The sequence below is a fragment of the Patagioenas fasciata genome, chromosome 4 (genome assembly GCF_037038585.1).
Source record: "Patagioenas fasciata isolate bPatFas1 chromosome 4, bPatFas1.hap1, whole genome shotgun sequence".
Lineage (NCBI taxonomy): Eukaryota > Metazoa > Chordata > Aves > Columbiformes > Columbidae > Patagioenas > Patagioenas fasciata.
In genome coordinates, this window is record NC_092523.1 from 73669810 (window position 1) to 73812251 (window position 142442).

Genomic DNA, 142442 nt, shown 5'->3' on the forward strand with positions numbered 1-142442 from the left:
AGACAGTGGATGCTTGTTACCTATGCACAACCTGCAGGATAGATGCAAATGCTTAGTAGTGTACTACATATGACCCTTTGATTTTGATGGAAAGCAGAGTGATACTACCTGGGTTACAAAGCCATTTAAACATAAGGCTGAATGCCCTGTAATAGAACAATGGAGGGTGAAAAAAAATATCAAAAACCAAACCAGAAGAAAAAATACACATTAAACTGGAAAAAGGTAAAACATGAAATTTATCCCTTTTCTATAAACACATGTGGAAAGAATAACACCTAACCTTTTTATTCTTGGCTTCTTTTTCCCCCCTCCCTTTACATTCCAAGAGAAGATCTGCCAACTTTTGGCCGTATCCATTTCTCTTCTGTTGTTTGCCAGTATTAGTGCACTCTAGCACACATTCTTTCCTAAGACTTTGAAACGCGTCATTTGTTAGGTCTAACTGTTTAAAGAACCCAGCTACCCTTCCCTCTTTTGCTCATAGCAAGCTGGGTGGTATAGAGCACACTCACATATCCCAGCTTACACACTTGGGGTTGGGTTGAAATCTTTAATTGAAGAGACTCTTAAATCAGACTTCACACTGTGTGCCTTGTGTTATTGTAGATCAGAAGACCTCGCACCGATACATTCAAATGCTTCTAATGCTCCCTTCATCCTAAAATACACACTGAGGCAAACATACCTGTATTTTGCTTATTGAAGGCTCCTGATGCAGACCTTCAGTACTTCTGTTCTGTGAAGCATTTCTAAAATCTTAGACCTGGATCTGCTTATCATTACACACATAAACAGAGGGTGAACTCACCTCTACAAAAAAGCTTAGCACAGTTTAACTGTTTCAGGATTTAACTTGGACTCTATGTTGAACAGCCTCTAGACAAAGGGCTGAGTTTTACCCAGAAAGATTAGTTAACATCATGCAAAAATAAAATATTGAGTGAGTTAGGGTGTACAGCACTCACTCTTTGCATGTAATTATGTGAGAATTAGGTTAAATTCAGATAAGGTGTAAAATGAGTCAACACTAACAACTGTGCTAAAATTGCATCCAGTTCAAACAGGTCTTAATGGAGCAGCAAGAAATGCAAATCTCAATCAGTTTGATTCCAAATCCAACAATTTTAATGTTAGCTTTGTTTATAAGAATACGCCTTCTCTGAGAATTTCTTTCAAAGATCAAAAAACATGCCACACTGAGAAATATTACAATATATGTAAGAATTCCTGCACCCTGCTCTTTCTCTTTCTTTCCATGTCCTTTTTTCTTCAAGTGGGGAGAAAGCTTACAAAGACCTGCTGAGTTATTTGCCTGATGCCAACCCATGAGCAGTGGAGTGAGGAGCAGAACCAAGAGCTCCTGATTGCTTGCTACCACTTTATATTGTAGCAGCATTATGAGCCACAAAGCTCTGAATTTGCATTTTGAGGGAATGTTATATGGGATACAGAGAAAGAGTGGGGAACCTCTGGTTGGATGAAGACTTCAGGTTTGGTTTATTATTATATCCCACCACAAGATACATTAGATCCAGATCCAACCACCTCAGAAATTGGTAGTGTTCAGCTCTGGGGTTGTGCTTTGTTCACTATTATAAATATGGGCTCATAATGTGTTTTGATGTACTCACTTCCTACAATTGATAAGCATTATTAGGTATGAGAAAAGAACTATTATGATTACAACATATAATAAGCAATAGGGGGTGCCTTGTTATATATCTCACTCTCTTGGAGGTGATATTTAGCACATTTCTGGGTTTAGGCAAACAATATCCTCTTAGAGGTCAAGAATCATCGTATAGTGATTAAAGATACTGACAAAGCCAAAAAATAGACGGTTAATACCATGTTTGGGCTCTCATTTAGGAGATTTTGCAGAGATGAGTGTTACTTAAACCTAACTGCTATTGACCATTGGAGAAATGAGGAAAGATACTATAATCTTATGCAATCTCAGTTTTGGTCTGTTCCCTTGACCTGGATTAACCTTATTCCTTTTATCTGTATTTTAATTCCAAACACCTCACTTGAATGCGACTGTATCCAGGTCTCTGCTAAAACCTTTAATGAGCAACACTAAGGCCAGCGGAAATAAGTTCGAACTCTATTACTGTTTCATACAAACGCTGTAGGGATCCTTGGATCTCTCACAATTATTAGTGATTTTGGTCTCCAGTGAGATGTTCAGTATCTGGCTGTATTTATTTTATTGATTTCTTTTTTTAAACGGTTACTTTTCAAGAGCCATTTAAAATACATGTTTCTTCTCCTCAACTCTTACTATTCGCAGGTGCACACATTGCACAAAAGCTGCACAGGGCTGGGGCCCACTTTCTTTTGCAAACAATTAAAGAGCAAGAAGGCCATTAAAATCTTAGCCTAAATATTTCTATTTCTTTCTTGAGTGAAAAAGGATAAGCATATATAGCACACTTTCACTGCTCTTACATAGTGACTAACTGCTGTTAGTAGACTAATGAAATATCAGCTGTGCATCCTCTCCATTTATTACAGAACACTCAAAGGCATTGTTTTGTGCAATCAATATTAACAAAGATCATGTCCATTAAATGTGCACAATGTTCTGTAGGCTGAATACAGCACATAAAACTTGTTGGGTTTTAATCAATAAAATGCCCAGAGCTGCACAAAAATTGCTGGGTCATGAAACTACAAGGCTGTTAAACTGTTGGTTTTTAAATAAATCTCTTTTTTATATAGGCATTAGTAGATAATTCTTTTATATGTTAAAGTATTCTTTTCATTGTTTGCATCGTATTAATACCAAAGGGGCTTATTAATTAACCAGGACTCCAGCTGCTTTCCTTCCAGTAGCTGCTCACATAAAAGTGAGAAATTCCCTTACATGGTGTCTTTGACTCACTTTTAAAACCATTCCTAATTGGTTTGGTAAAGGCCATGCAGGTAAGGCAAATATGGCCACGGACTGAAAACTGGCTGGCAGACAGGATCCCATAACCCATAATAAGCACATGGCAAGGGTCAGGCTGATGGGTCCAGATTAGGGGTTATACAGGCAAGGCTGTCTGTGAACTGTAGCTTCTGAAAGCTTCTGAAACTCTAGCAGTATAAAGCTGCATGACTGGAGAGGTAAGAGCATCATGCAGCAGTGGGTGTGAGCAAAAACAAGGGTCTAGAACTCAGATGTTCTTAAAATTAATCTTTGAGACATATCCTAACTTCTCACCTGTAAAAAAGGCAGCTGCCAGACTACAGTGTCTTGATCTATGGAGTGTGGAAATTCTTCCTAGACTTTGGTTTCGCTTCTGCTTCTATCTAATAGAACAAAAGAGTCAAAACCATCCCCTCCAAAAAGAAAGGCAGGCAGAAGATATTTTAGTTGTAACACCCAAGCTTGAGGAGGAAGGTATGATGGTGGCCAGGGTCTCAATACAAAAGGGCTTCTGCGTCTTTATATTTGGTTATTGCAGCATCTGCCTCAAAAGTCAAGCTCCAAAGCCTTGAAGTTGCAGGATATTGAGGGCCCCTAAGGCTGGTTAGAAAGGACTAAGGCTTTTCACTGGTCTGAATCTAGTCCACCTCAGTACTGAGGAGTGCCTGAAAGTTAATCCCATGATGAATAGTCTTCACAAAGTTGGCTGTCCCTGGTCCGCATCAAAACTGGCATTAAACAGCAGTCTCAATAAAAGATCAGAGGAACGTGAGCCAACTTAGGCTATCGCCCTCACAGATTGTGTTTGGGGTGCATTCCTGGGGCTCTGGGGGAGGCTTCTAATGCCACTAACATCTTTCCTTTTCACATGCACAGAGATAAAGATGGCAGGTTATCACAGAATGAAGCAATAACACCAAGTGTGTTCTGAAGACTAACTGAACAGTGTAGGCATCACCCTGAAATAACATGAGATAAAATGACTCCCAATAAGACAAAACCACAATATATGTTGATTAAGCAGAAGCTTCCCCTAATCCTATTCTGAATATTTTTTAACTTTTTTCCTATTTTTTTTAGAAATATTTTCATTGTGGAAGAGATTACCAGAATGAAAAATTTTTGCCTGAACAGATAAACTTCTGCAAAGCTGCAAGTGACTGTAAAAGGCGCTTAAAATGAGATGTGTCACACATTCCTATGACTAGGAACCATTACACTGCCTATGTTCATAATGAATGAGCATGAATCATTCCTCATTTGTTTATGATGAAAATATGGCTTTAGAGAATTGAAATGTCAATTTTAGTGAAGTCAGGATTTACTAAACTAAACAAACTCATTTTCTCCCTTGCTTTTTAGAACTGCCCAATAGTTTAATCACTTTGGACCTGTCAAGCTTTTTCCCCTCTACATTTCTGAATTCCTCTTTTACAGCTTAATATAACACACATTGATTTAATTTTTTAAAGTCAGAGTATACCAGTAGGATTTGAGATCAATACTACATTAGCTACATACCCAGAAAGTCTATTAATTTAAAAGTTTTGGGGTTTTTGGTTTTGCATACTTGAAAAAAGTTTAGCCAGAAAAAACTGAGATTCCTCCAGGATTCAGCCACTTGACTTGAAATGATCTGCATGTAAATTCTGACAATAAAATCTTGAAGATCAGTTTGAAAACATACTGTGAAGTCATGGATAATATTTCTAGAAAAACAAGTAGCAACATCCGTAACAGGGCCATTTAAATGTGTGCGAAAGGAGAATATGGTTCCCACCAGTTCATGGGAATGTATAACTAAAATAATAAATAAAAACTTACCATATTCAAGCTGGGATACACGCGTGAGCTGCAGAAGATAATCCTCATCAGTATAGATTTGCTGAGTGGTGAAAGAAAAACCCATTATATCTGCATGTGCTGGCGCAACACACTGCAGCTCTATGAAACCAATGGAGCTATCAACAAACATGACGTGAGTTAACTGAAACCAGAATTTTGTGTTTTCTTCTTTTACAACAAGTGGGACACCAGGGATATTATTTTATTTTATAAATCAATAGGTTTATAAACATACAAATAAACCAAATATATTATATTTGCGTTGAAATACCATCTCAAGGTTTTACACTAAATATTTTGAGTTTAGGTAACATTCAAAACTCAAAACACCCTGATTACAAAAACCTATCAGCTCGATTTTCCTATCTCATTCTGTAAAGAACACTATCAAATTTAAAATTAGATCCTTACACTGAAGGAAATTAAATTAAACAAAACACAGGACAGAATAAGAAACTAAATTGTAAGGAGTCTGTTTAGGCAAGATATGAAGTTACAAAGCTTTATTTTCTTTGAGCAGGGAAACTTCCAACTAAATGTTGACTGTCATTGAACACAACACGGATTTTAAGCACACAAACATATTTCACCAGAGATAATCAAAGTGCAGGGATCAAAGTCATTTTACTGTCTAGCTCTCATGGAGATAAAATGCTTTACTGAATCAGAGCCTTTATAGCTGGACTCTCTTCCCATCAAAATACACAACATCAATGATGAACTGTGGAAGAACAGGGAATCCAAACTAGATGCATTTAACAGTGCTAATTCAATTAAATTATACTGAACTTAGAACAAAATCTACCAAATACTAATGGTTCATCCCAGTAGTTGCCCTCTGCTGAACACAGTTTAGTATGCCAGCCCTCCTCAACCACTTCTCTTTCCATGGAAGCAGCCTTATTGTCATTCACACAAGAGAAGGCATCTTTATTGCTACTGGCTCCAACTAACCTGTGAAAACGCCTATTTTACAAGTTTACCATTAATTCAGAACTGATGTGATTAGAAAACAGACTCAGCAATTCAAAACCTCTAGCAAAAATCACTTCAGAAGATGAATAAGTGACAACTCTCAACACAACAGAGCATTATATTTATGGTAATTCAGACACCTTGGGCTCAATATTCTTACTGTTTATACCAACATAAATCAGAATTGACTCTGCAAAGTTACTGAAGTGCGTAACTGTTTTGGACAAGAAGTAAGAGCCTTTCAACACATTTTCTCATCATTAGACTACAGACCTGGTAACCAAATGACAACATCCCAGACCTTCCTGGAAGAATTCTAAAAACCCCAAAAGCAGGATGTTAGGCACACAAATTAATAACATTTGCCACTATTATCCAGCTAATTAATTACAAGAAACACTAGTGGTGGGTTCTGTAGTGGAGTTCAAAGGCGTCTGATAGTTATAGTAGTATGCTTCAAAGACTCTGAGAGATCCTCTACAATTAACACTTTATTAGTAATATCGCTGATTTACAGATATCTTCCAAAACCTTCTGAAAACACCCTTAGGGAGTCAAGACTAGTGGTGAAAATCCCTTGAGATGATAAACAACTAATCTACAACTCTGTATACAACATAGCATTGTGAGTTAGTTCTTAGTAAATAAGTGGAAGGGAACTGTAGCTGTTAGAAAACCAGTGGTGTTTTCCAATTGATCCCATGTACTTTATCAGGCAGCACAAATCAGTTATGTTGAAGTCTGTCCAAACTAAGGTGGTTTTTTGTTTGTCCCACTCCTCCTGTTCCGTTGGAGCAGTGACTGACTGGACTTCTTTCTCCACACCAAGTCCTATATAATGGACCAGGTTAATTTTTAACTCATTTTCCTGTATGATCTTCCATTCCAGTTTCTCTGTAGTTGTGGTTGTGGCCCATTTTCTGGGTAGTTCTCTGGACTCTGTGTAAGTGTAAAGATCACTACTTGCAATGAACTCCATTAAAAACACTTAAGTCTGACAAATCACCCACTAGCCTGTTTTTCCCTCAGTGTCCTTTTAGCAGGCAGTTAATGGAGTTAGCAGCAGTGACCCTCAAAGTGATACTTAGAGAGTACTCATTGTTAATACACTACTCACAGTAATTCTTCCAAGCAGAGATGACAGCGAAGGAGTGGCAAGGACTTCTCTGTTCTGATTTGTGGTTTTGTTTGTTTTTCTCTAAAGCAGATTTTAATGAAAAAAAATGAGGGTTGCTTCAGTGTTTCATGAGTTTCCATCCTCTACTGATTTCATTCTTCTTTCTTTCCCAGCTCAAACCCAGGCTGCCTCTAGTCTGGCTGCATGAGCAGGCTGGCTGGGCCAAGCTCGCAATGTTCCCTTTCCATAGGGGGCTTGGGGTGGATGCTCCAGGGAGCCTGGGGAGGGACCTTCACCGCCATCATGGGCTGACACAAGTTCTCTCCACCAGGAACCTCTCGTTGATAGCTTTGTTCTTGCTCATCTTCTGCCAAAGCCTCTGCTGCTTTGTCGTATATTATCGGCTGTTCTTCCACTGGAGAAAATGGATATGTATTACTGACGGTGATTTGAGAAGCTTCACAATAACTAAGCTAAAAGGAAGCTAATGACAGCTTTGAGAGAGGAAAGCTATGAAAGGAAGCACAGAATAAAGTTCAGAAGATTACAAAACAAATTCATGTCAAGAGAGGAGAAGAGAGGAGAAGAGAGGAGAAGAGAGGAGAAGAGAGGAGAAGAGAGGAGAAGAGAGGAGAAGAGAGGAGAAGAGAGGAGAAGAGAGGAGAAGAGAGGAGAAGAGAGGAGAAGAGAGGAGAAGAGAGGAGAAGAGAGGAGAAGAGAGGAGAAGAGAGGAGAAGAGAGGAGAAGAGAGGAGAAAGAAGAAAGGAGAAAGGAAAAGGGGCAAAGTGAAGAACTTGATACAGATTTCAAGAAGTGACTTGTCCTGGGCAAGTTTCATGGTTTTCTATTTTAATATACAAGAACAAGCAAATGCATGCCCATGTCAGAAAGACCACCTGCCTGTCTAAATTAAAGCCCCTGCTCCAAAGTCAAATTATCTTAGAATTATTCATTGACATATTACAAGAACTTCCTTTAACACATTAGAAAAGACATCAGATTATTTACCAATCTTCTTGTCTAAAATGGCTGAACCACTTTTATTGCAATTTTCAACTATGGAAAAATCAGACACCTGTCATGAGAAATTTCTGTTCCAATAGCTGTATCTGATAAAACTATAAATGAAAACAGAGCCTCCTAATGGGAAACATCAGGCTTCCTTCACTGGACGATACAGTTCTACATATGTTCACAATATTAGCCCAATAAAGGAAATGTGAGACGTATTTTCCACTGATTAATAAAGTGACTGCCCAACATATGTTTAAGGACAGGATGGGCAATTCTGAAAATCTTTCAAGATGCCTGCCCATTTGAGTATCCTCAAACATTTTTCTTTGCATTTCTAAAGGACTGATGCAAACTGGGTTCTCTAGTGACTTCTCTAGTTAGGAGATACATATGGTAAGTAAGAGAAATGGTTAAAAATAAGTCTTTCTCCATCATTTCTCATCATCTGAGCAACTAGGAGATTCAGTTGCCATCTATAAGGCAGCATTTCCTAAAACTTGAGAGTGGTCCAGCTGATAATCTGTGGACCATGGAAGCCCATTGTGTGCTTCTGTGCTGCTTGCTGCATTTGCACTGGGGATGGGAGGCACATCTCCTTCATTCTCATCTTTGTGTAAGCACCAAACACTCCCTAAGAAGTCAAACACCTTGTTTAACACAACAAGCAGAACTGCAGTTGTTGCCACAGGGCAAAAGGTTTCTGGTGAGACCTGGACTCTTCGCACAACGTCAGTTATCCTGCCTGAATGAATAAAGACTGTCAAAGTATATTTTTCCATGGATATAAAATTCCCATCAGTATGATGGGCATAACTCACTTACTGTGAGACAAACCTGTGAAATTCTATATAAATGCAAAAATATATCTTTATCCTGAGAAGCACATGGCTTCTTATGAGCATGAAAGAATTGCTGTAGTGTATTTTCTTATTCATAAAATGCAAAGTGAAGGACTGAATGGTCTCTTCACAGCAATATAAACACGGCTTCTGCTGTGCACAACAGCTATAAACAGGCCAGAAATATAATTTTGATTTCTATGTCTCTTTTATCAGCTTCTGCTCCTGCTGGTACGAAGGTGAAGAAAGATCTAATAAGGAAGGAAATCCCACTCACCATATTCTGAAGGACAGGCAGGATGAGGATCTGTTGTCTCACACCCAATTAGATCAACTGCTTTAGTCTCCAGAGAACTGTTACACTCCTTAACAACTGCAAACTGCAAATACATACAATATGCACAAAAATAAAGCCCAAATTAATATCAAACGAGTTGGCTTTCCAAAACCCAAGAGACAAACTAGAAGGGCCACACACTCCAACCACAGCAGAAGGAAAAAGGTCATCCTGGCTTCTGGGATGACCCTTCCCCTGCAGATAATTAAACATTTGAGTTGATGACAGCCCTGGTCTTTCTTTGGAAAATGTCCAGTCCCAATCTAGTAAAGAACTACTCATTCTCTTGCCTTGCAAATCAACCTTTCCAGATGCAAGAACAAAAGTACATGAAAATCAATCCTCAGCATAGTACTGAGGGACACTTTTAAAAGATTAGAGACACCTGCAGTCAGACAGCAGGAAACCCTGTCAGACACAGGGAAGGATGCGAGACTCCTTTTCTGGCTCTCAGCACCACCTGGTGTGTGCAATTCCATCACCCCACGGTGACAATGGTAGTGACACCTCGGAAGCAGAAGGCAGGACCCTCTGGGAGAACATGCTGAAAAGTCCAGCGGGAAAACAGAAAAAGAAAACAAGGGTAGAGGAAAGCAATGTGATGCACTGTGCTGAAATAGTATAGAGGGAAAGAGAGAAACCCAGTAAAGAGGGATGTGTAAGGAGCAGACAGGGAAGAAGAAAAAATATCTCTAAATAAGATGTTCCAGTGGAGGACTGACAGATTCAGTGGTCCAGGTGGATAATTGGTGGATTTATGTGGATGGATCACAGGTGTAGCAGGTGTGACTATTTAGGCATCAGTTCATTTACATAATATCTGTAGGCTTACAGCTGCTAACCCACATGGGACAGACCCCCAGAGGAGATTCAGCTACACACAGTTCTGCAAAATATCTTTGACTGTGCAAAGCAGGACACTTGCTGGATGAAACGTTTCAGAATATCATCAAAATCCAAGCATGTGCGGAAGTTTACCAAGGCTTACATATCCCTAGGACAAACCTAGCCTGGTTTATGGAACTCTAAGGGGAATGTGAAAAAAACCACTCAAACACACGCTCAGCTAAATGTAGCCTCAGCTGGCAGAATAGAAGTAAAGGAAAAAGTGAATGACATTTGGACAATTTATAGGCATGGTTTCAGTATCACAATACCTAGCATTTGATGTGTGACAGCATAAAAACTTGTTATCCTCTACGTTAACCCTCCACAAATGGGCAAGAACAAGTCAGTCTTTGCACTCCCTCTCCCCAGCATCACAAAGGAGCATTAGCACTGTGGGCTGCAGAAAGAGTGAATTTCATGAGCTCTTTATGGTGCATACATATCATCCAGTCCCCATATGAGTCCTTCATTAGGATTATTAATGTTGTGTAAATCAATAGCACCCAAACCAGTATTCCAGTACCTTAAGAGTTGAGGAGCTATGGTTTTCTGTCCCCACTGTAGTATAATCTCCTAAATAATCCACTTTAAGTGAATAGTAGAAATGAACAACTTCCTCCTTGCTTTTTGGCAACTCTACAGTTTCTAACCTGAATGTGTGCATGCGTGAAGCCCCAGGGAATTTAACATGCAATGGCAACATCAGCACAGAGAAAATCCCACATGTATGAAACCACAGGAATCCATTAGTGTGTAAGCAGCAGTAATTAGCAAGGGGTCAGTGATTTCCTCTTCCAGTCTGTAACAAGCCATTTGCAATAATTTATTTTCTTAATGTATTTGATGTCTCCTAGTTCAAGAATGCATGGTGAAATTTAACACGAGTGTGTAACAGATGAGCAGGTTGGATTTGTTTTTGCTGGTTCAGTCCATTCTTAGCTGTCTGATTACTCTTATACTCAGCAAAAATGTCGTTGACCACTAGCATTAACTGTGGGGACAACAGCAGGTGGGGACAGAGCTGATGAGCTGCAGGCCTCCTAGAGCACTGCTCCCAGACAATGAGCTGTTCTCAGTCCCAACAAATGTTTCTGATTTTCCCAGCCTCAGATATTTTGCAAACTGTGTTTTCTGTCTCTACTGTAAACACATGATGACATCGCTGTTATTCAGCACATTTGGTGTCCAGTACCTGGAGGAACAAAGTGCTGGTAATAAAGGGTCCACAAGAGCGGGCAGTTGATCAGCTAAGGAACAATATGTCATAACCAGGGTCAAGTAAATTCAGTGCTCCCAGCATATGTTTGATAGTGTGTTTCAGTGGCTACCCACTCACAAATCCTGCTGGACACACCATCTAAAACACTTGTGAAGCCTTCTTCAGTTTGATTAAAAATCCTTGGATTTGCACTATAAATATTCCATGATATTTAACCCCTCAAACAGATTCCCAAGTAGAACAAGATTATCTCTTTTTAGACTCAAAGATTTGGAGTAAAGTCAAACTTTGGGCCATTTGAAGTCTAATTCTTTTGTGACCGTGCCTACTACACACACAGTTCTTGTACCTTTACAGCTATAGCTGCATCTGGTAGGCTTTAAAACTTTGCAGTAATACCTATACTAGAAAATTAGGTGTGCAGTTACTCCAGTAAAAATGTATGTGCTTCACTAGCGTTAGTCACCAATCTCATACAAGTAGCAACTCTTTTGGTGGCCTTTTCTACTGGCATAACTGTGCTTGTTTTGAAGAGTGTACGCTGCTTAGTTGACATGATGCTACCTGGAGAAGTATGGGGATACCTGCATTACAGCAGCTTATTCAGAGCTGAATGATTTGTGTATATGGACAAGTTGTCAGTGTACATCATGCCATTCTGAGAAAGGAGTCTCGGACTGGGCACAGAAGAAGCCACAGATCTGAGAATCAGGTCCTTAGATTAGATCTGATGGGGCCAAATTCTCTGATGTAACTTTGAAACTGAAAACAGAAACAGGTCAGTACAACCAGATCATGATGGCATTTCTACCTACACCAGTGAAAAATTTGTATTTTATATTCACTCTCAAAGTGCCCGATAACATCCTGGTTGTCTTTCTTCACAAGGCAGCAGCCTCTGATACAAAGACATTTAATTTCATCAACCCCCCAAATAAAGTTCAACATCTCACGTAGCACACACAATACTTGTCTTCCAAGAAGCCTTTTTTACGAAGGGCATACTTTCCTGTGAAAATAACTCTGTGATATGCCATGTCATCACATTGCCATTTCCTTAATTTAGAACACAGTTCCCCAACTGTTGTGTTCAAAGCTAACAATAACACTGGCTAATGGCTGCAATACATCCAGGCAGCTGTGAACTTTGAGGGATAACAATGAGGTAAGATGAACTAGGGTTCACAGCAAAGCACTTGATGACTCTGGCAGTTATTTAATATATTTAAGATGTGAATTATTTGATGGATAATCTCAAGTGGATCCCTAACACTCTTTGATCCTTCCTGCTTCCCTCTCCACTGCACATTAATATAGTTACCCGAGACTTGTTGCTGGTAGGTGTCACGTTCTCATTGTCAGCGCGGCTGCTGGCATCTCTTATCGCTTCTGCATAGAGATTCTTCTTATACAAGTTTTGACTTCTACAACAGAACAAAAGCTGAAACAAATTATTTTGCTTTGGGAGGAACAGATGCTGCTTCCTTTCACACGTTATTCTATAGGTATTTACAGATGGAACATATATTGTTCTTTCTTTCATTGGTTTGAAAGGGTGTATTACTGTCAATTACCACATAAGGGTTAAAATAAGCAGTTTGTCAGAAACAGAAGTCAGTAAGAAGTGAACAAATCTTTGTTCCAATGTGCCATCTGTAAAGGGCCATTCATTAGGGGAAAAAAAAAACCACACAAAAGACTTCATAATTTTAACTACCCCCTTCCATTTTCTTATATTATTCTATTTATAATACACTCCTCTTGTGAAGATTTACGTTTCAGCCAATACAATAAACAGTGTTTGTGAGTGAAGCTCAGAAATAAAAATCTGACTGTATTTTTCTGTACCATCGATAGTTACAACTATGAAAGTCATTTCTGCATTCATCTACAACGTTTCTGAAAAACAACAGTTTCAGAAATCACTAAAAAATAACTTAAAGCCTAAAGAAGCCTGGAACTAAGATGTTTCCAAGAAAAAGTTTGACCAACAGAATTAGCTCAAGGAGAAAAAAAGCCAAGAGTACAACCCAGAGTTGGAAAAGGATACTAATAATCAGCTCTAAGTGGCTATTTCCATAAATTCAAAATTTGATATTTTTTGCAGTTAAACAGCAATCACTTATAAGGCACATACAGGCCCCAATGTAGAAAACATGGTCACAAGAAAAAGAGTTAATTTACACTACCTGAGATTCAAATCAGTACATCTTTACTGACTTTACATAAATATTTTTTCTCTTCCTACACATCATCTAACAAAAGTAATGTTACACTGATCAAACTCGGGAAGTCTCATGTTATAACATCCTTTTACTTAATCTATTTTAAATGAAATTTAATAGACGTGTACCAAAGAAAACAGGATTTTTCCTTTTATTTCTACATCACATTAATATACTAAGTGGGAAAGTGCATCTGTCATAATTATTTTATGTTTTTCCCTTCATGAAAACACAATGTAAATAAAATGCACTGTTTGCTAGAAATGAGAAAGACCTATCTTCACCATGGATTTTCTCCCCAGATTCTCTGTAATATGTTCCTATGTATTCAAACATTTTACAAAAATATAATTGTCTCCAGTAGAGGTTAAGACTGAGACTGCTAATACAAAATCAAGCAGGTGTCAGATCTGAGGGCATAGACACAGAGCAGAATACTGAGAAATAAGGTAAATTCCTTCATTTTGACTTTTCCTGATGCTGTGGCAAGGCAGGTATTCATGTTCCACCACCTGGATGTGTCTGTTCTGCATTGCAGCTCATAGTGCTGACAAAACTTGAGCGTGTTACTCAAGTGTCATGAAATCCGTTGCACAGAGCTCACACACAGGCTGATCCTCAGCAGGATGCTCTGCTCAAGACGACCACTAATTCTACATCTTACTTTACATGCAGAGTAACAGAAGCCAGATGGACTTGGCGGGCACAGGAGTCTTCATGTGCAACTGAGCACAAGCAGGTGAGGCAGTGAAATCCAGTTGACCGAGCATGGGCAAGGGGCCAAGAATTTCTTAATCCTAATCCCAGTCCGACTGTCATTTTTTGCACAGCCTTGGTTTATTGAAGTGGAGGGATTGTGGGTGTTAAATGTGTGATTTGGATTTTTTTGCTGTTGGAAAAGAGCTGTTTCCTTGCTTCCCAAGGAAAATAGGAAATTTGGTATACTATACAGTCAGACTACATGAACTACAACACACAACACTCTTCAGCAGACTACAGTCATTGAGCAAATCAACACAATACTTTGGTATTCTTGGCCTCCGGTTCACACATTTTTTAGATTGGCAGGTGTAGATCTCCAGGTTCATTTCCTCCAATTAAAAGCAGATAGATGGGGAAGGAACAGGACTATTACAGACTTAATCTGTATGTTTCAAAATACAATATATTATATGAAAAAGTAGTATAGCAATTGCAACCCAAATACTGGTTTCTAGACTCCAGTTAAATAGGGATTTTAGGTCAGTAGTTTCATTTTGATCTAGTTAGGCTAGTGATAGCTGCAGTCCAAATCAGTCAAGTATGTAATTGAAAACTTGTTTTCAAGGTAAATAGTTATATTGATAAAAAGCATTTGGCAAGAAAGAAAGGTAAATCAGAAAGAAATTACAAAAGAGAGAGAAAGGAAAGATAATATCTTCACACCTTAAAACCAGCTATATTCTGGCTATTTTTCGTGACAGATTATGTGACATATATTGGAACCATAAGTACCTCACTATTTCCTATTCTGTAGTTATCATTCCATTCATTAGCTTATAAATCCCAGGTCCTGAGAACAAACCAGGCTGTGTTTAGCTTTAATTCTGCGTCTCTACCATTAGTTAAGAGAAAATATGAAATGTGTCAGCTTCTCTTTTATGGACTAAATATGCTAGGAACCATTAAAAAAGAATGGAAAATACTAGCTTCCATAGTTAACTTCTTTTGTAGCTTAATTTTTTATGCCTGTGAGAGTCTAATTTTAAAATCAACCTAAATCACAAACAAACCCCCTGCACACGGAGTGGTGGTCAGCATGCAGCAGGAGATTCTTCATTTGGCTGCTGTCTGGCTTTTTGTTTGTTTACTTTTAAATACAAATATCCATTTAAACAACAGCCTCTGAGAACAGTTATCTGCCAAGGTCATGATCAAAAGACTCTAAGTTATTAAATGCTGAGTTCTTTCCAGTCCAAGGGACATCGATGACATTTAATTTCACATCAGACTGGGTTCTTAAATAGTGACTGTAGGGATTCTTTTTGCCATGAGAAGAATCCCAAACCTGCACAATTCATTAGAGTCATGGAAAATGCCAGGGAGTACTTTTACAACGGATGTGTCTTAGGCTCACATCCCAGATTTTACCCTTTCTGTTGCCAGCAGAACTGTTTTTGTGTTCATTACTGAAGGCAGCATCACTGTGGAAGTTTGCTGTTGGAAGGTTAGTACGATGCTTTTCTCAATGGCAAGGAACTTCTCAGGTGCCACTCTCCATTGAAAGTGAAGCAAAACCAAACTAAGGGGATAGCTAGCAGAGAAGAGCCAAACCCTATCATGAGAGTTTCAGACATCTAGAGCTCTTAAGGGAAACTGAGGAAGAAGTAAATAGCATGCTCTCGAACTCTCCCATCAATACAAATTATGGCTCCTCTCCAGACCTAATAACGTCTATTCTTTTCCCACCCCACCCCAGACACATGTCACTCACTAACACCAATGCAAATATGCAGGCAAGGGACGTGGCAGAATTTTCTGAGTTATTCATAGATGCAATTACTGAAAAGCAGAAGAATAGCAAGCATGATATGGTGATTTCCACCAGCTGAGGAACAGCTCATGTTCTTCACCATGAACCCTCTTGGCAAGCCAGCAGCACCTCGGTCCCCGTGCCGCAGGTTCACAGCATTTGGAAGCACTACCTGTGGCAGTAGGCGGCCAGGAACCCCAGCAGGAGCAGGAGGACCAGCACAGCTACGCACACGGCAATGGTGACGTTCCGCATCTTCACCCGCTCCACCTGCTGCTGCTCCCACCACTCCAGATCGCTAAACTGGCACCGCTCCCCGACATAGCCCGTCACACAGCTGCCAGAAACAAGCACATTTTGTAAGTGGTGGCAGAGGAAAAAACCCAGATCATCACTTCAGTCACCACATGCATTGATTTACCATTGGCAACATCTACAGAAATATCTCATTGAATTTAGTAGCGGTGAAGATGAAATAACCTTAAAGGAATGACTGTCAAAACCTGTAGAATCCAATACTAAAAGATCTTTTAACTGTAAAGCAATAGAATTATACAGCAAGATTGTAATTTCCAAATTCTAATGGGTAAAGAATAGAAAAAATAATTTTCTCTTAAATCCTGCTGGGTGATCAGTGTTTCCCTGAGATTTTCCATTTAACTGTTTTCAGCAGCAAGCTTCCCTTCTTTGAAACTGGGAATATAAGACTTACCTGTCTTTTCATAGTGATTTGGTTAGGAGAATCAAATTTTTATCTAAACACTAAATTTAAAATAAAAGATGGGTGAAAGTGTTTGTTTGTGTTTTGTTTTGTTTTTTTTAATATGGATTAGAAATATGTTCATAATTTGGTTTTAATACAAGTTTCTTCTGTAGGCAGTTTTTGTTTGGGGGTTTGTTTGTTTGTTTTTACTGTTGTAAAACTCAACATAGAAATATCTTACTAGTGCAGGAAATTGAATTACTAGAAAGTGAGAAATACCTCAAAAAGAATCTCAGCCTAGCTTTACTGTTCAAGGTGAGCAACATAAAGAAGGAAATAATAAACATAAAAAATTAAAAATCTACTGGATTCATAACGATCTCTCAGCAACATAGGCTCAAATCCTTCTCGCAATTGTTATCTCTAGTTGTACTCAAGTCTAAAGAGCTACACAGATGAGCAAAAGAAGTAGGATTTGATTCGCATCAGCTTTTCCCTAATGTTCTGAAAATGTTATATCAGCATTAATTATTAAATCAGGCACAAGTGCTCTCATTCTACCACAAATTAGAATGTACCTGTGTTGGAAGGCAGAAAAATGTCAATTTTTAAATGTAAGACGACAATAAACTCCTAGCAAGCTAGAAGATCTGCTTTCTAGTGTAAGAGATTTCATTAACTGAAATACAAATCACATTTTGTATGTGATTTTTGCTAGATATTTCTGCTAGGTAACATTTTTCTGTTATTTCGTATTGGTGTGTCATATAGTACAGTCTACACGAATGAATGCTGCCATCTAGTGAAAATTTACAGCAATTTGAGAATTCAGCAAAGTCCACGCAAAAAACCTGGCCCCTGAGAACATGGCTAAGCATGGTTGCTCCTTAATTTTTTAGAGAGCTTCCACTTCCAGCACTGAGGAATACATGCATTTGTATTCTTATTATGCACTAACATCTAACAAATAAAATAATAATTAAAAAGACGTGATCCAATTTGAAAGTTCTGCAGCTGTAGACTCCTCAGTTTCAATAGGAGAAACTGAATGAGTTGAGAAGATATAGTTTTCAGTGTCTTTAAAATTTACACTAAAAATTCATAATACCAGGGATGACTGTGAGTCCATCTCCTGCAAAGGCTTTACTGAGTTTAGGAAATCTAGGGCACAAAGCATCCACTTCATTCCCAGGTATGTACATGAGATACATTCTTTTCCTATTCCTGCAGGTGCAGAGGTCTGTAGGCAGAGAAAGCCAAGGATTTGACGGTGCTTGCAGGAATGGCCTGTTACAGAGGTTCCTGTAGTGCAGGACAAGGAAGATCTGGGGGAACAGTGGGTCAGAGAAACCCTTCAGCACACGGCTTGCTCTTCTTACTCCAGGGTTATACCAGGGTCACTCAAGCTACTAAGACGCAGAGTGAGATTTGTGGACTAGAGAACATCATCCATCCCCCGCACAGGTCCTCACTTACCAGGTGAGACCCCGGGGAGGAGGCAGAGATTGGATTTGTCCCATTGTAAACACTTTTATGCTTGATTTTGAAGAAAGACATAGCACAGATTCAAATATAATCAAGTTACACAAACTCCAGCACTAATGGTTTTGAAGACATGATTACCCCACGGGACTAGGCTGTCACATTGACCAAGCCCAAGATTGACTTCTGGAAACAGGAGATTCTTTTTGCTTTTATCAATAACTGCATTTAGGGAATCAGGAATTGGGGTTTGTATTGACAGGAGGAAGGAGGTCTTGTTTTTGAGGTCTCATTGCTACTCTCCCTGTATTTAAAAGGAGCACCATGTTGTACCCTTTCTGCTAGGGACAAAAACTCTTCAAACTGTGAGGGAAGATGCTGACACCAAACTTCTCTTCCCTGCTCCCAATCAGAGAAGACAAGACAGAGGTGTCCTCTTCTGTCTTGGAGAATGCTACACATGAACAGCAAGGCCAACAGGGAGGTACAAGTTGGTATGATACATACAGGAGAGACAGCAAGCACGTCTTTCATACAGCCATGAACACTAAATCATTTAACAACTTATCTCACCTTTCCAGAGTAAAGAATCGAGTGCTTAGGGAACAATTCCAATCCTATTTTTAATTGCAATTGGCATGAATTGAGTGACCACTTCCAGAAACTTACTGTGATCACTTACAGAAAAGAGCAGAGTCTAATGATAATTGCTAGCATGAGTGATGAGCAGATAATTTATGGACAAACACTTCACGGTCTGCACTCAGCTGAGCCCTAAGGATGCCATTCATCAGCACAGACAATACAAATTTCTGTACTTACTTGCAGGCATAGTCTTGGAGATCAGAAACATAATTGCACACTCCGCCATGGAGACAATACGACTCGTAGGAAGGAGGGCACCCTGCAGAGTCACCTTGCACAGGCTGTGTAGAGTATTCATTGCTGACAACAGCAGGGGACACAGTAGCTTCTGAAACAAAGGATTTCACAAGGACATCTCAAACTTTTGGCCACATTGGCAATGTGATCTTACAAAGGAGTTCCAGAACTTCAAGATAGCAAAGTCGAAAAAAATATCTAATTTTAACCAATTACTTGTGGTTTACCTATTTGCTTATGTTGCTCATCAAATTTAGGCACACAGAACTTTAGATGAAAATACTAAACATGCTTGAGTCTAGATTTGCAATGAAAGACCCACAAAGATCAGCTGCATTCTTTCTATTTAGATGTGTGAATACAGCTCTGAAGAAAAACTGCACTGGCTGTCTAGTTACTTACACTTAGATGATTTTTGCAACTTATTCAGCTTTAGGGTATGGTAAATCTCTACCATGCATAAAGTACCAGAGTCAGAAGTACAGGTGAAAGGTGACTGTACTTCATGCACTTGGATCTGAGACTGAGAAATTTGTACATGCAACTTGTTCTTATGCAGATTACTTCTACTCTGCTGCCATCCAGTTGATCACATCTCTGTGTGACTGCAAATTGCATTTTTTTATTGTTCCAAGCTTGCTCAGGTACAGGTAACAGTATCACTGGTAAAGCAGGGAACTCTATTAACCGATTCTACAAAGGGTTTTGTAGCCTGCTCTGAATCACATCCACTCTCACCTACATAGATGTTTAAACAAAGTAGTTTTAAAAGTAGCTCTAAAATCTCTGCACAGCATGACCTACAGCACAGACATGCCCTTACAGAAAAGGAGTGCTTTCCTGCCTACTTTGATGCTACAGCAAATCTATAGGTCAGAACCAAACATCTACATGGCAAAGAATTTCTGGCTGTATGGCTTAGTACAAATACACCTAATCGCTCTCATACATTTGTGGGATCAGTTTTATGACTCAGATCAGTTTTATTGCAACATGACCTTCAATGACATTTGTTTTTAAAAATTTCATTTACAGGAGAACAGCCATGGCAAAGAGCCTGAATGGAAAGGGTTGAGTGATTGCAGTGAACCTCAGGTGTGACTGCATTCTGCAAAGAAAATTTCAGCTTGCTAGAAGATGTTACTGGGCAGCCAAGAACTAAAACAGTGTGTTAACACACATGAAAACATGGAATCAGATTTGCAGCTGAGGAACATAGAAGGCATTATTTCCAAGTCACGCATCATTTAAAATCATATTCCCTGAGTGACACATGAAACTACCGAAAGCTTAAGTAACTGAAAAAAGGATGGGGATCCTGGTTGGTGTTCTGCTTTAAAAGCCAGAGTTTCTGGTTTTCCACAGAAGCAGATCTGTGACAATTACACAGTATCCCTCCATCATCAGACAGTCACTTGATCTGGAGTAAAATTCACCCCAATGAAGAGGGTAGACGGTGAGTCACTCAGCTCCACATTTGCAGAGAATGCTGCTGTCACAGCGAGGAACTGAAATGAGGGTTGATTAGTGCTGAGCCTTCAGCAGCTCCCTTCATTACATTGGTAACCACATTTTCTAAAGAGTTTCAGAGCCCTTTTGAAAAATTAGCCACTGGATCTGAAAGACTAGCTTATTCTGAAGAATGTGAGCAGATTTAAACTATGTGCAGTTCTTCTGGTAGCTTTCTGCAGAGGGAAAGAGGTAAAAAAATGGCACAGACTGAAGTTACCTCCCAAAAAGTTACTTCCAAAAATGTTACTTCCAAGGAGCACTTATTTCTACTGTTGATTATAAAGGCCATTAGATATATGTGTCTACATTTAGACAGCAAAAATTAGCATTGAACCTTAATGTAGATATTTCCAAATTAAACTCAGATCCAGTCTCCTTTGCCTACTTGAAACTATGCTAAATGGATCCACAAGCTGCTCAGTATGTCACTCTACAGGGTTTCCTTAATTTCCAGGTATAACCATTTGTTCAAGAGCATAGTTCTTAGCTAAGCGCTACTTAATTTTCATTGCTCACTCTATTTACTCACTGCAGCCAATGCCAGTTCCAGAAGCACCATCAGTACATGAGCAAGTGAAGTTTCCTTCTGTATTTGTGCAGATTCTGTTCTCTCCACAGGTATGGGATCCCATCTTGCACTCATCAATATCTGTCACCCAAACAGTCTGCGGTTAGAAGAATGAAATGCCTCAGAGCATCAGTTAAAAGGGCAGCGGTTGTAGCTCTGCAGTCTCCTGGCAGTGGGGAAAAACACCAAAAAACTTTCCTCTCCAAATATGCCTTCATGGAAAACATAATGGAAAAACAACAACATACTTTCTATGCCAAATAATTGCAGCGGCCCCAGCCTCTCAGAGGAAGAGAGGGAGAGAGGGAAAGCTTTCTCATGAAAGATAACAAGCACAGTAGAGTTAAAGAGAAGACTTACTTGTACTAGATATATTCTCCTGGCATTGCTAGCCATAGCTTGCACCCTGGATAAGCACTCGAGTCCTGTCAGTTGGCATTCTTGCATTAAGATAGCAGAAGAGTTTGGGAGTAGGGAGTTGCCCCCTCCCGGCACCCACCTGGTCCAGCCTAAACAAAGTGTTTAGACAGAAGGAAAGGGTCTAGAAACCTACAGGTTTATCTAGTCCATATAAACACTTAATTTAAGTGAGCCTCTGAATTACTGGCTCCCTGATTACAACAAGAGTTTCCAGGTTCAGAGCCTGTGTTTGAACCATATATACCTCTCACCCCCCTCCTGCTGCCCACCCTCATCCTCACCCTTCCTCCACACCTTCTCTAGCATTACCCATGGCAACAGCTCCTGCCAGGCTGGTACCCACCACCGGGACGCCACCTGCATGGTGCTACGTGCCTGGGCATGCCCCCAAAGATGGGAACTTCAAAAATGTGTGCATACCAGAGTCTGGGAGCCTCTGATTCGTTTTATCAACTGTCAGCAGAATACACGAGCTAGATCTACTTTAGGGAAACAAAATCACAGATCTCCCCTCACAATTTGTGTGAAATTTTTCCTTAAACCACTGGGACATTTTCTACGGTAAAATTAACAGCATCTGGCCAAAAACAGTATAGCAAATTCAGAGCACTTTTAAAAGCATAATTAGAGAAACAAAACTGTTGCAGCGTATTCCAAGAAATGTGATTTCAACAACACAACATGAAGTTATCTTGTACCATCTGTGGATGTACCGACACATTCCTGGACACTCTGCATGCATGCAGGTGTCTAAAACTGAAGTACAAAATCACCAGTTTCTGTTTTTTACAGTACCTTCCAAGTAATCAAACACAAAATTAGTATAAATTCTCTTTATGTCATAACAACATTGCATCATTTATGAAATGCTGCGAAAACATATCTTCCTATCTTCTGGACTTAAAGACTTCAGGAAGATAATGGGCTGTTTTTCAATAATAGCGGTGTAGGCACCATAGTCATTCTAGCTGAGCAACTGTAGCACAGACAGTGAAAATCCAGGGCTGCCTGGTGACATGCCTTGTAGGTGGTGCTGGGACAGTCAGAGGAGCTTGTCACTTCTGTCTGTGCTTCCAAACATCTTCAGAGACCTGAGCTTTGGATCTCTGACCACTATAGGTAGAATGCTCTCTTGACCCTCCTGCCTCTGGCACTTTCCACACCCTGCCCACAATAATGATAGTGTTCTTCATTGTTCAGTGATCCTTATCTGCCATGAAGAACCAAAGTCCAGTAAAACTATGTAAGAACTGTGTCAAGTTTAATCAGCTTTGAATTAGGCTTTAAAGGAGAAAGGAAAAAGAAAAGAACAAAAGAGAAGACAAGACTGTCATAAAGATCTGAAGAAACTGTGTGCTAGTCAAATGCTGGGGGGAAGGAGCTTATTGTTCCTTCATATTTACTGCTAAAATGAATTTAAAAAATCAGAAACGTAGGGAATGAACTAAAGACCTGGCATTAGAGCTGGATGGGAAAATCAGTGGGTGTGATTATTAACAAGACTCTAAATGTACTCAAGCTGTCAGTGTCAACACCTTGAACCTCATGCCTATTAAACAGACCTGGAATTATTTGATGAGTATTATGACACACTCAATAACGGCTTTCGTTTATATTCATGGCAACGATTTCCAATAAAGCTCTACTGCTTCACCTCCACTCCCCTCCTCCTTTCACTCTTCCTCTCTTTCCTGCTGGAGCTACTAAAAAGAGTGCAAACACTGGGAGAAGGTATCCACTGACAACTACAGGCTTTGCATATTGATCAGTTGCTGAGGTTGCCACACTTCAAACAGGAAAGAAAGAATCAAAAAGGAAGAAATAATACATGTCGGCTGTCTGGGGGAGTCACTGTTAGGATCCATGCCCCAACCAGATTTTTCAAAAAGAACCAGAACAGCTCATTTAACAGTTTCACAGCTTGATGCAAGGCTAGCATAGTATCATATGTCTTGCTCATTCATCCTCTCCCAACCTTCCAGACACAACACAGCTCTCACACATGCCCATACCGTAGCAATGGACTCCGTCTCCCATGTAGCCCTCCAAGCATTTACAGACGTAGCCCCCTTCTGTATTGATACAGCTTGACACGTTTCGATTACAGTGGTCTGTATTTATAGCACACTCATCAACATCTGTAAGACAAAACAAGGAGACAGAACATATAGATCATTTAATCTTCAGGTAAATCAGTAAAAAGAAGTGTTTACATCATGAATTGCCCTCAGACTATACTGTAATTTGTCATTTGTGCATCTGAAGTGAATGGGAAGAAAAAAGCTTTGTGGTCTTTTCTCGCTATGAAATTTGATGTGGATTCTCTGAAGAGCCTTAAACAGTCAACCAGCTACTTTCAACTGGAGACCTAGAGGTTGCACAAATACCACTCACTTCCTAAAAAATCCCATTAGGAGGGAATAATCCTATTCAAAGCTAGTCTTATGTCCTTAAACCCTACCCAGAAAGAAACTCTATCTTAACAAAGAACACATAAGCTTAAAAAAAAAAAAAAAAAAAAAAAGTATGCCCATTTCACCTTCCATTTTTTTTTCTCTTTCCATAGCAAAATAAAGTCCTGTGAGTCTTCATGCTTAGCCACCAAATGATAACTTACTCTGTTCCTAATGCCTTTCTGCCTTGGCCTTTATGAGAAAACAAAGTGCTTCCAAATATGTTGTATGCAAGTCTGAAAACTTAAAGATCATTCTGAGCAATATGTTGCCTGATTGTTGGAGTCTCTTTCTAGTGCTAGAAAGAAACAAGAGCAGCACTTAAGTATATATATATATTACATGAGGAATACTAATTTTTAAGAAATTCCTTAATATGTACTTCTAATTGCACATCAACTATCATGTCTATGGACTGAGCTTTTATAATTAGGCAGTTTTACAAATAAGTACATTATGCTTTTTTCCTATTATTCTTCCTATTGCTTGTTAATATTAATAGGATTAATAGTCGTGACTCAGGGGAAATAAGGCGTGTGATAATTAGCCATTTCATCTCACATGCTCTCTGCTCATCGTCCCTTTTAAAACAAGCAATACCATTGACCTTTCTGTGATGGCTTATGCAGCAGAGCTACCAATATGAGAAAAGATTTTCCTCTCCCCCAGTCTACAGTTTTCCAGAAGGTTGTATTAATGTCTTTTATTACCATAGCATGACTTCCCCTTCCTGGTAAATCCTTTCAAACACTGGCACATAGCACCATCTTCCAGCAAAACACACTGTGCATTGACATCACATTCTAGTGCAGTGCAGTCATCTTGATCTATGGCATAAACAAAACCAAAACAAAAACCACACTAGATGCATTTGGACAAATCAAAGGAGGTAACTGCATATTCAAAATAAAACAAACTAAACAAACAAACAAAACCTAACAAGAAAACCTGAAAAAAGTTTGAAATATAGCTCTCCAGGGTTAATGATGACAAGTTAATCAATCATTATGGCTGTTGTCTTTGCCTAGAGGAAGTCGAAGTGCCATTTAGTATCAGGATTTCTGAATATTTTATGCAAAACCTATTGTACAATTTAATGATCTACTGTCATTGAACATATGCAGAATTTATTGTTTTTACTGTAATTTTTTTCAGAGGAACCTAATACGCTTATAAAATCCAAGGGAGAAACTGAGAGACCTTCATAAGTGTCCCAAATTAGAAATATTTTTCTCTAGACCTGGAGATATCATCAAGTTTTGTTGACATAATGAAAAAACATGGCAACAAACAAACAAACAAGCAGTCCTACCTGGCATAATTGCATAGACCCAACTTCTTGTAAGAGGGTTCAGAGCATGAATGACTAGGCAACAAGCCTTTCTTCCTTTAAGGCCTATGAGTTATTTTTGTTATATAAACCTATTCAGAGCCTCACAGTAAATAGAAGGAGGGCAATCATCAGACTCTACCTGATACCATTATTTCAGCCATCAACAAAATGCTCATTTTATCCTTTTCTGCACTGTATGTATTCTTGAATATCCCACTATTCTGTGTACTATGGGGTAAGGTCTCTGGTGTTGGCATTGGCACTACCTCCTTGTGCACAGAGACACTTCCTGAAAAACACAAGAAAAAAGTGACACAGACTATTTAAATCTACTGAATTAACTTTCTGATTTTCCATTGCTTGTTCATTGCTTTCCAATAATCATGGTGGTTTCCTTTTAAAATAAACACCAGTATCCTCCCACACTAACTGTTTGCGGCCACAAATTATTCCTAAGACCACTGTGCATATCTCTTACTGCTAATATGCCAAGGGAAAAATTACAATGGTCAGACAACAGGTTATTCACCCAGGACAACACCCCAATATTTTCATTCTTTAGAGAAACTCTCGTTCATCATTTAGAGCAAGGTGAATATTTTCCAGTGCTATCTTATCTTTCAGGATCCTCAAGGGTTTGGGAGCAGTCTTTTTTGGAACTGGAGGATTGTACCTGTTGTTGTGTTGGAAACATTCAGAGCACGGCAGGTTTTTCCATCTTGAGTTTTCCCAAATCCTGGATGGCACATGCAATGGGCACCTCCAAAATTGTTTTCACAGATCTGATCACAGCCTCCATTCTCATAAAGGCAAGGATTTGCCCCTAATGCAGAAAAACAGGCAACTTAACAAGCTGCTTCTTCAGTCAACATCTCCTTTTAGTTGTTCAGAGTTGAAGCAGTTGGAGAAGGAATGAGGACTGACAAAAACTAGAACATCCTTATTTTATTTTTTTTAATTAAAAGCAGATGCATATAGTAAAGCATAGGCATTATCACCTGGCCTCTGGCAGGAAAGCAGATTCATATACTCTATCTAACATATGTGTTACACTTACAAAAATTTCCTTTATTTTTACTCCTTTAATATTTAGAGTGCTATCATTCCCTGCAAGAACATTACAAGGACATAGAGAACCTGTGATTACCTTCTCTCAATCCTGGTCTATTGAATTACTTGTTTTCTGCTTACAGGGAGATTGTTCCCAACAGAAAATCAAATTATTTGATCCAAAACTAATAAATCTTACAAAATCTTTCTCCATGTCATTTGTTATTATTTGTGTGTGTGAAGGGTGCTGATAAACTAAGATAAATAGCAATTAGAAGACTATGGTAGCCTTGTGGCCATTGATCAGCCTCTATTCTTGGGCATGATCATAAATATACAAAATCTGTTAGCTTTCCTGGGACACGTGCCCAAATGATGCCTTCAATAAATGCCAGTCTGACTATGCAAGGCCTTTTAAAGAGCCTGTTTCTGAGAAGATAATCCTCTCCCCAAGGACATCTATTCTACTGATATCAGTGAACAAGAAGAGGCTGGAAGGGAATGACTGCTCAATTTTTGCAGTATACCTGGTTTCGCCAAAGGATGAACTACAACCATTGATGAAGGTCTCAGCATGCTGCCTCGAAGACGTACCCTATTTTGGCCGGTCTTCTTGTCCACCCTCATTAGTGATGGCCTAGCCCAGTCAGAAAACCAAAGGTGATCCTCAAACACTGCTACATCAAAAGGGTGGCCTACAAAGAAATTAGATTTCTCATTTCCAGATCTGTAGAACATACACAAGAAACCAAGTAAACAAAAGCACTATCTGCATACAGGTCTACTTATAACGCAGTGGCATAGCCATAGCCACTTCTCCACTTTGATGTCTTATAGGGAGTATTAAGTGTCCATGAATGATGGACCAGAGGCACACATTACTTTTGCTCTTAGCAGAGGAGGCTATGACACTTGACTGGCTCAGTACAGTCTCTGGACTGCTGGTGACCTCAAACCAAGTCAAGTTCACAAGATGCTTCTACCTCATAATTTCTTGAAGCAGTATTGAGAATCCCCTTTCAGAACTAGAATCCCACCCTCTTACTCCAGTAAATGGCCCAGCACAGAGCTGCTGAGGTACACAGCTCCTTTTGTGTTTTTCACATAACAAGGAGAAGAGGAGTTCATGGCATGTGTTATCCTGTATAACTGAACCAGCACAGGGCAGTTTGGGAGCTACAGACACTGTAGCCAATGACTCATGGTAGGACTCTAAAGCCAGTGTTTAGTCTCTGCAAGTGCCAAAAGTACACGCAAGTGTAATGCAGTGCTCCACATGTACTCATAAACATGCACAGACATTCATGAGCCAACTCATTACAGTGCAAAATTGAAGAGAGGGATTAATTCTCCTCACTTCACTCAACTAGCAGCAGTAGGCTGTGACTAGTTAGTCGCTGTCTGTTAGGTAGCGAACTAACAGCAACAGTTAACACAAACCACAGGATGCAGCAGATTGTCCAGGTAGCTTCCTCTCTTTTCACTGATTACAACAAGAACCTGGACACCAGCTTAGAGCAGGCATCGAACACTTACATGACTAACAGTAGGCGAGAGAAATCCCACCACAAATTCAGGCTACAGCAGTTTTTCCTTAGTAGCACAACATTATCTTCACTAGGAAAATGCAGAACCCTCGTTTGACTTCAGAGAGAACTCAGCAATTCAGAATCCAAAGGACACTTTCATATATAATGGCAGACACACTATAGGTATGAAGATCTTTGCAAAATAATTCTGACTCTTTAACATCTCTGTCATGATGGAAAATTGTCATTAGTCCATATTCTTTCTATACATCTAGAAATCTCCTGCCTTCAAGATAGCGTTTGGGCAAGCTTTTTGCAATGGAAGATGAGAACACACACTGTTCTTCCATGGATGTCCACCTGGTTTCAGAGTGCTTCCTTGTCCCTACACACAGTCTGTATATGCACCTCACTTTGTATCACTGCAGTTTGAGCTCCTCTGAAAGGTATGTATATGCACCTCACTTTGTATCACTGCAGTCTGAGCTCCTCTGAAAGATATGTTTTGTAGACATGTGGTTTTACAATCTGTGTTCTTGTTTTTTTTTTTTTTTAACAGACCTCAACTAGGTGATCCCAAAAGGTAGCAGTTTAAAAAAATAAATAATAATAATAATAAAAATAAACTGAAAAAACCACTCCTACATAACAAAAGTTCTAAGACACTGTTCGAGTGTTCTTAAAAGTTAAGCTGAAGAGCATATGGTTATTCTATTAGCACCTGACTACCTCAATTGAACCATGTTTAATCACTGGGCATGACTCTTAGTTTTTCTTTCCATTAAACTTGAGCAACTAGCCCAAAATCTAAACATTTACTCACAACTTAAGGATCTATAGCTTGCACTATCAACAAACAACACCTTGTTTTGACTAGCAATTTCCTAACTTATAAATACATTAAGGTTTAAAAATAAAAGCGTAGTGTCATAAATGGAGATAGCAGGAACCGAAAAATGAATAATCACATGAACCTTTTCCACAACAGTGCAAACCCGACTCATTGTATAAACAAAATGAATAGTTGTGCTGTTCACTGCCTTGGATGGGTGCTTACAGGCTGTTTGACTTACAACTGAAAACGGGGTTAGCAGAAGAGCAGAAATAATTTTACCTATTTCGCATGCAGCTAAACTGAATGAATTCTCAGTACAGAGGCACTAGAGGGAGCTGCTGTAATAAAAATTGATGTCCACTCCTCCAGTGTATAGCTGTCTGAAAACAGAAGCTAAATTCAGGTCTCACTAGCAGCATTAGCAAAACATCAGGATATCAAGTCTCTCTGTCTCTGTAACTTCATACTCCTACAGCAGGGGTGCCAAACTTATTTTCACCGGGAGCCACATCAGCCTCGTAGTTGCCTTCAAAGGGCTGAATGTAATTTTAGGACTGTACAAATGTAGGAGTTGTTGCATTCATATAAACGTAGTAGCTACATTTATATAAATGTAGGAATAGTTACATTTATATAAATGTAGTGGTTACATTTATTTAAATGTATTAGTTACATTTATATAAATGTAGGAGTTGTTACATTTATGCAGTCCTAAAATTACATTTGACCCTTTGAAGGCAACTACGAGGCTGTTGTGGCCCCCAGTGAAGATAAGTTTGGCACCCCTGCCCTACAGGTGTGCATTTCATCTCTTTCACTTCTTTCCATACAGATGCTGATGTCCTTTTCTCCCACCTCCAAACAGATGTGTCACTGCTCCAGCCTACAGCCTTTCCCATACCTGTGTTTCTCCTGTGCTCCTAGCTGTCCTTCTCTGTTTTCTCCCTGTAAGACACTGTCTCATTGCTTGTGGAGAACTGAAATGAAACTTTCAACAGGTTTCAAGGTCCTCCTTTGCAGATCACCGGAGCACACAGCAGAATATGTGCAGCAGGGAAAAAGAGAGGCATGCTGAGAAGTCACTCTGCTCATGGCTTTTCATATCTTATGAACTGGAGAATACTGTCCCCTCCAAAACTTTACTCTGCTCACCTTCAAATAAATGGGAGGGCATCTGCCTTAGGGGATCAACACAAGCCTTCCCAGAGTGCAGACCAGAACAGCAGCTAATTAACAGAGTTACCATAAAGTCTTTACCCATGGCAGTCATGTTATTGAGCCTCATTCATGTATAGAGTACTCATTCTGCCCATGTTTTTCATGCACACCTATCAAATGGTACCCAGAGAGGCTTCATGCACAGAGGGAAGTGTCCACTCCAGAAACTAATTTGCCATGAATGAGATTCTTAAACACATGGTACATGTGGTACAACATCAGTTCCTCATTGCTAGTACTTCTGTTCTCGTGCTCCAGAACAACACAGTTACTGTCAAACAATAGAGAACTCAGCTATAACAGGTACCAACATATTGCATAAATCATTTTTCCATTCAGTGTCTATTACGCATTAAGAAATGTTCCTGTGGAGATGCAGGTTCTTTGCTCAAAGACCTTAACAGCCAAAGTTAGTGCTCTTCCAGCCTACATCAATGTAACTCACTGGTGTAACAAACACGGCAAACCCTGAATTACACTAAGCGGTCATGCATGGAACAAGCAAATCACATTTTTAACTTTTTCCTTCTTTATATTTTTCTGTGAAGGCAGAGAAGTTCTCTGTACAATGCAAAGTGGCTAAACTGTAAAAGGAGAGAGTGTTACAAAGGTGCTCCTTTGCTAAAATGAATAAATAAAAGTCAACTGGGTAACTGAAGAACTAAGTGATGCCATTAACCTCAACACATTGTTGCAAGGGATATACAGCACAGCTGCTGGCTGGTAATTCACATGCACATATGCAGATACACACATACATTGGCAAGCAGCAGTAGGTAATTATCAACCCCAAAGCCTCACCTACATCATTCTGTGCAAGTATTCGACGACCAGAACCATCCAGGTTTGCGCTCTCAACCACCGACTGCTTAGCATCACACCAGTACACCTTGTCAGCTAAGTAGTCGAGGGCTATTCCACTGGGCCACACCAGACCTGTGCTGGCTATAACCTGGCGATCGATGCCTTCTAATGAAGAGCTCTCAATCCGGGGATTGACCCCCATGTCAGTCCAGAATAATCTCCTTTAGAAAACAAAATATATACAGGAAGTCAGTGAGTAAATATTTGTTCTCCTCTCCGTGAAGTTCTTTCAGAGCAGAAAAATTGGACCAGAGCAATACAAGCCTGAGGCACATGAGAAAAAGTGCAGCTTCAAGCAAATATGTTGGCTGCCAATCTTTTCACACTTGCTATAAGGCTCCAGGTGATTACACTGCGACTTATGCAGAATCTCCACTTCGTTGGCACAAAACCTTTGAAAAACAACTCCTCCCATATATGCTAACTAACTGCCAACTCTTCATAGCTGCTTTTTGCATTTTCCTTATAACTAATGATAGCAGTTTAGCAAACCCAGACAACAGAAGACAATGCATTAGTGAGCCCCTTGTCTAAAGAAGGGTGTAAAAATGCAAAACTGGAACCAAAATTATCCACCATCCATGGAAAACAAGCAAGGGTCCTCAGGTTATTTTGGGTTTGAAAAATAAAGCAGTATCAGGCCCAGACTCTTCTTTTAATAGTATCATGGTTCTCAGGGTCTCTCTCTGGGGTTCTGAGTGTTACTCACTGATTGCTCACTGTTTTTCAAAGGACAGTACAAGATGGCCACTTAAAATGGAGAGAGCCAAACCCACAAACTTCTGAAGCCTGGGCTACAGTCTTCCCAGGCATCAGCTGCTTTTGTCAGGTTTACTGAGATAACTCACAGATTCATTTAGCTTTATTTATATGAGCAGTTTTGCTGTAACCAATGCAGGGATCGGTATTCTCTGCAGTCTTATCTGTGTCTCAACTTTCTCTTTAATACTGACTTTACAATTACAGACATTGCTTTAATGTCTGTTCCTCCTTTGACCAGTAACTTTCTAATAAGGAAACTCTCAGTGATGTTTCCTCCTCCCTTTCCCCTTGTAGTCCTTACCTCTACCAATAATACTAATAAACAATCTCCTTGAACTTACCTGTTCTTAAAAGTTTTCGTGCCAGATGCCTCTACCATATTCAACCTCTACTTAAAGATTCTTTCAGGTCTTTTATGCACAGAGTGAAGCCAACAAAATGCCCTCCACAACTCAACTTCATTCATCAGTACGTACTTACGGCAGTGTATGAGCATCAAAAAATTAAAAACCAACATATTCAAAACCATCCTAATACAGACATATTGACTGAAACCTACAGGGCTTTGCCATTGATTAAAATGACCAGAATTTCATCAATAGTTTAAACATTCAAAACTCCTTTGGTCATCTCAGAACTAGATAAGAAGATATAAGGTGCATTTATATCAACTCTCCACGACAGTAGATTTGGTTTAGTTTCCTCAGAAACTGAAACATAGACAAAAAAAGAAATCCTTTGTAAGCAGCACTGGTTAAAAGTGACTACCTTTTTCACACTAATAGATGTGGAACCATCCAAGTTTCTAGTGCGGTGTTTACAATTGGCAGTCACTTGTGCTTTACCTTAAACTGCATACATCATCTTCAATGCTTCTTGTATTTTTCTAAATCTATATGAAAAATGAATACATCCCAATCCACAAAAGAAATCCATCAATACAACATCGTAGTTCACACAGCTCTGCAAGGCCTAACCTACCCAAACATGAGATTAACGCACTTTTTTATGACCAAAAAGGCAAGGCTTGCATGGTCATTTTTAAAAACCCTCCCCAAGTATTACACAATTAACCTGGTTTATCACTCCTTACTGTGCAAATGGGTGAATGGCAATCCCTCGTGGCTGGGAGATATCCTTCCAGATGATCATTTTTCTTTGCATTCCATTCAGATTGCTCCTTTCAAGGCATGCCTTCCTGCAACACACACAACGCTAAGTCCTCCCTGCTATCTTTTTAATTACCTTCTCAGGCAGAACATACTAAGTTTTTGCACTGCTTTAGTTTAACACAAAACTGTAATGAATAACTTCACAATGACAGGAAATAATCCTGCTGATGTGGGATGTCCAGTTGTTTTATCAACAAGTAATTCAAGTTATAGCCTCATCATCTGGTCCAGGGCAAGATGATAAAATACCTGCTTCTCTGTATGAAGTTCTCCTTTTTTGGGCAAATAACGAGTTGGAAGTATGATCACTAATACATTAATAGACCCAATTTTGGGTCACTTCCAATCCCTAACATTCTGTGATTCTGTGATGAATGGTAGCTTTAAAGAGAGTCAGGAGGAAAACAAACTCCTAAGTGAATGGCATTATGAAATGTATAAGGAATTTTTTTTAAATAGTACTTTTATATAGATTTTTTCATCCAGAAATCACCAAGTAATTTACATATCATGTTTATTTTACAGGAAAGAATGAAGCCAAAGTTCTTATGATCACTCCCAAAATCTATTGCAGAGTCAAGTATAGAACCTATATCGCCATTTTCTCAATCTGATTTCTTTCCAGAAAACTCTACTTATTGCTACAAACTTCACCTTGTCAAACAAATATCAGCCTCTACCTGAAAGGAAGCCTACAGCCTTCCATGCCTACCTGGACCTGCAGAGAAAGGCCACACAAAGATGGTAGGAGCAATATATTCATGCAAATGTGAAATACAAACAAGTAAACACAGTGAGTGAGAAGGAAGTGGCAGATACAAATCCGCAGCTTCACCCTTGACTTCTCTTATGGAGATGAGCACCATAATTTCCAATTTCACAAGAAACACTGGCATATCTATACAAGAGCAAACCTGTGTAGACAAGATTGTAACTAATAGCATGGAAGTGGACTTGCAGCATATTTAAAAGGGAGGAGAAAGGTAATCTGTACATTCATTTTTATGACTAATACAATATGGGTCATACTGAATCATGACCACTCTTCAGGGAGTGTTCATTATGTGTTCAGATCTGACACTGCCTTTTCACTAAAAGTCTTTTTTGTTTCTCTCTGCATTTAAGTTTAGGTACCAGCTGTAATGTGAAGTCATATTGTTTGCTAGTGACCATTCCTCTTTTATCAGAGATAATTGACACATGCTCTCCATTAGCTCAAAGAGGAATGATTCTAGCTGTCAGCAATGCTGACTTTTCTCCAAGATGTACTTGGTGCAGTAATATTCATTATTTGTAAGTATATACAAAGATATACCTATATATACATACATACAGCATTCATAAATAAATGTGAGTGTATAGATATATATATTCACATGCGTATGTGCACATACAGATATGTATACATGCAATACATGCTTTAGATTCCTTGCCACTGTGTCCAAACCCTTGCTTCTTGGAAAGACAAAGATAAAAGTACAATAGCAGATTTAAAATGATCTTCCAGCATTTCAGTTTTAAAGAACCTTCCAACTGTATTTACTCAAGATTACAGCTACACAATCAGAATGTGAAGCGTTACTGAATTTAGAGTGATATCTCAGCTATTTCTGTATCACCAGTCATTTATTCCAAATATTTTATGGCATGCTTCAACATAAATGCACTGTGGAGCATGTACCCTCTGTCTGTCCAATACAATTTATGGTTAATCCAGTCCACAGCAAGGCCTTCGGGTATATCTATAGCTTCATGAATAACTTTTTCACGATTTGAGCCATCCAGATCAGCTCGTTCTATCCATTTCAAGGCAGTGTGAGCAAAGTAAATCTGTGAAGAAATAACAGTTGAGGTGTTATTAGTTCCCATCTCACTTTCTTCTTTATTTCACTTGTAAAATAACTTTGTCATCTTGAAAGTTCCCTGAACTGCTCATTCACAAAAAGCTGCACAGGTAACCTGTGGTCCCTGATCAAATAAAAAGGCACTTATCCTTCAACCAGCATGACTTCTACAGGCAGCTTGTGCTTAGCTGTAAATCCTGCCTGCCCTATATACAGCCCTCTGAGTATCCTGTGGTTTTGTTTCAGCGAGCAGTTACCTCACATGAAGAACGGCTGAGGAAGCAAAAGTGGGACCAGGCAAAAAGCAGCATGTTATAATTTATCTGGCTGCTCGTTTTAAGAAGGGGGAAGTGAGGAGAAGAGGGTAGTTGTGTATGTATGTCAAAGAGCTGGGAGTGGAAAAGGAGTTATATAACTGCATTCTATTTTTTTTTCCTCTTTCAGCCTGCACATACCTTAATTTTTTTACCAGGTGTCTATTTTGTAAGGCTCCAACATTTCCTGAATAAGCTTCTCAGTTCTGGGTCAAAATAAAAGTTCTCTGCTGTGGGAAAACTAAGTTTGTGTTTTCCGAGGATGAAGAGAAAAAGAGGGGAAAAAAAAAAACCATTGTGTATTTGATATCTAGAGGGAGCCAAACACTATGTGGCAGAGCTACGTACAAAGCAGTGCTGAGGCTTGCTTTGCAAATGGTAGCAACAGAACAAATAACTTTGTTTTGACACTAACCACAGGGCCAAACAAAGCAAGAGGGAGACCTCTGGCATTAAACCCGCTAATTCAATTACCACGGGAGCACAGAGTGATGCTGAGCTAATTTACCTGGCACCTCGGTCGTGTGCCGCCTCCGCACTGCCCTGCAGAGCTCCTTACAGACGTGGGACAGACGTGCACAGCCAGTGTCACCAGCACAGCTGATTGACACTCGGCACAGCACACAACAACTGCTGGTTCCCCAGCAGGGCCCTATTTCGGGAGCGAGTGGCGATGTTCCAGCAGTGCCCAAAACAATCCTCCTGTAACGCAGCTCTGGTAACATTCTCATTTGTTTAGCTGAATCCATCCAGGCCTTGAGATTTTTCCAGCAGCTTAACTGAGCTCATTACCAGCTTTCACTGTACCATCCAGTATCTTTTTGTAACACTTTTACAGTGTAAATAAGTCTCACCATGGGAAAAAAACAACTATCTGCCACAGAAGGCTTAGCAAAGCACAGCTGAACTCCTTTCTGACTCTGATGGCAAGGACTAGGGCATTGAGATGCAGCTACACAGACAAACAGCTCTTTATGCACAGAAGATTCCTGTTTCCAAAAGCAATATCTTGTAATATGAGGAATACATTTCCTAAAAGCAATAAACCCAGTGAGTGTTCAGCAGTTTTGTTCAATAGTGTCAGGACACACAAAGTCAAGACTCCTATTAAGATTACTCCTACGTTCAATACAGATTTTGGGATGTAGCTGCACATTATAAAAAAATATATATATATATATATACTGTTGCTTTTACAGCTATCCAGTGAAAAAAACATGACAATATATTTCTAGAAAACAGTACTGAAGTCTTAGGGGAGAAAACTCTCAATCACACAAAAATGCTTTGAAATTGAAATAATGCTGGAAGTGAATTTAAAAATCCAAATTGTGTGTGAATTAGCCATGTCAGTGTACATTCACTCAGTAAGTAAAGGATGAAGCTCTTCAACTAGTGTTTGGCATCCTGTGCCAGTTGTGCTCCTGGGCAGGCAACAGAACAACAAGCAGCACAACATTTAATCTGGATCACTGACAGCAGAAAGGTTAAGGCACATGAAAGCCCAATCCATTTGTCCTTGCAACACTTCAAAATCCTCTCATTTTTAATGCCTTACCTTATTTTCCACTGGGTCAAAGTCCAGTGCTAAGACTGTTCCCATCTGCCAGTCAAGTAAACTTACATAATCTGCACCATCAAAACTGATCTGGCGGATATCTTGGCTATTTGCAAATAACAAAAATGGCTTAGGACCTGTTGATGAAAATTTGCACATATGTTAATTCCATTAGGTTTTAAGTGATCTCTATCCTGTATCACCACCTAGCTAACTTTGCAAGTAACAATAGCTAACAAAATGGAAGAACAGAAGCAAAAAGAAATGAAGGTACTTGTCCTGCATTCCACTTGCCTCAGAAATCAAAGATAAATGCAAATACAGGTTTTCAACATCAGCGCCTTGCCCAAGATCAACCTCAAAATATGTGATAAATGCAGTCATTAGCCCAGCTGCATTTCTCACTCAGTGACTTGGTTTCAAGACAATCTTCCCTCTGCATTTCTCAGCATCACCATAAATACCAGATAACGACTTTTGCACATGAGAAGTCTTTCACAGTAAAAGCAAGAAAAATGCTGTCCTCCAAAAAAATAAAGCTTTTGTCTTATTCCTGAAACAAATCACAAACTTTCTTCCTCTCTCTCATGCAATTTCTTGTATCCTGCTGCTCACCAGGGTCTGCCCTTTTCTTAGAAGAAACAGAAGGGTCTGGAATCCAAACATCACAAATACCTGGGCTTCCTGGGGCCACTTGGGGAGAAATATCCTTGTAGGAAAAGTCCTCCAACGGACTATTCCCTGCCTTGTTCTCCACACATAGATGCCTCAAGCCCAATTCTGTAAGACTGGGAAGAAACCACATGTGTATGAAGGCACAAAAACTTGAATACTGCAGATAGACCTCTGGAGTACAGAAACCCAGAATGAAAAGGATAATAGACTGTGAGAGAGACTGAACCATATACTGGTGCTTGTTCTGGTATATTTCCAAAATAGGTTATTCTTCCAAATATTTAATACTTCCCAAGTTTCACAAGGTAATCTAAAACCAGTGGATCCCAGTTATGTGACTCTAAAAGGTTTTTGCTTTTATTGGCAGAAAGATGTAGGCATAGCAAGGTACTGACCTATAGCAGTGCAGTGCTTTCTGTCTCGCTGAAGCTTGTATCCAGGAAAACAAGCACACTCCCAGGAGGATGGGCTTAAAGAAGAGCATATCTGACTACAACCACCATTATCTGGAGATGTACAACCTTAAGCAGAGCATTTGAAAAAATTAACTTTGCCGTTCAAAGAAAAAAAATACAACAAAATCAGAGGTATAAGCAAGAAAATGCTTCATACTGCTTAGCCTTACTACACTGTGAATCAAAGAACTGATTCTCCCATGCAAATCTCACCCCATCTACAACACAGTAACAAATTTAATCAGACTTTGCACTCCATGCAAAGAAACACCAGATTAATGCCATTCTCACCCCAGAAGTTAATTAGGCTAGGACAGTGAATTGATACTTCCTAATACAACAAACCAAGATGTCATATGAAAATAGACTATTCTTTCTTCTTGGGTCTGTACAACAATTATAGCCTCAATGTCAACCTGAGTTTATTCAGTCGAGCGTCCCTAGAAAAACAGCAACACTCACTGCATCTGTGTATACAGTACAGTACAGTACAGAAGGGATGTAAAAAGGAAGGGGATTTTTCAAGGCATAAGGCTGGCATTAACAAAGCTATCTTGATCCCTAAGACTGCAAAGATACAGTTGAAAAGCTACAGTCCCCTTAATTCGGAAATCTTGCTGGGATGGGGAGTGACAGATTAGTGGATGTAGCAGCTTCAAATATCCTGACTGCAAAAATTGCACTTGTGAGTAATTTGATGAAATTGCTGTAAATTAGACTGACTCTGAACATGGGTGGCATGATGTCCATAAAATCATCTTCAGATTTCACCCAAGCCCTAATATTGTACCTATATTTCCCCTCAAATATAAATTTCAGATGCCTCCTGCAACAAACATCTGGGAGATGGCATGATCTGTGCTGACAACAAAAAAATTTGGCCTACAAGCATTGGATGTTGCTGCTAAGAAATATGTATTAAAAAATGAAGATGAGTATTTCTCATCTCAGCACTCAAAGAGTCTGACACTCCGTTGCCTCCTGTCTTGTACAATCATTTACAGCTGTGCAAAATGAGTGTAAAATGTCATCATTCACTTCTGGCTTTCAGTGCCCAAAACAGAGTTTGGCAGATACTACAGCTAGAAAAAATGTTACTTACCCGTGCAAGCTTTGCCATCCTCTTTCAGCACAGATCCTTCAGGACAAAAGCAAACAGGCCCTTTGGATGTTTGAAGGCAACCATGGCTACACTCAGTGCTGTTACTTGTACAAGAGATTAGCTCTATAGTAATTCAAAGAGAAAAAAAAAATCTTAAATTATAAAAATATTTACTAAACCCCCCAAAAAGAGATATAAACACTCTCTTAAATAGCAAAAGAAAAGGAGGTGGGGGGAAAAAGTGTGATACTGAGAGTGCAACTTTTTTCCCACCCTCTACTAGTTATAGCAAAGGAGAAAGCCAAAGTTGCTGGATCCTGAAGCCATTATACTGATCAGCTTTAAGTTTTCCAAAACTGTGTGAAGGAGTGTTATCAAAATAGAAATAATTTAGAAAACTTTTCTTTTACATTTCGTCAAAAATAAATCAGGTTTTGAAAACTACAAGGAAGTTATACTGAAGGAATAAGTATAAAACACAAAGAGAATGAGGAAAAACTACTTTCCTACAACTCCAAGGGTAACAGAGCTAGAAACAATGAAAACCGGAGATGAACATTCCAGAAACAAAGCTACATTCCTTAGTGGCAATTTTTGAAGCTGTAGGGGCAAAACCATCTGAGGACCTGGCAATAGCTTCCCTCTACTTTCTATTACAATTGTTGGAGTGCCAACATTTTTTTGAGTATTTCTTTAGTGCAATTTCACAGGATATCCTCCTTCCACTTTCTGTATCGCAGTGCTGCATCTCTTTATGCCAATTCTAGAGCCATATGGCAACAACCACTGGAAGACTGGAACTAATGTGAGTTTCCCACAGCTGCTGCTTTGAATCAGCTGCACACACTGACTTAAATGGTACATGACTCTTGCAAATATTGCTTCTCCAGGGCAACCACACTCTGGACTGGATTGTTCTAAGCCCTTAAGCACAGTGAAGAGGGTCAAGAAACTGATCTTGTGTTTCTTTCTGACTAGAGCTTGTGGCTTTAGATGAAGAAATTTGTACAGGACTTGGAGGACAAAGCATCAAAATGTCTGGTCAGCATGTGGACTTCTCACCTTGGATCTCTCTCTCTCTCAAGCTGCGTAGATGGTGACATATCAGCTTTGTGCTGCAGTAGTTAAGGAGTTATACTGTCCATACTGCATCCCTAGTCTGTGTTAGAAAAACATTTTCTGTCTAATTCGAGCCACTCAAAACACAGGCATACAGTTCAAGCTAGTCATCTGGAGTAGGACTGAGTTGCACAGTGTCTAAGTGGTGTTTTGCGCACAAAAGGATATCCCACCTCCTGGTAGCCTCTGGCTGCTGGACTCCCAGGTGTCTTCTGTCACACCTGGCTGCCTTCTGCAGCTGTCACAAAACCATAGATGCCGACATTTGGGTCACTGAATCCTACTCCAGGCTCCCTCTTAATAGAGAAGGAGAAGTGACTCTTGAAGCTCTAAAATAGATAGACTAACTGCTAGATATGTTTCACTGGCTTAATTCATTTGTGGGCTGAATATACACAATGCTGCATAAAGGCAGAACAAAAACCTTCACCTCTGACTCTCACTATGGCTAAAATATGGTCCTTGAAGCTTACTGACAGAGATTTAGTTTTTTTCTCCACTTCTCTGTGTTCTCTGCATTGAGTTTGTTCCCATTTTTTCAGCTTCAGAGAGCTTCCTGGTTTACATAGCTATGGTATCTAGATAAGGTCTCTCAGGTATACTTCAATTTAATGGATAAAAGAAAAAAACAAACAAAAAACAAACAAAAAAAAATCCAACAAAACCAAAAAAGAACACACAAGTGCAGCAGTCTCCCTGAATAAACAACTTCGTGAGAACTTCTGTGTGTCTTATTAATTGTAAACAGATGTACATGCATTTAATTTCATTAATTTCATACACATTAGCCATGTTATCAACCCTGGTCTGAAGAGGAAAAAAAAAAGATGATGCTATAAGCTGCTCATTCAGAGATTGTGCAAACTGTTATGCAGGTTCAACAGAATGAGCCAAATTTAGAGACCAGGTTTAAAAAGATATTACTGCTTATCCACGTGCAAAGTACCATGGAGCATAACCTGAGCAAAGAGGTCTCTTTCTTTTTCTCCTGAAGAGGTTCACACTTGACTACTCACGTGTAATTTACACTTCCTTAAATATGACATTTGAATTTGGTTCACTTAGTTTAAGCTGGTCCTACTTACATAATAAGGGATTGGAAGTGAGCAATGCAACATGCAAAACTTTCAGCGGTTCCAGTGTGAAATGGTAATCTCTCTAATATCACACTGGAGGTATTTATGTATCGTTGCTACTTACCATGACATGTTTTCCTATCGGGCAGCAGAACAAAACCTCTTGGGCAGGTGCAGTAATAGGAACCAGGAATGTTCACACAGCCCAAAGTACAGCCGTGATTCCAGAAGCCACATTCATTGATATCTGTGAAAAGAAGCACTTGCTGTGACATAATAACATCACCAACCAGTGTCAGGGAATCAGATTAATGAAACAGAGAGTCTTCAAGAAGTACCTCTTTTTCCCATTAATTTCACAAAAATACGTTGCTCCGAATAAATGATAGAAAAGCAAGCTTTCAGACCTTATGAAGCCTTCCAGCAAAACCTACTCAGACTGCATGTGTCCAGTAAAGGTGTCTAGAGGACTTTCAAAGGCATGCCTTCCCATACAGATTCCAGTGCCAGCTAAATCCAGTACGCACCAAAAAAAATTACAGAAGACTATTTCTTCAGATAATTTTTTGTTTTTAATTTGGCTCCAACACGATTTAAGTAAAATTCTAGAACTACAGAAGGGGTTTAGAAGTTGAAATACAGAAAGCAGCCCTGGTGAATTTCCCGAGAATTTGATGGTTGCTGCTCAGGCAGGTCTGTAAATCCTGTAGGCTATGAATTTTGATGCCTTTATGTCTTTTCAAATCTGGTTGCGTAGTGAAAAGGATGCTTCTAAAAGTGATATGTTAACTATTATTAAGAGTAATGTTAGATTTTTATTAAAATATTTAGTAGCATGTTAAGAATTTGTGTCTTCTTCGAAAGTGGGACATCTTGCAGGATTTTTCAATGTTTCACCTTTGGTGATGTATCTGTTTTAGTTTTTATTTTAAAATTACATAAGCATCCATAAGCATGTCTACTTATCTGAGGCTCCTTTAACTACTCAAGCTAAGACCAAAATTTCTCACAAGAATAGCATTTGCAACTTTTTCATAGGTCTCCTTTTAGACTATTCCAGAACCTGTAGGGACACTAAACTGATATAGCACACTGGTATTTTATGACCTCAAAGTATTTTTCATACTTGAGAATAAAGCAGAATAACAGATTTTTTTTTTAATGTGATGAAATAAAGTTGATGGGAGATTCACATATTACCTTCACAAAACTGTTTATTTCGACTTAAAATAAAGCCATTAGAACATCTACACCGATGACTCCTGGAGTCTGGCCTGCAGATTCTTCTTCTGCACTTTTCTTTCTCCAAATCACAGGTTTCTTTTTCTGGAAGAACGAATATAGTACAAATGTAATTGAATTCTTACCATATCAACCCTCAAGGAGAAACTATTTTGAGATGTTCAGCAATGTGTCGTCTCAAGAGCTCCTTGCTCAACCTGAGGAACTTTTTATTAATAGAAAATAACTTTGGGCCAATAAGTCACTATAAAAATGAAAGCACTCAGAAGACTAAGGTACATCTGTGCAAATTATCATTTCTAGCTCCATGTCAGCACAAGCCTATCTAGAAAGAGCCTGAAGCAGGGGATGGTTTGGCTTGGGCGCACAGCTGTAGTGACTGTGAAAGGGAAAACCCTGTGTAGTAAGCTTCATATGTTGCCAGTCCTGCACAGTAGCATATGTCACCAGTCTCTGTGAAACACTCAGAAATAAGAGAGTGACAGAAAGCGAGCACAAATGCAAAGAGAGAAGAGAGATTAAAAAAGAGAGATAGCATACAAAGACTGGAAATTATTAGCACAAGGCAGTTCTCAAGTCTCACATGAATTGAGAAAAAAAAACAAACAAGCAAACAAAACCAACTGGACAGATCATAATGACCATACATTTCATTCGGACAAAAAGTATTAGCACAGTCTACAGAATCTCTGTATTAGGGTGGATCCTGGCTTTTGCCTATGAGAAATACAAATATTATAAATCTTGAACACAGATTTAAAACTTGAAATGTTTCTGATGTCTAACAGGTTATACTCAAAGGGTCCTCAAAGGAAGCACAGAAAACTACCTAACATCCCCAGAAGCCTTCCGACTTCTTCTGCTTCACAGAAAAAGGCAAACAGATATTCCAGGATTTTTTTTCAAGGGAAGGATTTGCAAAGCCTCATGTCTGTGCTCAGCTACCTTCTAGAGCTGGTGCTTTTGCAGATGTGCAATACTCCTGGTTTTATTCTTGTCTCCCAAATTATTATTTTTGTTTTAACCTTCCTAATCTTCTTCCAGGGTTGCTTGCCCCTTTCCCCGGCTAAGAACAGCTGAACTTCTGATGCTGAATGTGGGTACACAGCCACCCACACACACCACTGTCTTTGCCCTGTGCTGTCTGTGTAGCATATAAGAAATAATTGGCTCCTACAGGCAAAGCAATTTGTATGTGAACAACTTTCTTGTTCTATTTCTAATTCACCCTCTAAATTCCAAGAGATGGGAAGTAGCATAATATTTAAGTTTGACATTTAGTCTTGTACTAGCCACAACAGAGAAAATGCTGGCCTTTTGCTGGATTGACAGATCACATTTATAAAAGACTGAAATCATTTCCCAGACAGACACTTCAGCTTGGCTGAAATCATCAACTTTGCACTTATTTGCATCAAACTGATTAATCCTTCTCTAACAAAAGCTGTATCACTAAATGAAAAATAATGAATTGATGACTAGATGGATATTAGCTATGCTATTAAGCATGTTAGCTGTTGAGAGACTTGAATTTTACACAGTTTTCGCTGAGCCTCTCTTTTTGTAGAACTACTTTTGATTTGGACCCTTAATCTTTGTCTCTGCTGCAACTGAGTCAGGAATACACAGTAGTGGAGTGTCCAATCTTCAAATACAGAACTCATCAGAATGACAGAAGTGCAAGAACATGCAATCACAAAACAATACAAAATAGAAACAAGACCACATTCAAAGCTGCATCTTATGCTTGTGACTGGTGTTGGTTTTTTGCCCCTTGTTTGTACCATTGTTGGTCTAACGAGACCTAAGACACCCAGGAATTACAGAAGAAAAAACAAAAGCACTAAGTTTGCCATCTGGATAATCTCAATAAGATATTATTTTTTAACTGAATAGTTATTAGAACTTGATATTGCTAATCAATATGTTAAAAAAAATCATATTCTAAAACAAAATTAATAGTGACTAAATTGTGATTCACAAAGTTTAGTAAGGTAGTCTTTTCTGGAAGAATAACCACTATGAACCATACTTTCTAATTTGTTGGTTTGATGCTTTTTTCCTCCTCCTATTACCTCTCTTACGGAAATTTGTGTTCTCAGATAGTAGTCTGACACTGGTATCTTACTCTGGAAAGAAACACAACATAATTCCTCAAAAAAAATATCCTGAATATACTGAATATCATTAATCTGTCAGAGAAGATACTTTAAAAAAATTCCAGAGGCGGTCTTTGAGATTTTAAGGTAATTATGACATTTTATGAGCTATTAATAAAGGCATGAAGAACATTCAAACAGGCATTTATAAATACACATACTGTCATCAAATCTAGGATTAGCTGTCAAAGACAGTTGAGGTAAATTAGAGGCCATCTTCCAGATACTGCCATACTAAAGCTGTTGTGTGAGGTTATAGCAAAACTATAGCTGAATTAACGCTCTTCTCTGTACTTATTTCCCCCAAGCAATCCAGGAAAGTCTTTTAAAAGGGAAGAAGGGACATCAAGAATTTAAGTAGTAAAGTCAATAATCGAAATTCCAGTAAAAAAATCAAATCATATCAGTTGAGCATTTCTCATCAGTTCCTTTTTCATCTGAAGGAACTCGCTGTCTGCTTTAAAAAGGCCTGATAGTTCACAGCTGACACTACACTGCAGAATACACTTTTTTAGCTTGTACAGAGCATCCAATTAGTCTAGGTATGCTTTTATCTCCAGGTTTCTCTGTTGTAACATCAGCTATAAATCTTGTACTTCAGGCTCATTAGCCTTTCTTTCATCCCAGTTCTTGCACTGGACAATCCAAGCAATGTATATGTAAAGTTCAAAAAGTTCATCTGGATTCAGTCTGTTAAACTTCTTTCTACTCCAACACCTCCCAGACATTTTTACAAGAAGGTATTTGGAATTTATAAATGGCTTACTGCTGACAGTTCCTACTGTCATACAAATATTTACTAAATATTGGAAGACCAGGTTTCAGGAAGGAGAGACAGCATGGTACTGTATAAAGGTGATGTTTGGCATGAAGAAGGATAAAGCCTATTTTATAGTAGATATTTAGAAATGGTTCAAGAGAGATATTTATGGTTTCATTTTTGCTCACATGAACAAACGCTGCTTTCTTCTCATGTCTCCATACCACCTATGCCCCTGGGAACCCATGGCCACCTTCCTTTGGGAGTTCTACAGCCGTTCATCAACACACAAATGTCTCTGTGTTTGCATCCAAGCAAAAGCTTGACAAAAGCTATTCCACTAAAGCAAGGATACTCTGTGTCTGCTTCCTAGAGACCAGACAATAAGATATTATTTCCCCTAGACACCCCTCACTTCCTACTGCCTCAGCAGGAATCCTTAAGGAGAATGAACTGTTCATAGTCAACCACCTTCATTTTCTGACCCACAGTGGAAGACGGTGGCATGACCACCACATACTGTAGGCTGCAATTGATATCAAATAAAGACACTCAAGGCTCTTATTTCATAGTTATTATAGCAACTTCAAGCCTGTCTAAAACAGTCTGACTCTCAATTCAGCCATTTCACAGCAAAGCTGAGACATCCACAGTATCACTTGAAGGACATACTATGCACTTAAAATCATTCAGTGTAATAATAATCAGAGGTATTGAGATGCACATTAGAATAAAATTTCCAGAAAGGAGGAGCCGTTTAATGAAGGCAATCTACATGGAGGATTAAAAAGCTGTATGTTTTGTGCACTTAGCAAGAAAGTATAAAAATATCTTCATATAAACAAAGCGAAGAGAAGGTGAAAATAACTTTTATCTGGATATGTATTCAGATCAATGAAATGAGAAGTTCACGCTCAGCACAATTCCAGTCTGATACTCCAGGTGGAGTTACACACACCGAAGTGGTACTGTGAATCACTGAAGTTAAAGGAAACTTTTGCTTTGACTTCACTGAGGCCTGAAATTTTGCCAAAGAAAATCATTACTATGAAAAGTCAGAGTGTATGACATTATTATTCTCACACATACAACTGTATCATTACAGTTTACTTACCGAAATCCTGTGGTTCTGTTCTTCCACCTGGCTGTTTAAAGGGATGCACAACTTTTATATCCACTGGTGGAAAAAATGATGGATTCAGACTAATTGTGACTGCAACTTTTCCAGTGTACTTGTTGGCTCTCCATATCATACCAGATTTCAACTCCGAATAGTACAGGTGTTCAGCAAAGACAGACATACCAAGCAATTGATGTCTGCAACAAAGAGAAGATAACACAAAGCGGCACATTACTTGATACCTATATATTTACTCACTCATGCATTTTCTGAGCATCTTGTTCAGTCAAGTTCACTGTAAATAGCCTTTCTTTGCATTTTTACATATATCTTGTATCATCTTACATATATGAGAATCAGATGAGGTGCCAGAGACATTTCCAAACAACCCACTACCCAGAATCCTGCAGATTGGCAAGAAATAGATGCAAAATTGGTACCTTGCATTTCTCATAGGTTATATGAGCTGTTGTTCAGGACTGACATAACTGACAGAGAAAGCCTAGGTATCACCCTGCCTCTAATGAACCAAGCAACTACAATGGCCGCTTGTTTGTTGAAGGATGTAGGCCACATAAGTTCACCCATTTCCCAGTTTCCAGCACTTGTTCCAGTATTTCTGACTGTCTCAGGAAATCAGGGTGGAGATGGAGGGATAGGAGTAGAGCATTCCTAAAATCCATCTTGTTGCTTCCCTTATTGCAGAAATTGAGTTTCCATTCACTGGTCAGTTATAGCAGTCAGCAGGAATCACAAAAGGGCCCAGTTTTAAATAAGAAGGAAAGCAGAAAAAATACTGAAAGGGGGATTTTTCAGCCTTCACTTTGCAGTACATATTCCAGGTGGAAAAAGAAGAATCCATATAATCCAAGCTCAAAGGGCAAGTGTTGATGCCCTAGTGAACACCAGTCCACTGAAGGGAAAAGGGAAAGGAAAAATCCAACGTGACAACCAATAATGTCCGCAGAAACCACCTTCGTATTCATCACATGCAAATGGTGAGCTGTATATTTAAATCATCAGGCTTTGCAGTTGGCAGTCCTTATTATGCATGTGTTAATCCAGCCATACCAACAGAAACTGCAGGAATGTAAGGGAACCTTTTCCTAAGTACCTCACTGAAAACATGCTCACCATGGAGCACCTGCACCACTGCAAAGCATGAAGGCCAAATATTAAAGGCACCCAAAGGACATGGGCCCAACGGCCCCCTGAGTCGTGTTTAGCCCCAGCACTGGGGAGCAGAAGGGAACAAGTCTGTTCTGTAGGATGATTTTCACCTCATCTGCTGATGCTTGTGGAGAGGCTGAGCACAGGGGGTTAGCTGAGCCTTCCCTCCAACAGCTAAGGAGGACAACAGGCTTAGAGGAGGATAGGAAAGACCTGACCTAGCTCAGTCTCTTCAGCACAGCTGAGACACCTGAGCTCACCCACTGTGACCTTGGACAAATCATTTAATCCCTTTGGTTTTGGCTTCTCTATCTGCAGAAAAAGGCCACTAATAAACACTCAGAGAGGATTTCTGAGGATTAAGTAGTTATCATCTGCCAAAACCTTTGAAGGTGGAGAGTACTGAGTGGTAGTATTATCTTTACAACAGTGACTTTTTTCCATTTTCCTATCAGTAGTTTCAGATTTACAGTTACAGGACTGCACTTTATACTCCTTATTGTGTTATGAACTGACAAAATAAAAGAGATAATGAGGAAGAGAGATTAATGGCATCCCTGGGAAATGAGTGGTTTATTTCTGACAAGTTCAGGAAAACTCACCGGACAGAATTTTTGAGCAAACGAACAGCTCCACCATCATAGTTGCATGATCCAATATGGGAAATCTCTTTCCTGTGGTCATGTTGGATCCAGTAGAGCCTTGTGTCAACCAAATCTAGTGAAATAGCCTTTATTTTTTCTGTGGTTCTTAAAAGAGTTCTCACAATACTTCCAATGAGGGACACTCGGTGTATGTTGGAAACTGTACCTTCTGAAGACCAAAATAATAACCTGCAGGCAAGAGAGGTATGTTTTGAAGAGGAAAAAAAAAAAAAAAAAACCACACAAAAAAACCCCACATTTGCAAAATGTCATCAGTGCTACACTAAATTTTTCAATCTTACCACAGTGCTTTCAGAACCAAAACTAAAACAAGGGACTTCCTTAATACGTATTCTCCTATTTCAAGAAAATGCCATATACACCTCCCTTTAACACTATTCTATTAAGAAGGGAAATAATTTTTAACGACAAGGTGTTGTCTGTTTGACAGAAGGAATGTTACCCCTAAAGTTTTGTTACACTGTTTTCTTATTTTAATAAATAGGTTTCTTTCAGGGAACATATAACTCAGATACTAGGAATTTCTCTCATGTAGGTCAAGCAGGAATCAGCTCAGCTTAACCATGAAGGACTATTGTTTGTCTCTCTGCTTTGTTTGCCCATGTAGTCAGAGAAGGAAACTGGAATAACCTTCCAAATCTACAGGGAACTCCTGCAGACTTGGGAAAAGGCATATCATACATCTTTGAGGCAGATACACATTTCCCTCAGTTTCTGGGGAGGAATCTATTTCCAAAAACTCTAGTTGAACATAGCACTTAAGTGCTTAACTTAAAAATACCAATTCTATTATTGTCCTCATTTCTTTCTACCTCCCTGACAGTCATAGTATCCAGACTATGCTGTCATTAAGTTAAGACACAGTCAAAATACAGTTCCAATACTCAAAACAGTTATGTGAAGTTTATGTGAAGCTATTCATGAACCAGAACCCAGATTTACCAGTGTGACTAAGGTTAACAACAGTTCTTCCAAAATAGCAAGTTACCCCTCATTCATGTATATTTTATTTTTTAATGTTTGCATTTAGATTCTTTGCTTGGTTTCCTTACGCACAAAAATTCCAAGCAGCATTATGATTTTACCTTCTCTTCACAAAATTGCAGAATATATATGTACAAAACCATGTAGCATAAAGCCAGATTTACTACATTTATGTCAATCGTTTGTTAAAGGCCCCCAAATACATTAGATCTCACTATACTAAACCAGTAGGAAGAATCAGTCCCTGCTTCACAGATTTCCCCCACTGTAATATAGTCTACAGTTGTCACAGCTTATAAAATGGTTGGGTGAAAACAGTTTTCCAGAAGGATGGCCTAACTTTATGCTGCCATTTTTAAACACTTTATTAACATCTGTTTGCATTTCTATAGCACTTAAGAAACTTGACTACTCTGGAAGTTTGGACAAATGCTAGGAATCACTTTTTGCAGATAAGAAACAAAGGTGTTCATAGCCTCTATGCAGAACTTTTGCAAATAATTGTAGGGACGGGATATGATAGGAACAAACAGGAAGACAGAAGAACAATGAAGATTAGAAACCAGCTTGAGTAATTGACAGCTTTTACTGTATTTGCCCTCTATTTTTCTTCAGTCTTAATCCTTATTTTTCAACATTTCTAAACAACATTAAAAATTAAATCAATCTTATAACAATAGTTATGATTTTACTACTAAAATAATCTTATCGCTGCTAATATCCAGACATATATTTGAGGGGAAAAAAAGTCTATTATTAGGGTATTATATTGCCCTTCATTACCTAAAAGTTGTACAGATTTGAAGGAAGAAGTTGCTAATATTAGATTTAGCTCATGTTTATGCCTGTGCATGTAAACATGCTGGGGGTTTTAATTAACTTCACATTAAAAATAGAGCCCTCAGAGTTTTCACAGACGCAAATTGCCATAGGGCATAAAAATAATGTTAGACTTCTTCAGTTCTGCTTTCTTTACCATTTATTACTAGCTTACTGGCCTCCCTGTAAGCACATGAATACAACTTTTATGCATAGTGAATCACACCTAGGTGAATATATGCACTTGAATCTCTTCCAACTCTCACATAAGTTCAGTAAGTATATTCCTATAATGCCATTTGTAACATGTTTTGATGATATTTGACATTGGCTATGAGAACTTGTGAATATTTCCAAGATCGGTAAATATTACATTCAAAAGCAGATCAGGAAAAGACAAACAAACAAACAAAAACAGGCTGATGTTCATGCCTTTAAATTCTATCCAAATGACTAAACTCCGAAGAGTATTCATAATGCTACTTGCTTCAGAAGATTGGTTTATTTATAAAGGTACCAAGAAAAGACACATAAACTTTAATACTAAAATAATTTCACACACTGCTGAGCAACTTTACTGCAAACCAAAATTGGCAACAAAAATATGATTTTGCTCTACAAAACAAAGAGAAATGAGCATTGTTTCATGCACTTCTCTATTTATCTCTTATATGCTTATTAATCTTTTATCCTCTTTTGTTAGAGTTCAAGGAGGTGTTGCACTACAGATAATACAGTGTGAACAGGCTAGCCCAGCAGCCTGTAAACCACAATGACAGTGCATATTTTGAGTCTGTTTCAGTGAAATTACTAACCTAGTTAAAATTACCTTTGCTCAGCATCAATGGTAATCCTCATGGGATGACCAACATCTCTTAGAATAACTCGGCGTTTCTTCCCATTCATGTCTGTCGCTTCTATTGTTGCTTTCTGTCTATTGGCCCAGAGAATGTCTTGATTTATCCAGTCAATAGCAAATCCTGAAATGCCTTTGTCTATGTAACTTAGTCTCTGTAAACAAAGAAACAAACAAAAAAGTTGCCATCAAGAAGCATCCTAATGATTACCCTAAACTTGACTTTCAATATCAGGAATAGAGTGCCAGACTGAAGCATCCCATTTCATTTCTTTAGCTGGTTCATTTTCTCTCAGACCTGTAGATATTACTCATTCTTTAATCACTTTTGTTTGGTCTTGGTATTTATACATACTCCTTCTGAAATGAGTGACTCCCTGCGAAAGGAGGAAACTGCTCTCCATGAAAAATACACTGGACAAATCTTGTAGCTACAATTTCTAGCATTTGGTACACTATGAAGCACCCAGACCTGTACTGTTACAAATGGAAGACTTCCTAAAGCACTTTTACTGCCCCTCATCCTTAAAAATCGGTGTAAAGTACATCAGTGAAGACTCCACCTGAGTACAGGAACACCGGCATTCTCTCAAACAAAAGAAGGCTCTCACAGCATTAAAGTTCAGACACAACAACCTGTCTGCGCTTCTTAATCAACCAGATTCAATGGACTGCATTACTTTTTCTGAACAAAAGATGAAGTGGTAAGAGAAGCATTTATGCAACCATAGAAACCAATAAAAGGTTTGAGAAAAAATGAGTAGGAATTCAAGCACATTCTTCTCATACCACTTGTGTCAGTTTGAGTTACAGTAATCTGGAAGACAAATTTCCATAACACCAGGGATTAATTTAAAACTGATAGAAACATTATTGTCTTCAAAGCCTTAGTTTGTCTGATTTTCCTCTCCTTCATTTTTAACTCCCCTTCACTTGAGCCACAGAAAATACTAAATGTACTGTGAATGGCAGCAGAATAGCCTAGATTCAGGACCATAACTATTATGACAGCAAGATTATTTAAGAAGTCTGAAGTGCTAATCGAAGAATAGGAATGGCAGAATTGTACCTAAAGATGGTTTCCATGGATGATTTTATGACCATTAACTTGGAGAATTCCAGAGAACTGATTACTTTACCTCTCGTTTTGAGCCATTCAAGTTAATTCTTTGAAGAAGTCGCCTTTCAGAGTCTACCCAGTACACTTTCTCTTCTGTATAATGAAAGTCCATAAGTGTTGAGTGACCGGTATCAGCCACCAGTCTTTCATGATTGGTCCCTTCAGTGTCAATTCTAAAGATGGCATTTCCATGGCTAAAAAGTAGGAACGGTGCAGGGTCTGGTGTGGAGAAAGCAAAAAGAGACCAATTAATAAATAAGCATTGCATTTTTGCTGAATTAAGCTCTTACCAGTATTATACTAGCCAAAAAGAAAGTTCAGGTTATAACCATCTCTCTTACATTTTAACGCTAACTTTTCAGGCATATCATAGAGAACCAATAAGATATAAATGTAATGGTTCTTTCACATTTAATGCTGAAAGTGAGGTCAAAAATCTGAATCATGAAACTGAGATTGCAGTGGTTGTTACCACTAATCCCAAATCCTACAGCCCGGTCAGGAGAACCATTGCATGCATGTCAACAGAGGCAGAAAGAATTATGCCATGGATGCATCTCCAGGTTGAGTATCATTTTCAGCTATTGCACAATAGCAAGATTTTATCACAGAGAGGTGATCTGGAATCTCACTTGATCCAAACAGGGAAACTGAAGTTCACAAGACAGGGCAAAGAAAGAAGCCAGACCCTGTGGAGGTTTCTTGTGATAAAGAAGGCTGAAGGAAACCAAAAGACCTGTACTTAAAACTCCTACAGCTCAACAGCAACATCTTCTTCCAGACAAAAACTGGATTCATATTTAGTGAAGGGTAAGATCATATCAGTAACTTAAAATATGTTAAAATGAAAAGTGTTCCAATTATGGCCCAAACTCTAGAAATCAAATTAAAGTTTAAAGCGATGAGCAGCAAGGATGGTCCAGGTGAAGTTAATGCAGCCTTCAAGCCAGGTGATAAGTATGGAAGTACAATTAGTAGGACATAATTGTTGGGGCTGCAGATTACACTAACACAGTCTTATCAAGTCTTCTTTGTTATTTTTAGGGGATCACCATAGGACAGGGTTAAGATTGCCCAAGGAACCTTAACTGTGTTTCCAGACCACAATGGTATTCATTTAGACAATCTGAATATTATAGATGTCTATCAAGTGTATAGCAGAGGTAAGGAGTTTTATGTAACCAGTCACGTTTTAGCCTACATTTTAAAAATGAACTTTTTTTTCTAATTAAAAAAAAAATAACTTGGGGGTATACAGCCTAGTCTTTAATTTATCTCTAAAATAACATTCAAAGAAGAAAGCCCATCATGGTGGTAGTTGTGGGGATTTATAACATGTTTGCCTGAAACAGGTCATGGCATACGAGTAATGCTCTAACCAAGTGACTTTGAAAACCAATTACTGATACATCTCCAAGAGAATGACAGCTTTCAAGATTGTCTAATCACCTGTTGAACTGATCTTCCTGTAATGGAGAGTGACTCTCTGTTTATCAGGGATGGATGTCACCAAAGATGCACTATCATCCGTTTTCTTGCACATATACTTTTGAAAATTCATCTGGTTTTATCGACAATTTTTGCACCTTTTAACTAAATATCTTTACTATTAGCAGGAAACCTGTGGCTTTAAAATCAAGAGATGTCACTCCTACAAATTTATCCTGATGCTCCACCTTCATTATGATTGCAAGGTTATTTGATTCAACCCCTTTCACAACAGAGGAATAAGACTAACTTTGATTTCTCCAAGGAAAAGCAAGTTAGGCAGAAAGTTCTGACAAGCACATAAGATGTCATTTTCTTCTCTTGACTAGGAAGATGACCAGCATTCTGTTTCTAGACTAACAGACTGGTTTGTATCTGAAGTTTTCAAGCTATTATCCAGCTATAACAGCTGCATCTAGGATTTTAGTGACTCCATTTTTCTGCTGCTATTTGCACTGAGCAACCCCATGTGAGAATATTTGAACTATGAAGACTTGCATTACGTAAATGGTAAATGAATGGTGAAGTGTAGCAAGGTTGATCTATCTCAGGAATTTGACAGCTGTACTGCCTGCATTTTTGGCGATTAGTCAACCAAGACCATTTATATGCTTTGTTTTGGTCCTTTCCACTCTCTGAATTTCCTATTAGGCACCTGTGAATGAGGGTTGTAAATGGAACAGGGAACAAACAAATTGCAGAGGCACCAGTCAGATTTGGGACTTAAATTTATCAGGGTTTTTTTCAATGAACAGGTAAACAACACCTGCATCAAAGAGCTTCCTGTCGTTATTTCATTTGGTGTAACTCCTACAGAAGGTTTTATACCCAGCATAAGGGCTCCTTATCCATCACAGTAGCTCCTGAATTATCACTTACTTTCTACTGCTGCTATGCTAGTAATAACATTTAAAAAGTTGAAGTCCTCCAATGTTAAGGTAGGACTGTTCCTTGAAAGATACCTGTGTACTAATATCGTTGTGAGTTAACAAGTTTGTTTTCACTTCAGTTCAGAAGTGAAGAGCTTAAAAATTATTTCTAAAAAAATAAAAAATCTATTTAAAGAGCTAGAGATGTTTAGGTAGAACTACAAAAAATCCAGCTTGGGTCTTTGTGAGTCACAAATTGCTGTCAATGATTCTAGGAGCTGACTGAAGTAATCATGTTGGTGCCAATTTGGGGGTTGCACAGCACACTTTGGTTATGTTCATGGTCCCAAAGGTTACATACACAGGGACTTAAGTACATCACCTACATCTTGGGTGAGAAACATACCCTGTCACATCTCATTTCTGCATTAGTGAGAGTCCCAGGTAAATATTAGTCAGAAAAAGAAAACCTGAGCTCGTGGATTAGATGAGAGATGTAGGGTACCCCAGACAGGAGATAAAACCAGATATCCAGGAAACCAAGGTGAGAGAAGTGAGAAGTGAACTTCAGAGCACTCCCACCTCATACTCTACGTGCAATATAGGGTTAAACCAATCAAGAAAATCCCACTAGATTTTTTCCTTGAGTAGCATCTGCCAAGTTAAAAATGAAGGTTATTCAAAGGCCATAACTGCGGATGTGCTCCTCTTAGAAGGGCTAAAAGCTTTTAAAATTTAAATGCATCTTGCAGATTCAAAAATCAATTTATACACTCAAGACAGAGCAAGGGAGAGAAAGAACTTACAATAGCACTCATGTTTATTAAGAAACCACCAATGGATCAAACCAAAAAGAAGGGCATCCTGCTTACAATTTCACAACACTTTCCCTAGAACCTAAACACACTGGAAAGACATCAATGCCAACACACTGAAAGAGGCCAAGGTAGCAAAATCTTGTGTACTGCCATGTTTACTTGGAAGTAGTAAGGATAGGATATGAGAGCTTACGGTTCCAAGCACACAGAGAGAGTTTGTCTATTAAAAAGGAAGTTATTGTTTAGTTTTATTTGTTCTGTTTCAGATGTTCCGAACACCACGCTTTCCATTCTTCACCATCACTATTCTGTGGCTCCTGTTTTTGGCCTTGCCACTTATTCAGACAGTAGAACCAGCAGTTTTTCCATCAGCAAACCAGAACAATCCAGTTGGTGTCCAGTATGGACCAACTGGGCTTGGTTCACTTTGAAAAACAGTGTGATCTAAATCTCTCAATCTCTTTTTTAGTTATCAAAAGAGAAAATTACCTTACCGTTCACATAGCAAGATCGTTTGTCAATATCCAAAGTGTAGCCGGGCAAACAGGAGCAGACGTAGGACCCTGGAACATTGATACAGGTTTGGCCACAGGTTCCCAAACCACCTTCAAGGCATTCATCAATATCTGAAACAGATTGTTGAACAGATCAGGAAAATTCAGCTAGCAAAAGCAGCAAAGAGAGAGAATACCCTTGACATAGTTATCTAATAATAAATTAGTCACAAAATGTAGTATCTCATCATTATAGAAGGAGAGGAGGATGGCTGTATTGATTCATGCATTAGTTTCAGAATTATTTTGTCCATTGTTATATGCACAGTGGTTTTTGGTTTATTTTAGAAGATTGTCCAGGGACATCACCTGGTCCCTGATTACCCAAACACAGGGAACAGACTTGTCTTGTACTCCATTTCTGTGATTTGCATTATCATTTGCTATGCAAATGCTGCCTGCAGCTGCTTCCTTCTATCTTTAGCCCTCTTTCCACAGTAATAATTTGCCAACAAATGAACCAGCTTTGCAAAACAGCAAACAGACTGCCACAGCACTGAGTTCCACATTGAGCTCACTGTAGTTTGAGTCAAATCACAAAAACACATACAAAACACTAAAAAGCCCACTATATTCTGACAGCAAGAAGCCCAAACCAAGACAACAGGCAAACTAATTAGAAACTGGGCTTTTAACTGTTAGATTAGGTTAGAGCTTTTAGGAATTAAAATATATTTGATGTATCTATGGTGTTTTATCAGGGCTTGAGGCAGTAACAATTAAGTCCTAAATTAAGGACTTTAACTTTCAAAAGAAAGGTCACCACTGAGGAGTGTATTTTACACTAAGCGGGGAGATAAATTAACCCCTTTGGCAGTACCATGAATGACTGTCCCAGAAAATTTAGATAGACTTTAGTTCCTACTGTGAAGAAATGTATCTGACAGTAACTTCCCAAGGCTCTTGACATTTGGCAATACCATATCCTGACATATTTATTGGATAATCACACTGAAGGTTGCTCTAAGGAGCAGCCTTTTTCCCATCCACACACTATTTGACATCAGTGGCTTTTGTTCTGGATCTTATCATCTGACTTTGCACATACAGGTATTCCAATTATAGCTAACAACATATTTTTTTTCTGTATCTCTGGTCAATAATTTAGGGCAATGGAAGGAGCTTCTCCTTGGATAACTTATTTTAGATGATCATTTGAGTGAAGTGCCAATTACCACAATGCTTCAGGAGGTCTGTGAGTGTTAGGTGAGGATTCCCCAAGTTCAAAGAAGGTCAGAAATGGCACTTCATGATAACTATGAGGAGCTGTGGTTTAACCATCTCACAGTAGCACTTTGAGAGAAACTATGTCCGTAACCTAGGAAGACATAAACAATCAAATCTGTGATATCCCATGCATCTGGGAATTTGTCTTCTTTAACTGCTTTAAAAAACTACGTGCAAGGAGAAGTGTTTAGGGATTTCTTCTGTGTCAGGTGTCAAAGTTGTTCAAAAAGAATATCAATGCTTTTTAGTCACCTAATGCATCTGTACAGATTCATTTCCTTAGTGTTTTCAGAGTTTTCCCACAACGTTATATTCCACACAGCAGATGAACTAATTTGATAAAGTATGAAATATAATCAGAGCACATGTAACTGATTTATGTTGAACAGATGATGAAGGTGAAGCAGAAAGATTTTCAGCAACTTAATTCCATAAAGCACTCTAATTCTAACCCACAATCTTCTTCAAACAATCAGCTTTCAGGAGCGTATTTGCCTACATGTACTAGGGAAATACCTGCCATTCTCTACAGTATTAAAACAGTAACTCCTCCAAATCCCCTCTAGAAAGTTTTGACTGGCTTAGAATTTTGTTAATGGGCTACAGAAACCATGAGCTCCAGGTTTCCAGTTTAAAACTAGCTGCTCCTGGCTAACATTGCCTGGATGTCATTAGAACTAAAAGGCTCTTAGATAACCCATACAAGAGGGTTTTAGTGACCACAGCTCGTTGTCACAGCTTTAGCAGAGTTGTGAAGGAGCCTGCAGGCATGAGCACTGTTTGTATCCCTCCCTGATGCTCTGGTTTTCAGAGTAACTGACTGACTAGGGCAGACAGTTAATCTGATCTAGTCACCTATACAAAAGGAGGTGCAAGACGGTTGGAAAAGGCTGTAATATAGTTCATGTTAATCAGCATACTCTTATGACAACAGTGGCTTGTTATATAAACCTGATGTTATTTCTCTGAGGAAATAACGTATGGGTGGTTGCTAAACACAGAGGTTATCTGACTAAGCAATGTGAAGCACTGATGAAAAACTATTATCCAACCACAATAAAGAGCACATTAAATAAAAATAAGAAAGATAGGCCTGACCTACAGATTGTATCAGGAGGACTGCTTACTCTGAAAAGGATCTGTGTTCATATTGGACAGAAATCTGATATCTTAGCATGTTACTGTGCAAGAAAAATTAAATAACAACATGTAAAAACACAGGAAAAATTAATGACAGTAGGGAAATAATTTTATTCTATATATAGCAGTGTTGGAATGCTGTTTGTAGTTCTCAGATACAGATTGTTAAGGAATCCTGAAAAATTAGAAAGTGTATAAAACAAGGATAAAAAGCCTGATTTTAGGGTAAGGGCAAATGTCTTCCTGTGAGACACTTAAAGAACTCAGTCTGCTCAGATCATGAGAAAGAAGTTTGTGAAAAGGATTGATCAGAGTAAATAAATACCTTCACAAAGAAAAAGTACCAGATTTTCTAAAGGACACTATAGTTTTTTGCAGGGAACATTTAACAAGGAGTGATGGCTGGGAACTGAAGCCAGGGAAATCAAATTTAGACATTAAATTCACATTTTAATGGAAAAGCATGCTTCACTAAGGCAACTAGCTACCAAGAAAAACTGTGAAGGTGTGAAAAACATCAGTGGGTATTCTCAAGTCAAGATCAGACTGGGAGGACATGTTTTAATCAAGCACAGGTTACTGAGCTGTGTACCAAGGTAACTGGACAATGACCTGTTATTTGCAGAATGGATTTTCCAGCTCTACATGAGTGCAAAATACTGACTCTCCAAGAAAAATACATTGATTGATCAGGCTACGAAGAGAGGATTTCAAGGTTATCAGTCTGCTCATTTTCATCACCACCAAAGTTCACATAATAAAGTGAATGCTACACATGCCGAAAAGCAAGCAATCACCCCAGTTGAAAAAAGGCTATAGTGGAAGAATAACCACCCAATAAAAGATGAGAGGTGCAGCAGCAATAGGCTGCTCGGCCACTGGAGAATGTCCCTTCCAGCAGCAAAGAGGAATCACCAACAGGAACAGCGCTATTGTAAATCATAGCACAGCACTCTGAACACTCAGCTGTGATGGTGCTAACAATGGAAAAGGGTCCTATGCTTAACATGCTCCTTCTTTGCTAACAAAAAAAAAAAAAAGCCAAACGAAAACCAAACAAACAAACAAACAAAAACCGCACACAAAAGGAAACCACCCCACAAACACAAGGCTGTCTCTTAAAGTTTAGGTGAAGTCAGTCATAAAACAGCCCATCAGATGTAACTAGCAGTGCCTTCACCTGCACTTCTAGCACCAAAGCAAAGTGTGGAGTTGCATCTTGCTGTAGCTGTTTTACGTCTCCTGGCAACCACTTCCCCCAGTGGGAACTTTACCCTGTGAAAGAAATCGGCTTAGTGAGCACAAAAGCTGTCTGCAGTGCCCTGACAGCAAGCCCTGAAAGGAAGAATGAGGTTCTGCTCAGCTCTCAAAGGCTTCTTTATACAAAAAATGCCATGAGAATCAGCAAAACGATGCATCATTTCATCATGATGTTGGCAGCTCTCAATGACTTTGCATACAAATATGCTACTTTATTGAGTCCTGAGAAATGCTCTGATTGTGGAAGGTAAAGCATTAGTATGCCTGGCAGGGATACAGAGAAACCACAGTGAGTCAGAACTTGTGTTTCATTATGGGCCCAAATACATATACTTTATATGCATAAAATATAGGTGTGCAGATACAGCCACTCAAATAACCTCACTCAGATTTAGTTCCTGTGGAGTTGGACGGGGGATTATTTCAATCCACTATATGTAGCCACCACCATAATCTCTTCAACAAGATGAAACATGAAATTTCATCTCGGTTACAAAGAAAGCAGGGCATCTATTTTGTTAAAAGCATACAGATCAAAGAATAAAAGATAGCCAGAAATGGCAAAAGACGCTTCATCTATCAGCAGGTCACAATAAAATAGACTAGGCACAGCTCAGTATCTTCTCTCTCTAATTTTAAACTAGGTTTAAAGTACAACCTGATTACTCACAATTTTTGAGAAAATAGAACCTGTCAAGTGGTCAAATGCTGTGGTAAGAAATTCAATGTGAATATAATAAGATGGTTGTCAACTCCTGGACTCTTCCAGTCCAGAGCCATAGAGGTGATCATATCACAGATATGGCAGTAAGAGGAATCATGTGATTTAATCAAGTACAAAGTAGAATCAAATTCAGAATCAAAATAAAATTCAGACACCACTTGCAGACATCTTGGAGAGAAATGGCTAAAAAAGATCTCAAGTGACTACAATGTTTTCAGTTTTTTGACCTTTCTGCACTCAGATCTCAAGGGTTTGGGCACTGGAATATATTTTGGTTTTTTCTCTAAAATAAATGCTATTTGTAAATTAGTGAGTACAAAATGAACCTCTAATTCCTGGATAATGCAACTTTCAACATACTGTTACTGGCTTGCTTTCCGAAGATGAAGTTCATGAGGCAACCATCTGGCCCTCTTTGAAAGGCATCAGCAAAGACTATTGTCCAGCTCCCTTTAAAATCAGTTTTCAAAATAAACACTACAAAGTAGTCAGTTTTCTTTAAAACAGAACAAAAAAGTAATATCTGCTATTTTCTACAGAGCAAAACAATGATGAGTCTTGTATGAGTCATTGGTCTTAGAGTGGCTCTTAGCCCACTTCAGGATTAACCTTTACATTGATGTGTGATGCCATTTCTGTCATTTCTTGTAACATCTCCTTCCTATTTTGATCCAAGTTTTTAGAGCTAAAGATAATCCTTGTCCACATTCACCTGGATCCAATTTCCAGAGAATTCAAAGAGAATCATCTCCTGAATTGGTCTGAGAGTTCAGACCCATGTTCAAGAATTCCTGACTACTGTTTGATGACAATGTTTTCAAACATCTTTCCCCAGAGCAGTATAATGTGAAGCAAGCTAGCTGGAAGACAGCTACTGAAAATAAGCAAACAAGTATGTCTCAACTGCAGCTCTTCTGAAATACAGAGGGATACAGAGAGGTCTCAACAGGTTTATCCCTATGTCATGACAAGATAGACAACACAGTTCCCCGTTTCATTGGGTCTTATTATTCCTTATGCCATGTTTGCAAAGAAAGGATAGCTGTGAATTAGTAAGGTTCTGGCATTTCATATTTCTCAGAATACAACACCAGAAGTTTTAACAATGTGTCTTCAGAAGGTTATATGGAGCAAACTGAAGCCAATAATTAGCTAACTAAGGTGAACTTAAAGGTGTGATACAAAGAGGAATAGCTTAATATTCCACATTACCAGTGCTCCATGGAGAAGAGTGAACAGCAAGAAAGAAGGAAAGCTTGAGACACAGAGAGAAGTATCTGACCAAAAGAGCTGACCTAGAAAGCTGCAGTTGTCACCTTCAATTGCAGGCTTTAGCTCTTTAGGAATGTGCAGCATGTTAGCCCTGAAGTGACAAGGTCTGATCAGTTAATGTCAGAAGTTAGCAGAGATGTGCAGAATTTAAGAACCTACAATTAGGTGTAACTTCAATAATGTGGGCTGTGTCTTGACTTCTTCAAAATCTTTTTTACAACTTTTTGGTTTTTTTTTTTAAATAACTGTCTTTCTTAGCTTTAAAACTTACAAAGTGGGCATTCAAAATCATCTCTGGAGGCAAGGTACACCTCCAGCCCTGCAGTATACAGAGCGTAATATATTTACCTAGGATAACCCAAGACTAACAAGCACTAGTGTCTAGTCTAAAATTGATAATGCAAGGAGTTGTTCTAGGGGCTTCTTCAGATAGACAGTGTGATGCAGGAATCCTTTTGGTCTCAAGTGGGGAGATCATCTACACACCATGAGAGAATAAAAAATACTGTTGTTAAAGTGGTACTTCAGGAAGGCAGTCATCTGATTCCAAAATGTTTGAATGTATTAGAAATCAAAGTTCTCCCATGTTTTTACCTTGTAGGAAGAATAACTCCTATGTATCCCAGAGCATTTTTCTTTAGGGGTAGAATGTTCCATGTTTTCACTGGGGTCTAAGAAAGACCCCAACGTTACTTACAATGAATTACTTAAAGGTAACAGAGCCCCCAGTCCTAACATCAGTTTAAAATATTAAATCAAGATAACAATGTCAAGAATTGCAGAAATGCTTCCAGTTCTACCATAACTTGCCAATAAATGGATATGTTAACTCACCGGACTAGTCTTGTTCTGACCTCCTGATCTGTTCCCCCATACTTCTTTCCTCATAAACCATGCTGTTGTGGGACACGTGTCCCAGCTGAAAGGCCTCTCCTCTCTAGCATACCAACTCAGGATTCAAATAATCTCTCTTAAAATAACTATAAAATTATGTGAGACATTTTAGGGTTAGATTTCATTATCCTTCCACAGGATGAGAAGGTCTTTGATCTTTGAATATCCATAGAAATAAAAGGAACTAATCAGGAAGTTAGCTATTTAGCAATGTAAGAAGAGCATGACCTAGACCTTCATCTGTAGTGGCAGTATGGAAAACAAATCCAGAAAAGCCCACACACTTTCCAGCAAGTATCACTTTCAACAGCTCACTAACAGGGAGCAAGACACCTTCTCAATTCAGGGTAGTCCTTCTGGCTGGCAGGATGCCACGATGGTCACAGACGAATAAAGAACATTTTACAATTGGTATATTTATTACAGCTCACTGAGAATGGCCGCCAAGCCACAGTTCAGCTTGCTGTCATTGTTCACAGTTCAGTGCTATGAGTCATGTCTCCCACTCACCACTTTTATCCCCACTATTACCTTCAAAGTCTGCCTCCAGCTTCCTACCACTTGCTTCCACCACACTCTCTATCTCACATAATTAATGAACTAGAATATCATACATCCAGTCTTCGGGTCAGAACACGACTTGTGTATCCAGCACACAGAGGAAGGAAGAGGGGAAATCCGTTTCAAAAAAGCATCCTTCAGTCTTAGATTTCATGTCAAAATTTCACATTTGCTTAATCTCCTGTAATCCAGTGGTCACTAATGAAAAAGATAACCTAGTACATCTCATTTTTCATTTATTCTGTTACACAGAATTGCTCAGAGTATGTCACAGTAATGTTAGCTCTTACACACTGCTTCTATTATTACTTCTTGCAGAGTTTGCTGAGCTACTGGCCATTCTGTTTTGGTGCTTTACCTAGAGACCCCCATTCATACAGCAGCTGAATATATCTCATTTTCAACAGAAAAGATCTAATGCATGATAGGTTTTGTGTCCAGTAATGTACATCAATACGTGAAATATGTCAACTGAAACAAAAAACGCATCTTTGTAGCCTTTCAAGTCTCAATATTTAGAGCACATTTTGACTCATTAAAAAATAGTCAAGCGATCCCCTTCATGTCAGTAGGATTCCCCTGTTATACAGGATATCTTAATTGGGCAACCCAGTAATGGAAGAGTCATAGTTAATGTACATCATAATTAATTTCTGGAAGCTACATACATATTAGTAAATAGCATGGATATACAGAAGAGGCTGTGTAAAGTACAACAGTTGCTGAAAAGATGACAAACACACTGCATATATTGCAGGTTGAGGTTACGGAGAGCTAGGTCTAGTCTGGTCCCATAGACTGAACAGCCACCAACAGCGGAAAGGATAGATGCTCTCCTATGGGAACACCTTCTGGTTTAAGCTGGTCTAAAGGAAATCCAATTTGTGCACTTCACAATGTGAAGCCAAGCAAAGTAAGAGGTGGCAGTATGGAGATTCAGTTCAGAAGTATGCTTCTCATTCGAATTCCAGCATCAGTGCGGAAGCACCCTAGGTGTGTTTGGCTCAAAGTTAAACCTTCAGTCAGGTTTAGGCATTTTTTGTGTACAAATGATATCTCCTCCTCTCTCAATATGAGAGCATACTTCTATTTTAATATGCATACTTCTATTTTGTGCCTACAAGCTGGTATTTCTTGGCAGAATGCACAGAGGAGGCACCTGTTATTAGATCACTGGACTCATGTCAAGAACTGAGTCAGAGCCTCTGAAGCCCAAGTAACTTAAGGCAAAAGCATTAACTCCAAGTATTAGGTCTATTTACTTGAATCCTTACAGAGCATTTCCTCAATTCCCTACTGCAAAACCCACAACTTCATTGGCCCTGGCTTTCTAAGAGAAAAAAAACTGGAATTCAGGGTGGCAGAATGGGGAGAAGGGTTCTGTCATTCTTTGTCTTACACTTTGTAAAGAATACGAACCTGCATTTGACCTGTTCAAAATTAGCGGAGGTGATTATACATAGTATTAGTATTATCCATTTCACCCAAACTTTGGTACTATAGTATGAAACACAGCTATGATTCATGTATTGTGTGATATGCATTATTAAATTATAAACACACATATCTACATACACCAATAAACGTAGAAAGAGTAGTTTTAAAGTTTTATATATATACACACTAATACATACAATTAAAATAGTCTTTCTATATGCATACAGAAGTACAAAAATACACCCATACACAAGTTGTACATATACAGCAGCACAAATAAGTACATGCACATGTATTGAAAAGACAGAGACACTAAAGCTGTGAGAAGAAAACTTGCTAACTTGGGAACAGTTCAGATCTCTGTTTGGTGACAGTTAAACTGACAGACAGGTGATTTATTTCTGAAAAGAAACTAAATAAAATGATTTCTGTTCATTATGAGAAATAAAAGATACTGAGGATTTGATTTATCAATTCTACCAGTATTACACAAGTAACCTGTAAAAAACTCTTGGAAAATTATAAAGCTCAATTAAGAGAATACAAATGCGATTTTTTTTTAAATCTGTGAAGAGTCAGCAACTTACCTATACAAGCAGAGTTTTCAGTCTTTAATCTGTATCCATTAGGACAGTTCCGGTGCTGCAGAGTTGAGAGGCTGACAAAACCAATTTTAAAAATCACTGGCAAAAAAGCAACAACGAAGAGAAACATAATCTTGAGGGTTATTTGAACTGTCACTAGAGAAAAACTAGCTTGTATTCAGTCATATCCAGGACAAGATGAGCACGCGTAATCCCAAAAGGTTTCTGCAATCTCCTGCTTTACACTCAGACATCTTATCACAACACCAAGTTTTATCTTTGCCTTGCGTTTCTTGTCACCTTAGCCCTTACTGTGTCTGACAACAACCTTGAAGAAATTCCTGGGAGATTTCTTCCCCACAGACGTTGGGTTTTCTCTCTCACTCTCTTTCGTTTCTTTTCTTTTTTTTTTTTTTTTTTCTTTTTTGGAAGCCAAGTATGAAATGCCTGACACTCTTGCCACAAATTTAACACAGCTTAAAAGCAAGCTCACAAAGATCACTGTGAATTTCCCTGCAACAAGTAAAGCTTCTGCTTAAAATCTTAAAAGCAGGGAATTTGGAAAACTGTTCGGCACAACCCTCAGTGGAGTACAGGGAGTGAGATCTCCAGGTACCGAGCTTCTCCAAAACACAGTTGCTTTTTACGTACAAACTTGGACGGGCTCCTCTTTTCTTTTTAAAGCTCCACTTGCCCCACCTCTTCTCTTTTTAGTACCACTTGAGTGAACCCTGTGTTTGCAAATAGTAATGTGGTCAGTTCCTTACTATAGGGAACTGAGCCAGAATGCAGATACCCAGCCACCCATATTAAATACACTCTATTTAGAAAAGCAGCCCCTCCTGCTTGAGAAGTACCTGTGATATGCCAGCTAAGTTTAATTTCTCAGAGATTGTAGGCAGGTTTATACCATAACTGTTCAATCATGATTAGCTGCATTCATTTTAATAACATCTTGTGTTTTACCACCAGAAACAAACTTTGTAATCAAAACATTTCGTGCAAAAGCTGGGGGTGGGTGAGGGAAAAAAAAAGCTCTGGTTTCTCCAACATAAATCAACTGGAAATACAAATTGGCTTAAGGTCAGATTCAGATCTAGGGTGTGTGTTTGTAATTCTGATTTCAAAGCTGAGGCCATCTCTCTTATGTCTGAATTTGGTCCGTCTGCAGTTCCAGGAAAACACCTGCTGTCAGAGACCAAGGCAACGTGTTCAGATTCTGCATCTCTCGCACATGTTGCAGTCATTTATATGCACATAGCAGTGCTGGAAAAGGCTACTGATGTGATGCAGTGCTCTTTTACACCTGTGTTGCTGAAGTATATAAACTAGATAAATTCTGCATACATGAAGTTGATAACTCTTCCAGTATTAAAAACAAAAAAAAATTTCAAAAATTTCTTTTTTCCCAGTCCTTTTGCCCAGATCAGCAAAGCTCCAGAGCACAAGCAGAAGTGATTTGTTGAATTTTGAATGTGCTCAGATTTAAGTAGGTGTTCAAATGGTTGCCAGGCTGCACCAGCCTTTGTTGAGCCTCACTACTGTGAGGTATTTGGTTCTGTTCCTTTTTGTTTTCCTTTTAATTTCTACAGTGTTGTGCTAGAATAAATTCTAATACAACAGCTGGAAACAGCAGCAGCACCAGACAGTAACCTACAGCTGTACGAGTTCTGTCCCTGGGAATTTCACCTCCCTGTATTTCTCTGAATTGATAAGAGTCCATACTTGTACTGTTAGAAAATAAGAAGCATGAAACCTGATTATAAATTTGGCCTCTCTCCCTTAAAAGCAACTTTTTCTTGATGTTTCTGCCTGAGTGTAGCCATATTCTGCTCACTCGGTCTTTATTGCTAAGCTAATGCAACGAATTACATCCGGACTGACAAATGGTAGCCACGTTTCCACACACTCTGTTCAGAACCGAGTCTCTATTCTGCATGCTATAAAATACAATAATAGAAATGTAAATTATGCAGGGCCAGACTCATGCCAAACAGCATTTGCTTCTCCAAATAGTCCCCTGGAATACAAAAGGGCAACCAATGTGAAAGAGCAATATAATGCCATCCCATCTAGGATTACAAGATCCTGCCCAGTAACTGTAGTAAGCTCCACATTAACCTCTTTTACTAATTCTGCAGCCATCGGTTCCTCCTCACACAATTTTCTTCAGTGTCTAAGCTGGGTGCACACAACCTAAACAGCTCACAAGGAATGTGTCACTGCTTTGTGAGCAACCACCAGCAGAGTGTTTGCCAGACGGTAAGGGTGGCCGCCCCAGCACAGCCCTGACCTCTTCCAGGGCAGACTTAGAGAAACTCACTGAAGGAGACAAAATGAATAAGCTCTCCCTTTCCTATTAAAACCCAGAAGCAATTTAGTCTCTTACACTCTTTTAGTCTGTCATTTACACAAACTGTCATTTCTGAACATCTCCCCCAATCTCCGCCCCACCCACATACCCCCCACTCCCCATCCCTCCCCCAGTTCCATTTCCCTTTTTGCCTTTACTCAAAACACAGCCAAAGGCATGTCCCAGAATTTATCTTCTTTTTTCTCTGAAGTAAAAGCAAAGACAGAACTATCTGACATACCAATAGCACAATGATCTTTTCTAGAGGAGGAGACCTCTTCACTGCAGTCAGGTAATGAGCGGTTAATAAAGTAATTAATTTTACCATCCTGGAAATATAGGGAAGGTTTAGAAGCAGGAAGACAAATCTCTTAATAATAAGATTAATTATTTTTTTACCCTCATAAACCAAATATAGCTCAGACCACAACTAATCTGCAGACCCACAATATGATATGATATATGATATATGATACGATCTCTCTCATATCCAAACAGTCAGAACAAGAGAAAAACATTCTGGGGAACCACATAGTACATGACTGACTTATGACATTTATCAATGTGAGATGACTGCATTAACCCTCTATGTTAGCAGACATAAATGAGTAGTTAAAATAGCATGTTGAAACAGTCATTTGGCTCTCTGAAGATAAAACTGAAGATAAAGCAAGTCACTTGTTACCATGAATAAGGTCTATGCAGCTTGCTACATGAGAACATTTAAGAAAGGATCTCAGCAACAGGTATGGCATTACTTCAGTAACAGGGCCAAAAAATAAATCCTCCCCATGGTTTTGTGCTGTGTTTCCATCCCAGGGATAGCTCTGTTCCACCCACAACAAAGTATTTTCTACTGCACATACTATAACAGCCACTCTGAAAGATCTCTCAGAACAAAGACACTGGCTGAAATCAGATTTCACTGATTTTCAGAGTTGTTGAGCACTCACCATTTCCACTGATATCAGTAAGAGATTGGAAGTTAAAACATCAGTCCATAGATTCTTCATCTATCACTAGTATTGTTACTTTTACTCTTTTTAACACATGAGTTCTGGCTTGGGAAGATGAATAATTAAAATTACTTTTTCAGTCAACTTCTGTCTCCACATTACAGACCTTTTCAGATGCTTCATTCTTCTTGTGACCATGATGCTCTTTAGAAAATTAACTCCAGGGAACACGTTATGTTTTTCTTTTACAGCTGCCTCACTGGGTATGTGGAAGAGAGTAATTTCATTTGCCAATATAATTCACTTTGTCAGATTAACCCCATTTCACCTGGTGTGTCTATTACACCAGTTTGGCTTAGCTGTACAAACACACACCTGCATTATCTTACGTCTGTGTATCACATCTCAAACGCAGAATCAAAGAAGTTGGACGATAAATAGGAGCAGATGTAGAAACAAGCATTGTTATGGTCAGTTTTCTGCAGCAAAAGCACCTGTGATTAACTCAAAGGTGGAATAAAATACATTGCGAACTTCTGGGCATGTTCATTTACCTATAATTCATATAATAGATTTAAGAGATCTCCAGAAGCAAATATTTCCTAATTAATAAGTATCTGAGCATTTAGAATCTCTTGAAGAATTTTCCCAGAGATTGCTGGAAGTGCATTTTTTTATGTGACAGCATTTACTGCGTCAGATAATTTACAGGCGCAGTACAGATCTAATGCAAACCACTATATGGTTGTCAGACCCTACCCACAGTGGCCAGAAGAGTCCTGCATGTGGATTTCTTGTGCCATATCAGAGAGTAGTTGGTACAGCAAGCAATCATCAGCAAGGGGGTCTGACATGGAGGAGGCAGCTTGACCCGACACCACCTCGGAGCGAGTCTCACAGCTGCAGGCAGTGCAATGCCAGATTCTATCGCAGACCCAAATGCCGCTGTGAGAATGATATCCCAGAACTTGGCATCCAAACCCTGCAGCTACCAAACACACCCTGCTTGAGGCCGCAGCTGTCAATTCTCCATCTAGACACGGACAAGGAGAGAAGAGCAGCGGGGGGAAATGCAGACGTAGTAAGCACAAGCAACAGCCCACATTATATTTAACTTTTAGATAGTGGTTCTGCATACTCCGAAGCTTCTGACAGATCCTGTGTTGCTGGTGGGAGTGTGAATACAGAGGCCCCAGTTCAGACTCAAGTGACAGTGGTGATTTCAGGAGAGGGAGAAACATCTTCACAATAGTCCCTTTGCCTCTGGAACCCTGTAAAAACTACTGCACTACAGGAGTCCCCCGAGATTACCTGCAGGAGTCAGAAATAGTATTACTCCCACGGTGGTTTTGAAGAAAATGAAACAACCTAACAAAGGTTTGGTCTTAACGACTGATCAAGCAAGCACTGAGAACTGGGTTAAGCATTAAGGACCAGGGAAAATGATTTTGTAACAGAGCAGTGTACAAGTGATTGCATAACCAACAAACAAGCAGCAAGCAAAGTGGTCATTGACAGTCACATACATTCTTACACAATGTCTACTCGGCTGCACACCAACGAACTATGTTTGCCGAGCTGAAGAGTGAACAAATAGACTTCTGAAAGATAAAGCTATATCTCCTTTATAGCTGCCAGTATGTATTGGTTGGCACAGCCTTTGCCTTGCACTAGGCTGTCAACTGGAAAACCAGGAAAACCAACAGTGAAATCAGGCACAATTAGACATAGTAAATTAAAATGTCTATGAATGCACAGGCAGGTTTGGTGGCTGTCATAACCATATGCACAGCGTATTAAAAGATTCCTTCATTCCATCTACATTCACGCCACAGGGTTCCTGCGTGATCGTAGCACACTGTGCAAGAGCTGTGCACCTCACTATTCACTTTTTTATAATAAAAAGGACCAATACTTCCCTTTTGCATGAAGGAAGGAGGGTTCCTTAAATTTAATAGCTGTTATAAAGTGCACTGAGATCCTTGTATGTAATGCAGTATTCAAAATTGCAAGGTACTGCTTACTGGTATGATCACATAGAGAGAACAAATTAGGCCACAAAATAGACGAAAAGAGAAAATTAGTTTGGGTTTGTACATTAGCAGCAGCAGAAATGAAAAACAATCTTCTTGCCAAGTGATGTTGCAAAGCACTGAAAAGTTTGAAATATCATTTGTTACTCTCAGAATGCAATATAAGTTTACTTCTATACAGAAAATCATGGTAAATATACACTTCAAAGGAGATTTGTTAAGGTTTATACTTCATTTCTATGAAAAAAAAATCATTACACTATTTCTGAGAAACTTTTATTTCTCAAAGTGCAAACTAAGCTTATTATAATAAAATTATTCTTAGAGTTATGAAATAAAACACACAGAAGCCTTTACTAGAACAGACAACATAAGTAAGAATACACCACATAGCTTAAAGTAATGAAAGCATTTCTGAGACTCACTGCCTTATAAACTATTAAAATAATGCTTCACACTCTCAAGTCACTTCACAAGCTAGCAAATGAAAATCACAATAACGATGAACACAGTAGTTAACCCAAAATCATCATCTGTAAGATCTACCCCAACCTATTATAACATCTTTATTAAAAAACAGAGTACTTTGAGGCCATTCTGTATAATATTGCAATTTTATTGCAGTTAAGGTCAACTGGGCATTAGGACAAAATTATTAAAGGGAGTATCCACCCAAATCCTTCTCAGCAATGCCCATGGGAGAGGGTTTGGCGTACCTCTTGGGCGATGCTTTGAAAATTAGCCATACATGCCCAGTTTTCTAAAATCAAACAAGACTAGTAAGGGGAGAGGGGCACAGGAAATCTATTCTGAGAGCTTGCATGTGTTTCCCAATGCCAAAGAAACCTCTCCGTTTGCACATTTGCATTTTACTGCCTTATTTAGAATTGGACTGACAGGCAAGGCACAAGGTATCATAAGAAGAAACCTAAATACCTAAAATATCTGGACCAAACAGTAAAATCCTAATACCATCTGTATATCTCTAGAGAGACTTGTAGAATGACCTACCTTATGTATGTTGGCATAGAAGTCAAAGACATCCCTATTTACATTCTCAATGCTTATAACTGCTCATTGCTGCAAAACATGCAGACCAAGGGCAGGGACACTCCTCAAATGTTGCTGGATCACAGGCTCATCTTCATGTTCCAGGATTAAATACTCAGAGTGACAGCTCTTGCTTCCAGACACGAAGGAGAAACTGATCCTGAGCTCACTGAAGTCAATATCAAACATCCATTGACTGCATTAAAAACATTGGACTAGGCCTATCTTATGGAAGGGTTGGAGTCTTGTCTCAACCATCAACACAGTTCTATATACCACATTTCTTCTTTTTCCCACAGAAATCAAAAGAGATTAGGTCCTTGGGTGAGAGAATCTCTCTCTCATATGCTCTCCAGGGGCTGCTTAAGTTTTTTTTTAAATCTGTATAATTTTTAACTTAGTCCTGATACTTCGAGATAGGAGAAATATTGAAAAATATTTCTAATATTTTAGAAAATATTAGTAAAAGTAAAGGGAAAATAAGAGGACAATCCAAGGTTTCAGGATGGCTTTCACACTATGCACTTTTACATCTGTCCCAAACACAAGTTGCCATTGCCTGAGCACATGGAATGAACATTTCTCAATCTTATGTCTACTAGAGGTTGCAGTAGCAAACTTTAACTACCAATTGACACCAATGTTCTTTTTCTTCTACTGCCAGTAACAGCCACCTCTTCAATACTACACAGCAAATCAATGATATCATCAGAAATTATCAGTTATTAAAAATTCTTCAAGTCATAATGTTCTGTGGATCAAGTTTTGAGCTATTACTAATGTTTTTGTAATAAAATGAAAAAGAACAAGCTATTAAGGGCAGAACAATTCAAAACAGGAAAGCATTACAACTATTTAGGGCTGAATGGTTTGCCTGTACTGCTGCATGGCTCTTGAGAATTCTTCCTGCAGCTGAACTCATGACGAATAAATGACAATATTTATATTTCACATCACTCTGTTTTTACCAGAACCCATCAGATTAAGCATATTGTTTAATTCAGACATATGTACAGACAGGAAAAGACTGCCATATCTTAGCTTCATGTGTTTAATATAGATCAATTTACTATGAAAATTTTGCTCTGAAGTTGTCAGGATTTCTCCTGAGTAACTAACTGGACTATTTCTAGAAATAATGCGGTCACTATTTAGTAGATCAGAAGAAAATAAAAGTCTTTAATGCAGCAAAGCTCTTGGCAATCAGTGCTCAGGCACAGTGGTTAGAGTTCGAAGTAATACCCTTGAGACTGGAGTGCTGAACTCAAAGCAATTGCTTTCCTGTGACCAGCTGAATTGCAGAGTTACTCAGAAGCAGCATTTCCACAAAACTAGAAACAGTATTTAGCCAGCACCAAAGGAGATTATACACTACATTGTCTGTGGCAGTCACTTTACCTTTCTGCAGCCTCATTGCTTAGGTAGTAGATAAGTTTTGTGAGTGGCAACTTCATGGCAGCTGGCAAGGTTATTTCTCTTAAACTTGTGACCTCTGAGGATGGTGGAACTGCTATGAAACTGCTGCACATGGGCAAAAAGATCCTCCCTCTTGCACAAGAGTGCCAGGCAAAACACAAGTCCCTTGGCTTGAGTTGGCTATTGAGGCCAACTCAAAAAAACAATGGATAGTTTTTGTTTGTCTGTGGTCATCCGTGGTTATTTACACATACCAGGTTTGTATCATGATGAAAGGAGGCCATTCAGCTGCATCTTCACAGGCTCCTTTATCATACTGAAGAGTTCAGTCATCTCTTGTCTCCTTAATAGTCAGTCATCCTTACAGACCTTCCTGGTATAATTCTTTTTGAGATAGATTTGAAACATATTAGTAAGGGGCACTTTGTCTGACTATTACTGTTTTATCAACACAGCAAGCAGTTTACAATCTACCTGTCACATTGCTGAAATTATCAAGATGTGGAAGCATCTTCTGAATATCTCCCACGGTCCAACCTCTCACCAGACACTTGCTACTTGTGTGTAGTTATTCTTGGTGTCTGAAAGCTGCCCAAAACACTGTGTGACAGGACTCATCTCACTGTCACTGGAGTACCACTACACTAAGTCTTGAGCTACTGGCATTTGCTGAAATGGCCATGGGCTTAGAAACATTGTCAAATGCCAGTTCCCAGGATATGGTCAATAAGTTATTTAGATCATCTTTTCAGAACCAATTCTTATGTTTTATCCCCAGCCCACGCAAGGTCGACATCACACAGTTCATAAAGAACATGGCCTTTTGTGGAATTTACTCCAAATATTCATCCAAGGAAGAAACCTCATCAGTTCAGATATATTTTTAGGTGGTGACATTTGACTTCAACTTCCTTCAGGCCTGTACCCCTGCCCTTTTGATGAATCACAAGTTATTTGTACTGTGATGAGCTTTCTACAGTTAAAGTTTTGTCAATTCATCCTGCCCAGAACTTCCTATAACTGCAAAGGATCAGAAAGATACTCAATAATATGTTTTAACTACAACAAATCCTATAAAAGTACATCATCTTCATAGTATATTTCTCTCTTCAGTTTCAATATTCTTATCCGTAAAACCGTAAGTCATTCTGGTAGCGCTGTCCAGGTTCACTTTCTAGCTGGTAGTTGCAAGCAAATACTGCCCTAGCTTTTCCCACTTAACATGTGGCCCATCTCATTTTCACAGGTCAGTTAGACTCCCTTAATGGCAAAGGTGTCAATCACACAGCTCTTTGCCTGTATATTCTCATCAGACTCTGAAAGCCACGCTTTGACTTTCCTTCAGCCTAAGCCAGGGTTTCCTAAGTCTTGTTACCAAGCAGTCACTGCAACCCCTGAATTAATATTAAATATAATGAACAAATCATGTACAAAACCACAGTCTTTTTTTCCCCAGACCAGATTCCTCTTAACTCTACTGAAGATGTTTCCTTGATCCATCTATCAGAATGTGAATTCTCACGATTATTCCTCCTTGCAGCTCTTACCCATGATTTTATAAGCCAAAAGATTGGTGAACAAGGCCTTTCCACTCAGGGAACTGAGTTCTCTTCAGCAGGGTGTTTTTATTCTTTACTTAATCTTATTTCTGTGTTTCCTGTAGGAATTTCTTCTCTGCTACTCATGCATTCCCCTTCACCACAGCCTGTTTGCTTGTTTAGAATCTGTGTTTGATCAAGTTGCCAATGTAATGCTCTCTTCCAAGGCAGACTTGCACATAAATAGTTATACTAAAAATTTTTGTTTCATGTCCCAGCTACCAAACTGTCATTTATGTGTTCTGCTGGTACTGAGTGCCTTTCCAAATGTCTATTTGCTGCTGATTCTGGGCCTTTCCAGTCTTTTATTAAAAAACAAAAACAAAACAGAAAGGCAATTGTTTAACCATTATACTTTTTTTTTTGGCATCATTTTTGGCTGATCAGCCCTTAAGAGAATTTTCATGTCCATTCCTCTAATTTCTCTACGAACGTCAACGACCTTTAAGAATCACTATTTTTTTGTCTCATATCATTTGATCCAGACTTCATTTCTATATGAATCTTTGGTAGTAAGAAACTGAAAACTGAATCATCTTGTGACAGACTGAACTTTTGTCTGTACCAATTCACATTCAGGCAATCTCTAGAGCTAAGTCATTGTTAAAGACACAAGAAAATGTCATTTGTTTCCATCAATAAACAAGGAACTTTATAGTTACCTCTCCTCATGAAGTTCCCATTACAGTTGCAAAGAAATAGCTGATACAGATATTGGACATAATGTCTATTCAATCATTGTCCCTGACCAGAACAAAGACCGTTATTTTTCTGGCTTGTGAAAAACGTGGCTTGCATTGTTTGTGCTGCTCATTACCCTATCCAAAGGGAATGTCTGCTCCTCTGTCAAATAGTAAAGAGACTCAAACAAGCTAAGGAACAAATAAGTAGCACTTCTGTGCATGAAAATTTGCCTCTGCCATTCTAGTGAGATTTTTTCCTGATGTTGAGAAATCATTTGGGGCAATCTTCTATAAAAAATATTATGCTCAGACTTTAGGTTGGAGTCAGAACGATTTGCACAGAACTCCAGGAACTGAGTGTTTTCTGGATATTGATGCAACACGGACGTGACAGTAAACATTACAATTGCAAGGTGTAAGTGTCCCTCAGCCATGAAGTTTGAGTCCCAGAACAGGCAGGAGTGTTGTGATTCTTGTTTTCACACTCTTGCTACAACAGGAAGGAAATTACTCCACCATGTCACTTTTATGCTAGAGAACAAGAAATGCCAAGTACTTTTTTAAACCAATCAGTGAGAAACCAGAACAGGTCGCTCAAGACCTGAGACCATGCTCTGGAAAAATACCCATGGATAATATCATTCCCGTGTAATCTGAAGCTAGCAGTACACTGAAGGATTAGTCTAACATAGAAGAAGTCTTTAGCCAAAGTGATGCATGAAATTTAAAAGGCAAAGAGAGAAGTAACATTAAAAGAGAAAACAATGCTATTCTGTGTTTATTTTGCCATGCTTTATAGCTAGCTGCTTACCATACTCTTATGCTGTCTTCTTTCTCCCTCTGTGATTTAATTTCCACGTGATCTTAAATGCAAGGGACTCAGATATGAAACAGAAAATATAATCAGTATGAGTTATTTTTGGAGGTTCAAACATTTGGCCAAATCTTAGCAGCATAAAATTCAAGACACATGACTCAGAAATTGATCTGATCAGCCCACAGCATTAGACTTCAGCGTCACTAACTAAATCAGGTTCTTAAGAAAAACAGGTACTTACGGGTATTGGACTTAATTTCCTTTTTCTTCGACAAAGGTGTAATTGTTTTAGAGACTGGAAAATATTACAAAGCAGACTGTACCTATTGTTTTGTTCCTATTTTCCAAAACAATATTGAACTGGAAAGAATAAGTGAGAAAAAGTTAAGCAAGAACATGATCTGAAGATTTGTTTATGAATTTACTTTTTGAAGGATAAGAGAAACAGCTGCTTGAGGACTCTGAAGGTTTTCTGCAAGTGTATCCCTAAATGAATGAAAGGACTAATAATATATCAACAAAGTTCTTCTTTAGTTTACTGAATAAGCAACTCATTGACTTTATAGTTGCACTGAATCTACTAGTAATTATTTGGGATTTCTCTTACTTTCTCTCTAGTTCAGTATCATGTCTCAAGTGCCAGCAGCCCATACCAGAGGCCTCAGAAGAAACTATTTCAATTCTGTCTGAGGCAACATTGAAATATTCCATTCCTGCCCTCAGTACACACAGACATAAAGCTCCCTTCTCCTGCACTAAGAACAAAACACAATGATTTTTTATCCCTCTGGACACGACATATTTCACCGAGTCCTCTCTCAGTCACCTTAGTTTCATTAAAAAAAAAAAAAAAAAACAAACCAAAACAAAGCCCCCACACCACTACCAAATTCCTTTGACTTAAAAAGATGTGCCAAATATTTGATTACTCATCATGTTTTACAATAAAGTATTCTCTTGTCAGAGTATCTTCTCCAAAATATACTAATTCACACATTGTGGGTAAACTGGTATTCCTCTATTACGACAGGTTACAGTTATGGTTGTTTGCACAGTCAACTCCTTTCATAACACTCTTAAGCCAATCAAGTGTCTTTCAAAAATACCAGACCTTATTTTAGACCAAATAAATTTAAAATAGATAGCTGACAGGTGCTACTGAACTTACAATAATTGGAGAAATTTCTCATTCTTTTCTAAACAGAAGATTAGGATGTTATTTTACAAAACCCAGAAACTCAGGAAAAAAAAGATCATCTTGTTATTTAGGTCTTGGGAAAGACAATATCCCTTCATTCACAGTTGGTTTCTGCCTTATTGATTGAAAAGATTCCCATCCTGAACACTGACGAATAATGTACACAGCTTTGCAAAAAGAATTCTTTCCTTGTTATAGGCTGTTTCAGACTGATATTTCAGCTTGATTTTGCCACTCTTCCACAAGGGAGCCTTTCAGATTTGTAAAGAAATAGTTTATAAAAGCAACACATTAATCATGCCTCCAGTCTGACGTGAATTTTGATCTTCTGGAATTCAGAGGAAAATTTTTTTCAATGATTTAAAAATAAAACAGAAAGCACCTATTCTATTGAAAACTTCTTGTTTTCAACAAAATAGAGTGATAATGTTAGCCTGGAGCCCCTGCAGCTGACTGTAACACTTAGAAAAATGCAATGAATTCTGTGAGACAAGGCATCCAGGTCAGCACGTTTCCAGTCTACACCCAGTTAGGTAACTAAAAAAGGTTCATTTTGGAATCTCCCAGACACAAATCTAACAAATCAGTTGTTTTTAAAAGAAAATCAGAGATCATGATGGACTACTATGGTATACTATGTCTTGAATTCACACCCTAGCCAGAATTGCTACTGACATTTACCCCTCTTTCTCGCAATAAATGAACTACTCACTCTCCCTTTCAAATTTACAGGCAGTGTTCTTCAAAAAGTTCTCACAACTTTTGTTGGGATACAAGCAGCCTTTAAGATCAGCTTCAGGTACATTCTTCAAATTCCCCTAGTGCCTTTGTTCCACTCCAATTTTATAGCTGTTGAAACTGGGCACATATAGAGCTCCACTCATTGCAATAAGCTGGCGGTATCTTCACCCATCCTTTTATAGTAGTAGGTACCTCTCTGCAGACACCACAGCATCCTTGCCATGTACATAGCAGAACTGCAAGCAAAAGTCTTTGTGGCACACAGTCCCAGCATTCTCTAGGATATTACCCTTCCATTGTTTCTCAGGCTTGTTTTTGTATTTTCTTTCATTTATTCTCAGAATTCCTCTTGTCCCCACAGCTACACACATCACATATTGTCTAAAGTTATGAACAAAGATGAAAGGGTCACACAAACACATGGTCACGTATAAAAATCATCTTTTATTTTCAGATCAAAACAACTTCTATTTTCATTACTTCTTTGAAAAGGTAATGAGTTTATAATGTCCTTTGTTTAGCCTCTTAAATATAGCCTATGTCTGAATGTTTTTGCTATTACAGACATTTTCATGGTATACATGAAAGAATTTTCTCTCTTTATGCCTGAGAAAAGTATGGTAATCTGATAATAGTGTAAGGAATACAAAGTCCACTACGAGCAATGGCAAGGACTAAAATAGATGCATGGATGCCTAAAGTTTGGCTTAGTAAGCGCACCCTGAAGCCAGGATTGTGGTTAACTATGACAAGTGCTCAGGCACCCTAAAGCTTGAAGTAAAAATGGGATCCATCTGGAATTCTGCTCCCATTGCTCAGTTATTTTATTAACCATGCAATTTTGACACACCCGTTGTAGGTAATGTATAAAAATACGTCCAACCTTCTCGGTGAAATGCAGCATGAATTGAGCTAAGAAAGTGCAAAAATATGAAAGGCGATGCACAAACATTGGTTAAATCCTCTCCAAATTCTTCTATGAGGCAAGAGTAGGTTATAGTCATTCCTGTTCATACCGATGATTGACTCAGTATTGCATTTCAGAAGATACTATACAAATCAATTAAGGGTGACAAAAATTATCTCATAATTATTCTATCATTAATACTAACAATTTTGCAGTATAAAAATTTGCATCTGTTACCAGAAGTATTTCTTCAGCTCTTCAATTAAACCAATCCTGGGTGATGCAGGGTACTTATCTTTATTATGTGATTTGGTCTTTGTATCAAATTCCTGTCAAATGTCCCCAGCAAATTTGCTGTTTTAACATGAGGTACAGAAACATATCAAGGTTATACAAATCTGTTGTCTCAAGAACTGTGGAAAAGATAATGTTTTCTTGAAAGAACATGCCCTTAATAATGCATTCCACCTTTGAGATACTGATAGCACACGTGATCATAGAGATTAATTTCTAACTTTAGGACATGCTAATTCCACACGGATTAGTCAAACCAAAAGGTTTCACATTTGCAAGCGAGCTCTCTCAAACAAGCTTTGCACCATCTCAGCCTGATACATTGACATATCATCTACAAGTCAGGTGACAGCACTTTTGAACTCCAGAATTAGATTCAAGTTTTTTGCAAGGTCTTGAAACCTGAAATCAAATATTCTCCAGGAATTAAAAAATAAATGTTAAAATAATTGCTCTCATTAATGACAAACCTGTTTTTAATTGGAAACATCTTCAGCAACAACTACTGGCTACACTATCTATATGGAAAATAGAAGGCAAATATTGTAACACTTCAGGTCTTCTTAGTTTATCATAAACTCTTTCTCAGATGAACCTTAGTTTTGATACAAAAAGGATTTTGTGCTTTCCTTAAAAAATCCCAAATTCAAAAAAATTGCCAAAGCAAAATTATTCCACTCAGAAAGCTAAAAACATTTTCACTGCCATCAAAATTATCCATGGAAAAAGAAGATCACTTTTTAACCACACATACCAGTAACACTGAAATCAAATCCTACCCTAGTGACACCAAGAAATGCTACTACTCTAAAGTTAACTAATTAAGCTTTGGTTTGTAGCTTTTAATGATATCTCTCCCTCTGGAAAGAGAAGATTCCCAGCTTCCCAGCAAAACAAACAAACACTTCTTCTAGGCATAGGGAGGTCCAAGAAAACAATGCAGTTGTAGTTTTAAGGAACAAAAATGTGTTTCTCAATTCATACATAGTCCTAACCATAATATCTGAACCTAAATCAATGAAAGCTCTGTTATTTACTTCAGGCACTAAAGCCTCAGAATAGACAATTCATTATTAACAGGCAATTTTGCATTAATTTTTACTATTAATACCTGATTTTTTAAACAGTGGGAAGTATGCTCACAGTAAACTTTCACTACGCTCATTGAATTTCATTATACATCCAACATGACCTGAGGACAAGACTTCCTTTTCCTGTATCTCAAAATGCATTATACTACTACGGTGTAGTACATAATATTGTACAACATCTGTATCACATATAGTTATGTACGAGTGTTGTATTACACAGTACCACATTTTCTGTACAAGGATTTCTGAAATTGAGGTATATAGATATATGCATCCAAGTAAATTCTAAGGCTGAGATTTTGTAATAATTTGATGTAAATTAACATCATTAATATCTAGTATCTCTCACAGACTTACTCATAATGATATCTTACCAGAGCTTCAGTATATTAAAGAACCTTCTTTTCCATAGCATCTGCAAAATGACAATATGGTATATATTGTACCTCTCAAGGGTCCATAAGCTGTGGCTAGCTAGCCTCAGTCTTGACTGGCCTGAGATCACTTCCAGTCCAAGATACTGTGCAAACAGAGCTATACAACATCTAACAGTGCAAGCTGATGTCAGAAGAAAACTTATATTTTCAAATAAAGTTTTGACCTCAATAGAAGCAGTTTAAACTGATTTCCTGACGTTTTAAAATACATAGTTTTTATGAAGGTTGTGATTAATCTTTGATACATGCAACTAGCACATCATACAGTAAAATGAGAGAAGAGGAAACAGAACGGTGTTTTAATGAAAACAAAAAACAGAAGATCTTTAACGAGGCAACCATTTCATGCTGTATTTATCTTTTGAAGAACATCATTCTTCCGCATCCAAAGCCACAAACATAAAAAAAAAAGAAAACAAACAGGCAACATTTTTCTTCTCCCTCCTACCCACCACCCTACCCATCCAGTAGAATGCATTACACAAGATAATATGTTCTGACCACCACCTAACACCAACCTGCATCCAGATGCAGTATCATCATTTTGGATGAATTTTAACTGTTGTATATTCCATCTCCGCCACTCTTACCCATGTTCAACACAGATACTCAGACCTAGAGCCCTCACTTTTGAAAGTCATTTGAGAATCCATGCTTGACCTAGAACAAAGGAGAAGTCTTTCCGACTCATCTGTGTACCTCCTTGCCCAGAGCTGCTCCCCTGCATTCACTGTTCGAGGCTTCAGAGACAGCGTTTCAAATTTCACATAGGTCTCTTTTGCAAGGTCAGCTTCCTTTGCAGTTTTCGGTTTCACATGAAGTTTCAAAACTTTGTAGAGCAAGAAAAATATCAAAGGTAAAACAACCACACAGGCTGCACTGCTGGCCCATATCAGAATAGTAAACTGAGAGCTGCTTTCATCATTTAACCCATCAGTGGAGAAAACAATGCACTGCTCTTTTGTAGGTGGCACTCCTTTGGGCGAGACACATGCCATGTATTGCGTACTAGGTTGCAAACCATCAATTGTGACTTTGTTTTTGCTAGAATCAGTGCTCAGAGGCAACATATCTTTCTCACCATACTTTGAGTACAACACAGTCACTGCAGAGTTGCTTGTAGCATTGACCGTTTTCCAAGTTAAGGTCACTCTCTCATCAGTTTCACTGATCACCCTTAAGTTCTTTACAGTGACATTTTGCTCAGCCATACCTGCTGTATTCAGTGAAGTCTCCTCATCTTTCATGCTTATCTCCTCAGTCTGCTTTGCCTCCTCACCTTTCTTGCTTATCTCTCCCACCTGCTTTTTTTTGCTGTTTGCCATTGCCTTCAAATTTTTCTTTCCATCAAACAGGGGCCTGGATTGCTTCTTGTCAGCAAACCTGCTGCTCGTTGATCTTTCAGTGCTAACGAGTGCTGTGGTGGTTGGTGTGGTGGGAAGAGGTGTGGTTGTCCTCTCAGGCTCCTGCTTGGATTCCTCCTGAGTGGTATTCTGACTCTCTGCCTCTTGTCTCCTTCCATACTTCTGTGGTGACACGGTTGTAGTAACTACACCAACCACCGTGACAGTGACAGCAGCTTCTGACATTCCTGCTAAGTTCTTGGCTTTACATCTGTATTCTCCCGCGTCCTTGTATGAAATCCCTGTCAAGCTTATTATGGACCATCTGACACCCTCTCCAGGTGTTTCTTGAATTACTACAGGAAAATGCAAAGAGTAAAACATTATAAAAGGGTGCTAAAGTAAACATTATTAGACTACTTCTTCCCTTATCTCTGCCAGAAGAAGTGACATGTATTAAACTTAAAAACAAACAAACAAAACAAAACCAACAAACCAACCAATAACAAAAAAAAAAACCCAACCACTCACGTACACAAAAACACCCAAAACCACTCCCCGCCCTCAACTATGGAACTTTCTGCCTTATTATATCATTGCAGAAAAGTGTTTAGCTTGGGTCATATTGGAATTTAATATCTAGAGGAATTACAATATAATTTGCAGCTTCACTAAGTAAAACAAAACCACATAAAGAGAACTCAAATGTCTTCAAGCTGCTAAGTCACTAGGAAGTACAAGTGTCACTGAGTTCAAGTGACACTATAAAAACTTGCCATTTGAAATATTTTTGGAAATTATTTTTGTCTTATGATATTTCATTACTTTGGACTATTACTTTTTTCAGATCTATGATTTAAGATAACTGCTAACTACTTGCCATTAGCAAGAAAATTTCTTTGTATTTGTTACTGCAGAAACATCTATCATAGCAGCTAGGATGATAGACAATCACAGCCTCTTTAGGATTCAAGTTGGATGTTGCAAATAAACAATAAACATTTGTAAATAACATATACAACACAATTTTGGAAAATCATATATTTACAATGCTGAGTTCTAGGTGGCTCTGTTAGGGCCTCACTAGCTTTTTAAACATGAACATTTTGAACCAAAACGGAGACTCCAGTTACGAATTCTCCTTTCTGCTTTTCAGCTTCTGAGTTAGGGCCCGACTATCCCAACCTCCATTTTCCTTTATCCTTCCCTCACTTCATCCATTTCCCCCCTCCACATACATTGTTTGTATTACAGACCACACCCAGAATCAGAACAGTGTGTTGAATCTCTTCAGACCAAGAGTTTGACAAAGAATTTCATAACAGCTGTTGCACGGATACAATTGCCAGCTTGGTGCAACACCTGGCCCATTGTTACTCATTATAATAATCTCAAAGCACAAGCAATCCAATAATTCCATGCGCTCCAATTTCCTATAAAAGAGCAATTATACCTGTGTAGTTCACTGGTATATTGTCTGACCTAGTCCAAGTGAGTTGTGGTGTTGGGTACCCAGTTGCATCGCAGCGTAGCAGAACGTTGCTTCCCAGCGGGGAAGTGATTTTTGTCGCCGATGTCATCACAGACGGTTTAAGACACTGCTCTAACTCAGCTCTCTGGAACAAGATTCCTGCCAGGCTCTCAGGTCCACTGCATGAAACCAATGGGTCAAGAAGTATAACTGAGTTGTCCACAATTTTGGAAAATTCGATTAGCTTTGAAATGCGACAGTCACAAAACCACGGGTTGTCCTGCAAACCTGAAGTGGGGAGGGAAGAGGGGAAAGAAAAAGAATAATAGAATAATGTTATCAGGCAATATTTGGATATTGTGATTGTACTTGGTGGGTTTCATGTGTCATGCTGTGATAAAGCAGAACCATGGACTTATTCTGAGTGAATCTTTTTTGCAGAGGTGAAGAAGAACAGTATGAATGTTTATTAAGCTAAATGTTTTATTCACAGAAGTTTACAGGAACATAGTAATATACTGGCACTACCTCTGCTTAACTTTGCTATTTATCTAGGAAAAAACACTTTGAAAAGATGTCTTAAGACTGATGACACATTTTCACCTGCCTGTGCCTTCTGGAAAGACAGCTTCTCAGGGCTATTGCATCCTGTCACTCTGCTCCTAGTCCTTTTGGCTCTTACAGTTCGATCTTGTCAGGCCCTCTTTTCCAATGCTTGCAAAGAACATGATGATTTAAGGGTTTAGAGCATACGCCAACATCTCTACACCTTGAAAAAACGATAAAGGCTAAGGACACAAAGCTTTAGGCCAACAAAATGCTTATCTGGCTCTGAACTACGCCAATATTCTTAGAAACCTGGCTTCGATTTAGGACAATCTCTAAAATACATTCAGAAAGAATAGCAGAAGAGTAGAAAATGGGAAGGACCCTGAAAAAAGCTGATGACTACAATATTTTTATGATGGCACACAAAATGCTATCTTTCCTCCTCTGCTAGACATGGTAACATTTGCTTCTTGATTCCAAGGTCTTTGAATGATGGCTTCTCCTTCTTGGTGAACTTATTACAGTGAAAGAGAGCAGCCATTTCTGAGGAATATGAGTCTAAATCCTCAGCTGGTATTGATTACTCCTCTACATTGACCTTCACAGAGCAACAGCTGCTCCACCAGGTAAAACACCACACAGTATGTCACTCACGATTTCAAATATTTTCTCATTTGACTTATAATTCTGGGCATACCTTTCCAAATTTGTTTTTTTAGTATTAACAATACACAGAACTTACAGTCTAAAATGAGTATGCAAGATCCCCTCACCATTGAATTCACTGATTAGTGCAATATACAAGTCATATTTATTATACTAATATTAAAAGGAAAAAAAAAAGAAACCTGAAACACCTGCTAATACTGTTCCGTGTGTATTTTTAGGAAGTATCACAACAGCTAATGGAAAAATTCTGCTTTTTATTCTGGAAGAAACCTGCAGATGAAAGACTGCATGAATAATTAACTACTGCTTCCTTTTATCACCTGAGCAAGATTAGGTTATTTTAAGTACAATGGCAGTGATTGGTTAAAACTGTGGTAAACCCCAATTAATCCCCACTCTTTAAAACAAGACTTGACCTGAAGAGATTCCATGACTTTTACATCACAATCCAATTTCACTCTTTCCAGACATCAGAGATTTTACATCTATTCACTACTTATTGCCAACTGGACCAGAGAAGGAAAAATCAAGGAAACTGTATCAGCAACTGCATCAGCAACTGCTTTTCTTTAAAAAACAAACAAGCTCTTTTTTTTTTTAAGAAAAATATTTTTAAAAAATTTTAAAAACACACTCCAAAATACTCTTTTTCCTCACTGTGCTCTTCACACATATATTCACAAGCAAAAGAGATACTGTTCAATACGATCAGGTGGCAGAGCAGGAGCTCTGGGTCCACAGTGTTAATCAGGACTGATTTGCAGCATCAATAGGGCTTCCATCCCACATACCGGGCAGCAGATTCTGCCTTACATTGAACGCTACTCATAATATTTCTTCTGCAACCTTCTTGCATCCTACAAGCTTTACTGCAGGAAAGGATGGGTTTTATTATTGTTTCTAATACTACTAATAGCACTCAAAGGCCTTTCAAATAAAATAATAGAATCATTTAGGCTGGAAAAGACCTTTAGTATCATTGAGTACAACTGTAAACTAATACTGCGAAGTCCACCTCTAAACCATGTCCCTAAGTGCCACATATATATGTCTTTTAAACACCTCCAGGGATAGTGACTTAACTGCTTCCCTGAGCAGCCTGTTCCAATGCTTAGTAAGCCTTTCCATGAAGAAATAATTCCTAATATATTTATAAATACAGGGCTTTCATATTTGTTCTGTGTCCCAAGTAAGACCCACAGTTCTTACAATAAGTATCAGAAATCAACAAAAGAGAAGGAATGATGAAACAAAGATGGACAGTCCTTAGATTGGGTGGTTGTTTAGTACAGTCTGGGACACAGGTCTTGCCCACCTCAGATCATTCTGAAGGCTTGGTTTCAGTTTCAGAAGAAAGATATAGTCCCAAAAGTCTCTGTGTTTTAGTGCAAATAAAGCGTTATTTCAGTTAGTCACCTCATCTCCTCCATCTATCATCCTTCCCAGTGGAAGCAGCTAGAGAAGTAGGACTTATATAAATACATATAATATATACAGCTACAGGAGTTCCTTCTATGTCTCAACAGCTCATCCCTTCTATTTATCTGTGTCTTGCCACTATCTGACACCATTCACATTATTTTTAGTAAACTTACACAGCCATTGTAAGTCATCAAGTCATGTAAATTCCCAAAATGGAAAGATGAAAGCACTATTGAGTTGGTAGCACAGATAAAACACTGAATTTGGTTATTCTTCAGTTAGCTATTGAAGAAAACAGAAATGGAAATGTTTAACCTAGTTTCCAAACTACAAAGGGCATTATGAAATCTAACAGCTTGTGTTAACAAGATGGTAAAAGTGAGAACAAACACAAGAAAGAATAAAGAAAAGGTTAAAAAAAATTAAAATTAAGAAAGCAGAAAAAAAATGAGGAATGTTAATAAAGGAACAAGATGGAATCCCCTCAGGAAAATAATTTCGTCACAAGAGAAAATAAAAATAATGATAAGTTTCAATGGCATGTGTATCTCATGGAACACCAAGTCTTTATAAATTCTGGATTCCTTTGTAGAAATATTAAGGCAGCTTGTTGACCTGAGAAAGAAATACTAACTGAGCAAAACGAATGTTGATAAATATTTATGCATTGCAATATACCAATGCTGTATATTTTAACATTAAATATGGATTATAAAATGCTCTAAAAATCTTTATTTAATATTTACAATATTTTAAATTTAATCTCACACATTTATATGTATGCTTGTGTGTACAATGGCAAATATATGTATATGTGTGTCTGTGCATGCACATATTTTGCAGTCTTCTCAGTAAGCAGGGCTTCCCCATGCTGTGTCAATATGGACTTTAGCATTCAAATAGCTACCAGCAAAATTTCCTTTGTAAATCAGTAACAAGTCTCTGACCATAACTTGTATAATATACTGCTTTTCAGTTGCTATAAAATAATAGTATGTGAAATATTCAAATTTTGGGCCTATGAAAATGTTCACCACAGCTTGGGCCAGCCTACTCAAGGCTCTCTTCCAGCTGAAGCTACAAAATTTTTGACCCATGGTTCTACACAGTAAAGCACACTTCCCATACTGTGTCCCCGTGTTTCCTACATACAGTATTTCCTAGGGAGCAATTTCAGGAAAAGCAGCATCTACCCAATGGCCCAGCATAACAGTTGGGAGCCTCATGGACCCGCAGCATTTCAAATTTTTGGCACCTCTACACACAACAGAGGCTGGAGCTCATCTAACTGCCACTCTGTCAAATCCTAGATTCTTCTGTTCCTCTCAGTGACTCACTAGATGCAATTTTCCATATGGAAAATGCTACTGCCGTCACTCACGTCAGAAATTTCAATCTCTTCACAGCAGCCAATGCTGAAACTTAGCTGTGATTCGTATCAAAAGGTTAAGTTCTAGCTCCAGACGTAACCAAGAGAGGACCAGATGAACTCACATACTGGTCCCTCAGTTGTTTCCACTGCTTAATTGTCAGCTAACTCTACAGCTTTGTTTTGAACTGTTCAAAGGGCACTTTCCAAGACAAAGTCAGACATGGCTCCAGGGACAGTTCACACTCCAGGGATTGCTCCCTGAAAGGCTTACTGATGAGACTACAACAAGGACGACTCTCTCTATCCTGTTCTTGTCCAAAATAAGTGCAGCAGGCTTTTCATCTCCAAACTATCCTGCACGTCCATCAGCCCACCAGGCATACAACATACACTTGCTAGTTTGTATTAGAAAAGCACAATTCTATGGGTTGCAAGGCATGTTATTTCAGGGAGTTTGAACTGAAGAAAAAAAACACCCCCACCCACACATTTACATTTTAGAGTCACTGCAGCATTCTGTAGATCCCATAGAGAACTAGGGGCTAAATCTTACAAAGTGCAGAACAGGCAGTCGGCTTTAAAGAGAGCTGGCCCTAAACTGTGTGGATGAGAGCCAGAGTGAGCCACTTGGCTATAGTGCCAGGAATCATTCCATGAGCATCTTTCATTTAGCATAGTGTCCACACGGAGGAACGTCATATGGTGGGAAGTAATAAAACACCCCGAACCCTTAAGTACAGACATTATTAACTGGAATTACGAGATGCTAACCTGCCAGTCCCCCAGCAAAAGTAGTCCATGGCTCTGCCAAGAGTCCTTAAAGTAAACATGGGGAACCTGAACTTTCTCTTGCATGCAGCTTTCTTGACGCTTAATCAAGACACTGAAGAAAAAATTGCCTCCTGGTGTTCAAAAATACACACGCACAAATTTTGAGTTGGAGGCTTTGCTGTTGTTGACCTTGTTAATTAAATATGAGTGACAATCTTTTTTTGCCAGAACCAGGAGAGAAGGCAGCACAAGCCATAATTGCTCACATTAAGTAGAATGTGACCGCTGTTTTCTTGACTAGACAAAAACAGCATTTAATTGCTCTGGGTTCCAGCATCTAGCAGAGCTCTGGCTGCAGTTACCAGTCCATATAGGCACGTGGTCAGGCTGAACGCTGCCACAGAGAATAGCTGGAGCACACAGGACACTCTCGAGCATCAAAGCACAAAATTGTGGGCATCACACTTCAAGAGAAATCTTTCTTTTAAAACCCAAAGGAGTACAAAGAAAACCAGTAACTATGGTAGAAAATGAAAAGAAAAAAACACAAACCTCAGAGTCTATAAGAAACTGGTGAAAGAAATGGTGTGATTAGTTAAGATGGCAAACAGGGAAAATGTATGGAAGGTTACTATAAGAGATGGTAATTAGTTTTCCTGTATGTCCATTCCATGCAGGGTAAGAGGTAATCAGCTTAGTTTGCAGTAAGGGAGATTGAGGTAAGATATTAAGTGAAACTTTCTCACTATCCTGATAGAGAAGCACTGGAAGAGGTTATCACAGAAGGCTCTGGAATGGTCTGGCTGTGGTCTTTAAGAACTGTACTGACTTAACCAGAAGGGTTCAGTCCAGTTGTATCTGCGTCTCAGCAGGCTAGAGGCCTTTGCAAAATCTGTCTTCATCACCTACTTCTGTGATCCTTATCTCCACCACAGAGGAGGAGACTATCTATGGGATATGCTTCCCCTCCCTCAGACTCCAGCAAGCCCAGCAGAGACCAGAGGGGTGTCAGAGAGGAAGCGATGCCGCAGAGCACATCTTGCTCCTGCCATTCTAAACTGACAGGTCCTGTGGTTGGAGCATTATAGAGACATCTCAACTCCTAGGTCATCTTTCTAGGCTGATGGCTTCTATCATCCATTCATTCCTGAAAAACAACTGCTTTGGAACCATCCATCAACAGTAACCTAAGGATGAGCCTCTGGCCATGAGTGTGAGTGGCAGAACTACAGCTTTGCAAGCTCCAGTAATATAGATACTAAAATTAACATTTAGTGGAAAATAAGCACGTTTGTCAAAATAACTCATGACATAAAGAGCACTGCACTTCCTAACCTCCAGAGGAAAGGGATGTTTTCTTATTCCCTGTAGAGTTTCTATTATAGCAAGCACTGTCTGTCTTCTTTGGGATATACTCATCAGAAGGCTACAATGTCAATGAAAGAAAATTCAGCTAATTATTCACAGCTTACCTAAGGTAGATTTACTCAACACAGCACAATGAAAGTACTACCTGGCATTTTGCATTCTCAGGTCCAAATCTACAACAACCACACATAGCCTCCCTCAGCACGTAACATTAAAAAGAAAAGGAAGGTACTGTTTGAACCCAGCATGTGTTCCTCTCTGGAAATCTATGTTCCAACCCATTTATAATTCATAAATGAAAACGATCCAGAGGTCACATCCCAAGTCTCTAGAGAACTCAATAATGGCATCAAGGGGTTTTCCAGGGCTAGAGGAGGTTGGCAAAGTGCCTACACCAGCAAAGCCTGCAGATGGTTGCCAGCACGAAGGGGAGGAAAGAAGGGGGGTGGGGGGTGTGGTTTGGGGTTTTTTTGGTGGGTTTGGGGTTGTTTTTGTTTGTTTCATTTGGGTTGTTTTCTTTTGTTTTAACTGGTGAAGGCTATGTAAGACAAGGAAACCAAGTAACCTCTGGCACTCCCACACAAGATCATCAGGAGGATTAGATCTAGCATAGTCAGCTCCTACTTTGCAGCTTCCTGTAGCCTTCAGTGTGAGGACAGTGAAAGGGGTATGGAGCTGGACTTACTTTTACGGCTTTTTTTTTATCCCAAATAAACAAAGATCCTAATAATGCTGAAAACTTACAGTTACCATGCACGTGAGGAACTTGTTCAGCCTACTTACTTCTATTAATTTATTTATATACAATCTCACCTGACTTAGAGTTTCAAATTGAAGCTTCTGCTGTGAAACAGAGCAGTTGAACAAATGAGCACTGAATAGTGGGAATTTAGATCAAGACATTGGAAATACTGGGCAGTACAATGCAGGAGAGATCTTTACTAAGCCATGTCCCAGAGAACCTCTTCTATACATCTTTTAAATACCTCCAGGGATGGTGACTCCACCACTTCCTTGGGCAACCTGTTCCAGTGCTTGACAACCATTTCCAGGAAGAAATCTTTCCTAATATCCAATCTGAACCTTCCCTGGTGCAACTTGAGGCTATCTCCTCTTGTCTTGTTACTTGGGAGAAGAGCCCAACCCCCTCCATGCTCCAAGCCCCTTTCAGGCAGTTGCAGACAGCGATAAGGTCTCCCCTCAGCTCCTGTTCTCAGGCTGAACAGCCCCAGCTCCCTCAGCCGCTCCTCATCACACTTGTGCTCCAGCCCCTCACCAGCTTCGTCACCTCCTCTGCACTCTCTCCAGCACCTCAATGTCTTTCTTCTAGTGAGGGGCCCAAAACTGAACACAGAATTCAAGGTGCAGTCTCACTAGTGCTGAGTACAGGGGAATGACCACTTCTCTAGTCCTGCTTGCCACACTAGTTCTGATACAAGCCAGGATGCTGGTGGCCTTTTTGGCCACCTGAGCACATTGCTGGCACATGTTCAGCTGCTGTTGATCAACAGCCCCAGGTCCCTCTCTGCCAGGCACTTTTCAGCCACTCTTCCCCGAGCCTGTAGCACTGCCTGGGGTTGTTGTGACCCAAGTGCAGGACCTGGCTCTTGACCTTGTTGAACCTCAGACAATTGGCCTCAGCCCATCAATCTGGTCTGTCCAGATCCCTCTGCATGGCCATCCTACCCTCCAGCAGGTCAACACTCCACCCAGCTTGGTGTCATCTGCAAACTTACTGAGGGTGCACTCAGTCTCCTCATCCAGATCATTGATACAGATATTAAACAGAAAGGGACCCAATTCTGAGCCCCGTAGAACTTATACATAAACAGCAATGGAAGTCAACACTATTGGTAGAGCTGTTCCAGCCATGTTGTGAGATTGCAGAAGAGAAAGGGGTCACCTGCAAGATGATGAAGTAAAAAGAAAGTACACAATAAAGCACAAAATCACAAATGGGGCTGATGTCATAGTATGCTAGAGAGATGAAATAAAATTATTTAAAAAAAAACAAAACACAAAATCGGCCTGGCCAAACTATTATTAAATACACTATTCTTAAACACTACAATAAGTAGTGAAGTTGTAGGGATCAGATTCCCATTCTTTCTCTCATATTCAACATGTAAATTGGGAAAAATTTGAGGCTAGTCAGTCAGCTTTAGAGCATTGCAAGGTCAACAGGAGTCATAGGGAGAGCTGAGTTGCCCTCTTTTGAGCCACCAACACTACCTGCAGCACTGTGTTTCAGGACAGGCTTCAAATGATCATCAACTGTAGTTACTCATTTGGCTTGTGAGCCATTGAAAAAAAACAGATGTAAATGGACATGCTTGCTGTTGCAACCACATACAGGGATGAAGGAAATGTCATAAGAAACACAGTTTTTTGAAGTCCTGCATTTATATAGATGTGAAATACTCCATATGGCCTGCAAACCAGAATCTCACAGATTTTACTTCAGTTTTATAAACTTGAGATAACAACATAAATGGGGGTCACAATCGTCATTTTATAGTTTTCTGTCACCAAAAGAAAATAAATAAATAAATAAATAGTCACAGAGCAAAACATTAGACTGACCTGGATAAAATCTACTCTTCTGAATCTCAGGCTGGTCTCCTGCCTGCTCTCACTTGCAACTTAACATTTAGTTACATTTCAATAAGGAATGAGACAGGCTGTTTAACGTACCCAAAATGACTCTCTGGGTTGCCAGAATGTCTGTGTTCTTGGTCAGGACAGCTTCTGAGAAGGGAGGCCAGATGTCCATCAAGTCTGATGGCAAGGTGGTCAGCTTGTTGCTGGATATGTCCAGGTAGGTGAGGTTTCTCAGGTACCGGCCAGCATCAGCGGGAATGCTGGTCACTTTATTGTTGTGTAAATCAAGAATCCGTAGGTTGGGCATCTCTGCCAGTGATTCCCAGGGGAAAGCTGAGAGCAGATTACCATCCAGCCGTAGCTCGTGCAGTTGCTTCAGGTTATAGAAACTGCTGATATCAATGTTGGCTACACAGTTATAAGTCACCCACAGGTATTTGAGATCTACTAGGTAGTAAAAGGCTTCAGTTGGAATCCTTCGTATGACAGTTTTCTCTATACGAAGTTTTACAGTATCCACAGGAACGTTTACAGGGATCTCATACATGTCAGGATCGTTACAGAGCACAGACCTAGAAAAAAAAAATATATATATTTACAAAAATAAAAAAGGAGACAGATATCAGCATTTCTTTATCAGAAATTTGTATTTCAGATTTAAATTCAAATGCTATTACTTTCTACAACACTATTAGCAGAATAAAGAATGTCAAATCAAGAGCAGGCAGTCCTCTGCATTTAAAAATTGAAAAGACAAACGTGAGTTTCTAAACAGAAAAGTAATACAAAATGGAAATGATACTTTCACATGAAATCTAGAATCGTTTTATTCTAAGGCATGTAAGCACCATCCTCTGTCTATAATTCTACTGACAACTGAAAAACAGATGCCATTGTATAAGTAATAATACCTGAATGTATCTCAAGTGGGAACTGCATGCCATCTGTTTTGCTAAAATGTACAATATTGGATTACTAATTTCTAATTTTTCTGCATGGTGAAGATTCAAAGTATTTGTCATTTGCCTATATTTACCTTTCGAAATATACTAAAAATTGAAAACGTTGGCATATCTCTCTAAAGGAGAAGGGTTACTAGCCCTCTTTCTGACGTCTATGTAGAAATGACCTGGGTTTTAGACGTGCTAAAAACATTCTGCTCCTGTCAATTTCAGTGAAATGGGATTTCTCAGCATTTTCAAGAATCAGTATGTTTCCATGTCTTTGGACTACATTGTTTGCATATATTACCTTGACGATTCCCCTCCCCTCATAAACCTATATTTAATTTTCTCCCCCTTTTCTCTGTACTCTTCTTCTACTTTACTTCCTCCTTATGCAGCTCTACAGTAGATATTTTGTGACAATAAGCAGCGATGACAAACAGTCTCTTGCAAAATTGACATCACAATACCCAGATCATCACATTTCAAATTAACCTCTTTACTACCAAAAAATCAAACAATTGTCCTGCAGATTAAAAAAGAATAAACTACTCTATTTATTTATACCGGAATCGCCTTACTGTAGACAACTACTTGGTAGAAATAGAAAGGACATTACAATAGTAGGAAAACCATGGAGCAGAAAGAAATTGCCTTCTGCAAAACCTGAAGATTTAGAGTAGCTATTTGCTAAGTACAAAGCCATAATCACCATCTGTTCCTATTCAGGAACACTGCTAGCCATATAACGCCAATATAAAATACACCTTTATTTCAACTATGTTACAACTAATTTGCAATACATGAAAATATTATTTCAAATGTCTTCAACCTTTTTCCTTATAAATCACTTTGCATAACAGAGAATAAAATACATACCTTGTTCCAGTGCCATCACTTCTGCCATGGTAAACGCAAGTGCATTGTGAAGGACAAAAACCACACACTTCTTCAAAAAAGCTCATTAGGAGGTAGATGTAAATAAAGAGATACATGGCTCCCTCCCAGCAGAACTGATATGAAAAAATTTTGGAAACTTTATTCCTAGGCACTCGTGTGCAGTGTGCTACGAATGTGAATGTAGACATCCATTTAGTAACAGCAGATTACATCAGATTAGCCGAGATCTATAGTTGCTTAACCTTCAAATGTATCCTGAAAGGGATCAGTTAAACCAGCTCATTCTTTATTCTACCAGAAGAACACACTCTGTTTAAAATCAAACCCAGCATGTTTCAAGGCTATTTTAATAGGTAGTTTGTAGGGTTAGTACGTAATAAAATATCTCTTTGCTCTTTCTAAGGGGCAGTGCGTTAGTTACTGTCCATAAAGAATTCCAAGGCTCCTGAAGGAAATCTAGTACAGCATGAGGATGTGGCATGGCATTTTCTTTAATATTTACAAATTAATAGAAAGTCTAGATTCCAGAGCTTTTAAAAAGTCCTGTAAAAACAAGCTTTTAGGGATAAAAAAATGTGCATTTCAAATAAGTTACACACTGCAAAGCCAGACTTCAGATGCATGCATACATAATAATAGAAGATATTTATTCTCAAAATCTGAGAACCATCAAGAGTGCATATACTACCATTCATAAATAGATCTATACACAGTCATCTCTTCCATCCTGAACAAATCCACTGTTCATGTCAACAAAGATATTTTTTGAAAATTACACGACAGACCTATATAACCATGAGATTGGTTTAGAAATGATGAGATATGACCATAAATATTTACTCAGTTTTATATGTGCCTCCCAGGTGTCAAGCTTTAGGGTACATTTTGTGTCATTTTCAGGATTTGCTGTGCAGTCACAAGCACTAGAAACATACTACTACTAAATCCATTTGTTTGTGTGAGCCAAAACTTTAAAAATACATTACATATACTGAAACTCCTTCAAAATCCTAAAAGCCAGTAATAGGTTCTATAGGGTTTGACTAGATATTTTGATACCTTAACATATTCACAAAAACAGAACTTTGCAAAGCATATCAACTTGTATGCTTCGTATAGAAAGATATTCACACAAGGAGAATGCAGAATAATTCAAGTCTGGAAAACTTTCAAGGGAAGTTGAGGGAAAGTAGTTTATGAAAGGAACTACAGGTGCAAAATCTATGTATTGAACCTAAACATTTCCTGCTTCAGTCTCTCCCTGTCCCTGTGTCGCCTTGTCCAACCCTGTAAGAGACACAGCAAGCACCTCACCAGCCTTTTTTGTTTGGGACAGACATGTTGGGCCAATAAACCTCACTCTCAAAAATTAAAATCTTAGTAGTTTTTGGTTTTTTGTCTTCTTAATCTATCTAAAAAGATTTCTGTGATTAACAGAAAACAGCTGGCTGGCTGGGGCAGATTATTATTCCAAAAGATAAATCATTTATCTTTAACCCAGATTTCACTCCTTTCCATGCAACTTATGCAGAAAAATGACACGGGTTCTATGATGTCAGTGCACTTTGAGACACAGTCATGGGCAAGGCATTGCTTATAGTTATCTCTTGTCTTGTCTGACACCGCACCATTGCCAGGATTGCCCTCCGAAACCTGCAAAGGACAAGAATAGGGAAGTAGAAAGATCATTAGCTGGAGAACCAAATACAAAGGAAAACTGGGTAAGCCAACCTTACGTATTAAATAATTTTTCACTTTTAGTAAAACTTGCTTAATAAACATTTGAATATTTGGAATTCAAAAGGACTGGAGTGTTTTTCACTTCCAGGTACATGTATAACTAAGTTAAGTTCAATGTTTCTTTTACAATCGGGGTTACTGCAGTTTTTGCTTATCCCAGGACAGAGTATAGTTACGACAAATAAGAACTTGCAGAATGGGGAAAAAATCAGATGTTTTTTCACTGACTCAGCAGGATCAGATAAATTCACCTAGACAGAGATCACAGCTCTGCTTCTAGGTTGGTAACAGAGAAAGGAAGGATGCTTCTTTGCAAAACTGAGTTCTCAATCAGGGGCACTGGATTGATTAGAACCATTTGATATACTTGCTCGAACCAGAAGAATAGGCTTAGCTTATTTATTTTGATGAGAAGTGTCAATCCATCTTAGTCAGAATATGACACATCCCAAATCAAGCAAGGAAATCTACAGAGGTTACATGTCACCAGCCACCACATTTTGGCCACAGTCATTAAAACACTGCTGATACAACCTAAATTCTGTACTGAGTCCTTTCAAGAAACCACAAAGTGCCTTCCAAAACTATCTTACACAATCTTTGTTAATGTGTTCTCAAAAATCTTTATCAAATCAATATGTTCTCATGATGACCAAAACAATTTCTTTTAGACCTTCCTGTCGAAAAGGTCATCTTTGGTAAATAAACAGTGGTTTACCCTTTGATCTCTTCACAAATCAGTTTGTTGTATTTTACAGATGATCCTTCTGCAGTTAGACGATATGCTAAAATCATGAAGTAGACTGGTACTGAATTAGGAACACTTACTTTTTGTTTGCAACAACATAAATGCAGGGATTATAGAATGTGGACGATTTTGCGAACAGAGGAGCTATGATGGCCATTGCAGGAGAAATTTTCTTTGGGTCTCCAAATGAAGACCATAAACACACAATAGAATATGGAGACCATGCCACCAAGAACATTACGATCATCACAACAGACATCTGTAAAACAAGAGCAACAGACACACAATCGGTTTTACCTGAAGATTAAGACCTCACAAGCTAACCTCAAAAGCACATGCACCTGTGTGAAAATAGAACTATCCAGAAACAAATAGCAGCATGTAAACAAGCACATCTGACGAATTTTGACAGATTACAATGAAATTTCACTTTGGGAGTTCAAGAGCAGATCACACTGCCATGCTGTTATTTCATTATGTACAATCTTCCTTCACAGTTAGTACTGCTGATTATGTTAAATCTGTCCATCAGAAGTTTAAATGGCCAGAGAGGGCTTCACACATGAATTAAGACAGGTCACTCTGGGATGCTATTACAAATACTTAATATTAATAGACAGAAAGAATCTAAGCTACATGTTTAATAAGGCTAAACATTTCATAAGGCTTAACTATGGTACAGTCAAATAAAATAAATATTCTAAGACACAAAGACTCGGTCCATATGCTTAAGGAACTCAGAAGTGTCTGTTACATTTAATGAGGCATAATAGTCACGCTCAAGCATCATACTGGGGAGATATCTGAGCAGTCATGCCTTCTCTGCCTTCAATCTGGGCACGCTGGGGCTCACGCCCAAAAACACACCATGAAACAGCCAGAACTGAGCAGCGACAAACTGGGGGTAGTGGGAGAGCAGGAGAGGAATCAACTGGGACAGACTTATCTGGCTTTTGTCAGGTACACGAATCAGTAATGGAAACTGGAATGGGAATCTCAAATTAATCAAGAGGACAAAACACTAAAAAACCGAACAAAACTGCAGGGTTCTTTGTGTGTGCAGGATTCTCCTGTGTTGTTTACCTATATCCTTATTCAGTCATCCAGTGATGAACAAAATGAGAAACAAGAAGTAAATGGCTACTGCTCTAGAATATACCCAATACACAAGCAGGCACAGTCTTCACAGAAGATTTCTATTTAAATTCAAGCACAAACCTGTTGATAATAATGTAAAGAAAGAACCCTTCAGTTTAGAAGCTTGTTGGGTGAGCAGAAAGCTTACAAATGCTAATTTGTGAAAAAGCAAACAGTCCAGTTTGAAAGAAGGATACTGCTTAACTGCAAAGCTTTAACCTTGGGTTGTTTATTTGTTCGTTTTAATACAACTCAGTGTCTTCAACTGCAAAGCAGGAAAAATGCAGTTTATTCACAAATGCGAGTCTAAATTTATAACTGAATTCTAATTTTCAAGCATTCTGAAAGTTCTTCAGAAGAGCAAAATTCTCAAATCATTATTTTTAGATAAAAATACAATTTTTCAGAAATTAGCAATGAGAAAGTTTCCCAAGGAATGTTAAGTTTGCATTGATAAGTAATTCAAAAGCACAGTTAAATACTCTTCTGTCCACTCTCTCGCACTCTTTTTATCATGTCCAACCATAAATCATATCCTCACACAAAATCAAAGGAGCAAGTGAACTTGAAGCTTTCTCAAGGACTTTTATATATTAAAAGAATGTCAACCTTCCAGGCAGGATATATCATTTTATGCCATAACTCACATTTGCTACTGTTTACATAAGAAACAGATAAGCTCAACAGACTGAAAAGAACAAGGGATCAGAATCACACAACTCAGGAGCTCGGAAATGCACTTTCTTTTCTAGGTCATGAGCTCAAATCAGACTTGACCATTCCATTTCAGACCAGGTACACCTGTGAACCTGGCAGAAGGCCCAAGGACTCTGCAGACACAAAAAGTCCTCCTAGGACACCTATGAGGCACATTTCTATTTAATGGCAGAGAGCAGAGGCAAGGTAGATCCGCAGTTTTCCCAGCCTTTAATGTAGCTATTCATCTGGAAAGATGCCAAAAGTAAAGAATCTAGCATTAAAAGTCAAGCCAAGAGTTTCCACCAAGGCTAAATTTCATTTAATATCTAGTAAGAAAGGAAAGGGGGGAAATGTGGTAAACAGAAAAGCTTAAAAGGCTGCATTGTTGCTTTGCCCCCAGTACAAAAGAACATCCTTAAAACAAATCATGTTCTCATTTGCCATACCTTTGTCACATCTACTTGGTCAGACCAATCTACGTTGATGCTCTCTAGGCAGTTACTGCTGGCGTATTGTTTCATTGTCCGGGAAACATTGTAATAACAGTAAAACATGACTGTTAAGGGTACAACAAAATTAACAGCAATTACACTCATTGTGTAGGAAACAAAGGACCTGATAAGACAGAAAAACAGAAACACAGTAACTTACAAATAGCCATCCAGGAAAAGCTACTGAAGAATTTGATATTTTGATTTGATTATGAAATTTTAAAACAAGCTTTTAAAGAATTAGGAAAATTTTCTTCAGCTTTTTTTGTTATTAGAAACTGCAAGCCTTACGTTTTTTCAAACACGACTCAATTCCTGTGTTTTTTTCTAGAATTGCTCTATATTATTTCCATTGTTTAAAAATTATTGTTATAAATCAGGCTTCATACTTCAGAAAGAAGTTATGCTCATATAGCGGTGAATTAAATAATCTTAGCCTTCGGTGAGCCAGCAAATTTAAAAGAAAGGGTGAAGGGGCATCTTACACATCATTTTTCCTCCAGTTTACTGTGCAGGTTGCTCCAGTGGGATCCGGAGCGTAGCTAGCCCAGCCTACAGTAGGCATGGAAGCCCAGAAGACTGCATTTATCCAGGCAGCAAGGATGAGGGCGGCATAGCTACGGGTGGTCATTCTTCTCCCTGTGGCCAAGCACATAAAATCACCTTTTGCTTCATTTCGATGCTGAACCTGAACGACAAGTGGCTTCCAGCAAGCATACCAGGTTAATAGTGATCCTTTCAAAGGGCCACACTCACAAACACTGTAACATAGCTGTTTCACATGGCTGAACTTCATCTCAAGCTTTCAGGCCTTAAATGCCACTGAAATAGCATCACCCATCCCAACTCACAGCATGCAGGTAATACCTGACCCTATGCCTAAAAGCTTATTATGCAACAGTGCATTCAAGTACTTCTTTGCATGATGTAGGCTTCTCATGTGCTTCTGTATATAGAGTGGCCCTCTGAAGACTGTAAACAGCCATGAACATACAACTTACAAACAGAATAACAGCCTAATTGTGAAATTTTCACTTTTACAAGCAGTACCATCCATGCACACTAGATAACCTACTTAACCAAGTGCTACAGGATCATGCCCTAACTTCAAATTATGCCCAGCACTTTAATTATGGAGTAATTAATGAGAAAACAATACAGTTAGATTCTTATTTCATAGAAGCCCCACAGTGAATGATTTTTGATCATAAATACAGTACCTATATCAGGCCTGCAGATTGTCAGGTAACGGTCAACTGCAACAACAGTAAGCAAACCGATACTTGCCATCCCAAAAAAGATATTTAAGGCAGCATAGATCTGAAATTAAAACAAACAAACACAAAAAAACCCTCTCTGAGAAATCTTTCAAAGGTACAAGCACAATTTTGTGGACTGAATTGAAGGCACTACAATAGATTACATTTGGATAGTGTTCTCTTCCACAAGCAAAGTACTGAAGGAACTAATTCAATGCAGGCAATTTGGAGCTGGCTCTCTTAAAATTAAACATTTGAAAAGCAACCTGCTTGTGTACATAACAGAAATCCTAAAGACAGTAGTCTAAAAAGAAAACAAACACAATACTTCAATAAGCAAATTTTGAGATTCACAGATGAAGAGTTTTGGGGGAGTTAATTCATGTTTTCAATATATGTTAAAGAAATATGAAAAGCATTTGTTTCATAAAAAAAGTCATGGCTTTTAGCAAATGTGAGGTCCTGAATTGTCACTCCTTCCTCTGTTGTATAACTACACTTACTTCGCAGACATGGTACACCGATTTTCCCCATCGGCCCCCATTTTTACACGTGTCAGATCTGCACAGAGTGACACTTGCTGTGATCCCAACGCACTCCAAATGCATCTGCCCAGTCATCCCATGGGCAGTGTGACCAGGAAGGATGGTGGGGAGGGCTGTGTTATCACTGACACCCCAGAAATACAGAGAGCCCTGTGCCAGTCTCCGTGCCACCAGCAATTGTAATAGAACCACATGGCATTCAACCATCTCAGTTCACAGGATTCATTTGGTTTAGGGTGACATGAGTCGTGCTTCCTGTGATCTCCCAAAGCACTGGTAGTGAGATTTCACATCAAATTCAACCCATGAATCAGTTTAAATCCAAAGATGTTAAAAGTGAGGCTTCATGCCAAATAGTGACTGAATTTTGAGCTTGAAAAAACTGTGTACTCAGGCAAGTGATGTCAGATAGTTGGTATATAAACAACCATTATATAAAGGTCCAAAATGTGCAGTGTTGCTAATATTTCCCTTGAATCACATTTTCAGCATACACCTTCACATTGCTACTAATTTTCCTGAGCACTTAACCCAACAGTCTTTTACAAAAGTAGATTTAAATCACAATACACAGTGAGCAAAGGTCACCATTTCTCTGCTATGGAAGTATAATTTCTCAGTCAATTTTTAAAATAAAGACACCTATTAAAAGTAGGCTGAATCTTTAATGGAGACTAATAGCATTGCAGGCCTTCATTTTGGATATCCTAATAGTGCCACCCAAACTAACATGTATTTGCCAAGCAGAACACGTTAAGATCCGTGAGGCTTATCAACAAAACAGTAGCCACATCCAAAGTCTTTTAACTATCAAATAAGTCATCAAATGTGCATGTGCTATTATAACCTCCTTCATGTGGGGATTTCATTTCCTAAGCCTTCTTAAAATAACTTTAAAAACTTTAATTCATAAATATAAGGTTACACTTTAATGTTTTCAGATTATAAACATGCTTGGAATGAAATTCACATAAAAACATATATCCAGAAAAGAATTGACATTACAGAACATAAGCTTCAAGCCCAAGGTAAAATTTTGCATCTCCACCTTATCTCTGAGATACCACCTATTTCTTAGCTTCTTTTTAAGTCCTGTAAACTTTCTTTCTGACTGAATTGCAATACCTGGCATCCAGTATATCCAAATTTCCAGCTTCCATGCAGGTCTGAGGCAGCAGACATGGGGTAACCAATGCCACTGACACCAATGTCAGTAAAAGCCAAATTGATAATAATCGCGTTGGTTGCTGTCCGAAGCTCTTTGTGCTTAACAAAGATGCCTAACACGACAATGTTACTGAAAATGCTTATCACTCCTGTAAAAACAGAAAAGGGAGACTTTAAAAAACAATCACACCAGCAAGTAATATACATGCAGGAGAAAATACAGCTTATTGTAATATCTAAGTCCTAAACAAGCTTTATTTTCAGTTAAGCTCAATTTTGAGGAGAATAGACACGTGAAAAGGAGAGACGACCTTTTCACTCAGATTGGGTAAAGGCCAAAAGTGGAGCGTTTTGCCAAATCTGGGACAACCGACGCAATGACAACAAGCACAGCAGAAATTCAAAAGCATCTAGGATTACAATTCAAACACTCCAGCCACCGAGCACAGTGCTGTCTTCCATGGCAAAATAAAAGAATACAGGGTGGTGAATGGCAAAAAAAAAGCGGGGCTTATGATGCACCTGATGTAGCGGAAGGACCATGCTACCACCTGAGATCTTTTCTCAGCAGAGTTTCCACTTGCACTCAGACGACCATCCTGGCAAAAGGAATACAGAAGCTTTGATTTTGCTACCACTAGCTTAGCCAGACTAACTGCCTGCTCTGCTCATGAGGTCCCAACTCTCTGCAAGCATCAGAGTTGGTTCAGGTTGCTGCAAATTGTAGCTTCTAAGCCTTGTCCAGCAGTCTGGATGATCCACACAGCGTTCCACAGCAGCATGGCTGGGCCTGCACCACAGTTATTTTCACCACCAGACAAGATCTAGGGCTGTATCACAGCCGTGGTAAAAGTCCAGCGCTGCACTGAACTTGCTCCTGCCTCACTAATCTGTGTCTTTTTAAACATCTTTGTTCTGGCTTGACTCAAACTGCATCTGAAGTCTATTATTAAACAACAGAGGAAATGGCCAATAAGCAAAGACTCATATTCAGGACATACAGAACTAAAGCTAAAATGCACATTTTCCTCCCTTCTTGTCCAATCCCTCTGAATTTTGCTTTGGACCTAATGCTCTTCGAGGTGCCCAGGGCCCTGTGCCTCAGCAAGCTTTTCTCATCCTGGTGACCTACTTTAAAACCTCCAGATCCTCCTTTTCTCCCGCTATTCCTCCTCCTTAGCCAAATCCTTCTAAATGGCTCTTAGAGCGAGTTTACATGGCACTCCCAGAAAACCAAGGGGTTTTTTTCTTGTGGTTTTATTCTCTTCAGACTCTAGCCTGTTGCAGAGAAATCCAGAGCAAACCCCCATCCTCTTAAGTTTTACTAACCCACTGTTAATACAAGCTGTTAATATAGAGCTAATAAATTTTAAAATTCCCCCTTGAATCTCAGCAGAGACTCACAGCCCTTATCAATGAAATGGAGAATTCCAACATGTTTAATCAAACACAAGCGTTAAAAAAAAATAACTTGTAAATAACAACAGGAATATGTAAGTTGCTCATAGATTCCCTAATCTGGCACAGCTGTTACAGCATCACTGAGTCAAATGCTAAACTCACAAACATTAGTATAGTCTGGGCTCCTTAAATAACAAGTGCGTAGGGCAATGTTATTTTGGTAAAAGTCTAACAGCAGATTTTCCATGGAAATGCCTCTCAGATTTTTTTTTTTTTTTTTAATTTAAAAAGTTTAACCTATGGATCAAAACACCATAGTTTTCATCATCACAGATCTGAGGCATAATTCTGTAGGCAAGCTGAGTGAATGGCTGTCATACTGAATGCGGTCTTCCAAAAGCAGACCCATCTTCTTCCACAGTCACTGCTCCTCCTGCTCCAGTCCCCTGACAACACATCACCCTCACTGGTGGGACTTCTGCTCTACTATTGACTTCATAAAACCCAACACACAAACCTCAGCTTTTGCTGACATGCTTCTGGGAAAAAGGCAATAAGGTTTTTAAATATTATACAGTGTTCTTCCACCTCTGTTGCTGTCAATGCTGCAGCACCGAGTTAAAAATCTCTAACATGAATTTATATTCAGACTACAAACATGCTGCAGTTCAAACAATAACCTCAAATCAGCAGGGTTAGAAAACCTGAGGGCAAGAATCAGTTTCAAGCACTTCAGCTCTACAGCTGAATTTTGAAGACTTCAACTGGTATCAATATGGAAATTCCTTCAAATCATGGAAACTCCTGTGGACTCCATCACTGGCGGTCATTTATACACACCAGGAGACACTGCAGTGCATCAAAGTGAGGCAGATATTTCTAGAGCCAAACACACATCAGAAGTTCCATCTGAACCACTCTGCTCAGGAAAAGCTACATTAATACCATGACAGATATGAAAAAGGACAGAAGGAAAGCCAGTGCAATCATAACGCATTAAAAATATAAATAAGAATGATGACACTTTGGATAACGGACACTAGGGACACCACCAATTCTTCCGCTTTGAAGGAAGTTTCTCCATTTCAATTACGTAAATTGGTACCTTTTTAACCATACCTGAAACTCACATAAGAAGTTTCACTGCAACATTTTATTAATCAGCACCAATCTTCCACATTACAGAAGCTCTCTTAACAGATTCATTAATTTTAAAATCAAATGAGGCAAAATTATACTTAATTTTTGCCTCTCTCTCCCTTTTCTTTCTAAAACCACAAAGCATGTCTGTTCTCAGCTGCAAGCCTCCTTAGTACATAAAAATGACATTACAGATGATGTTAGAGGTGCATAGCCACATAGATGCCATCAGCTATCATATTCCTACATTCACACATTTCAGGAATGACACTGTGATGCTACAAGCCCCTAAAATGAACAAAAGCAGAGAGCCAGGGATCTGATCTGAAACCAGCACCATAGTAAGAGCACACACAGTGCCACTTCTCTCAGCTGTCGTGTTGACAGGTAGTATGTCATCTCTTCGGAAGGAGGAAGCAAAATAGAATTACAAGTTTATAAACAGTACAGGATTCTTATGAGGCATGTTTTAACAGATATTACAGCTACCAAGAACGAAATCTGAAATTCAATAGGACTCTAAACTCATATCCTCAGGGTAAAGAAAGGATCCTGCTAGACACACTTAAAATTTAGTGTTTCAGAGGCAAATCTTGAGGTGGCAGGGGGGACAACACACATGGAGCAGGGGGAGGGAATCAAACCAAAGCCAGGAAGAGGAAATGGAAATTGCCAAGCCTATATTCATTAAAAATTTTAGGAAGAAGATGGATTCCATCTTGAACAAAGTGAGAAAAACATGTAGATTCAAGAAATTCTCTCTTCCTTGTTTCTGAGAATCAGGTCTGGAGCACAAGTGTGATGAGGAGCGGCTGAGGGAGCTGGGGCTGTTCAGTCTGAGAACAGGAGCTGAGGGGAGACCTGATCGCTGTCTGCAACTGCCTGAAAGGAGCTTGGAGCATGGAGGGGGTTGGGCTCTTCTCCCAAGTAGCAAGTGATGGGACAAGAGAAAATGGCCTCAGGTTGCACCAGGGGAGGTTTAGATTGGATATTAGGAAAAAATTATTCACAGAAAGGGTTGTCGGGCATTGGAACAGGCTGCCCAGGGCAGTGGTGGAGTCACCATCCCTGGATGGTGCTTAAAAGACTTGTAGATGTGGCACTTAGGGACATGGTTCAGAGGTAGATTGGGCACTGTTGGTTTTACAGTTGGGCTCAATGATCTTAAAGATCTTTTCTAACCTAAATGATTCTGTGATTTCTTAGAGGGCAGGGAGGGCAGATCAAACCAAAGTCTTTCAGTAATCTGAAAACCTCAGCTGGGACGTACCTGTGATTCAGAAAAAGCAAATGGATGCTGCCACTTGGGCTGTGAAACATCTTACGGTTAGACAATTATTCCCATATTTCTTTAATTAAACTTTGCAGTTTTGTGAGGATGAAAACCTCATGACCTGATCAAGAGTAGAATTCCTTATTTTCCTTCTTCCCAGGGAAGCAATGAAAACTCAAGGCAGACCAAATGCAAATACAAGCCCTAACACAGTTAAGCAAAACACATTGGTAGGAGCACCAAAACAATGAAGGGTAGGTCTGTGTCTAAGGTGGAATTTACTTTTCCAGTTAGCATTTTAAAATGGTAGCAGAGCATCTCACCATTGTAAGCTAAAGGACATCCCTGAGGCAGCGTTGCTTCCGATAGCCTGAGTGTCCCTGTTGTCATCATTCAAGTTAACAGATTGATCACCATAGAGTGCAACATTTACCAATTACTTCCTTCTCAGAAAACACAGTAATTATTAGCAAAAGAGAGAAGCATTCAAACTTTTTAAAGAGCAGCATAATGATGAACACTGTACCTGTATTTCATTCTTATTCTTAGACATCTGTTTATTAACACAGCTTAATTTTTCCAGATGTGAGATTTGCTGTGGTAGGGCACTTGCAAAGCAATCAGTCATACTTTCAAAGATGTTACAGACCTTACTGTCAAAAACATTCCTCAGTAAGGAAGCGAAGTCCAAGATACAAGTGAAAGATTTACTAGACTTCCCCAATTATAATAAGAAAAAAAAATCAAACCACAAAGTAATCCAACTTTTTCTTTTCTTTTTTTTTTTTTTTTCAGACCTTTAATTTCTGTGCAAGATTAAGAAAGAAGAGCTGTGTTGATTCTGGCTAATCTCATTGAACACCTACTATAGCTTTGTCCCCTGACAGTAGGTTGCCAAACTATCTGAAAAGACCACCTTGTTACATATAATGTAAACAATTTTAATTAAAATGTAACAACTATCATACATATTTGCAGCACCTAATAGATCCAGTTACCTACAAATAGTATGGTAGTACTGCAGAGGGTATCTAGCCTTCCAATATTTGATCACCATCCGTCTCTACGGCTTCTTAACAACTCTACTGATCTGTGTAGCTGTTCTACCAGTTTCTCTAAAAACCTGAAATAAATTATTGCCTTCAAAAATACTTCAAAAGTATTCGCAAATACTCTTTTTACCAGAACAGCAACTTGATTCTCACCAGTTCAGACACATAACGCTATATAAAACATGACCATCAGCAATACAATTTAGTACAAACCTGAAGTACATTAATATTTTTAAGTATAACAGAAAATGTACGGTACAGTCTATGAATAAAGTATAAACTGACTTAATTTTCCATAATAAAGGTATAGAAGACCTATTTTTAAACACAGTGAGTTTCAGGCTTGGGGCAGGTTGATATATCATTACTATAGCACTCAATGCTTCAGAAAAACATTACTGAAGCAGTTGTGGTTATAACAATGAGAAAGTTTTAAAGGGAAAAAAAAAAATCCATAATCATTCAAGTTTAGCCAGAGGTCACTGCAGTCACAAGGAACGAACATGATGTCAGGCCTTCCAGCATGCATTTTCTAACATGTGTCATCGGTGAAAAATACAGCTGCAACTGGAATCTGCTCTTCTCTGATTAACGACCAGCTCCCTCCCCCTAAGTCACATTCCAACCCTTTCCCTTACATCCCCCTAAGAGACAACCGCTCACATGCTCAGACTACACATATATTTCTACAAACATGTGGCCCAGGAGAAATCTCAAGATAGCTTCAAGCACATCACAGAAAAATGCAAGATGAGACAGCTATGTCCTATTTTTATCTCTTTTGCAAGCTGGCAGAAATTAATTCTCACTCTCTTCTATAATTACATATCAACAAAATATATGTTTCAAGACACAACATTGCCTTCAAATACAGGCAGAAAACCTAGATGTTTTCTGCACACTTCGGTTAGGCTATTGATGGTTAACTTGTGGTAAACTATGGAGAAAAGCCGTCAGATATTTGTGTAATACAAAATGAAATACCATCGCTGTTACTATACAAAACGACCATTCAGATCTACAGTTCTATTCTAAAAAGTTACGCAACAATTTACCAATGCCCATACCTGCTGTGATTAAGTAAGCTGCAACTATGTTGTGCTCGGTCTGTGTAAAGGCTGAATGAGCTTCATTATCCCTTTCTGAGGAATTGGAGGAATCATTCCAATGCATTTTGGACAAGGGAGACTGTCGTCTATCCTCTGCAATAATTCATCAAGACGATGAAACACTACAAAGCCCTGTCAAGCAAATTCTTTCATTATTCAACAGACTCACTGAATAACTAAAAAAAGGGGGGTGGGGGAGTTCCCCCAAACATCGACAGCCTCCAAACATGATTTAATTGGACTAAAGTGCAAAGAAGTTTACACCCCCAATCTGTGCAGGAGATTGTTAATTAAAACAAAGAGCAGCACAGAACTGAGCACATTTCCAACAGTGTGCTTAAACTTCATTCTTACTGCTAAAGAGATTAACTGTCACATGCCCCCAAACTTTTTCTTTCAAACCTCTTGTGCAATGGTTCAGAAACCTCAACAAAAGTTGGCTCAGGTCAGTTGGTCATCAGCCTGGCTTGGAATTAATTCCCATTGTCACAGCGAACATGTGGAACGGCAGCACAAAATAAAGACATTAATTGCTTTAAAAAGGAGGATACCTTACTCTAAAGTCCAACCCTTCAAATGCTTAAAGATACTTCTTCAAGATTCTTATTTTTGTTTAAGCTGACACAGACACAAGAAGAACACAGTACAAGATATTTCTAAAGTGAAGCATGACTTTCAGAAAACTCAATTGATACATTTCTAAAATAGTCTGGTCTGCAGAAAATGGTTGTCAAATATGCCTTACAAGTCTTGAAAACCCTCAGTCTCCCAAACATATGCACGTAAGCTTACTTTGGGTAAATTCTCCAAAGCATGTTACTGGGCAGAAAATCTTTAGGTATTTTCCAAAGCCTTGAGCAGCAGAAGCTAATCATAGAATCATAGAAGAGTTTGGGTTGGAAGGGACCTTCAAAGGTCATCTGGTCCAACCCACCTGCAATGAGCAGGGACATCTTCAACTAGACTGGGTTCCTCAGAGCCCCATCCAGCCTGGCCTTGAATGTTTCCAGGGATGGGGCATCAATCACCTCTCTGGGCAACCTGGGCCAGTGTTTCACCACCATCATTGTAAAAAATTTCTTCCTCATGCCTAACCTGAATCTTCCCTCTTGTAGTTTAAAACAATTAGTCCTTGTTCTGTTGTAACAAGCTCTTCTAAAAAGTCTGCCCCCATCTCTCTTATAGGGTTCATTTAAGTACAGAAAGGCTGCAATAATGTTTTCTTTTCTTCAGTGGTGAGGTAGCAGCAGACCGAAGTAAAGACCTTTCACTAAATCCTGCATAAATATTAGCTGCAATAAACCCTTGCCCAAAGACCTTATACGCAGTATCAGTGTAAGGAATCAAAGGCGGCATTTCCCACCAGTTCCCCTTCACACAGTTTTTGCCTCCAGTTTTGTACTCATACTGGGTATAAAAGCAACAAGGATGAACAAGCAGCGATTCTTCAGTTGTCTGTGGTTCACAAGCAGCTCCAGCAGTATCCCAGGCTTGAGTTTTGTCTCCTGAGCAGCAATAAGGGCGTAGTGACTCGGGCAGTATTGAGGAACACAGCTGTCCCATAGAAAGGACATATATTTGAAGAGCTCTCCCTTCTCTAACCCATGAAACACACATACAGCATTCCCTCTCACTCCTCACCTTTCCAAAAGAGACATCCTGCATTTTCACCCCTTGAGTTTAAAAGATTTTTATAAAGCTTGTGCAGCCACATTTAGTTGTTATTGCTACAGTCAGTTCTACCACAGTTCTACCAGCAAATGTTTTCCTTAATGCCACAGATCTACACTCAACTCTTACAGTTCTCAGAGTACTTGTACTATTATAGTATTTTTCCTATTAGAAGAGGATTAGGTAGGAACAGAGTGGGAAGGTTCTGAAAGGAAAGATGATCTGTTTGGCACTGAAGCCACTTCCCTCGTGCCCCATAGTCCTGCCTCGAAAGATAAAAGCATAGTGATAATTTGACATCTTTGCTTTCCTCCCCTGAAACTTTGGCAAGATTTTCAAAAGCATCTCAAATCTGGCAGCTTCCACAGAAGTCAGAGCTTGCAATGCTGAATGTCTCAGAAAAACATAGCACTACTATTTTTATTCAGATAGGATTCCAGACTTAAGAGTAGCAGTTAATGAGACCATACAGATTTTATACGTACTTGATTAAAACTCAGGTTTTCAATATATGCAGTTCATCCTATGTACCATCACATTGTCTGTCTCCTCTTCTCTTAAACTTGGCTAATTTTACAGCAACAGGAGTTGAGAGAAAAAAATCAAAATTAAAGGCAGACATTACTTGTCATTATTTTTTTGGAACACTGCTGGTCATAAAACAAAGCCAAAAAGATAAAGCAAGGAATTAAATATTAAACAAATAATCAAGAAAGTTGGAAAAATGGTTCCTAAGTCAGATAAAATACGGCTTACCACATTGCTTTTTAATACTGACATAAGAAAAAGAAAAAAAAATCCAAACCATCAGGTTGTTTTTAGCCTCCAACAACAGACAGTATTACTGGTGTAAGAGGGGCACTTCATGACCTCAAGTGATGCTTTTCCTTCCCGCTTGTCCCAGATCAGTAGCGATAAAATGTAATTTCTATCTAAGTCCATTTTTCAATTTGTAGGTATCTATGTGTGTGTATCTATATCTATATATATAGATAGATAGATGGAGCAACACAAAACTCCTCACGGGGTTTAGCAAGTTTCTTTCAGTTATGTGTATATTTCAGTCCACAGCTGATGAGAGAAACTAACCATCTGCATTACAAACAAACAAATGAATGAATGAATGAATGAAAGGCACAATATCAAAAGATCTTTCCTATTTTCAGTGGTAACCACACTAAAAAAACAAGCTCCTCCCCCCGTTTATTAAGCACATCACCACTAGAGGGCTCTATAAGGCAGAATTTACCTTGACTCTTCACATATGCAAACGACTCAAACCCAATGGAAAACAAATTCATTAATTACTTTTTTCTTCCCTCACAGAGACTTTTACTAGATTTAAAGTGTTGACTAGAAAAGTTTGACTCTGAAAACGTTTTCAATTCACTGAAGAAAACACCCTAAAAATGTGACTCCACAAAGCTATAGCAGTAGCTATACTTTTTTTTAAAGAAAACAACAAATTTTCTTGCCAAGAAAGTGCTTCGCACAAGTGCAAATAACTTTGCACCACTATGCATGTGATCAGGCAGCGTTGCCTCAGGCAAACGTCCATAACCTCATGTCAGTGCTAGGGAGAATCCCTTCTTTTACAACAGACAGTGCTGCAGACACAATAAATTATCCCAATTATTTTCTGCACTTCATCAAATTTCTCTGTCAAAGTAACATAACAGATCTATGATATAGATCATCTGTATTGAACCATCCTAATCCAGCAACTACAGAAAACACAAGGAGAAAAAACATCCCTCCAAGAACAAATGCAAGGGGAATGAAGTCATTCTCAAAGGATAACAACTTCAGCTTTAAATACTCACCCACGTATTACCTTCTTTTTAGCAAGGACTTAGATCCCAATAGAAAAAATATAGAGCCAGAATTTTAATGTGGCAAGGACTGATGGCTCAAGGTCTTCTAAACACCTTTAAGCAATCTGATCCTAGTGATTTACCAGCTGCCAAAATCAGCTGAAAGTCAGACCCTGCGTCCAGGTCAAATATTGCAGCAGCCAATATGTTCACTTGCGACCACTTTTTGAAAACAGGACTTGGTCCATGAGTGTTCTGCTTCTGCCAACAGTGAGCACCTGCAGACACTGAGGAGACCGGTGGATGACACAACTGCTGTCACGTCCTGGGTGAGAAGCCAAGCACTGCAGGGTGCACTGAAGCCTTCCTGACTTGAGAGGAATATTGCACAAGATGCCCTTTTGTGCTGCTAGAGTGGGTGACAGGTGGGAAGTTCTTTAGGTGGCCCAGACATTAACCCCAAAGGCTGCCAGTGAGGAGGAATCCAGTGAATGCCAAATTGCTGAGAGCCTACGCTGCCACTAACACCTTCCCCCCACCCCTCGCTTCAGACTGCATTCTGACTTTCTTTTCTCCAGACACCAGAGCTGCCTGAAACTTCCCATGTCTGCAAACATACCTTTTTCTGTCAGAGTGCTGGTGAGCCCACCTTTCCTATTCTCTGTAGAAAAAGCCCAGGATATCTGTAAGCACCTATATAAAACTCAGACACTTCACTTAATTAGGATCAGTAGAGTGATAGAATCACAGACAGGATTTGAATCAAAAGTTCAAGACAGAGAGGAAGGCGTTGTATAAAATTAGGGAACCTGTATTTTAGCTCGTTACAGCACTACACTGTAGGCAAAACATATTGTTTTAATGGGGAAAGGACAACAAAAAATAATTTAAAAAGGCATCACCACATTGCAGACATTTCCAGACACTGCTTCCACATATGGTAACTCATTTCACAGTCATGAAGGACATTATTCCATCAGCATCTAAATGTCCTACCACCTCCACAAAGTTCTAAGATTATAAATTTTCTCTGGATATTTGTATTAATCCCATCCAATATTGTTTGTATGCATAGGGCATGCCATAATGCTCCTCATGCACTTCTCAGCTGGGACTGCAATCCAGTTCCCTATAAGCAAGAGACAGTTTCCTCCAGAACTTCAATAGATATTGTTCTTTAACTCCTCTACACACAAATGTATTCTTTGCTTTGGCCTTGTAACAGCTTCAGGCTGACTCACTGCTCCATCTGCTGTGAGATCCAAAGCATATGCTTCTTGTCCTAGGCTGCAAGGTGGTGCTTCACACAATTGAAGTATCAGCTGTCACATCATGCAATTTAAAGGTGATGGCAGTACAGTCTTCTGATACCATGGGAAAAATTATGTCCCTAAAGTATAGAATCAGAACAGCAAAGTAGAGCATGAATTTGCATGTAAGAGTGAAGATTCTATCATGTTAGTATTCCAAAGCCAGAAGAATAAGGAAGAGCCCTACCTACAATTAGCTACTGAAACACCAGTGAAAGATGCAATTACAAATATGACGAAAGTAATAACAATGCCAGCTTCATTGTGGGTTAGTAGAGTTCAATTACAACATGGTATACGAGAGATGTAACAACTTGCATAGGATTCTCCCTAGAAAAGGGCAATTCTACAATGCCTCAAATTTGAGGCCTAAGTCACTTAGACTCAGCAATAAACAGCAACAAAAGTCTAAACATCTTCAGGTCTGGATTTAACTGATCTGGTTAAATTCACTCTGTAGCAATACCAGGAAAATAACCAGCATCCCTCAGTTACTGATTGTGCTGTGGTTGAACTGTAGACTCGGTTTCTTGTCACAAAAGCAAACATAGCAGAAATTCCCATGTTTTGTTGTGGTTGTTTTTCAGTTTTGTTTTGTTGTGGATTTTTGTTTGTTTGGGTTTTTGTTGTTGTTTGTTTCGGTATTTTTAAGCTGACAAACACTTTTAATTTATTATCCTATGCAGCATCTGGTCAGACTTCACTGAATTCTTGAACATGTTTTCTCACCTTGTTTCAATTTTTGTTAAAGTAACCAGTAACTGTCGAATCCTGGCACTGACAAATTACCTGTTTCTTTTTGTTAAGCAGAAGGCTAATATATCTGCCTGTTACTGCATTCATCAATTCAAAAGTGTAACAGTATGATTAATCCTGAAAAGTACTTCTTTTCACACTGAACAAGATACGTTCGTGAAGATCATTCTACAAACCCCTTTTCAAAAGCGCTTGGTATGAGAGTCTGTGAGTGGACTTCTGGCTCTGGATGAAATCTAGGGAGATTCTACTTTTCTATTCTTATTCCATTTCCACAGCGAAAGAGTAGAGAGGCACCCTGTTCTCTTCCATCTTTCAGAACAGACATTTACTAGCTTTTCAGCAATCCTCCTAATTCACCCAATTAAAGAGATCAAAGACTAATGCAAACTTTTTCATGCCTTTTTTAAGCAATACTTAACTGAAAGCACTGTGTGCAGAGGAGCCCTATGATGGGCTATCTAATCTTAGTCCTGTGCAAGCAAACAGGTGACTTAAGAATAGTATTAGCCTTGTCTTATTCATCAGATAGCAGCTTCTAAGAAGAACTTGTCTTAATGCCTTTGGCTTTCATTGAGATTTATACATAAAAACCCACAGAATATCCTTCGCTATCTTCCTTTGCCTTTATACCTTGTTACGTATAAAAAAATTCTACCAACACAAAATTTTGAAGTTTAGTTCATAAAAAGCATTGACAAAGGTTGTTTAAATGGTACATCCATTTTAGAGAAAGCCAGAAGATTCAACATAAAAAGAAGATAAGTAGGGATCAGTCACACATAGGTAACAGGTTCATACTGACAAATGTGCATGCTGTGAACCCGTAGGGTTTTTTAAAAACACATTTCAACTGATTGTTTACTCCAAACTCCAGCATGAAGTCAAGCATTGACTATGTTGCTTCTCAGAAACAAACAGTTTAAGAATAACATTGAATCCTGGCTTGGTTCAAAAAGTTCAAGTATATTCTGAGCAGTCTTCAGTTCTTCGTCTGGGGCCACACTCTCCTCATGTGTTGAACAAAGGTCATTAAGTGTAATAGTAACTCTCATTTTACAGTTTCAACTTCTTTATAAAAAGAACTTTTTAAAAGTCCTTTACAAGAAATTTTTCCTTGTTCTTCATTTCTGCAGATGATGCAGTAAGACAGCGGGAAGATACTTGTTCCATTTTTAATATCCTTTCCCTATTTTAAGAGGAAAGAAAAATACACCAAAAATCCACATATTAGATTCATTTAAAGCAAATACATTATATAAATAACAGTAAATGAGCTGATAGAATAAAATAATTTATCATCATTATCTGTTCTCACCCGCCCTTTCTGGATGCAAAAAACTAGCATGGTCTTACACAAGCATCAAAATATGCAGAATACTGTGCTTTGGTTTAAGCTAGTCACTATGGTGCACAGAAACTTTTTACATAAAACTATAAACACCCATAAAATATTAAAACACACAACATTCTGGGAGCCTTTCTTATTACTGAAACGTAAAAACTCACCCCGAAAGCCTCCTCCACCACCTCTTCCTCCTCTGAACCCTCCTCCTCCTCCTCCACCACCTCTTCCACCTCTGAATCCTCCTCCTCTTCCTCCACCTCTTCCTCCTCCAAACCCTCCTGAACATAGGAAAGAAATTACACTTTGAGTATATAAAGTCTTTGTTATGCATAAAAACTTATTTACTTCTGAAATGAAAAGAACAACAAAAAAAACAGAAACTGTCAATTGCTGGACAGCTGCTTGTTCAAACTAGGACCTTGTCTCTTCTAGGGAAACTTTGCAGCATTTCAGGTATTGTTTGATATACAACGTCCAAAATACGCTAATAAAACTCCACGATAACTTTTTGTCATGAGACCAAAAACGTAATTGCAATTACTAATTAGTCATAACTCAAAAGAATGCTGAAACAAAGAAAACAAAAAACTTCGAAACACTTGTGCCTCACTGCACACAAAGGGGTGGGGTGGGGCAGGGGTAGGGAGAAGAGGCAAGAACTGTGATATAAGAAAAATTGAACTGCAGCTTTAGTTGAGGAGTACATCGCAGGTGATGTTCAAAAAGCAAAGAAGGATGAGATAGACCAGGTCATTCACCCTTTCTCTCAAACACTGCATTTCAAGTATTTTGTGCAAACTAGATTTTTACAACATACTAAAAATACAGCTTTCACTGAGTGTTCTGAGTGTGTGTTAAGCTTTTACCACAAGTTTGCTTAGTAGTCACACATTCTGTCTTGGTTATAAATCAGCATACTCTCCTCTCTATGCTTTGAAGCTATTATTTAGCTAGCTACAGAAGTCCAAGTCTCGCCATTGAAAAGATATCACTGTCTCTTCCATTGAACCATCTAACAGAAATATGTATAACATTTTTCTTGTCAATACAACTGTTGATATTCAAGTATTCAACTGGAGCTTTATCGAAACAGAACAAACAAACCCACAAACCTTCCCTCCACCCCCTGCCAAAAACCAAAACCAACCAAACACCACAAACAACCCACCCCACACCAAGAAAACCCAACATCCTGCAGCTTTCATTCTTGGGATCTTACCTCTACCACCGCCTCTTCCTCCTCCACGTCCACCACCACGTCCTCCTCTACCACCTCCTCTGGGAGCACCTTTTTCTCCAGGAGGCCTTGGCAAAAATCTCTGAAGGGGCAGCAGCTTTGCTGGATCAATATAAAACTGCAGGAAGAGAGTTCCATTAAGCTTTGAAAATGCCAAGGCTACAGAGTACATGAAAATCTCCCTTTAAAAATATCCATAATCTGGTCTTAGCCCTTTATATCAAATCATCCTCTGCAAATAGTCAAATAAAGAAAGCACACAAGAAATAAATCACAATGTTATAAAGTTATTAAAATACAGATGACATTTGCATGAGTTTCGTTTGTTACATCTTTTTCGCAGAGTGAGGAAAAGGAAGAATGTGGCAGATACAAAAGTGAAAAGGAAAAGTAAATGAATACTTATGTTTACAAAGGACAACTAGCTTTTAAACTTAATAAAAACTTAATAAAGCTTTTATTATCTGATAACATAGAGTAGATTTATCTAACTGATGATATGCAGTACTGTTATTGAGATTTGCTAACCTTTTGCAGTTTTTTAAATGAAGAGGCTTTCATGTTCTCGGAAAGTTTCACTGAAAAATACTGTTAGTTTCTCTAAGGAACATATCAGGAATAAAACATTAGAGATAATTACTTCAATTATCATATGAAGCACACATTCAGACATTTTCTAAATTAGCGTTTTATAAATGACGCTAAGCATCATCACTGCAAATGAAAAATTACACTTAAAATATCAAGAGAAACTATTTTCACTTTTTCTCCGGGTTTTTTCATAGTTACAAATAAGGTATTTTGTGGCAAAATGATTCTTCTGTCCATGTGTTACGGCAAATTAAGCACATACCAGTGGAAAGAGTACATGAAAACATAATTGTAAAGAAACAAATTTGTACAGCAAGTGACTACGCCTTTAGCCCCAGAGTGACATCAAGGCACATGTGGAACAACTTAGATGCCACGTTACAGGGTTACTCACCCCCTTGTTTCACTTTTGTCACGGATTCTGTCAGTCTGGCAGCTACAACAGAATGGACTCAGTGCCTCTGTCTCAACAAGTTCGCTTTGCAAGAGAACATCCTAGCACTCACACGCTTTTATAAGCATTGTAAGTAATAAGCCGGACAACGAGCAATAGGACATCCTAGCAGAAACTCACCTTTATTATTATGTAATTAGCTGTTATAGGTAATAACTGTTATAGGTGAGTAACCTACAGCCGAAAATTTGGTCAAGTAGCTAGAAAAAGTAATGTCTTGAACCACCATGGATCCAAAAGACATCTGCCAGTAGTGGTACTGACTGGAAAACTCTGCCTGGCATAAAGTACTTTAAGATAGACACTTAACGTGAGTGAGACACCTACTGACACCAACAGTTGCAGCTAAACTTGTGACTGTTCACATCTAACTGGTAGTCAAGCCTTCAACTATCTTAATATCCTAGAGAAGTTCAGTAATCCACGAGCCTTTAAAAAATGAGTATTGTACGTCACACATTTTTTGAAGGATACAAAGTCTCTCAGCTGTCCGAAGATTTCATCCACTTTGCCAATTTGTTCCTTATTATCCAAATACACTGGGGCGTTGAAATAAGGCACCTTGTTTTCTTCTGTTTTACATTTACAAACAATGTCATCTTCACATGGATGCATGAACTCTCCCAATACTGAAATAAAGAGCAAACAAGCTAAAGATCTGAAGAAGTCATTTTGAATTAAGTAAATGTAATATCTTCAGGTAACTTACAAACTACTCTTTCTGGAGGCCCCTGGTCATATCCGCCTCTGTTGAAACCTCCTCGTCCACCTCCCCGTCCAAAGCCACCTCCTCGTCCACCTCGATTAAAGCCACCTCTTTCACCACCACCTCCTCCACGATTGAAGCCACCTCCTCTTCCTCCTCCACCTCCTCGTCCACGAAAAGACATTCTCTACTGCCTCCTAAATTGTGGACAAAAATCAGCTGTTTAAGAAGTAAAAGTTATTTCACGTTTGACTTGGTGTAAGAATTACAGTCTCCCAACAGACTTGTTTGTGAAATTATTACTTAACCATTCCAGTCCTCATTAAAAAAAAAAACACACACAGGCACATGAAAAATTAAGTTTACACCTAAAATGTCATCCACCGCAACAATCACCTGTAAAAAGCAACTAGTGGGTGAAGAGAAGCTGCTAAATTGATGTATATTGTGATTAAGTTATAAAAGACATACCCATCATTAACCAATTGACATGATAAATGCTTTCTGACCACCTGCAAAAGTGAGGGGATACTTTTCAAGTTTTAGATCCTTCTGCATGACTAGAGGCAGACAGAAGATTAAGCGATACATTGTTTAGAAGTAGAGTGCTTAGTTTATATTTAACCAATAATTAATACATGTAAGGAACATTTAATGAAGAACTGTTGTTTTTACGTAACTGAGGACCTGGCACCTGACCCCAGCAGTGGGGAAGGACCGAGAGACATTGGACTATGAATCCTTAATGTAAAACACGGTCTCTTCCCAGAATATATACGGATACCTGTATTCACAAGTTAATTTAGGGAGAAGGGTAGCCAAAGTACCAGCAATTCATATCTTAAATAGATTGATAAAGGAAAGGGTATTGTATATAAACTGAGGTAGGTGTCGGGGTAGTCTGTAAACCCTGAAGTATCAAACAATGGGGAACAGGGGAGGGAAATTGCAGCTGGGATTTTGGGAGGATATAAGCTGGGGCTTTTTGCCCTATTATGTGTGCCTACCTTTAGGTAGAACACCAGGTATTGCAATATCTTTATTAAAAAAATTGCCTTACTGCCTGAGCCTATTATATTTGCCAAATAACTGTTCCCTACATAGATGTACTGTAAGTAAGAAACTAAACAATTATAACTAATATCATCAATTATTTCTTAGTATAGATGTTATATGTCAAAATTTTCGAAAACTGTAATGCATACATAATAATTATGTAAACATACACAATGCAAGGGCACCCAGTCGCTGGAGCATTTATGGAGGATGAACCCCAGTGTTCCCCAGCACTGATAATCACAGAATCACAGAATGTCAGGGATTGGAAGGGACCTCAAAAGCTCATCCAGTCCAATCTCTCCACCGGAGCAGGAACACCCAGATGAGGTTACACAGGAAGGTGTCCAGGCAGGTTTGAATGTCTGCAGTGGAGACTCCACAACCTCCCTGGGCAGCCTGAGCCAGGCTCTGTCACCCTCACTGAGAAGAAGTTTCTTCTCAAATTTAAGTGGAATCTCTTGTGTGCCAGTTTGAGCCATTACCCCTTGTCCTATCGTTGGTTGTCACCGAGAAGAGCCTGGCTCCATCCTCCCGACACTCACCCTTTATATATTTATAAACATTAATAAGGTCACCCCTCAGTCTCCTCTTCTCCAAACTAGAGCCCCAGCTCCCTCAGCCTTTCCTCACACAGGAGATGCTCCACTCCCTTCAGCATCTTTGTTGCCCTGCGCTGGACTCTCTCCAGCAGTTCCCTGTCCTTCTGGAACTGAGGGGAAATAAAATAAATGTCGCTTAACAGTATAATTGACTCTGCAGTTTATTTCTCCGCTTCACAGGGGCAGCGTGTTTCCCACTCACGAGGGCCGAACACGACCCTCTCCAGCCCCACAGCAGCCCGTGCAAACCCACAGCACCTCCCCACGCACCTCCCGGTGCCCACGGGGCGCCACCCGCAGGCCTGGTGCGCGGATCCCCGCGACGGGCGCCCCCGGAGCCCCGCCCGGCCCTGTGGAACTGCGGAACGGCCCAACGGCCGCTAACGGCCCCGTCCCGCGCCCCCCCGCGCGGCCCGTACCTCCACGTGCGCGCCGCCGCCGCTGGGAACCGCCCCCGCTGCCGGAAACGGGGCTGCCTGCCGTAAATGAATCAGCACCGTCGCAAAAGCAGCGCGACGCGGTTCATCCTCTCGGGAGGCGCCGGATACCGGCGACCCGAGCGAGCGGCGGCCGCCGGGAAAGGTGCCTGGCTCGGCCGGGCCGCGCCGCGCCGCTTACAGCGACGGATCCCCGCGTACACCCGCAGGGAGCTGCGGCTCTCGGCACCGCTTCCTGCGCCTGAGCCACCGGCCCCATGCCGTACCCCGGTGCGGTGGTCTGCCGGCTGTGATTAAAGTGCCCCTGGAAACCGGCTGTCACAAGTCCGCGTGTTTGTCAAATACTCTATACAAATAATGTAACACGAGCTTGTAATCCGGTGAGAATGGTCCTTATTGCATGGCTAGGAAGGTTTCTGTATAAAGACATCAGAAGAAGGACACTGAGGTGCTGGAGAGAGCACAGAGGGGGTGACAGCTGGTGAGGGGCTGGAGCACAAGTGTGATGAGGAGCGGCTGAGGGAGCTGGGGCTGTTCAGCCTGAGAACAGGAGCTGAGGGGAGACCTGATCGCTGTCTGCAACTGCCTGAAAGGAGCTTGGAGCATGGAGGGGGTTGGGCTCTTCTCCCAGGTAGCAAGTGATGGGACAAGAGGAAATGGCCTCAAGTTCCACCAGGGGAGGTTTAGATTGGATGTTATGAAAAATTATTCACGGGAAGGGTTGTCAGGCATTGGAACAGGCTGCCCAGGGCAGTGGTGGAGTCACCATCCCTGGAGGGGTTTAAAAGGCATTTAGACGAGGTTCTTAGGGACATGGTTTAGTGCTAGAGTTAGGTTAGATTATGGTTCGACTCTGAACCTGACGGTCTCTTCCACCCAAAATGATGCTATGATACATATCTCTTACACAAAGTCAGGTTTATCTTTTACAACTGTGGCAGTTGCACATTCCCCCTGAGATCTGGAGCCTTCAATAGGACAGTTAATGGTTCGTTTAGCACCTTAATGGCATCCTGAGTCAGTTGACAGGGTCATCAGCAGAGGAGGTGCCCAGAGTAGCGGCAAAGCTTCTGGACCATGTTGTAATGCCCTCAGCCAGATCTGACCTGGCTATAAAACAGGGATCCCTGTGGAGTGGTCTTCTCGGAGTAGTGGGTCTGGGAACAGGAGCCCTCTCCTTAGACTGGGACGCCGTCTACGGAGACTTACCGGGATTGAGAGCGCCTCACCTCGTTCGGGCGAGTGGTAACTTACTGGGTATCTCCTCGAAGGAGTCCTTGCCTAACCCAGGCGAGTGATGATTTCTTGTGGGTACCCTGGAATCAGAGGGCTCTGGTTTGTTTCTTGTGAGCGTGTGCATGCATGCTGTGGATCTTCATTATTATTTTGCTGTACCCCAGCAATCTCCTCAACTGATATCCAAACATGTATTTTATGTTGTCGGAGTGCTAACTAACTGTATAAACCCTGTTTCTGGTTGATTTATTGGCTGCACTTTCCCGGCCAGAATAAAGTCTGTTTTGGAACTTGTTGTCCGCCTAAAACTGACTTTGAGGTACCTCTGTGACAACAACAATCTTGCAAAGATGAATGCCTGCGATCAGGAGAACCTGCATGGTGATTCAACCAACCTCCTCTGGCAAAGAAAGGAAATGTGTGTCCTTAATAAGTGCTTCCTTTTAATCATTTACTTTAAGGGCTTTACTTTCGTTATCTCGCCTGGCACTTACAGTTAAATTGAGGTAGGATCCTTTTAGAGAGATCAGATTTACCGGGTAATAGTTGAGGCTCCTGTCCTTTATTTCTAAACGCTCTTTAAAATATTTTACTAAGGGTTAAAAATTAAACACAAATCTAACAACTGACATCCAAAAGAATCCCAACCAGAGGAATTTGTCTACGAAGGCAGATAAAATTTCATCATGACCGTGGTCCCAGTTTTCTTGGTTTTCTTGTCTCTCTTTTGGTTTTGTGGATCAGAGGTAAGAATTTATTTTATTGTGGCAGCAGCAAGATATGGGTTTTTTTAAAAAAAAAAAAAACACAGTTAAAAAGCAGTTTATTGTTATAGAAGCAAAACCAGTTGATTTTTTTTTTAACTTTCCTTTTGTAGTATTTGTGTTTCATGCACTTGTTTTAGCCCAGCTTGAATGTTTAAAGCTTGTCCATTTGTTTTTCATGTCTTGATTCTCTCTGGCGTTTATGCTAACAGACTTATGGAAAATACTTTGATCGTGATCCTATCCTAACCCTAATTTGCAAGCATGGCTGACCACAGAAAAGTACTGCAATTTTCCTTGCCCCCCTTTTTTGAGAAATGAGATTACAGTCTTCTAACTTGGCAATGTGGTATATCGTACTGCCTGAAGGTTTGTTGCAGAATCTCTTCTGACAGAAGTGTCCCAGAAAGCCCATCAGGGCTGAGCATTCAGAATGCCCCAAGTCTTCTGGAGAAACCCTGAGATAAAAATCAACACCTTTTGTTCCTATTCAGAAGTGCAATATGGGAGTTCTGCCAAGCCGGATCTGGCTCACAGTTTGGATTCTACTGACCTGAGAACAGCAGGAAGAAATTAGTAAGATTTCACAACCGTTAAAAGGGGTTTTGTTGGATTAAATTCCACCTCAAAACATCCTCACTGACTTTACTATGGCCAGGATTTCTTCACAAGAACTTTAAACTTCAGCTCTATTGATTCAGCAGACACAGTCAAAGCTGGTAATTCACATTTGAGGACTAACTAACTTTTCTCTCCTATTTTTACGCAAAGTCCATCCATGTATATTTTTAATGTTTCAACATTCTCCCTACCCATAGATCTCAGTGAGCAAAAGCAGCAACAAAGCCACCAGAGAGCTGAACAAATGTAGGTGCAGAGTCGCTCACCAAGAGGCAGGCGGATGAAGGGTCTGTGCTGGCCACCCAGGGATGACCAGCAACCACATTGCAAATCCACTGTTCTGCAAGATACAGGAAAAGAGATGATAAGGAATTGAACTTAATTTTCACATTTCTTCAAGATACTTATACTTGTTACTTCAGCAGTCACACAGTAATTTTAGATTTCTTTATTTGCTTCTAAGTAGTTCATAAATATTTACAGGTGATATTTAAACACAAAGCCAACCAAAAAAAGTCTCAGAAAAAATCAAGTTGCTACTTCTCTTATTTTGTTGGTGTTTGAGTCCCCTTATGTTTTGATTTGCTTACAACCCTATTGCTGTGGTGTGTTATAAACCATGGGGTTAAAATATGTTTATGATATGCTGTGCACTTCAGCTGATGTTTGAAGAGTAAAGAGTGTAAAGTTTGTGGAAGACCAGTAAGAGTGAAGATCACAGGTAAATGACCCAACCTGAGAAAGATGAGATGGCCAAAGACAAGGGAATTAACACTATAAATATTTAGCACTTTTGCGTTCATAGGACAGGAAAAAGGTTTATGAACAAACACTTTGTTGAGGTTAGTAAAGGCATCTGCAGAACTCTTGGTGCAATTCCTAGTCTTACTCCCTTTTCTTAAAATGTTGTGCCTTGCAGAATGCAGCATCTAATGCCGAAGAAAACCAGTTTCAGCAGGTTGAGCCCACCCAGCCGGCTGAGCAAGACCCGTACCTCATAGAAGAATGCTTAAGCAACCAATACACACACAAGTCCTGCGAGAAAGTTTTTTGTCACCCATGGGAACGATGTGTGGAGGGAAAATGCCTTTGTAAGCTCCCCTACCAGTGCCCGAAGAATGGCTCTTCAGTTTGCTCTGCCAATGGGAAGTACTTCCATACCTACTGTCAACTGAAGAGCTATGAGTGCCAACGTCCAGAAGCAAAGTTTCTGCACAAGGGAAAATGTGCATCTAAAGGTGCGTCCAAAATGCATCAGTCACTCATTTGTGGCCAAGGAGACACTTAAAATTTACAGCTCAGAAAGTCTGTTCATTTCCTTGCGCTAATGAGAACATGAAACAGAAAATGAGCAGTCATTGAAAATGGACAGTATCTGTTGATTTTCATAAAAATAAAGTGATTGACAGGCCCAGGGTACCCTCCAGCCCCACCTCCACTGATCCAGCCAGTGCAGCAAGTTGGTCCTAGGGCTCTCCTGCCCAGTCTCTGTCCCAGCACTATCCGCTTCCCGCCCTTCCTTTCCCCATAGAAGCAGCAGCTCAGCCCATCAGGGCAGCGCAATTCAGTTGTACCTATTCCACTGAAAAGGATGGGAGAGGCTCCCTGAGTTCCTGGCACCTTCTCTATACGGCTTCACCTCTCTAAGTGAGGCTGAGGACCTTCCCTTCCCCGTAAACAGCTGAAGTTTTGCTAACAGGCAGGAGAAGCAGGATCTAGCCACCTCACCTGAAGTGTTCAATTGCTATCAAAGTCTTCTAATGAAAGTCATTACACTAAGGTCTAACCTTTCCTTGTTACACCTTCAGATACTCTTACATGGTAGGAACCATTACCCTCGTTTGTCCTGAAAATGATGTCTTTTTAAAAATTGTCAGGCTCAAAGCCACAGAGACAATCTTCAGAAAAATCAGGAATAATACCTGTTGCTTCTGACTCCAAATATACTGTTTGTCCCAGATGAACTTTGGCTGTCAATACAAATTTACCTCTGATTTGTTTCAGTGCTGTCCTTCCACTAAATACATCTTTATAATACAATTCTATTTGAGGATTTTTTAAATTTCTTTTTTTATAGAAACATTTGCAATCTCTGTGGACCATGGAGATTCACATTTGCTTCGAGTAAAACCTGTGAATCGAAAGAATGCCATGTTTGTATGTGGTAGTGAGTGGACTATGAATGAAGCAAACGTGGCCTGCAGGCACCTTGGCTTTGAATCGTAAGTTTGGGGAATTTGTCTCAAGATAACTGCAAGAGATCTGGTAAAGTAGCGAAGTGTCAGTCACAGCCAGCCAACAGTTAAGACAGAAGCCTCATGAACAATGTATTGGCTACAATATTCTGATAAAGTTTCTTAAATTGACACCTGAGAGTGAAAGCCAACACATAGATTTCTGTGTTCTGTTACAGATTACAACTATGCAAACCATAACTGTTTTACTTTTAAAATAAAGCTGAAGACCACTGCAGAGGTTTTCTCTCAGGTCAGTGTAAAGGAAAGTGCATAGAAGGCCCATCCCCAGTAGCTCTGAGCAATAAGCTGTATGCAGAGAAAAGTTTCTCATGTCAGCTGCTGCTTGCACCAAGAACCAGACCATGTTTGTTTCCTCACCTCTTGCCCCGCTGCCATTCCTTGCTTTGGCCCCAGGGATGGCTGAAGCCACACAGAGCCTGTTCTTTTTTCTGCGACTGCACCAATAACCTGAGTTGCACATCCAGCTCCTCAAAAAGACTCAACTCTATATCCTGTACATAACAATGTTACACATAAGCACTACTGCAGTGCTCTAAATTGTCCCCTCTAGGTGAGAAGCAAATATTTCCTAGTCCTGATCAATATCTCTTTAGAATAGCAGAGAAGGGTTTGTCCTGGGACTGAGCATTCAGCCTGGAGTCCCACATTAAGCCTCTCTTGTTACTTATTACTCAATCCATATTTCTTTGAGGTAGGAGACGCATATGGTGTTAGGAGGATACTGATCAGCTAAAACCAAGGGAGATAAAATTTACTAATCTCATCCTTGCAGTGGCCTGAGCTTCCTCAATATGCCTTAGTTTTGATGACACCAAAGATACGTGACCCTATGCAGGATGGTTTCCAAATTACGGCTCACCTGTGTCCACACAGAGATAGAGATCTGACCTTACAAGTTTTGCTGCATAAGGAGACTTTTCTATCCATCACGATACACAGTGACTGTCATAGAGCTACATATGGATCTAGGGACAGTTCTATGCAGCAATTGCAAAAATTTGCACACTGTTTTACTTTTATGACCAAAATTTAACACTGAGGAAAACCATGTGAATTCTAAACAATAAAAGCAGCGCACAATCCATTGTGAAATTATATAATTTGTTGTTATTATTATATCTTCACAGAGGTGCTGAACATTACCAAGCCAATTCCAGCATCACAGACTCTGCCTTAAATTCGTTGCGCTGTCTGCAAATAACTTGCAGGGGCCTAGAGACAAGTCTTGCTGAATGTCACATAAAGGTGAAATCGAGAGATAGTAATGAGGGATTTGTTAGTCTCCAGTGCCATGAAAATCTCAGAGGTTAGTAGGTCTTTTAGTTTTATATGTATCTGGGGTTTTTACATTTTAAGTTTAAATAATTAGGACCTAGTTTCTTGAACTCTCAGCTACAGCAAACCTGCACTGAAAACAACCTCCTACTGCCAGCTTTGTCTCCGAAGGAGATCAATCAGGACACCAGCAGCACTGTAGCCAGACAAGCACGGCTACAGCAGAACTGCTTGTGGCTTCTGGGGTGTTTCGGGACTCCCCAGTTTCTCACTGGTACAAGGGGAATCAAGTCCTTGTTTTGACTTCCAGCAGCTTTCTCTTCTATATAGTGGGTCTTCTTTGGCACTGATAAGCATCAGCTGCTGCTGGTTAGGAGAGCTCTGAATTGTCTCAGGTTTTTCTTATGCCACAGAAGTTCATAGATCCAGGACAACTTCCTTCTAGGGGGGGAAGCATCCATCGCCTTAATCACCTGAATCATTTACAGTGGGTTTGAACCCATCATTTCTGGCTTAGTCCTTGTCTAAAAGAAATGAAGTTGCCTTTTGTCAGGCTACAGCAAATTGGAGGAGGAAAACAAGTGGTCACATTGAAAGCTTGATGAGAAGGCAACTAAAACAATGAAAAAAGATTCCTATTCATATTACCGGGCCCCAGCACGCCTACTGTCGATAGGCCAAACTGCTGATAGAACAAAAAGCGCAAGCAGAATATTTCCGTGGACAATTGTGAGCCTATAGACATTCCCACGCTAACTTCATTTTTGTTGTGCTGCAAAGCTTGTTCCGCTGGCGAGTTTCATTGCGTCAACAAGAAGTGCATTTCTCTGACTAAAACCTGCGATGGGATCAATGACTGTGGAGACCTGAGTGATGAACTATGCTGTAGAGGTAATAATTTCCTTTCTCCGCTGTTTCAAAATAATTTCGGCAGAAAACCACCTCCAAAGAATATTTACAGTGATGAAACAACTAAAGTAGCTTTTCCAGTCAGTCACTACATTAAAACAATCAAACCATAGTTTATGTGTATACAAGTACAAAAAAATAAGCATAACATAATTCTTTCAAGCAGGCAAGTGATCTCTGAGCATCTGGACTTCCTCAGAGGATGAGGAGATACAATGAGATTATTTAAGAGGCTGTAAAGCATTGATACAAAGAAAACGAGCTCTGTTAGAATGAAAATGTATTTTCACTTGGGAAAAATCAATAGTAGTTAAACAAGACACTATTTTTCCAATTAACTCTCTTTAAATCAAAGTAAGATCTCTCTATAATTTGTTACTAACGCAAGACTATGCATAGAATATCTGTGACCAGTTCCTGTCACATTGCTTGTTCATTCTTTCTGCACCTGCAATACCAGGTACAATAAGTTTGATTATAAACAAGGAATGGATCTAGCCTGACCTGAATGCAGGAGAACGCTCTCACAAGTTGGGTTTCAGGTGCCAAACTGTAATGTGGGTTACAAATCCCATCACTACCTCTAAATAACCTTGATTTTGTAGTTTTACAACTGTCAGGAAATTTAATTTGATAGTCAGGGAAACACAGTACCAGGCATTTTATAAAAAGGATAATAAATGCCTGTGGCTTCATATATTTGGAGGTCATTTCTTCAGATTCCACTTGACTGAACCAGGGCTGTTTCAGCTGTATGGCCTGAAAAAAACGCTTCCTGGAATCAAAAGAAGTATTTCAACTGAGCTCAGTGTTCTTTGGATCATATTGGGATATCTGGATACTTTCAGAGAACTATCTTTTCTATTAAAGACATATATCCTTAAATAGTAGATTGATATAAGATCATAAAGTAGCTCAAAAAAACCCGCCATAAATTAGAGTGCTGCTTTGCTTTTGATAACATACAAAGAGATCACAGGAATTAAAAGGAAGGGGGTTCTCAGGTTTACAATAATGTTTCATATAATCAAGAATGTTAGAAGAAATAAGTTATTAAATCCAGTGTCTTCAAAATAGGATTCTTGATTCCTAACCCTGCATTTAGATCATTCAATCATTAAGCCAGCCTGGACTCTGATTTTGGGAGGAAATTTGACCCAAGCATGACAAACTCCTCATTTGAGAAGATCAGTAGTGCTGGCAGAACTGGGAGGTCCTTTGGCTGAGGCTGAGTATGGGCAGGTGCTGTGGATGAAACTGGTAAGGAGTGATACCAAGTCTACCAGTACAGCACTGAACTGGTAACAGACACCCTTGAAACTCCAAGGATGTACAATTAGGAGAGCCAAGTATTCATTGTTTTACACTTGCAGAGCCCGCTTTCGTGATCAGTTCATGAACAGCCAAGTCCCCCATAGCACGGATATTATATTGTTTGTGTTTTAAAAAGCGCTCTAACTATGTGAGGTTGCTGAATCAGATGATCCTGTGATTTACGTTTGTAATTCTCCTGTGTTACAGAGTGCAGAGACAACAGTTTCCACTGTCGGTCAAATATCTGTATTCCAAATAAGAATGTCTGCAACAAAGAAATGGACTGCCTCACAGGAGAGGATGAAGCTCGAGTTCTCTGTGCAGGTTTCCTTCTGAAAGATGTTTTTGTTTCTTTCCTTTCATTCTGCTCAATTATAACTAGAGACTACATCATGCATACCATGAAATTATTTAACAGATTAGCAAAACCCAAATTCATGCAAGAATTAGTCTTCCCAATGTTATGTTATACATGGTAGGAAGAAAAAGTTACGTAACTTTCCTCCCTTTCCTTCTAGAAAAGTATAGCAAGAAAACTAAAGCAAGGAAGAATCAGATAATGTTTTAGGAGGCTTAAGCAGATTATGTCTTTTGCATACGTGGCCATCTATCAAACTGGTATCCCCAATTTGTGAAGAAAGCGTAGACAGGGCGGGCAAGAGTATTTTCCTCACAAATGAGGAATTCAACTAGTTTGTCAATATACTAATTCTTCTGTGCTGTTCCCCTCACTGGTGAAAAGATTTTGGGTTGAAATTAGAATGTTTTTTTCATGCTCTGATAAGAGACAAAGTCTAAAGCCAAAGGGTAAATGCTATTGGTAAATGATAATTGCCAAAGGTAAACTGAACTCTAAAGGTAAACATTACTGTCAGTAACATGAGAACAGACTCAGTCCTCAACCTCCATTTAGGAACTGAATTCAATGGGCATTTTGTTTGAATAAAAGCTGACAAACCAGATTTAGAGAGCATTTAATTTACCTCTCATGTTGAATACCCTCCCTTACCCACACAGTACATAACAGCATCATCTAAATCAGGGGAAAAAAAATACTCCTGTTACCTAATACTCCTTTGGGCTTTAGAAAGCTCCAAAAGGTCGATGAGGCAGCAGGAAGAATGGGATATCACTTTACAGATTAAACAAACAAACAAACAAACAAAACACCACCAAGAACACCAGAAAAGGGTTATTTATCGGGGTTTCTTTGCAAAAGGGTTCTCTAGGCATGGGAAGCGGAGTAGATGTCACGTAGTTATGCATAAGTATCTGCTGGATGTAGGTCATTTGTAGGCTGAGGCAGCCAAAGAGTGTCTAGTAGGAAAGGAACGAGCAGGCACCAGCCTGGGAGTATTGCTGTCCATCTGAAATGGTGTGCCCCTACGCATTTAAAATGCGTACCACGATTTTGTCACACAAACATATATTCAAGTAATAGAACAAAATCAAATGTTTGCCGACATTTAAGTATTTGTTATTTTACTACAGGCAAATACAAAGGTGCTGAAAATCACAGTATGGACAATGGTAAGTGTAACTAATCCTCCAAAAACAACAGCATACCCTCTTATCAGTAGCTTTCTAGTTACCAGTCAGCTGGCCAGATCCAGAACACTCAGATATTTGGACTTTGTGATTTAGTCATGCACACTCTGGGGTTTACTATTTGTCTCACTTTCCACTAATCTCAAGAATGCCATAATAATTCGTCCTGGCTGAGGACCCATATCTGCATGTATTGGCAACTGGTGGAGGCAAACTCTCAGCAAATCTAGGGGAACTGCTTTAAAATTATTTGCCTGAATGCAAGCAGCAGGGGCAAATGGAAAGAACTAATGCTAAGACACAAAAAATTTTCAAAGCAAGAACAGGTGCCAAAACTTTTGGTCTTTTCTTTCCTGCTACGTCAGCTGCTGGCATATTCACAGCACCCAGATTCTCAAGATAAAGCTAAACCTGTCTCCAGATAGAGAGAATGGATACCTGAATTCTGAGACACATTTTTCCTTTTTGTTAAAGAAAGAAAAAGGATAAAGACATTTCTTCCCCAACTACACTGTGGTCTTACAAATCACACATTAACTCGACGGAAAAGAATCGTAGGTGGAGAGACTGCAAGAAAGGTAAAAAAACGCCAAACCTTACCAGATATGAGTTCGTTCGGCATCAATTTAAACAGGCGTTATGTCCTTGTGTTAAAATGTATAGAAATAACAACATCAGCTACAACACTAACTTCATGGTTTGCAGCAGTAATGGCATCGCACTCTCAAAAGTAAAGAGAAGCACAATTTATAAAGTAAAATATGGAATTGCAAATTGAGTATTACAGTACAAGCACACATTGAAAATTATTCAGAAAAATCCTTAATACTATAGCTAGAAATAACAATTCTGACAAAACGGAATTTAAATTTGTGCCTTTGAAACAGAATACAGTCAAAAATGCTACACTCAGTCACACCAGGTCAAGTTCTACATCTGTTTCTCTGACTAAAATGGGCTTCATGACAGCTGGAAAGAAAGAGGTATCACACAAAGTCAGAAGATTGAACAAAATTACTGCATTTTTTATTATACATCCTTCATATCAGGTGGAGCCCAATTCACTATTTCTGGACAGCAGATTTCTTATTTACAATCAGTCAAGATGAAGTGATACCAAGAACTGTGTTTCCCTTTATGCACTAAAAATAGTACAATTATTATGATTTCACATAATTTGGGTGTTTGTTGTTTGAACAGGGTGAATTCCCTTGGCAAGTGGCGATTACAGAAGCTGGCAGTGACGGCGCAACACTGTACTGTGGAGGGGTTTACATTGGTGGCTGCTGGGTTCTGACCGCTGCACACTGCGTCAGGTAAAAACAACAAACTGCGGAATTATTTTCTTCTTGCAAGGCAGAAAGATTGATTTGGATATTATCGCCCTTCTCAGCTACCTGTTTGTTAATTCCTGTTTGCCTATTGAATATAACAATTTAAAGCACCAACTCACATTAATGACAAGGAAGATTCAGAGACAGCAGGATATTTTGGCAGTGACCAGAAAGATGAGAAAGCAATGATGAGCTTGAAGAGACCCAGCATTCTTCAGTCAGACAGTAGGCAGGCAGGAAAGGTTCACCACAACCACCTCTTTTCCCTATCTGTGCCTTGGGGAAGTCCAGAATCTCTTCTCAAGCATGTCCCTGGGGTGAAATGTTCCCCAGAACAAGCAAGAGCAAACAGGGAAGATTTGCCAGTCCCAGTGTCCCACCCACATCTGCCCACTCTTCCTTCACTTGCAATCAGAGCAGCATCCACGCCTGCCTTCTCTTTGTCACAGCACTGAACACAGAGCCTGGCCTTGAATATTGTCTGTATTAGTTGCAGTAGTCAGCAGTAAGCGCCATCTGCCTTGTGTTTGCCACATTTCAGAAAAACCTGGACGTCAAGTGCAGAAAGAAACTGTAGGTACATAGTATGAATTTTTATTCTAGAGAAACTCTGATGCATTGCAAAAGTTTACAGCAAGTTGAAACGCACAGTGCTTCTGTTAAGTACTGAAACATACTGCATTTCACTGTTTTGTTTTGGTTTTTTTCCAGAGCAAACAGAATTCATCTGTACCGTGTCTGGGTTGGACTGTTGGATACAATGGGGTACGACATGGGGACACACACGTACACACTGAAACAGCTGATCATCCATGAAAAGTATAACGCGTCAAGTTACGAAAATGACATTGCTCTGCTGGAGCTGAGCGGGAAACGAGAATGTTCCCTGGCACAGAGCACCCCTGCCTGTGTCCCCTGGTCACAGTACATGTTCAGGACTGGGGACACATGCAAGGTTTCCGGATGGGGACTAGAGAAAGGTACTTGCTTTAGTGCTCACTACAAGAATGTATTATTTGCATCACAGTGTTTTCTAATTGTGATCAGCTTTCATTTTGACAAGGCTGAAGAGCAGTTGTGCACAAAGCACTCAGGAGAGGCTGAGTACAAAGAACGTTGTGCTTTGGCATTTGGCTGTCACTGTGGGGTCTCTTTTCAGTACAGCTGCCTCTGCTGTTTCAGCCACTTGGGAAATTGATCTGGAGGACACCCCTGCTTGAAAACCACCCTAAGAAATGTTCCTTTTGCCAATCTAAGACCCGGTGACGATATTTAACAAGTGGCGGTCAGTAGCTCACAGCGTCCCACAGCCTGTCCTCTGTCCCCTGCCCAAGAGGGTCTGAGCTGCAGCCAAAAGCTACAGAACTGGGCACATCTTGTCTCAGCCATGCTGGAGTGTAGCCCAGAGAAGGCTGTGCAGGGACAGATAGGCCCAATGTAATCAAGCTTTCAAAGATCTGGGAAGCATTTGTTTTGTATCAGAGTGATCACAGCCTGGTGTTGGCGCTCCTGCATACTGACTGTGAGGCTTCTGTTCGTGCTCTGTAACAGCCCACAAAGCAAATTAGCAAACGGACAGAGAACAAAAAGAGGATCTCCTTAACCTTGCGAAAACATGGTTCACCTGTATCTTCAATATCTGGTCCCTTCATCCCCAAAAGATAGAGCAGAATTGGAAAAAAGGTAACAAGGATGATCAGAGCCACATCTCCATCTCATGGAAAACAATATACCAGTTTTCTGCTGTCTGGTAACCTTGATATGGAAACCACAGGAAAAAATGAGGGAGACAAGGAAAGAGAAAGGGTGAAAATGTCATAAAATGAAAGTACTGTATTTAACACTGCAATTAAACCCCTCTGCTTTTATTTTGAAACATATGGCCAATGTACTGCTATTAATTTGGGGTAGCTTAGTGGCAGTTTAAGGTATCTGGTTTATAATACTGAAGATTATGCTCTGTAGACAAGCAAATATATAACTTTCAAGTGTCTAATATGTACTTACCATTTTTAATTTCACAAGGTTTGTTCTTTTTTTTTTTCTAGGTTATACCAAACAATATATCCTCAAGTGGGGCAATGTTAATTTATTTCAGAATTGTTCGGAATTGTATCCGGGACGATTTTTTGAACAAATGGCATGTGCAGGCAAGCATCAATTTTCTTACTATAACTTCTATATCACCAAACCCACTGTTTATAAGGTCAGACATAGCATCTGGGAATCTTCAAGATTTGGGAAAGACAATAAACCAACTGCCACAGTATCACCATTAGCAAAATGCTACTAGCCACTGGAGCCTGGGATGCAGCCACCATTATATATCTGTTTACAAAGAGTGTTAAGATGACAGAATGGCATGTTTCTACAATTATGTGGGCAAATGTTGGCATACAAATTGATTTGTTTACTAAATACACAAGCACTTTGCAGCCCACTGAACTCTCTACCTTTACTACATTTTATTCTGATTCAGCAACATATTTACACAAATGCTGGGTTTAGAGTACATTAGACATCCTGCTGCCTAGAGAAATTTCACGTAGAGAAATAATTTCATCTCAGAGATGAGATGAAACTGGTCAATGCATTCTCAGGTAGAGAGGACACCAAAGGCAGACACACACATCTTCCAACAGCTTTCTTTCCATAAGAATCAGCCCACTGATGTTTTTACCTTTTTCCTCCTGCTTTTGTACACATTTCATGGGCTAATTCTAATGATATAATAGGCAATATGGCTGAATTCTTCTCTATTGCATAGAGTAAAACAAGACTCACACCACTGACATCAAAACTAACGACGAGAATTTAGGCCAGCCACAAACGTATAGAGAGGCCCCACACTTAAAAATAAATGAGAAATAATAGACCAAAGAGGTTAGGAACCTTCTTCACTGGCAGATATGTGTCAGGAAGCAACATGGACCAGAAAACACTCCTGAGCTCTCTTCCGTGTGTTAGCTTTTACATGAACTTATTTTTGCTTTTTATTTCCTCCAGGTACTTACGACGGCTCTGTCGACAGCTGCAAAGGGGATTCAGGAGGACCCTTGGTCTGTTTTGATGCAGACAATGTGGCGTATGTCTGGGGTATCGTGAGCTGGGGTGAGAACTGTGGGGAGGCTGGTCACCCCGGCGTCTACACAAAAGTCGCCAGCTACTATGACTGGATTAGCCACCACGTGACAAGGAGTCTCATTTCACGGTATAATATCTGAAGCTTGGAAAATTAAATACTTATCACCCATGCAAAAATGAACACTAGTCCTTTTTTACAAGCAGCAGCTGTGTAACTCAGCAACTGTTGGTACAAATCTTTAAAGAATATATTTTGAAAATCCTTAACATTGTATGAATACCACGATTTTTCAGAAGCCTGTAGGAAGAATCACAGAATGTCAGGGATTGGAAGGGACCACATAAGCTCATCCAATCCAATCCCCCTGCCAGAGCAGGAGCACCCAGCTGAGGTTCCACAGGAAGGTGTCCAGGCGGGTTTGAATGTCTGCAGAGAAGGAGACTCCACACCGCCCCTGGGCAGCCTGGGCCAGGCTCTGTCACCCTCACTGAGAAGTTGTTTCTTCTCATAATAAGTGGAACCTCCTGTATTCCAGTTTGTACCCACTGCCCCTTGTCCTATCATTGTTTGTCACCGAGAAGAGCCTGGCTCCATCCTCATGACACTCACCCTTTACATATTTATAAACATTAATGAGGTCACCCCTCAGTCTCCTCCAAACTAAAGAGCCCCAGCTTCCTCAGCCTTTCCTCATACAGGGGATGCTCCACTCCCTTCATCATCTTTGTGGCTAGAGACTTTTACAGTCACAAGAGTCCACAGCAAAAGTCTCTAATAAAAGCTGGGAAATGAAAATAGCTTTTTCTTGTTACTTTGGAGGGTTTTTTCCCCACATTTCACATTGCATTTCAATTGTGGATGTTTATTTATTTAAAACGGACAACCATGCTGAAAAATTGCTGCACTGGCAATATGTGAATTTCACACAAACAACAGCAACCAGAGAACTTTAACACTTCAAAGAACTGCCATCATCCCAAAGTCCAGGTCACTACAAACCCACAGGATGCTGCTTTGCTTGGCAGTTGGTTCTTTAGGCTTATTGTGAAAGACTTCAGACCATCTATTAATTGATAGATTGACTGTGATCATGAGATTTGTTGTAATGCAACAATTACCCAAATGATGACTTTGTTTCGTGGTAGTTTTTTTCAGCTACGAACTCAGGCAGTTTTTATCCAGTTAATACAACTCATCTGATCATGTAGCTTGGGACAATTTTTGTAGCTCCAAGTTTTATTGCTTTAACTGCAGCTGGTCACAAACAACAAAGGAATTTAAAAACTTGAATCTACAGCTTAAATAAAAAGTATCTTTACTATCTTAAGTTCCCTGTTCCTGTATATATGTAGTTCTGGTATCCAACAAATGGTTAACATCAAGTAGGGCTTTACTGCATGTGTGTATTTATATACACAGAATTTATACAACAATAGAAATATATAAAAAGTCAATATTTTATACATAAAGACTTAACTCTACAAAACCAAGTTACAAATCTAAAGTTAAAAATTAATACTCACAGTCATAACGCCCCCCACCAGATTCTCAAATTAGCACAACTTCCCTCAACCAATATACAGAAGCATGAAGCAATAACACCAAGAACAAACATCCAGGACCTGGATCCTGCCGTGTGCAGTCAGGGAGTTCTGCTACTGCCTCACCTGACCCAGAACTGGACAAAGACAAGGGGCCATCAACAAAAGGGGAATGATTAAGCAGAAAATCCTTCTGTTTTCTCCTGTCCTTGTGAGGAAGTTCTGCCCCCATGAGAATCAGGAAGCACAGGCCAAAGTACCTTTCTGACAGCAGTAACGGTGCTTTGCTGTAAGAAAACATCAGTCTGTACACAACAGTCTCACATTTGGCACGAGTTATGCACAGAAAGCATGCACAATTTTTTAAAAAGCACTAGAATTTGGTTTGTGGATGAGTACCCTCGACACAAAACTGTGAAACAGGTTCAGGACCATCTCAGTTCTATCAAACTGCTCAATAGTTTTAGAACATACTTCACTGTATTCTAATTTACAAACATTTTTAATTTCCATTCTACTTTATTCTTCTCAACTAATTATTCTGTTGAATAAATGGCACATGTTCACACAACACAGTTGTTGCAGTGGTGTTTTTTGTCCATAATTCACCACGGTCTCCCTCAGACAACATTTCTACATTTTCACTGACTTTTCTTATCTTCTAGTCTTGTAAAAAGCCCACATCAACACGAATTTGTCGTGTAAAGACACCGTCCAACACCAGTCACTAAAGTAAGGCTATGAATTGCTTCTCTTAACCTCTCCCCCAGCTAAGCTTATTATTTACCAAAGCATTTAAGTATATGCCTGCACAGGAATTATTTTGCTGAATCAGACTCTTTCCAAAGTAATCATAGGGAAAAGCTAGACAGGTGTAGGAAGAGCTCCCTCTTTTGTTTGGTTTCATTAATTTCTGTAAAGAACTTTTTCCACCTATTTCTTCAGTTAACTACGAACAACATTAAATGCAGAGGCTAAAAACAAAACCAAAACCAAACCATCAACAAAACAAAACAAACAGAATATTTACTATGTATCTTTCTGCTCCGCCTGTTGAGCTATTGCTGTCTCTCGCACGTTTAGCAACGCCACGTTCACCACTTCTAACACACTCATCAAACCAAGGTTTTCCAAATAAAAAAGTCCTGGGTTTTTGTGTTATCTGACAGCACCCCCGTGCACACACCCCGGCAGCAGCTGCTCCCCGGTTTGCCTCTGGGCGCGTTTGCAAAAGGCGCTCCCGGAACACGGGGCACCGAGACTCGCTGCGGCCGGCGGCGCCCCTGTTGGATAAACGGCCGCTCCGGGAACGGGGGAGGCGAGACAACGCGTTGTGCGACGCCTCCCGCGGCACCTGCGGGCGGGGAAAGGCTCTGCCGACCTCCCCGCTCCGCGCCGCCGCTGTTTCCGCTCGCTGTGACGGGCGGGCGGGGGTGGAGCCCGCGGGCCGATGGCGGCGGCGGCGGGGCGGGCAGGGCGCTGCGGGAGCGGGTAGGCGGCGGGGCTCGGCGGGGCGCCGCTCGGTATGGCCCGCGCCCCGCTGGCGCTGCTGGCGCTGCTGGGCTGCGCCTGGCTGGGCCCGCGGCTGGCGCGCTGCCCGGAGGCGCCGCAGAGCCCCGACTGGCGGATGACGCTCAAGACCATCCGCAACGGCGTGCACAAGATCGACCGGTACCTCAACGCGGCCCTCGACTTCCTGGGCGGCGAGGACGGGCTGTGCCAGTACAAGTGCAGCGACGGTGAGTGAGGCGGGCGGGGTGCAGCAGTGCCCTGCCCTGCTCCGCTCCCCTGCCGCCCCGCCGCGGGTGAGGGGTGCCGGGCAGGCCGTGCTCCAGAAAAGGGGGTCTCCCCTGGCTTTCCAGGAGCGCCCCGCCGCTGAACGTTCGCGTAGATGCTCAAGGTCTCTCTGGGCTGGATGGATTCACCCCCCAGCTCGCTGCTCTGGATTCTTATTTAAGTCAGGAACTGAGTTTGGTGGTGACACCCCGACTGGCTTCACAAGAGCGGCCAGGACACAGTGACATTTCCTCTCTTTGCTAAAATATGCGCTTTTCAAATACGTTTTTTCTTCTCCATTAGTTCTAACTGTGGCCTCAGTTTGTTTCCGATACCAAAATGAGGTGAAGGGTCATTTCTCAAGTTAACTCCACAACCTTCCTTCACTTGGGATGCAGAATGCCCCATCTTGCTGCACTAGTCAGTGTTCACGCAGATGTGACTTTAGTAGTCTCCACTAATTTAAATTTTATTAATGTTACAGTTGTAGAAATAAAAAAGGATCTTTCATTCCGGTTAATTTTGAAGGTTAAGGTAAAAAGCCAGAGCATTACTATTGCTTGCATATAAAGCATAGAAGTATTAATGAACTTACTCTGAAGTACACTGTTCTTTAATATAATCCTACATATTGCATATGTAACTGACTCATCAATTTTAGTAAGTCAAGCTCTTCTTGAATTTGGGAAGCTAACATTAATACCTGCTCAGCTGTCCTGCCCCCCTTAAAAAAAAGTGCTTACTACCCCTAAATTGTAATTTGGAAGTAATTGTTATTCAGGTGCCTGAATATATGTTAAAAATATAAGGGATACTGTGTTAAGCCCAACAAATATCAGTGGTGAGTTTTGATGGTACTAAAATTCTGTGCAAAAATTCTATTTGAGGCATGATAAATTACCTTTTTCAGGATCAAAGCCCTTTCCTCGCTATGGATATAAACCTTCACCACCAAATGGTTGTGGATCCCCTCTATTTGGAGTCCAGGTAAGTAATTCCATTTGGAGGCTTCTTTGTGTGTCTTTCATATGTCAGCCTTCTTTGATGTGGGTGTTTTTTTCCCTCCACCACTCTAAGGATGAGACCAGCATCCACGTACGATGTCCCTGCTTTTTTCAGCTGCAGCACATGCTTTGGTAAAAACACATGGCAAATGTTAGTATTATAAGTGAACATAGCATAAATATTTTTATCATTGACATAAAATGCTACAGGGATAAAATAGAATTATTATGATTAATTTCCAATTTATGTTTTGTTCTCACCATCTCAAAAGTGTTGAACATCCCCAACTGCAGCCCTGTGAGAGCAGAGGGTTTGGCTCTGACTCTCGCTCTCCTTACACTAGAAATAAAACATGGGCCAGCTCATGTACTGGGTCTGGCTGGGATGGAGTTAATGTTCTTCATGGCGCTGTGTTTGGGATTTTTGACTGAAACTGTTAATGATTTTGGCTATTGCTGAACAGTGATCGCCCAGCTTTGGGACTTTCTCCTTTTTCCGCACTCTGCCTGTCTGCCACCTCGGAGTGTAGGCTGGGACAAGAGGTTGGGAGGGGACACAGCTGGAGCAGCTGACCTGAACTGGCCCAAGGGATATTCCGCACTACATTGTCATGCTCAGCAATAAAAGCCGGAGCAGGGGAAGAAGGTGGGGGAGAATGGTGTGGTGTGTGTTTGGCTTCCGAGGTGGCTGTTGCTCAGAGAACAGCTTGTGGGTGGGACATGGTGAATGATTGCTCTTGCGCTGCTTATTTTGGGGCATCTTCCCCCTCTTTCACTCAGCTATTAAACTGTGTTTATCTTGACCCACAAGTTTTCTGTTGCTCTTCCTACTGTCCATTCTGTGGGGGGTGAGCGAGCAGCTCTGTGGGTGCTTGGCTGGTGGCCAGGGCCAAACCACTACAGTTTTCTAGAGGGGAACAGCGAAATACAGAGATAAGTAAATAACAGCTGCATCGATTGCATTAGTTCTTAATTTCTGTTATCTTTCTGACCTGGAATACCAATGGAGGTGTGGGGGGATTTTCTTACAGTTTGACATCGGTATCCCTTTGATGACAAAGTGCTGCAATCACCATGACAGATGCTACGATACTTGTGGCAACGAAAAAAATGATTGTGATGAGCAGTTTCAGTCTTGTCTCTCCAAAATTTGCAGAGATGTGCAGAAAACACTTGGTATCTCAGAGAGTGTCCAGGGTAAGTGTGAAAAAGCATATCCCCCCCGCCCTCCTTTTTTTTTTTTCAATTTTAACCAAGCTTATTTGGCAAAGAATCTTTGTGCAGCACAGTAATGCCACATTTTCATTAAGCTGATGCTATTGCTGAAAGATGCCTGGTTCTGTGCCTCTGTGGTGCAGCCCAGACACTTGTACAGCTGAGCAATGACACAGCGTAGGAAAATGATCAGGGTTAAAACTAACCTTGAAGGGAAGAATTATTGCTTCCCATTTAGGAGTATGAATGTGGAAATACAACGAGATCAAAATGCATGTATAATTCTTGAATTTACTGTAGTATAACTGAATAATCACAGTTCTGCTGGGTGATTTCTAAAAATGTCTACTATGTGTGATGATAGTAAACCGTAGGAAAATACTGAAATTGTTTCCTTTTATAAAGTAAGATATTAGAATAACACATTGTGATAGTGGAAGTAGTTAATGCTATCCTTTAGTGAATAAATTTTAGGTTATTCAGTAACAGGCCACATGATACTTCTGGTTGTTCGTCTGTGTCTGATCGATGCATGATATAACCATACTTTTAAACTTGGACAACGTCACTTTTACAGTAAGAGCAGACTGTTTTTAGAACAAGCCTATGTTTGAACTTCCTTAGTTCATTTAGGTGCAAAGAAGTCACCATGTTACTGTTTAATGTTAGAACTGGTGAATATTTGCTCAGTTCTGTTGAGCTGCTGTTAAAGATAGCAACCTCTGCACAAACTGGGATGCAAAAAGTGAGGAGGTAAAACAGCTTTTTCGTCTTTCTAAGAGCAAATTATGTTTCTAACATTGATAATATTCCACATGCAATTAATTTTCTTTTTCCCTTTGGTTGGCATATGAAAAGCGTTTACTCACAACTTAAATGATGCTGTAATGGTCCAGCCTTTCATTTGACCATCTGTTTGCTCTGCCCAGAGAAGATGGCTCCTTTCCTAAAATCATTCTCAGTCTGCCAGAGTAATTCCTGTTAGTTTCATATTCCATTCAAAGAGTACTTTTAACTGAACTCCTCTTTGCTTGCAGCTTGTGAATCAACTGTTCAGCTGTTGTTCGATGCAGTTATACATTTAGGATGTAAACCATACCTGGACAGCCAGAGAGCTGCATGTATGTGCCGTTATGAGGATAAGACAGATCTCTGAAAGAAGATACTGAGATCTCATGGTGTAGAATAAACTCAAGGACTCAGCTGGAATGAAGCAAGTGGTTGGTTACAAAGCTTTTTGCTTTTTAGACAGTAATATATTAAACACTGACATGAATATACTAGTTTGAAAGTCACTATAATATTCTTCCTAATGTAAAAAAGAAACAAGTCTTCCTTCTCTTCGCCTTTACACCAGAAGCCTGGAAACCGAAATCAGTTTCTTTTGGTGTACATATGCTCAGGGTATGCTCTTGTGAAACACTGGTGCCATTGGAAAGTTTTTAAGAAAACTCCATAGTGGGGAAATTCGAGGCACAGAAGAATCGTATCAGACGATTTTTACTACAGGTCAAACTTTAGGTTTGCTAGCAGTCAAAGCATTTGATAGATCCAACAGGAAGGAGTGGTGTATGTGTGTTAATATGGCATCTTAAATAGCCAAGACTTCCATGCTTTTGGTACCTTTGTCTTCAGTCCTCCATGATATATCCTGCCCCCTGGGTTTGCTTTTAAAAGAACAAAAACAAAGGCCCAAGCCCTTAGCAAGGGTATATATCTGCACTACATACTTCTACATGATTCTCTATCAACCTTACTTCTGCAGTGCTTTTCAGATCAAATATGTTGATCCTTTTAAGGCTTGACCACTAAAATGAGCAGTTTGCAACCTAAGGATATACTTTTGATTGGAAAAAATGGTGGAATGTACTTGCTATGTTATTCTAAAAATGAATCAAATGTTTATTTTTCAAATAAAATATTTTGTGTTGTGTATTATGTGCATAGAAAGGATATATTGTTCAATTAAATTGATTTATATTTGTCTTGTGGCACAACTTGGTCGCTGTATTAACCATTTAGGCCACTCTGAAAGTTTCACAGATAGGGTCAGTTTGCCCAACAACCTTTGTTATTTAAAATGGCCCTTGTGAGGCTGACAGATAATTGAGCCTCTACTTCTGTCATTTGTTCCCCCTCTTGTGTTCTCTAGCTGAAATCACCCAATGTCTGAATGATTTGGGGTTTGTTCTCTGTACTGATCTTTCATTGCTCATCTCCAGCTGTCAAACCTTACTTAACTTCTACATTAGGTCCTCTGTCAAAGATTTATTTGCTCTCCTAGTGCCCTGATTCTGCCTTAGAAACTTACAGGAGAACTGAAAATTAAAATATTACATCTATGAACAGGGAGTGGAAACTGTGCTAAAAGCCTAAAATTTAACAGACTCATGGACTATAATGTGATTTCTCTTCTGGAAGTACTTTTATGTGTTTTTTCTTTACCAATTGTTTGTGGTATTTTTGTTTTGTTTTTCACTAGAGCTTATTGTACATGACACTGAATTTAAGTGCCTCATAGAATAAAGTTACTGTTAAAGTTCTTTGGCCATGCTTCATAGTTTCTGTTCATATTTGTGGATATGAAGTAGCACTGCAAGAGAAGTATTACTGTAGAGTTTTACCAAACCATGTTTGAAGAACTTGTGGTTCCTCTAAGTTTAGTGACATTTGTTTTCTGTCATAGTATTGAAACAATGCTGAATTACCCTGGAATTCTGTGCTAGATACAAATTTACAAGCCACAGCCCCAAAATTAAGGCTAGCCATCACCCCTGGGATTAATCTTACCATTTAACAACTTTGATATTTTTATATACATGTAAAAAAACCCTATATATAGTAGCTCTTAGCATTTGACTCAGTACTGCATGCTTTACATAGTCAGCAATACTCTTTTACTCAGTACTGCATGCTTTATATAGTCAGCAATGCTCTTTAAGTATTGCAGTGAGATTTCTCTTTTTCCAGGTTAAAGCCTTAATACTTCCTCAGGCTATTTTGTTCTTCTGGACGATCTGAACAACAGCAGCGTGTCTGCAATCAAACTCCCTGCTTCAAACTGTAGTTCTGATACATCCATAACGCTTTTTCCAAAAATACCCACTTATGGTGGAGCTACTGCAACAATCTCAAACTGCTTCAAAACATGTACATGCATGTGTAACAAAAGCTTCCATATATTAAAGCTGGAAATATGCACCAGTCAAACGCTACCTTAGATTTCCTATATGTGATCAAGTTACTGGTGACCCATGTGAACGCACCACAGACGGAGGATGCTCTGAGCCTCCAG

General features: G+C 39.4%; 6 protein-coding genes across 8 annotated transcripts; 2 read left to right on the plus strand and 4 right to left on the minus strand.

Moving 5' to 3' along the window:
- Window positions 1-6932: 6932 nt before the first annotated feature.
- EGF (epidermal growth factor) lies at window positions 6933-65180 on the minus strand. Its single transcript, XM_065836811.2, has 25 exons — window positions 64544-65180; window positions 55382-55513; window positions 51732-51931; window positions 50566-50747; window positions 47871-48101; window positions 46093-46295; window positions 42018-42143; window positions 40942-41064; window positions 38623-38745; window positions 37461-37586; window positions 36391-36527; window positions 34356-34504; window positions 32596-32700; window positions 30678-30901; window positions 26822-26989; window positions 25918-26067; window positions 25384-25533; window positions 24622-24738; window positions 23471-23596; window positions 21000-21119; window positions 18899-19049; window positions 16064-16228; window positions 12476-12578; window positions 8988-9090; window positions 6933-7272 (listed from the first exon to the last, which is right to left on the minus strand). Exons 1-25 carry the CDS (start codon window positions 64668-64670, stop codon window positions 7049-7051), a joined length of 3765 nt encoding a protein of 1254 aa, XP_065692883.2. The 5' UTR covers window positions 64671-65180; the 3' UTR covers window positions 6933-7048.
- A 15444-nt stretch (window positions 65181-80624) lies between these two features.
- LRIT3 (leucine rich repeat, Ig-like and transmembrane domains 3) lies at window positions 80625-92237 on the minus strand. Its single transcript, XM_065837980.2, has 3 exons — window positions 91774-92237; window positions 82911-83216; window positions 80625-81813 (listed from the first exon to the last, which is right to left on the minus strand). Exons 1-3 carry the CDS (start codon window positions 92225-92227, stop codon window positions 80711-80713), a joined length of 1863 nt encoding a protein of 620 aa, XP_065694052.2. The 5' UTR covers window positions 92228-92237; the 3' UTR covers window positions 80625-80710.
- Window positions 92238-93788: 1551 nt separating this feature from the next.
- RRH (retinal pigment epithelium-derived rhodopsin homolog) lies at window positions 93789-107952 on the minus strand. Its single transcript, XM_065837826.2, has 7 exons — window positions 107244-107952; window positions 101269-101459; window positions 99560-99659; window positions 98825-98978; window positions 98295-98463; window positions 96093-96271; window positions 93789-95177 (listed from the first exon to the last, which is right to left on the minus strand). The coding sequence occupies exons 1-7, from the start codon at window positions 107347-107349 to the stop codon at window positions 95072-95074; spliced, it is 1005 nt and encodes a 334-aa protein (XP_065693898.1). The 5' UTR covers window positions 107350-107952; the 3' UTR covers window positions 93789-95071.
- A 3608-nt stretch (window positions 107953-111560) lies between these two features.
- Window positions 111561-120744, minus strand: GAR1 (GAR1 ribonucleoprotein). Of its 2 annotated transcripts, none has more exons than XM_071808200.1 (7): window positions 120477-120744; window positions 117176-117369; window positions 116941-117095; window positions 115950-116009; window positions 115404-115539; window positions 114346-114462; window positions 111561-114025 (listed from the first exon to the last, which is right to left on the minus strand). In XM_071808200.1, the coding sequence occupies exons 2-7, from the start codon at window positions 117354-117356 to the stop codon at window positions 114012-114014; spliced, it is 663 nt and encodes a 220-aa protein (XP_071664301.1). In that variant the 5' UTR covers window positions 117357-117369; window positions 120477-120744; the 3' UTR covers window positions 111561-114011. The 2 variants fall into 2 exon arrangements, with proteins under 2 accessions (XP_071664301.1, XP_065693853.2); XM_065837781.2 differs by lacking the exon at window positions 120477-120744 and adding an exon at window positions 119250-119323.
- A 274-nt stretch (window positions 120745-121018) lies between these two features.
- On the plus strand, window positions 121019-134938 carry CFI (complement factor I). Of its 2 annotated transcripts, none has more exons than XM_071808201.1 (12): window positions 121019-121249; window positions 122808-123126; window positions 123966-124110; window positions 125274-125452; window positions 126202-126312; window positions 127852-127968; window positions 129136-129174; window positions 129667-129770; window positions 130393-130508; window positions 131238-131506; window positions 132625-132676; window positions 133533-133669. In XM_071808201.1, the coding sequence occupies exons 1-11, from the start codon at window positions 121190-121192 to the stop codon at window positions 132657-132659; spliced, it is 1494 nt and encodes a 497-aa protein (XP_071664302.1). In that variant the 5' UTR covers window positions 121019-121189; the 3' UTR covers window positions 132660-132676; window positions 133533-133669. The 2 variants fall into 2 exon arrangements, with proteins under 2 accessions (XP_071664302.1, XP_065692915.2); XM_065836843.2 differs by having other exon boundaries at window positions 121020-121249; window positions 132575-132676; window positions 133533-134938.
- Window positions 134939-136622: 1684 nt separating this feature from the next.
- On the plus strand, window positions 136623-141690 carry PLA2G12A (phospholipase A2 group XIIA). Its single transcript, XM_065837824.2, has 4 exons — window positions 136623-136891; window positions 137839-137915; window positions 138964-139129; window positions 140185-141690. The coding sequence occupies exons 1-4, from the start codon at window positions 136678-136680 to the stop codon at window positions 140301-140303; spliced, it is 576 nt and encodes a 191-aa protein (XP_065693896.1). The 5' UTR covers window positions 136623-136677; the 3' UTR covers window positions 140304-141690.
- Window positions 141691-142442: the final 752 nt, after the last annotated feature.

Excerpts from the sequence above, each read along its gene's own strand:
- EGF (XM_065836811.2), bottom strand. The coding sequence starts at position 64,670 with ATGTTTCTCTTCGTTGTTGCTTTTTTGCCAGTGATTTTTAAAATTGGT. Across the intron at positions 37,587-38,622 it reads GGATGGCAAAGCTTGCACGG|GTTGTACATCTCCAGATAAT; the intron begins GTAAGTAACATT and ends GCTCTGCTTAAG. Across the intron at positions 30,902-32,595 it reads GCCATTCACCCATTTGCACA|GAGATTATTCTGGACTGACA; the intron begins GTAAGGAGTGAT and ends TGTTTTCTAAAG.
- LRIT3 (XM_065837980.2), bottom strand. The coding sequence starts at position 92,227 with ATGTATGAGATCCCTGTAAACGTTCCTGTGGATACTGTAAAACTTCGT. Across the intron at positions 83,217-91,773 it reads AACCCAGAGAGTCATTTTGG|GTTTGCAGGACAACCCGTGG; the intron begins GTACGTTAAACA and ends TCCCCACTTCAG. Across the intron at positions 81,814-82,910 it reads TATACCAGTGAACTACACAG|TAATTCAAGAAACACCTGGA; the intron begins GTATAATTGCTC and ends ATTTTCCTGTAG.
- RRH (XM_065837826.2), bottom strand. The coding sequence starts at position 107,349 with ATGCATTGGAATGATTCCTCCAATTCCTCAGAAAGGGATAATGAAGCT. Across the intron at positions 98,979-99,559 it reads AATCTGCAGGCCTGATATAG|GGAGAAGAATGACCACCCGT; the intron begins GTACTGTATTTA and ends GCTTGGCCACAG. Across the intron at positions 95,178-96,092 it reads TATGTTGTTGCAAACAAAAA|GTTTCGGAGGGCAATCCTGG; the intron begins GTAAGTGTTCCT and ends TGTCCTTTGCAG.
- GAR1 (XM_071808200.1), bottom strand. The coding sequence starts at position 117,356 with ATGTCTTTTCGTGGACGAGGAGGTGGAGGAGGAAGAGGAGGTGGCTTC. Across the intron at positions 117,096-117,175 it reads GCCTCCAGAAAGAGTAGTTT|TATTGGGAGAGTTCATGCAT; the intron begins GTAAGTTACCTG and ends TCTTTATTTCAG. Across the intron at positions 115,540-115,949 it reads CATTTAAAAAACTGCAAAAG|TTTTATATTGATCCAGCAAA; the intron begins GTTAGCAAATCT and ends CTCTTCCTGCAG.
- CFI (XM_065836843.2), top strand. The coding sequence starts at position 121,190 with ATGACCGTGGTCCCAGTTTTCTTGGTTTTCTTGTCTCTCTTTTGGTTT. Across the intron at positions 124,111-125,273 it reads AGGCACCTTGGCTTTGAATC|AGGTGCTGAACATTACCAAG; the intron begins GTAAGTTTGGGG and ends ATATCTTCACAG. Across the intron at positions 125,453-126,201 it reads GTGCCATGAAAATCTCAGAG|CTTGTTCCGCTGGCGAGTTT; the intron begins GTTAGTAGGTCT and ends TGTGCTGCAAAG.
- PLA2G12A (XM_065837824.2), top strand. The coding sequence starts at position 136,678 with ATGGCCCGCGCCCCGCTGGCGCTGCTGGCGCTGCTGGGCTGCGCCTGG. Across the intron at positions 136,892-137,838 it reads CCAGTACAAGTGCAGCGACG|GATCAAAGCCCTTTCCTCGC; the intron begins GTGAGTGAGGCG and ends TACCTTTTTCAG. Across the intron at positions 139,130-140,184 it reads TATCTCAGAGAGTGTCCAGG|CTTGTGAATCAACTGTTCAG; the intron begins GTAAGTGTGAAA and ends CTTTGCTTGCAG.